Source organism: Castor canadensis, chromosome 6 (genome assembly GCF_047511655.1).
Source record: "Castor canadensis chromosome 6, mCasCan1.hap1v2, whole genome shotgun sequence".
Taxonomy (NCBI): Eukaryota; Metazoa; Chordata; class Mammalia; order Rodentia; family Castoridae; genus Castor; species Castor canadensis.
The window spans coordinates 9,903,643-10,024,401 of NC_133391.1; the positions used below are offsets into that span (position 1 = coordinate 9,903,643).

A 120,759-nucleotide genomic window follows, 5' to 3' on the forward strand; every position below is an offset into this window, starting at 1 on the left:
AGTGATGAAAACTTCCCAACAACGGGCTGGCTTCTGGTGCAAATTCTAATGCATAACCTCAGGAAATATGAAAAAAAAAAAAAGAAAAACAGACCATTTGACTCATCCTAAACTCAATATCTACAAAGTAACATATACTATCAATAAATAGTAAGAAGAGGAAATCTGAGACAGAGAATGTTTTTAATTTTATTTTTTATTTTTCTGTTGTTCTGGGTTTGGTGTACATTGTGGATTTACAATTGTTCTTACAACATGTCAGATTTATCATACCTGAATTCACATCCTCCATCATTGTGTTTTCCAACCCCTGTCCCCCACATTCTGGGAATAGAATGACAAGTCTCACTTGTCAATTTCCATACATGTGTACATACTGTTTGTACTATATTCACCCTCCCATGCCTTTCCCTTAACCCTCCCCCGCCGACTAGCACTGAACTACTGAGAAGGTGTTTTTCCACCCTCTTCTCCTTCAATTTTGTAAATGAGATAAAATGAAATTTATGTTTGCAAAGGGAATTTCCTTGTGACTCTCCACATATGTATGTATTATAAACTGAATTGGTTCATGTCCTTTGTTTTTCTGATTTTTTCTCTAGTCACCTTTGTATGGTGGCTTCAGCAAGCTTAAAAATTCTATAGCTCATTTTTCATGGACAGTACATCAACCATATTCACCTTCTGAACTTCCATCTTTTATCCTCCCTTCACATGCACAAAGAAGAGTGAAGAGGAAGAAATCACAGACAAGAAATTTGTCAAATGATTATAAGAATAATTAATGAAGTGAAAGAGGGCATGAACAAATGCAAAAATAAATAACTAGACAACACAAATAAAGACCCAACAATACTGAAAAAGCCAATGCAGAGCACAAAAGATAAATTTAAAGTAATTATATAAAAATACTGATGGAAGTCAAATTGAAATCTGAAACAAAGAGCTCCTGAAATGACTGGTACATTTAAAAATTCAGTACACATTGTCCAGGTCACCAAATGTCCCCCTCAGCCCTCCATCGTTCTCTGAGCATCACCTTTGGAAAGGGGGCATCCTGCACCTGGGTGGGAAGCCCTGGCTTCTTCTTCCTCTCACAGTCAGGTAGAGGGAAGAGAATGTGCAAAGGATCTGAGGCAGGGACACACCAGGTAGCGATCACAGGAGAGAGAGCTATGAGTGAGGTGATGTGAACATCACCTGGATCTCCAGTGCATGAGTTTGTCATATGGAGGGAGTTAGTTGTCATGACAATTCTATGATGCAATTTGCATCTTCACAATGCCCACAGGATGGTTTGCGGGTGGAAAGTGGGAGGTGGGAACCAGGGTTCTGCTTGAGGAGAGTTATTTGTATAATGCTATGTGCCTAAGGACCAAGGTTTATGTGGGGTGCAACCTGGTCTTCCAGATTAACCTGCTGTGTGACCCAGAAAGTCCGTTCCCTTCTCTGAACCTCCCAGAGCTCAGAGGCCTAGAAGCCTTCAACATCCTTCTCAGACACACAGGTTATGAGTCAGTTCTGGTGTCCAGGATGAGGAGGCCACAACCACTTCATGCTCAAGCTTGAATCCAGGGGAGGGACCAGAGACAGTGGAGCTCTGCTGATCACCTCCTATGTGCTGCACAATGCAGATGGCAGTCATCCATCATGCATTTACACTTCACAGCCTCTCCTGCCACTGTCTAGTGATGAATAACAAGAATCATTTTGACAGCACCTCTGGGATCCAGGATCTAGTCTAAGATCATGATAGGATTCATTTATTTAATCTTCCCAATAATGATGAGATAGATACCAGTATCACTCACATATTAGAGATGAGGAAACAGACCAGTAAAGAGGTAGAGTAAACTGCTCAAGGTCACACAGTAGGAGCTGCCCAGTGGATGTTATATTGTGAAGCTGGCATTAGTGGTCCCATTATAAAGACAGGAGAATAGAGTCCTGGGAGCCATTTGGGTTGAGCAATTTCCTAGAGGAATTCACTGAGTTCCCATAGGCCAGAATCAGAATTAAGTCCCTAACACCAACCTTAGACCCCTATGCAGGCCTTTGCTGCACTTTTTATCCACAGCAAAATTCAGCCAGTCTTGGCACCTGTGCCCAGTCCTGCCTGCCCTTAGCTTTGAGGAAGGAGTGTTGCCCAGTGTCCATCCATGGAGTTGACCATGTGGCTTTTATTGTAGAGTGAGCCCACCATGAATGTGGTTTAAGGGGACATAGCCACCACTGCATAGATTACTATACCTATTGGGCATGCATCACATCTCCCATGCATGAGATCAATGAGCTTGGATATGTCACCTCCTGCCAGAGCCATCTGGGGAGACACAGCTGTCCCTTGTCTTTTTCTCACCTGCCCTGCATCATGCACTTGGCTTTTCTTTGTAGGGAGAATCAATAACTGTTCAACTTCATTGCATGTAATAGGACTATTTAGGTGTTTAATGTCTTCTTGGTTCGATATTTGTTGGTTATCTGCATTTGGCAATTTATCCATTTTATCTAGATTTTACTGTTTATTGAATAGAAGTTTTCAAAGTACTTTGCAATGATTCTGCTGATTTCATTAGCATTATGGATATGTCCCCTTTTTCGCTTCTGATTTTATCAATTTGGGTGTCTTCCATCCTCCATTTCTTCATGTTGGCTACGGGTTTGTCGATCTTGTTTATCTTTCCAAAGAACTGATTTTGTTTCATTGGTTCTTTGTACAGTTTGTTTGGTTTCCATCTCATAGATTCTCACCCCTGATGTTCATTATTCCTCTCTGTCTGCTGGTTTTGGGTTTGTTCTTTTCTTACTTTTCTAGGAGGTCAAGGTGCATCATTAAGGTTTTTATTTGAGAGCTCTGTGTTTTATAAATGTAAGCATGTATAGCTATAAGCTTTCTCTGTAGCATGAACTTTTCTGTGTCCAACAGATTATGAGTGCATTTTCACTTTCATTGGAATCTAGGAAATTTTTATTTCTTCCCTTATTTCTTCAGTCAACAATTGGCATTGCAGTAGTGTGCTGTTCAGAAATTTTTCTGGGGTTTCTTTTGTTTGTCGTATCGAGTTGCATTCATTGTGATTTGATATAATACAGGGGATTGTTCTGATTTTCTTGAATGTGTTGAGTCTTGCTTTGTGTCCTAAAATATCATCTATTTTGGAGAAAGTCCTATGAGCTGCAGAAAACAATGTGTATTGCCTGGTTGTTGAGTGAAATACTCGTAGATATCAACCATGTCTATTTGGTCTAAAGTTATCTATGATGTTTCTTTGCTAAGCTTTTGTCTGGATGACCTATCCATGGGTAATAGTGGAGTATTCAAGTCTCCCTCTATCACGTTGTGAGTGTCTATCCATGCTATTAGGGCCATTATAGGTTTTTTAATGTAGACGTGTGCCCTTGTGTTTGGTACATATATGTTAAGGATTGATATCTCCTCTTGATAAATTGTTCCTTTATTTAAAATGAAGTGACCTACATTGTCTCTTCTGGTTGATTTTACGCAGTCTTTTTTCTCAGATATGAGTATGGCTACTCCTGCCAGTTTATGGGGTCCATTTGCTTGGAAAACTTTTTCCCCCCTTTGACTCTAAGCCAGTGTTTATTTTTTCAGTGAGATGAATTTCTTGTAAGCAACATGTAGTTGGGTCTTGCATTTTTTAACCCAGTTTGCTATTCTATGTATTTTGATGGAGGCATTCAGGCCATTTACATTCAGTGTTAATATTGAGAGGTGCCTGTTGTTTCCATCTATTTTTATTTCCCTGTTGTTTAGTTTTACCTATTCCTTGTTTGTTGCTTACCCAAAAGGGTTTATGCTTTCTTGAGTTTTCCTGTCACACTCTAGTTTCTTCTTCTCTACGTAAAAGTCCTTTAAGTATCTTCTGTTGTGCTGGCTTGGTGATCGCAAAGTCCTTTAGTGTTTCCTTGTTGTGAAGGTTTTAAATTCTACTTCATTTAGGATGGATAGTTTTAGTGGGTAGATTATTCTAGTTTGACGGTTGCTTTATTTGAGGGCCTGAATTATATCTTCCAATGACCTTCTTGTATTTGGAGTTTGAGTTGAGAAATCTGCTATTATTCAAATGGGTTTATCTACATATGACTTGTCTTTTTTCTTTGGCAGCTTTCAGAATTTTTTCTTTGTCTTGTGTGCTGAGTGCTTTGATTATGATGTGTCTGGGGTGTTTCTTTTAGTCTGATGGTTTGGTGTTTTGTACGCTTTTTGCCTCTTGGTGGTTCTCTCTTTCTCGAGGAAAGATGGCTGTTGATGCCTTTAGTTTGTAACTCCTCTCCTTCTTCTGCATAGAATGATTCATAGAATATGTCTTTTCATGATATCCCAGATATATTTTATGTTCCATTTATATTTTAAGCCTTCTAACACTCGTCTTCATCTTTCATCTTTTTCTGTGGGTCTAATTCCAGTACTTTGTCTTCTGTTCCTGAAACTGTCTTTTCAATTTGTACCATTCTGTTTGTCAAGCTTTTGGTTGAGATTGTCATTTGGAATTTTGATTTGTTTATTTTGAATTATTTTTCAGGTTTTCCTTATCTTTATTGATGTCCTCTTTCATATCCTGGAAAGTCTTCTCAATTTCATTCACCTGTTTGTTTCTGTTATCTTTGAGCTCATTTGTTTATTCACATCCTCTTTGATGTCAAATAATAAACTTTTGTGTTCCTTTTTTAGAGGCCATTAATCATTTTTATATTTTTTTGGAATTTATTATTTGATGTCTGTCCCCTATGCAGGAGTTTACATCCTTAGTGGTGGAGTTGGCCTTTGAGATAGAGTGGTTTTCTTGGGGTTCCATTCTGGGTTGAGAATTGTGCATCTCAAGTTGTTTTAGGTTATGGTCTTATTCCCTTGAGCCCCTGGAGTTGGGTTTTGAGGGTTTTTTCCAAGAGCTCCAGCAGTTTTCCTCAGAGAGCAGTATGCTGGAAATATTCCTCCTTGCACAGATCTTACTGTGGTGCCTATTAGCTTTTTTTCCCCTCAGTGAAATTGCTGTTGTTCCTACTCTTTGATGGAGGTGAGGAGACTCTCCTGCAGTCAGTGTGGAGTGCTGGTCCTCTGTGCACTGTGGGAAGCAAGCCTCCTAGCACCTGCAGTGTAGTGTATTGCCAATCAGTGGAGGAGCTGTGATTCCAGCTCATGGAAATAAGAGGTGGGACTTTGTTGAAGTGAGGCATTAGCTGTCAAGCTGTTGGGACAGTGGGAGCACTGGGCCTCTGTGCACCTCAGGATGCAGACTTTCTAGTACCACTCACTGAGTAGTAGGCTGCAGCTTTCCTTCCCTTCCGTGGGGAATCTAGCATTTTCGACTTTAATTGATAAGTGGTGGTTCTACAATGGTTGGGCACAGTGTGACGTATGGGCCTTTTGTGCCGTAGGGAGGCAGGTCACCTGGCACCTACAGAATGGCAGATTGCCACTCAGTGGAAGAGCTGGATTCTTGCTCCATAGCAGGGGAGCAGGGCCTCACCTATTGGAGAGCTTAGTGGTTAGATTGTGCCTCAGTGCTCTGTAGAGAGAGAAGCCACCCAGCACAAGCAGAATAGCAAATTGTGGAGTATGGGTTTGACTTGCCTGTGTGCTAGTAGACTCCTGGCACTGAGTAGCAATTTGAGGGTGGCTGTGGGATAGCAAACTGCAGGCTTCATTCCTCTGGTGTCCACAATGCAGCAGAAGCTCAGGGATCTACTTGTGTTGTGTTGAGAGCTTCCAGGATCCATGGGAGGAGCTACAGGCCCAAGGAACTAAGCCTTCAGCAGCAGGTGTCTTGCAAATTGCTTGACGGTATAGGCTACCAGGAGTCATGGCAGCAGCTTCAGGCACGAGGGATCCAATCCTATGGGCAGCATTAGTTCTAGTGTCCATTTGACAGATGCTGGCTTCTAGGAGCCACAGGAGCTGCTGCAGTCATGGGAGAACAAAGCCTGCGAATAGCGTGAGCTGTGGTGCCTTCTTGTTGGTGTGGACTACCATGAGCTATGGCCATTGCTGCAGGCATGGGGACTTAAGCCTGTGGGCAGCAGAGCCCTGGGGCCTGCTTGTAGGTGTGGGCTACCAGGAACCACAGCATCTGGTACATGCACAGCGGAAGCAAGCGTTTGGCAAGCGGGAACCCTGGACGCTGCTTGCTGTGTGTGTGGGCTTCTGGAGGGCAGTACAGTAGCATTGCAAGCAAGGGGGAACCAAGCATTTGGGTAGCGTAAGCCTAGGAAACTGCTTTCTGGCATGGGTTATCAGGAGCATCAGCAGCTGCTGCAGGTATGGACAATCAAAGCCTCTGGGCAGTCAGAATTCGAGGTCCGAATTGCCAGGTGCCATTGTCCAGGAACCACAGCAGGTGATGAAAGCACGAGAGAACAAAGCCTGTGGTCATCAGGACTCCTGGGGCCTGCTTGCTGGCACAGGCTTCTGGGAGTTTGGTACAGCAGTTACTGCCAGTGCAGGGAAGCAATCCTTCTGGTTTGCACCTTCTGTTAGCTCTTATTTATTTATTTATTTATTTATTTATTTATTTATTTATATAGCTCTTATTATTAGGCTCTTATTAATAGATAGACTCTTTATTATTGTTTCAATTTTATTACATGCAACAGGCCTGTTTAGGTGGTTAATATCTTCTGGGTTCAGTTTTCATTGGTTGCATGCATTTCAGACTTTATGAGTTTCGTTTTGATTTTCCTGTTTGCATGACTATACGTTTTAAAAGTACTCTGTAATTATTTTCTGGATTTTGTTCATTGATATTTGTGGTTTTGTCCCCATTTTAATCTCTGATTTTGTTTATTTGGGTGTTTTCCTTTCTCTGTTTTGTCTTGTTGGCTAAGGGGTTGTTGATCTTGTTAATCTTGTCAAAGAATCAACTTTCTATTTCATGGTTTCTTTGTATACTTTGTTTGGTTTCTATTTCATTAGTCTCAGCCTTGCTTTTTGTTAAATTTCTCTGTCTACTGGTTTGGAATTTGCTTTGTTCTTGTTTGAGAGGAGCTTAAGGCGCAGCATTATATTCTTTCTTTGAGAGGTCGCTGTTTTTTTAATGTAGGCACATAGAGCTATAAACTTTCCCTTTAGATGGTCTTTGCTCTGACCCACAGATTCTGGTAGGTTGTATTTCATTTTCTTTGGATTCTAGGAATGTTTTGAATTCTTCTGTTATGATTTCAATCACCCATTGGTTTTTTAGCAGCATGTTTTTCAGTTTCCATGTGTTTGAGTATTTCCTGGGGACTCTTTCATTGTTGAGTTTTAGTTTTATTCTGTTGTGATCTGATATGATGCAGAAGGTTGCTTTGATTTTCTTGAATTTGGTGAGACTTGCCTTGTGTCCTAAAATATGTTCTATTTTGGAGAAAGTTCCAAGCTGCAGAAAAGAATGTGTATTGCCTAGTTGTTGGGTGAAGTACTTGGTGGATATCAACCATGTTTATTTGGTCTAATGTGTGAAGTAGTTCTAAAGATTCTTTATCATTTGTCTGGATGATCAGTCTGTTGGTGACTGTGGGATAATCAGGTCCCCCACTATCACTGTGTTAGTGTCTGTCTGTGCTCAGAGGGCCGTTGGAGTTTTTTAATGTAGATGGGTGCCCCAGTGTTTGTTGTATACAATATTTCCTCTTGATGAATTGTTACTTTCATTAATATGAAGTGACCTTCATTGTATCTCCTGACTGATTTTAGTTTGAAGTTGACTTTGTCAGATATGAGTAGAGCTACTCATATCTGCTTGTTTCTGGGGTCCATTTGCTTGGAAAACTTTCTTCCACCCTTTGACTCTAAGCCAGTATTTTTTTTTTCAGATAGATGAGTCTCTTGTAAGCTTAGGTGTTGTTTCTTCATCCAATTTGCTGTTCTGTGTCTTTTGATTGGGGCATTGATGCCATTTACATTCAGTGTTAGTATTGAGAAGTGCCTGTTGTTTCCAGTCATTTTTGCTTACTTGTTGTTTCGTTTTACCTATTCCTTGTGTATTGGTCTGCTTACTCAAAAGTGTTTATTCTTTCTTGAGTCTACTTGCCTCACTCTATTTTCAACTTCTATATGGAAAAGTCCTTTAAGTATCTTCTGTAGGGCTGGCTTGGTAGTTGCAAATTCATTTAGTTTTTCCTTGTTGACAAAGGTTTCAGTTTCTCCTTCAATGAGGAAGGATAGTTATGCTGGGTAGAAAGTCTAGGATGACAGTTCCTTTCTTTCTACATCTGAGTTAAGTCTTTTCATGACCTTCTTGTATTTAGAGTTGGAGTTTAGAAATCTGCTGTTATTCTAATGGGTTTGCCTGCTTATGTGACTTGTCTTTTCTCTTTTGCAGTTTTCAGAATTCTTTCTTTGTTCTATGTGCTGACAGTTTTGATTATAATCAGTCTGCGTGTCTTTCTTTTTTGGTCACGATGGGTTGATACTCTATAAACATCCTGCACTTGGGGGACTCTCTCTTTCTTGAGATGAGGGAAGTTTTTAACTATTAATCTATTGAATACATTGTCAAGGCTTTCAGTTTTTATCCTCTTCTCCTTCTTCAATACCCATGATTTGTAGGTTTTGTCTTTTCATGGTGTCACAGATATCTTGCATCTGCCATTCATATTTTCATAGCATTCTTTCATGATCTTTCACTGTTTGATCTAAATTCTCTACTTTGTCTTCTGTTCTTGATACTCTATTTAAAACTTTCTCCACTCTGTTCTCCAAGTTTCCAGTTATGATTTTTGTTTGGGATATTGAATTTTTTATTTAGTATTGATTAACTTAAAGGGTATCATTATCTTTTTTGATTTTCTCTTCCATATCCTGGATAATTTTCTTAATTAAAGTCATCAGTTTTTTGGAGACTCTTACTGCTCATTTAATTGGTTTCTCATGTTCTCTTTGAGGTCAAATGCTTACTTTTGTATTCTTCCTTTGATGTCATTAACCAGTTTTGCTATTTTTTTTAAATTATTTTTTATAGCTCTTCTTCTATGCAGGTGGAACTGGCCTTTTTATGGAGAATGATTGTCTTGCTATTTCATTCTGGAGTTGGTTTGGGTTAAGATTTTAATCCCTTGTGACCCTGTAGTATGGTTTTGAGTTTTTGTCTCTTGGAGCTTCAGTAGTGTTCCTCAGAGCAGGGTATACTAGATTTGTTACCCATTGCAGGGTTTTTGTTGTGTTGCAAATTATGTCTTTTCTCACATCATTGAGGGGTTTGAGTTCCTGCACTTGGATGGGGACAGAGGGTTTCTTCTGCAGTGCAGTGGAGAATGTCGGGTCTCAGTGCACTGCGGGGGCCAGGCCCCCTAGCACCAGCAGAGTAGCAGATTGCACCTCAGTGGAGGAGTTGGGATTCTAGGTCTTGGTAGGATGAGATGGGAATCTTCTCCAGGGAAATGCAGTGTGAAGTGCTTGGTTTCTGTGTGCCTGGGGAAACAGGGATTATCATACCACATGCAGAGTAGAAGATTTTAGCTTACCTCTCCTCAGTAGGATATCTGGCATTTTCAATCTTTGTTGTGAGAGTAAGGGTTCTGTTGCTATCAGGGACTGTGGGGGATGTGGATCTCCATGCTCTGTGGGGAGAGAAGCCTCCTGGTGCCTGCAAATAACAAAGCCTGGAGCCTGTGGTGCACTTCTGTGTGTGGTGGCAGGCTCCTGGCAATGTATAGCAAGTTGAGGCCACCTGTTGTGCATCAAGGCCAGTGCACTTGAATCGACATAGGAGCCCAAACACATAATGAGGTAAAGACACCCTCTTCAACAAATGCTGCAAGTAAGCCTGGATTTCACATATAGAAGGCTGAAACTAGATCCCTGTCTCTCAACCTGTACCAAAAACAACTCCAGTGGATCAAAGACCATAATATGTCAGGAAACTTTGAAGCAACTCCACAAACTAGTAGGAAATACACTGGTACATCCCTGCCATCAGGTTTGAGTGGGAGATGGTCATGAGAGAGGAGCATGCAGAGTGGGAGGGTCTGGTGTGAACCCTTAGAGAAGGTGAAGTAGCAGAGACTTGTGTGAACAGAAAGTATGGTCCAGACATTCTACCACCTGTGGAAGAGAGAGAGTTCCATAACATGATGGTCATATGGAGACAAATCACTGACTCTGCTTTCTCTGTGTTAATGTTGTCCTTTAGGTTGGGCATCTTGGACCAGTGTGTTGATTCCGTGTGGTCCTGAAGGCATCAAGCCCAAGTCTCCCTAACCACATGACTTCCAGGGCTTCCAAAGTAAAGTGAATTTCTGAGCAGGGCATGAATTATATATTCTTTCTATGCAAATCTACACTATCCAGTTTGTTGGTCGGTGCTGCTGAAAGACCTGCACTTTTCCAAATCACATGATGTACATATCCTCACCCCAAGAAGAAGATGAATTCCTGGACATGGATGGAAGCACTAAAACCAGCAAGTAGATTTCTTGGTTCCAAAGGTAATCTCTGCATGAAGGTAATTCAGTGCACTATCCCTGTCTATAATGTATTTGGGGCCACTGATCAGCTTAAACCCTAGCTATTCCTAGAAACAAGTTGGAGACATTGTGAAGCAAGTAAAATCTTACTCAACTGACAGGTGGTTAAGCTCCTTCTGGCTAACAGTGGCTCCAAAGAGAGAGAGCTTCTATAGTGAAAGCAGTCTAGAAGAAGTCAGATAACCATTTTATCAGACATTCTAAGAGGTTTAGCTCAATGTGAGTACTGTCAAGCTCAATATTCTGATCAGATGGGCAAATTCACAGCTACCAATGTGGAGAAAATGAGTCACAACCTTGCCACTGCGTTCTCCTATGTAAACATTGAGAATACTTCAATGAAGACTACAGGTGTAAAAAATTTCCCAGAAATAGATTGGCTTATATGTACAAATCTTAATGCAGAAACCCAAGTAATATGAAACAAATAAGGCCACATGACTCATCCTAAACTCAGTATCTCCAAAGGAACACTAACAATAATGAAGAAGAAGATATGTTAGACAAATGGTTTTTTAAAAATGGTTATGAGTGATTGTTAAAGAAAAGAATAGTTAAAGAAGGAAAGAATGAATACATGAGTGGATGACAAGAGAACACAAATAAAGACCAAATGGAAATAAGGAAGTCAATGCAGGGCTTGAATTGTAAAGATTCAATAGTTATAGCCATCCTGTCAGAAATCAAATTGAAATTCTGGGAACACAAAGTCAACAAATCAACTAAGAAACTCAGTTTAATGTTTCTCCCCATCAATGAATAATGTTGATTACAGAATGTGAGGAATTGAAGAAATTTAGATGCATTAGAAGCATTACCTGAAGGTAAAGGAAAAACTAAAGTAGGAATGGAACACTTGAAATTTCAGTTCCACCAATATATGGGTCACCTAATGTACCCCTCAGCCTTGGACCTTTCTCTAAGAATCATCTGTGGAGAGGGGGCATCCTGAGCCTGACTGGGAAGTCCTGGATGTATTCTTTCTCTCATCAGTTCAGATAAGTAATTAATAGACAGTGCAAAGGACCTGATGCAGGGGCACGGCTGGAGTGAGCCCAGGTGAGTGAGGTGTAAATGGGGTGATGTGGACTGTGCCTTATCTTGGGGCTGCAGTTAATTTTTGTAACATTGGAATGTTGGGCAACTCCATAAAACCATTTGCATCTTTAGAATACCCCAGTGGCTGGCTGACCTGGGGAAGGTGGGTGTGTGTGGGGAGCTGTGTTCCACTTTGAGGAGAGGGATTTGTATTACTGCTATGTGCCTTGGGGCCCATGGTTAATGTAAAATGATACCTCCTGTCACAGATTAACCTGCAGTGTCAGCCAGAAAGCCCCTTCCCTTCACTGAAACACCCAGAGCTCAGCAGCCTAGACAGTTGTTTTCCATGGATTTTCTCAGAAGCAAGGGTTATGAGCCTTGGTTCTAGGGTCCAGGATGAGGTGGCCACTCTCCCTTTGTGCCAAAGTCTTACTTCACGATAGGGGTGCATGAGATTGGAGCTTTGTTAGCACCTACTATGTGCTGACATAATGCAGGTGGCCTTCATCCGTCATGCATTTAAGCTTCACAGCCTCTCCTGCTACTGGCCAGTGATGAATAACCATAGGAAACATTTTGACAGCACCATGGGAGCCAGTTTGTAGCCTAAGCTCATAGTAGAATTATTCTATTTGACCCACCTCATAATGATGAGATAGGTATTATTATCACTTACATATTAGAGGGGAGGAAACAGAGGCACAGTGACATCAAGCACCTTTCTCAAGGCCACAGAGTAGAAACAGACTTTCTGGATGTGTGTGCTGTGTAGACACCAGACCCACAGTTTTAAGCTCCTTCTACAAGATGAGAATGTGGACATGAGCAAATTTCCCTGGAGTCTGCATGGGATACCACAGAGCTGCCCTTGTGCTTTTCTCCCCTTTGTTTGAAGCTGCTCATGTCCACACAAACCCTCATGAAAGGGGTCCTGAGGGACACCCCAATCCACAAGGAGTCCCATAGTCCTCTGCAGGTGACTGTCTGGGCTAGCGAGAACTCTCACTACCTTAGACATCCTGAGCTCCCATTCCTGGGCTTGCTGGAGTTGTCCAGGAGATTAATGTGCATAATTAGCATGGCTTATCTGTGGGAATGAGCCTCACCTTCACCCCATCTTGACCTACTCATTGTGCACTCCCCAAACACATTCTCACTTCTTCCTTGGTTATCTTTGCCTGCATTATCCTGTCACCCTCAGCACACCTCCACCTCTTTGTGCAGTTTTGCTTTTGTGTATACGTCACTGCTGTGCCACAGAGAAACAACACATTCGACCTTCTTCTCACATCCCACTTGGCTCCTGTCTGATTACACAGGTGAGTACGTGCAAGAGAGTGTGTACATGTGCATATGAGTGCTGTGTGTGTATGCACAAGTGCGCACATGCACGAGTGTGTGTATTGAGTATATTTGTCCTAAGTGTGTGTGTATGAGTGTATTTGATTAAGTAAGCCCACTATGGTGAACATACATGCATCTGTGTGCATACATGTGTGTTCATGCATGTGAGCTTGAGTATATATGACAGGGTGAGAACACTTCCACAGTGACTTCCCTTCTGGTTCCCTTATCCAAGCCCTGGACTTGAAGCAGCCACAGTCTTTCCTGGCCCCAAGACACAGGACTGTGACCCAACTCTCTAACTCAGAGGACCCTTTCATCACCCACCTGCACAGATAAGCACCAGGGCTGATGTAAGCTCAGGCAGGAATTTGCTTCAGGATTCTCCACCCCTTGCCCACATACTGGGAATCCCATAGGGTCCACACTGAAGGTAGAGCATCTGGAGACTTGGATTCTGGACTTGAATACAACTTCTTGGCCCACATTCAGCAACTCATGCAGGTCCAGCATAGTCAGTGACCAGACACTGCAGTCTGTTTAGTCAGAAGGAAAAGTATTTGAATGGTTAGGCACAGTATAGTGGGAACAGCATGGAGGGAATAAGTTGTGACAGCATTGAGAGGTTCTCATCTATATCCATGCTTCCAAGCCTACCTTGGCATGTTCAAAGATCCACGAGAAGCTGGTATAACCTGATTAGCCCTGGTGCTATGAAGGGACTATCAGGGTCCCCAGCCCAGTCTTGGACCCAAAAGGCACTCTCCTAACTCTGTCTCCCCTGCTTAGCTGTGAATGTCCCTGTGTATACTCATGTCCACATCCTGTGCCCAGGTTGGCCAGATATAGAATAATAGACACTGCAATGAAGTGGTGACATGTGTGGGACAGGACCTTGGCAAGGAGATTAGCAAATTCCCACCCCTGACAGTCAATGACTGAGGTGGCATGTGGGGGAGGAGGGACAATGGCATTAGACTGATGTAGGTTGTAACAGTGACCCCTCCTCACTGGCCCAGCCTGCATCAGCAATCCAAGCATGCCTTAGGTTTCTGATTCACCTTTCTCTCAGAGCTTCTTTATGGATTATAAAAGAATTTCATGACATTTTCAATTAATGTTACTCCAGCGGGATTTATTTATCTAATGTTGTTGATAAAGTCTTATGACATCTACAACATTCATTTCGCAATTAATTAACTAAAACTGGTGCAGTTTAGAGAGCAAATTAAACACTTTTTCAGGCAGGGGTTAGTGAATCTAATGAATGGGCCAGTGTGTTCTAAAAGAGAAATAAGAGCACATGTCTCCCTCTAGTTGATGACTTCATGAAATGAGCCAGTGACACTGAACTTTGTCCTCATTGGTGAAAGGTGATCACAGCACCTGCCTCCAGTTCTTCAGCAATCTGAGGTTGGCAAGAGTTTTTATTCATAGACAAACACAACAAAGTGCTTCATAATGGATGGTTAATTTTATGTGACATGCGCATGGGCCACTGAGTACTCAGATAGTTGATCAAGCACTATTCAAAGTGTGGCTGTTTCTGAGTGATGTGAATATTTCAAAGTACTAAATGAGAAAAGCACTTGGCCCTTTTAATAGGAGTGGGCTTTGTTAAGCAGTTCAAGGCTAGAGTAGAACTAAACCACTAAGTAACATGTAGTTCTTGTCTGACTGTATAAGTTACAGCATTGTCTTTATCCTGCTATTGCCTTGAAGAGACTTGTCAACTCTTGCTTTTGGCTCTTGAGTGAATTTTTGGACTGGATTTTGTACCATGTGCTCACCTGGGTTTCTAATTTGTTGATGGTAGATACATTTGGAACTTCTTTACCTCCATAACTATTCATTCAGTGTGTGTGTGTGTGTGTGTGTGTGTGTGTGTGTGTGTGTTTGAATGCACACTCTTTTGGCTCCATGTCTGGAGAATGTGATAGACATATGCCCCAAGTGACAATTGTGGTCAAGAGTACTGGCTTTGACACCTGAAGCCACGTTTTTAGCTGGAGGAAACTAGTCTACTGTGGACTTTCAGATGAAGTATTCACAAATTTAGGGAGACTAGACATGAATGTATTGGGGTGTGTTTTGTCATCACTGTACTGGGGGTTGTAGCTCAGGAATCATATACAACTGCAGTGCTCAAGACACTGGGTCCAGCTCCCAACTCCACAGTGGGAAAGAAAGCTTAGCTGCAGAAGCATGACAAACACCCCCCATGGGAAAATAGAAAGCCTTAATAAAGAAAAATCATGGCCACTGCTCCAGTATCCCTAGAAGAATATAGGAACTCGGGGTTCTCAGTGAGCAATTTCCAGTTGAGCTAACCTTCTAAACCAGGGGGTCTTTACTGTATTTCCCCTGTAGAAGATCATATTTCTGTTTGCTCAGTATATGCCTCAATGCTTACTTCCAGAACTAATTCAGCATTGCTAAATTAGAGCTAATATGCTAAATCAAGCTAACATCAATTTATTGAATGAGGCACTATTTCATTAAAGAAGAATGCTGAGCTTTCCACTTTCATTGGAACCTGAAGCATTTTCCTTTAGAGGCAGAAGGTACTTGTTTCCTCACTATACAGAGACACACTAAATGGGAGGGGGGAGGACCAGGCTGGACCAAGCAAAAAGAAATACTCTATCTCAAAAATAAGAAATGCAAAAAGGGATGGTGGTTTTGCTCACATGGTAGAGGAATTTCCTGGAATTTTCCACTATTGCCAAAAAAATCAATGAAATATATCAAAGGAATCTAAAACAGTGCAACACTGAATTTCATATAATCTGAAAATGGAGGAAAGTAACTATAAGTACCAAAAGGAAGAAAACATCATTGTGGAGATTAGAAGTATAAGCCAGTAGTATTTGCAGGGTTGATTGCACAATCAATGACACAAAGTGAATAACAACATCACAATGCAATCAAATGTTGAAAATGAGAAATGCAACGTATAGAAATTCTAATCCTGATAGAAGAAGTAGCATGAGTTTTCAGTAGACTGAAGTAAATCACAAGTTTTACTCTCATATCTAACTGCTAGAATGGTTTAGTCTTATTTTTGACTTTTGTTTAATATACACATGAATTTAACTTTCAGAACCCTCATTGTACATAGAATGGGTTTTATTCCTGAAGCCATATAGAGTGTTTCTCTCTGGCCTTAACAAAATAATGTAGCACTTGGGACCAAAGATGAAGCCTAAGATCCCTGCACTGGAGGCCAAGATGGAGAAGACCTCCACGGCCACCATGATCCTTCCCTTGGTGCTGTGGTAGACAGGGAGGAAGGTGACCCAGACACTACAGAACACCAGCATGCTGAACGTCAGGAACTTGGCTTCATTGAATGTGTCAGGAAGGTTCCTTGCTAGGAAAGCCACAGTGAAGCTCCCAAAAGCCAGGAAAATTAGGTATCCCAGGATGCAGTAAAAGGCCACAACTGATCCCTTGTTACACACGATGATGATGTGGCCGTGTTCCGAGTTTGTGTCTGTGTCAATGAAGGGTGGAGAAGTTCCAAGCCAGATTCCACAGGCAGTCAGTTGGATCAGTGTGCAGATGGGAATAAGGTAGTTAGGTGTTCTTGATACCAACAGCCACCTCATCCTTTTCCCTGGAGACGTGACATTAAATGCCAGAATCACAGTGAGAGTTTTGGCCATGACAGTGGAAGTAACCACTGTGAACACAATTCCAAATGTGGTCTGCTGGAGGATGCAGGTGGCCATGCTAGGACGGCCAATGAAGAGTAAGGGACAGAGAAAGCAGAAGGTGAGGGAGATGAGCAGGATGTAGGTGAGAGCCCTGTTATTGGCCTTGACAATGGGAGTGTCTCGGTGTTTCATGAAGACCACAAGAACAGCAGCTGTGAGTACAGAGAAGATCACAGCGATGCAGGCCAGAGCCAAACCCAAGGGATCTTCATAATCCAGAAAGGTCACAGATTTTTGGAGGCAGTGGTTTTTGTCTCGGTTTGCATATTGATGATCTGGACACTTCACACACTGATCCATGTCTGGTGATGAGTGCAGGTTACCATTAGTCAAGGTTCAGTTGACACCCCTCCCCTACAGCACAATGGTAAACTTTTCCTCTTTTGTTGCTTTAGTTAAAAATGAATTCTACACTGCAAATAATTCCAATCAAACACTCCCTGTTTTTGTTATGGTAGCACAAACAATGTTACTTTAACTTCCTTGACTTATTAGACATATTCATGACACCATTTTGGAACTCTGAAAAAACACTAAAGTTATTCCTAGCTGACCAAATAAAAGCTCTATAAATTATTTCATGTTTTATTCACAACCACCCTAAGTTTATTTAGAATTATGTTCCCTTTTATTATGACATAGATAATTAATAATTTCCAGAAAATAGAGGCAATCAATAACACTTTTTAACTGGGTGAAGAAGTCTCAACATCCTGTAACTCAATGTAATTTTCACCATATGCATGTTCTAGGTTAGAGTACACTTGCACTGAATCAATACATTTATTTGTAGGGTACTAAGGTCTTTCTACTATGAAGTTTGTCCTTTCATAATCCTATTTAGACCTGCACTAATTTCAGTCTATTTGCCATTATTCTACACATGTTTTGTTAATGTCAAGAGTCTTTCAAAGCAAGTATGATTTTTAGGCCTAGGGAGCATATACATTAAGATATAGTAAATGTCATTGTTTAAAAAATTCACTTACGACTTACAACTACTATGTAGAATATAATACATTCATATATACTAGCCTCATATTACATCATAAGTAAATTCAATGATTAATTTCACAATTTACCTCAATTTCATGGAAAACACTACTGTACGAACATATTCATGTTATATGTTCTTTTTCTGAAAATATTTTATGCTTGTTGCACGGGACCAAGGCTGAAATCCAAGCTACTCAGGAGGTAAAGACAGGGGGGATTGCATTTCAAGACCAGCCTGGGGAAAAACTCAGATCCCATGTCAACAAATAAGCTTGGAGTGATGTTGGCACCTGTGTTCCCAATTTAGGCTGATCACACTGCAAGGCAAAAAGCATGTATCTGTCTACAAATTAACTGAAGCAAAAAAAGACTAGGACTATAGTTCAAGTGATAGAGCACTTGCCTAGCAAGACCAAGTTTTCGAGTTTAGAGCCTGGAGTCATTAATCAATCAATTAATCAATCAATAAGTCAATTCATAAACTATGTGTCCATTTCTGTTACTGAAAGTATTGTCTTGGGCTGCAGAATTTCACAAATGATGTCCTGTTACAAAGTTTTTCTTTTTTGGTGAACAGTCTTATTAAGATTTTTTATCATATTTATTTATATTAGAATACCCCTTAACTTTGATTTTCCTTTGTTGTGTTAATTTACTAAACACATTTTCTTGTTGTATTGATTCTCTTGTTTCTTTGTCTTTAGGTTGCTTTTCTGTATTATGATAGGTACTTGTTATAAACAATGTCTGACATTCCTGATTTTATGCCTGAGAATTTATTCCAACCTCTCAAGTCCATTCATAATATTTTCATGTTTTCATCATTTATAATCTTTATTTAAAGTGTTCTTTAAACTGTGATATGTGTAAACAAGTATTTGTTAATATGTAAACTTGAAGATAGTGACATTGTTTATAGAGAGTTCTTTGTCTGAACAGAGTGAACCTACATTAAACCCTGTGGTCATAAAGAATTAAAAATGAAAATTAATTGCGTCTGCACTGTGTTGTCAATCTCAATATATTTAAAAGTGAAATTGAAATCATGCAACTATGCTGCTTAAATAAGGTATATGAATCATAAAGGAAATGAAAAACTGTGATGTAGAAGTGTTTCCAGCATGTACTATTTAACATAAATCTGGACATTGTAAATGTAATATGCTAACTGTGGCATCCTGAAAGGTTCAATATCTATTTGTATCTCTATTCTACATCATTCCATCCAACTTTCTGTGGGTTTCTGCCAGATGGTAACATTTTCAGGTTTTGTGATTATTACAAGAATTCATAGTATAAAAATCTAGTTGACATTTCCCCCACTCATCTAACATAATATTAGTGTTCATGTATCTCTGTACAAATTTATGACACTTTTCCAGTAGGTCTCTGTGTATTCATTGTAGACCTATTACGTTGATTTGAGTTCATGTCATTATTAGTTGCATGTCTTTTTACATATGGAGTGTTGGTTTGTTTTCTTTGGAGGGGCTGGGGTTGAAACTGAGGGTTTTGTACTTATAAAGCAAGCACTCCACCACGTGGTCACAGCTCCAATCCATTTTCATCTGGTTGTTTTTGCTATAGGATCTCACACACTGTTTGCTTGGGCTGGTCTTGAGCTGTAATCCTCTGATCTCAGCTCTCAAGAAGCTAGGATTATAGGTGTAATCCACCAGCACCCAGGTCTGCTAACTGAAGTTTTAAAAAGTTTCTTACAATATACATAATCCTACCCCTTAAACCAAACAAAAATTTTCTGAACACTTGGTCTTTGTCAAGCATTTTGACAAGCACTCAGAAAATAGACATGTGCAAGAACCATGTATTCACTGTGAGGTACAAATAGGAAGGTATTTTTCCATAATATTTCTCCCAAATTCCATGACAGAGATGAAAATTGCATAGAGAGAAGTGGTGGAAGGTGTTTTCTTGAGAAGGTAATGCATACAATTGATATAGCAATGAATCAAATATGAAAATCATGGTATATGGGCTGTGCTGTTTCAAAGGTCAATGTGATCCTTTGTGTCATTTCACTTGCCAATGGATGTAGGTAGATCTTGCCTATGCATTCCACTTGTAGGGCTTTTCCCTCTTCAAGGAATATCGGAAACTATTTAGGATGGGTGGGAGTTTCTTCATAAGTCACAGACTTACCTGTCCCATTAGAAATCTCATTGTCAGGGCAAGGGATGCAATCAAAGCAACAGGGAGCCTTTCCCTGCTGAGGGGAATTCCTGAATCCAGGTCCACAACTCTTGCTGCAAACAGAGTGAGGATTCTGAGGAAAATCAGATATGTATTGGTGGTTGCTCAGACATTTCCATACTATTTCAAAAATTACAGTGTTTATTGAATTGGATCAATAAGAAATAGTAATTTTTTCTACAAAAATACTTCAAATTCATTGTACATTATTAGACTCTAGCCATGACATGACACAATGGCTTATGTGTAAAAGTCTTGGTCACAAGGACTGCTGTTTTTTTAGAAAATATCGATCCTTTAAGCATTGAAACTAGTGGGAGGAAATTTGGTAATTACAAGTATTCAGTTATAAGTGATATTGGTACCCCAGGGCCAATCCTCTCTCTCTCTTGGTACCTCTGTTGCCATGAGGTGTGTACTTGCTATGCTACCTGCTCCAACCATAATGGTCTGCCTTGCCATAGACCTTAAAGGACCAGGCCCAGTTCAAGACGGACACTTTCACAACTCTTAGCTGAATAAACCCTTTACCCCTAGAAGTTGATTTTCTCATTCATTTTGTCACAGTGAGGGACAGCCAAGAAAAACAGATATTGTGTGTGTTTTAGGATTGCAAAATATGAACACAGAAACATGTTGGTAAACAAATGTGTTCCTTTCTCACCCATGATTGAATTAATAAGAAAAATCTTTAAATTGGACATTATTAAATGAACATTGCTGGATCATGAATCAATATTAGGAATATTAACTCTGAACAAGTATAGCTTATTGATGTGTGAAATTCAAAGCTTTATGACTTGATCCAACCCACCTCTAAAGTTTGCGAGTTCCACTCTATCAGATCCTCATGTAGAGATAATTGTTGACCATGTAGACCATATGGGGAAAACTTTCCTACTTTCACCTTATGTCTAAGACCTTCTGGAAAATTCCAAAAGTTGAGAATGTCATACTCTGCCTCCAATTTCCTTTTCTCATCCAAAGTCACTTGGTCTCCTGCAGGGTTGTTAAACTGAATGCTCTTCATAAAAGGGTGCAGCTAAAAGAGATGCATCATCCTAAGGTGAAGTGGATTCCATGGTTAAGACAGAAAATCTGAACTGAGCAAAGTTCCTAATTGTGTTCATAATGCATTACAGAAATGATGTAGTACAAAGGAAAAGCTAGAGAACTAAAATATCATGATATCAAATGCTGGACACACATCAGAGGATCAAACACAAAACACCTATGTCACACTTAACTATAATGAGTGATTCTGGGGAATTCGATCATTTTTAACTTCCTGGAAAAACCTAGTTGCATGTATTTTATGAATGAATCTAGAGATTCAACTATCAAATGGGTTCATTAACACCTAAACTGGAATTAAATAAAATCATTAATATAAAATACCCACTACAGCCTCTAGCAGGTCTTAGGTACTCGAAGACCTCATTCTCTTTCTTGTTATTTAAGAAACTGTTTGTGAAATGTTGGCTTTATCCTATTGAAAACATTTTCCATGTAGGTTGTTGAAGTCATTTAAAACAGAAAACCTTGACGTGGAACTAAAACATATTTCTTTTTGACACATGGCTCCCTGGTATTCAAGTATACATCTGCCCAGGTCTAGTTATCTCCTAGGAAGTGAAAAATGTATACTTTCTATTGTGCTTTCTGAAATGTATCACAAACTACTTAGCTTGTCTATGAAATCAGTTCACAAAGAGATGTTCCTGATGTCATGTACCTTCCAATGAAAAAGTCTTTACCTGAGAAGGGGAAAACACCATCCACTTTCCATTTCCCACTGTTTGCATTTGGATTTGATGAAGTAGCATCTCATGAAGGGTGTGGGCCACAGCATACACAGCATTGTAAATATTGTAACTCTCTTCACTCATGGCTGTTTCAAAACGATTCCCAGGCAACCAGGTCAAGGAGGCATTGTGTGGACATTTCTTATAAGTTCCACACTGAGACTCAGAAAACGAGCAATTTAAAAACACTAAAAATAGACTAACCAGGTAAAAGTCATCTGGATATTTGGAAGGGTTAGCTGACTGGATGAAATTTCTGAAACCAGAAATGTCTCCATGGTGGTGTGAAAAAATGAGTTGTCCATGGAATGAGTCTAAAATGAGATGGATATGACTTCTAATTACATCCCATTGAGAATTCATGACCCAGACTTTGCCTGTCATTAAAATCTCCCTCAAAGTATTCATTAAAACTTCCAGGAAATCACTGTCACCATAAAGGATTATCACATTTGCTGATGATTTTATAATATGGTGATGTTTTGACCAGGTTTTTGGGAAAAAGGACACTGTAGAGACTGGGATCATTTCCACAAAGGCTACACAGATTCTGTGCTTGTCCATCTCTTCTCTCAGGTCTGAGAGCATCTGAAAACCTCTGTGGTCTTCTGAAATGAAGAGCCCCACCCAGGTCCATCTGAAATGAAGCATCAAGGAGACCATGCCAAGGACCAGAGATGTTTCTTTGGGAGCCATCTGATAGAGAGATGTGAACTTGTCATGGTCACTCAGGATAGGATCAAAAGACCCAAAGGTAAGCTAAAGGGAGAAGGAAATCGAAGCTACATGAAAAAGAGGACAGTCAAGAAGTACAAGCTGAGGTCTGGTACATACTAAGCCTGAGGAAAAGAGGTAGTAAGTAAGGCTTGCTCATTACACTTTATGAGAACTCTCTGGAAAACCATACGTCAGTCTCAGAAATCTAAGAAAGCCCAGTGTCTGCTTCAATTTCTCCCTCTTCTGTGTTCCAAACAAAGGGAACATGGGTCTTCCACAAACTCTTTGACATTAAGAATGGAGAACTTCACCAAAAGAGTCTCCTCCTTTTGTTCTTCCTGACACCTGTCAATTGCACCAAAGAAGCCATGGTTTCATCTATTCCCATCCCACCCACACCCTTACCTGTGGAATTTTGTAGAGCTGCAGCAGTGTCCCAGTATGGGCAGATGTTATACGTGAAGGTCCTGTAAGTGCTGCTACAGATTTGCTCTCTCTTCTACAGTTGTAATTAGGAACAACTTTGTCGGACAGAAAAAGCCAAAAGAAGGGTGGCTCTAATGTCCTCCATTCAGTGTGTAGGACATTATAAATATCAAATCCCAGAGACATGTTCTGTAGAAGAAGGGGGTTCTTGTTGATCTCCTCAATGGCAAAATCCATGGCAAGTACAAACTGGTAGTTCCTTAAGGAAAGCCTAAATAGAGACCATTGTTTTCTCCATTAGGAATAATAAATATGTGATATGTTTAAATTCAAATCAATGACTTCTGTGCATTGAACACATGTGTCTCTAAAATAATATGTCACATAATCTGTGTCTATGCATATTCATTAAGAATGTAGGTTCTTATTTAAGTTTAGTTGAGGTCATAAAAAATAATCTTCTGTAAATGAGATTCAAGTACTTGTATGAACAAGGAAAGGAAGGGAGGGGGGAGGGAGAGAGAAAGAAAGTGGGTTGAGACAGAGAAGTGTAGGGAGAGGAAGAAGGGGAAAGCAAGAGTGAAAGGGCTGTAGAGGGACAGGGAGAGGGAAGATGGAGAGGGAGAGGGAAGGGAGAGTGAGGGAGAAGGAAGGGGAGATGCTTTGTTATCTCAATGCAAATTTGTGGTACATTATGCTTTGTTTTTCCTGTGCCACATGTGTGAAAGTGTGTATGTGTTGTTAAATTGACCCAATCTGTTATGTGATTATAAGAAATCACAACTTCTTAACATTCACCTACTCCCTGGGAATACAAATTTTGTTTTTGCTTGCCTAACCACTATCAGAGATCCTTGTGACCTTGAGACTTGAACATATCCATTAACATCAGCCTAGGTGGCCAGTGGTCTTCTTTACAACCACTACTTCAAACTCAGTCTCCATAATGTGGTGTGAGACAATGTTTATTGTGGGTAAGTCCAGATAGTAAGATTATAATTTTGATTCTTGAACTCATTCTTAGTGTGTTGATTTCAAACACTGGGCTGATATAAATCACACAGCCCTGCAGTGTAGAGCTTCTAGAATACCTGTACTGCATCTGGAAGAAATGTAGTGCCCATATCTTGCACATTTACTACTCCCTTTCACATCACCTGTGGCTGGTGGCAGCAGTTTTGGGTCTAGGCCAACTTCAACAATAGGAAGTGAAGAGAAGAGTAGGCCTTGTTTTAATTCAGGATGTGTTAGTCTTGGTGAGTAAAGGATTTTTATGTGACACAGCCTGATCGCTTTGGTGGCCATAGGAATGACAGTGAAACTTGGAACTGGTCAAACCACAGTGATTAGTTTCAGAAACAGACAGCATCACACAGTTTACAACCTCAGACTAGAAACTGTGGATGAGGTATCTGGGCCTACCCTATCCCCAGGGAGAGGTTCATATGTTTAAAGTATTTCTCTATGCACTCCATTGTTGAGGTTTTCATTTTCAATACAGCAACAGATTATGTGTGACAAACTGGATTTTTCTTTGTGTTCATTAATGATACAATAATAATATATCACCAAATCATTCCCTACAAACCTTTCCAGAGAAATAGTGTAATTGACAACAGGCTCAGACAAAACATACCAAACTCTTAGAATTTCTGGAAACACAGGCCCAAATGAAGCCAGAAAAGGAAGGAAGACTGAAGTAAGTAAATACGTGATAGTTGAAAGCCCAAATGATATCCCATGTCAGAAAGCATCACGAACCTTTTAGGAAATTATGACCTCACCTCATTCTCCAGATGAGACAACAGTGTATAATCAGGAACTATTTGTTAGGGGAGAAAAGTCAGAGAATTAAACAAGCCATTTTAAGGAAACAAATACATGAACTGGAATAAAAAAAAGAGAAATATTTCATTAGTCTACTGAAAAACTTAATAAAAACAAAGAGAATAAAAAATATTAAACAGAATTTCTTGAGCTGATAAGTACATTCAACAAACTCAAAAAATGTGATAGAAGAGAAAAATAGCAAGGTAGATCAACAAAAGAAAGATGAATGTTCGTAGAGACAGGCTATTTAAAATACACAATTGAAGGAGAACAATAATGAAGAAGTTGACAAAGGCTTATTGCTTCTTTGAAAAAGTATAAAAGACCAAATATTTGCACTATTGCAATTCAAGAACCAGTTGAGAAGGCCAAAAATGTAGGAAGCTTATTCAAATAAATTATAATGTTAAAACTCCCCAACATAGAGAAAGACACAAATATCAAGGTACAGGATGATCAAAATTAACCATTCACAAGAAAGCAAAACCAAGTCTGCCTGAAGCCATAGTATAATGAAGTTCTCACAGGTGAAAGATAAAGAGAAGATTCTCAAGCCTTAAAAAGAAGAGTAAAAAATAAATGTAAGTTTAACACTGCTGCCCTGAGATGGGTTTTCAGCACAAACATAGAAGCAGTAGTGCTAGTTGAATTTCACAATAGTGAAGAAGAAGAACAACAACAACAACAACAACAATAAGAACGACAGCAAAAACAAAAACCTGTAAGACAAAGAGCTCTTCATTTGCAATGAAGGAAGAATAAGGATTTCCCTAGGGAAACAAATATGACAGAATGTATCAACACTGACATTATATAAGAAATACCATGGTGAAATTTTCACATGGAAATATATATATATATACAAATACACACTGCATTTATTGTATATTGTGTATCCACACATATAAATATACTTATGTATATTCATATATATATATATAAAGAATGGTTTTCATTATGACATTCTGATACATTTATATGTATATTTATTGTATTTTACCCCTATATTTCTTATGACTATCCAGTCTCTCATTTTTGTTTATTTCTATGTTTGTATAATTTTTATGTTAATTTGCTATTATGTAAAGGTATTTGACCAAGAAGAATCTAAATTCTGACACCCTGGACCCCCAGCCTGTACAAAGCTTGTTTACAATGCATTACAATGAGAAAACAGGATGGCTGCCGCACCTCAGATGCCAGCTCCAAACCTGCTTTGAAGACACAAAACAACTGGTGAGAAAATAAGTGGCTCGTGGTATTCCCACAGCTACCCTTGAGATAAACCAGCATAGCCCCCTGGACAGACTGAACTCTGCCCCACAATAAAAAAAAAAGAATAATAAACAAGGAACTGAAAAGGAACACACAGCAGAGGGGATAGGGTGCTCTGAGCACATCTGAGAATGGAGGAGGGGCAAGGAGATGATCTCCATGTGAAAGTTCAGTAAACAAAGACTGGAAATGCAGAAGGGCCAACAGTGGGCAGGTGATAAGCCGCTGCCTGAAATAGGGCAGATAGCTATCCACAAAGCTCATCTCTTGAGCCAGTGAGTAACATCCAAAGTCAAACAACATTTCAAAATTGGAAAACAGTCAGAAAACCAGCATAACATGCTGACAGCAGAGAGCCAGCTGATCAATCTCTGACCTTGCCCCAAAGAAAAGGTGTGAAGCAAAGAAACAAGCCCCCAGTAAACAAACACAGTGAAAACCCAACTCCAAAGCAGGATGGCTAGTGGGCCACAGAGCTGATCTCTGGAATCTGAGGACAAGCCACACTTCATTGAGGGTGGAGCTAACTAAGCAGCTGCCACCGAAAGACAGGGGAAAAAAACTGGTGAGTCTCCCTAACCACCTGGCGAAACTTAGACAGAGCTTCTGCTTACATACCAAAACCAGGACTGGATGCAGAAAGAGTAACACCAGAATTACTAAGACTGAAATTCTATTGTTCTTGAACCTGGAATTTAATTTATGTGTTTGTATGTTTGTTTTGTTCCCTGTTTGTGTGTCCACCACCTGTCCCAGTTGAGTTCTTGGGTACTCTCTTTTTTTTTCCTTTTCTTTTTTCTTTCTTTCTTTCTTTGTTTTGTTAGGTCTAATATTGTAAGTTAGCTAACACTAAATTACACACAGACCAGGGACAGAAACAGCACCAAATGCAGTGGTGGGAAGACAAAAAAGACATGGAAACTTTTCTCCCCCCAAAAATAAATTAATACAGGATTCAGAGGGAAATGAAGAAAAGAGATAACCAGTTCTAGACTCCAACAAAACAAAGATAAACGATCCCAAGGAATGCAACGAAGCCCACAGAACATTCTGAAAGAAGAAATCCTGAAAGTAATCACTGAGAATTTCATGGAAATGTTACTAGACAAGGTCAAACAAATGTACAGGAGGCACTCAAGAAATTCCAAGACAACAAAAATAAAGAATATCAGCAGACACAAAAATGAATAAATAAAGTCATAGGAGCCGTAAATAAATACCAAAGTGAAACAGACAACACCATAAACAGAGAGATAAATGAATTAAGAACAAAAATTAACAATATTAAAGGGAAGTGACACATGATAACAAAAAACTCAAAAAAAAATGAAACAGAAATACAAAACAAAATGGAAAGCAGCTCCAGCAGACCAGAACAAGAAGAACACAGAATCTCAGAACTTGAAGATGAAATAGAAATTAAAGTAAAAATGGAAGAACTGTTACTCAGAAAACTTAATGCCTCTGAAAGGATTATGCAAGATCTCACTGATTCCATCAAAAGACCAAACCTGAGAATCATGGGCATCGAAGAAGGAGAAGAGATGCAAGCAAACGACATGCATAATACATTCAACAAAGCAATAACTGAAAATTTCCCAAATCTAGAAAAATCTAGTCCCCTAGAGATGCAAGAGGCCTCCAGGACACCAAACAGACCAGATCAAAATAGAAATACCCCACAGCATATCATCATTAAAACAACAAGTACAGAAACTAGAGAAAGAATATTGAAGGCTGTAAGAGAGAAAAAAGAAATAACATGCAAAGGTAAACCCATCAAAAACACAGCAGACTTCTCAACAGAAACATTAAAAGCAAGAAGAGCTTAGGGTGAGGTCTTCTGGGCACTGAATGAAAATAACTTCAACCCCAGGATACTCTACCCAGCAAAACTATCATTCAATATTGATGAAGCAATAAAAGTCTTCCACAATAAGCAGAAACTAAAACAATATGTGACCACAAAGCCACCACTACAAAATATTCTTCAAGGGATTTGCACACAGAAGCTGAAAGCAAACAAAACCAGGACAGGGCAGGCAGTCCCAAATCACAGGAGAAGAAAGAGCAAGAAAGTAGAGAGTAATCTCAACTTAGGTACACACAATCAAACCTTCAAACAACTAAGACAACTAAATGACAGGAATCACCACATACCTCCTAGTACTAACACTTAATGTTAATGGACTTAATTCACCCATCAAAAGGCCCTATTTGATGAAATTGATTAAAAAGTAAGACCCAATAATTTGTTGTCAGGAGACCCATCCCACTAACCGAAATAAGCAAAACATTATGATGAAAGTCTGGTAGAAGATTTACCAAGACAATGGACCCTGAAAGCAGGCAGGAGTAGCAATACTTACCTCTGATAAAGTAGACTTCAAACTTACATTGATCAAATGAGATAAAGAAGGACATTCCATACTAATAAAAGGGGAAATAAACAAGAAGAAAATAACAATTATCAACCTATATGTAGCCAATATCATGCACCCAATTTCATCAAACAAACCCTGAAGGACCGACAAGCATGTATTAACTACAACACTGTGGTCATGGGAGACTTTAACACTCCATTATCAAAAGATAGGTCATCCAAAAAAAAACTCAATAAAGAAATCATAGATCTAAAATATACAAAGATCAAATGGACCTACTTGATGTCTACAGAACATTTCATCCAACTTCTACACAATATACATTCTTCTCAGCATCCCAAGGAACCTTCTGCAAAATAGGTCATATGCTAGGGCACAAAGAATGTCTCAGAAAATATAAGAAAATACAAATTATACCATACATACTATCTGATCACAATGCAATAAAAGTAGAACTCATTAACAAAAGTAAAGACAAAAAATATGCAAACAGCTGGAAACTGAATTACTCATTACTTAATGAACAATGGGTCATTGTTGAAATAAAAGAGGAAGTTGAAAAGTTCCAGGAAGTCAATAAAAATGAAAACACAACCTACCAGGACCTAGGAGACACAGCAAAGGCAGTCCTGAGAGGAAAGTTAATAGCCATGAGTGCATATATTAAAAAGACTGAAAGATCCCAAATCAGTGACCTAATGTTACATCTCAAACTCCTAGAAAAACAAGAACAAGCAAATCCCAAAACAAATAGAAGGACAGAAATAATAAAAAGAAGTGCTGAAATCAATGAAATAGAAACCAAAACAACCATACAAAGAATTAATAAAACAAAAAGGTTGTTCTTTGAAAAATTAAACAAGATTGACATCCCCTGGCAAACCTGACTCAAATGAGGAGAGAAAAAACCCAAATTAGTACAATCAGGAATGCAAAAGTGGAGATAACAACAAACACCATGGAAGTCCAGGAAATCATCAGAGATTACTTTGAGAACCTATATACAAACAAATTTGAAAATCTTAAAGAAATAGACAGATTTCTGGATACATATGATCATCCAAAACTGAACCAAGAGTATATTAATCACCGAAAGAGATCTATAACACAAAATGAAATTAAAGCAGCAATCAAGAGGCTCCCCAAAAAGAAAAGTCCAGTACCTGATGGATTCTCTGCTGAATTCTATCAGACCTTTAAAGAAGAACTGATAGCAACCCTCCTTAAACTGTTCCATGAAATAGAAAGGGAAGGAAAACTGCCTAACGCATTTTATGAAGCCAGTATTACAGTTATCACAAAATCGGGAAAAGACACCTCCAAAAAAGAGAATTATAGGCCAATCTCCTTAATGAACATTGAGGCAAAAATCCTCAATAAAATAATGGCAAACTGAATTGAACAACATATCAAAAAGATCTTTCACCATGACCAAGTAAGCTTCATCCCAGGAATGCAAGGGTGGTTCAACATACAAAAATCAATAAACATAATAAACCACATTAACAGAAGCAAAACAAATACCACTTGATCATCTCAAAAGATGCAGAAACAAGCTTTGATAAGATCCAACACCATTTCATGATAAAAGCTCTAAGAAAATGAGGAATAGAAGGAAATTACCTTAAAACTATAAAGCTATAGATGACAAACTTACAGTCAGCATTATACTTAATGCAGATAAACTGAAACCATTCCCTCCAAAATCAGGAAAGAGACAAGCATGCCCACTTTCTCCACTCCTATTCAACATAGTACTGGAATTCCTAGCCAGAGCAATTAGGCAAGAAGAAGGAATAAAAGGAATACAAATAGGTAAAGAAATGGTCAAAATATCCCTATTTGCAGATGACATGATTCTATACCTTAAAGACCCAAAAAACTCTACCCAAAAGCTCCTAGACACCATCAATAGCTATAGCAAGGTACCAGGATATAAAATCAACTTAGAAAAATTATTAGCATTTCTATACAATAATAATGAAAAAACTGAGAAAGAATATATGAAAACAATTCCATTTATAATAGCCTCATAAAAAATCAAATACCTATGTGTAAACCTAACAAAGGATGTGGATGACCTCTACAAGGAAAACTGTAAACTTCTGAAGAAAGAGATTGAGGAAAACTATACAAAGTGGAGAGATCACCCATGCTCACGGATTGTTACAGTCAACATAGTAAAAAAGTCTATACTCCCAAAAGTAATCTACATGTTTAATGCATTTCACATCAAAATCCCAATGACATTCATTAAAGAGATTGAAAAATCTACCGTGAAATTTTATATGGAAACACAAGAGGCCATGAATAGCCAAGGCAATATTCAGTCAAAAGAACAATGCAGGAGGTATCACAATACTCGACTTCAAACTATATTACAAAGCAATAGCAATAAAAACAGCATAGTACAGGCACAAAAACAGACATGAAGACCAGTGGAACAGAATAGAGGACCCAGATATGAAGCCACACAACTATAACCAATTTAACTTTGACAAAAGTGCTAAGAATATATGATGGAGAAAAGACAGCCTCTTCAACAAAAACTGCTAGGAAAACTGGTTAGCAGTCTGCAAAACACTGAAACTACATCCATATATATCACCATACACCAATATTAACTCAAAATAGATCAAGGATCTTAATATCAGACCCCAAATTCTAAAGATGATACAGGAAAGAATAGGAAATACTCTGGAATTAGTAGGTATAGGTAAGAACTTTCTCAATGGAACCCCACCAGCACAGCAATTAAGAGATAGAGAGATAATTGGGACTTCATAAAACCAAAAAGCTTCTGCTCAACAAAAGAAATGGTCTCTAAACTGAAGAGAACACCCACAGAGAGGGAGAAAATATTTGCCACCTACACATCAGACAAAGGACTGATAACCAGAATATATAGGGAACTTAAAAAACTAAATTCTCCCAAAATTAAAGAACCAATAAAGAAATGGGCAAGTGAAATAAACAGAACTTTCTCAAAAGAAGAAGTTCAAATGGCTAAAAAACACATGAAAAAATGCTCAGCATCTCTAGCAATAAAGGAAATGCAAATTAAAACCACACTTAGATTCCACCTCACCCCTGTTAGAATAGCCATCATTAGCAACACAATTAACACCAAGCATTGGAGAAAAGGAACCCTCTTACACTGCTGGTGGGAATGTAAACTAGTACAACCACTCTGGAAAAAAATTTGGAGGCTACTTAAAAAGCTAAACATTGATCTACCATATGATCCGGCAATACCACTTTTGGGGATATACCCAAAAGACTGTGACACAGGTTACTCCAGAGGCACCTGCATACCCATGTTTATTGCAGCACTATTCACAATAGCCAAGTTATGGAAACAGCTAAGCTGTCCCTGTACTGAAGAATGGATTAAGAAAATGTGGTATTTATACACAATGGATTGTTATGCAGCCATGAAGAACAAGGAAATGTTATCATTCGCTGGTAAATGGATGGCATTGGAGAACATCATTCTGAGTGAGGTTAGCCTGGCCCAAAAGACCAAAAATCATATGTTCTCCCTCATATGCAGGCATTAGATCAAGGGCAAACACAACAAGGGGATTGGACTTTGATCACATGATAAAGCAAGAGCACACAAGGGAGGAATGAGGATAGGTAAGACACCTAAAAAACTAGATAGCATTTGTTGCCCTGAACGCAGACAAACTGAAGCAGATACTTTAAAGCAACTGAGGCCAATAGAAGAAGGGGACCAGGAATTAGAGAAAAGGTTAGTTCAAGAAGAATTAACTTAGAAGGTAACACACATGCACAGGAATTCAATGCAAATCAACTCCCTGTATAGCTATCCTTATGTCAACTAGCAAAAACCCTTGGTCCTTCCTATTATTGCTTATACTCTCTCTTCAACAAAATTAGAGATAAGGGCAAAATAGTTTCTGCCAGGTACCAGGGGGTGGGTAGAGGGAGTGGGTCAGGGGGTTAATAGAGGGGGTGGGGGAAGGGGGGAGAAATGACCCAAACATTGTATGCACACATGAATAAAAAAAAAAGAATTTGCCTCACTCCTCTTAGAATGGCTATCATCAAGAACACAAAACAACAAATGTTGGTGAGGATGGGATGTGAAAAGGAACTGTAAACTGTTCCTTGGTTGTACTAAATTAGTACAATCATATGGAAAGCAGTGTGGAGGTAACTCAATAAACTAATAAGAGAACTATCATAACATACAGCAATACCACTCTTGTGCATATATTCAAATTACTGTATATCAGGATACAATAAACACACTTGCACACCCATGTTTAATGCAATGTTATTCACAATGGCCAAGCTATGGAAACAAGTCCAGTTCTCTACAACTGAGGAAATGATTAAGAAAATGTGGTATTATATAGCATGGATTTTTTCAGTCATACAGAAGAATAAAACATTTTTTGTGCAGGTAAATGTATGGAACTGCAGAGCATAATGTTATGCAAAGTAAGCCACATTCAGAAAGATACAGGTCACATGTTTTCTCTAACATGTGGAACATAGGTCCAAATACAAATACTAGCAAGCAGTATGTATATTCAATATAAATATAGCATCATTGAAATGTGGGAGTGTTAAAAGACACTAGGGAGGAGGGAAAGGAGAAGAGAATGACAGAGAGTGAATAATATTAAAATATTTTGCATCTGTGTAGGAAAAAGACACAATGGAACACACTCTGAAAACTGCTGAACAATAGAGGATTATGGATAAAGGACAAGGAAAAGTAATGAGACTAGACTGATTACATTGTGATATGCTTAGAGACAGAATACCAAGGGAAATGCCCCTCTACAATCAAAAGACCCTTAGACAGTGAAGGTCAGGAATGTAAACATGTTGTTAAGGGTAGGGTAACAGTGGGAGGTGGAGGGAAAGATGAAAAAGGCAATGGAGGTTGAAGATGGTGGATGTGTATTCTGCACATGTATGAATACGGAATAATGAAAGTGAGTGAGTCAATTTAAGAAGGGGGACAGGGCACAGAAAGAATAAGTGAGGGGATGAACAAAACTGGGGTATATTGTACACATATATGGAAATGTCACATTGAAACTCCATATACACATATTAAATAATGATAAAATGTAGAAAAGAAATGTCTTGAATTTCAAATAACATTATGATTAGCCATAAATAAAGAAATCTGTCATGTTCCTTAAGCCAATATTGCAGAAGACACTCACAGGAATCCCAATCACAGATGAAGAACAAATATGGTCAAAATCAATAGAGTCAGGGACAGACTAAATCCCATGAGAAGAATATACAATCAAATCAGAATGAAGGAAGAATCACAGATGGTGAATTTCATAAAGTACAAGACTCCAAGTTGAATAAGTGGGAATTAAAGAGATGTGAAAGTAATGAAGTGGAATATAGAATAACAATATAAATAATCAATGAAAAAAGTTGGAACTTTACAAGATAAACAAGATTGACAATCCCTTACTTATACTTAGCACCCCATAAAAGAGAGAAGAATCTAGTAAATAAAATGAAATGTGAAAAAGTGGATATTCGAATTTTGGATACCACTGAAATCCAGAGGATCAATAGGGGATATTTTGAAAGGTGTATTAAAATGAATTTGAAAATTTGACAAAATGGATAAATTTCTAGGCATGTAAGACCAAACTAATTGAAAATATAGAATCTAAAAAACCCAAACAGATTTATACTGTGCAATGATATGATGTGTTAACAGAACTTCCCAACAAAGTAACACCCTGGACCAGATTGATTCACTGCTAAATTCTCCCAGAACTTAAACAAAAGAAAGAACACCAATGGTTCGCAAACTATCTTGTAAATTGAAAAGGAAAGAATGACCTGAATACATCCTACCAATACAGTGTTAACCTGATAACAAAACCAGAAAAGGACAAAACAAAAAAGGAAATAATACAAAAATATCCTTGAAACATAGACACAAAAATTGTCCAAAAATTACAAATAGTAATCAACAAAACATTTGAGAAGCAAAACTAGCAATGCTACATTAAATCTGACTCAAAAATATAGTACACAGTCATAGTGCCAAAAGACAGCATGCAGTAGAATAAAGACTATCAATAACATAACACCAGAATTTAATATCCTTCTAGAATTTCTTAGTCTATTATACATACAATAAACTAGTAGTAAAGAAAGAATGAAAAGTAAAAAGTGGGTCACATTATTTTGCAGAAAATGAGTGTATTCACTTGGAAATTCAAATGAATATATGTAGAGGTTGCACAATCAATACAGAGGTACCATAGCCAAACAAAGAGAAAAAGTGCAATTGCCAATTACTCAAAGAAGAAGCAATCACATTAAGCCTGAGGGGGAAATAGGAATACTGTAGCAATAGACACAAGTACAATATAACTGGCTCCTAACCAACCAGAAAACCTTACCCAGGAACAACAAATTATTTTTTAAAAATTATACATTTCAATGTTTATGAACAAGTTTTATTAATGGAACTTGTTCAAAGGAAAAGTTGCTCAAAGATGTGAAAATGTCCATCTACATAAGTGATTTATAGATTCATGGTAATGTCTTCAAAACTAATGATATTCCAAAAACCTACCACAAATGCTTTTGTAAGTTTCATCTTAAAGAAGTGTTGGAATTTTTTGAAGATAAGTAATGTTTAATCTAACATAAATTGTATGAAATATTTATATGTACTGAAACATAACATGGTACCCATTAAATATGTATAATTTACCTTTTATACATCAGTTACACAATAACATCAAGAAAATATGTAAAAGATGAAAAATCTGACATTATTCAAATTAGTAGCAAAACAATCACAAAAAGTTCACAAAATTCACTGAATTCCTGGCAGCCCAAGCAATCTTGAGCAAAAGATGAACACTGAGAATTTACTACCAGATTCCAGGAATTAATGTAAAATTATTGGGATAAAACTGCATGACAGCCAGGCGGCAGTGGCTCAGACCTGTGATCCTAGCTACTCAGGAGGCAGAAATCATTAGTACTCAGTTTGACTCAGCTCTGGCAAAGAGTTAATGAGACCCTATCTAGAAAAAATTGTGGAGTCACTGAAACTGTAGGCCCTGTGTTCAAGCAATAGTATGGAAAGAAAAAAAGGTTATTTGCCTAATTGCAAACACACACATCAATGGAAGATTGAAATGCCTCAACTATCCCATGCATTTACAATCAACTGATTCACAAGTATGTGGCAAAATGACACATACTTGAAGAAATGACAGTATATTTAGTCAGTGCTGTGGGGAAAACTAAATACTTGAAACTGGACCCCATCCCTCACCTAATACAAAAATAAACACAAAATTGAATCCCTATATTTCAACACCATAAAGTAAGAAACCATTAGAAAAAAAATAAGGAAACCTTTCAAGACAAGGGATTAGAAAACAAATTTCAGGTAAAAGTTTAAAACACAAAAATCCAAAGAAAAGGAAAAAGGATCATATTAAGTGGAGAAGATACTTCAGAGCAAAGGAAAAAATCACAGAGAGAAGAGACAACCTACAGAATGAGGAATCGTTTTCCACAATCTTTCATTTAAAAGGAAACTCATATCAAGAGTATGTCACGAACTCGGTTAGAATCCCCCAAATAGTTCATTTTAAAGGCAATGATCAGTTCGAATTATCTGTAAAGAAGACATATATTTGTGCAAGGAATTTAGTGCAGACTAATTTAGCTTGCTCTCAGGGAATTTAAAATCATTACCACGATGAGATACAAATTCTCCTCAGTTAGAAGAGCTACAAGCTTCCATACAAAAAGTTATAAAGTTATAACATCCAATATAACTTGACTACAACCTCCCTCCCCCACAGCAAAAACACAATTGCAGTAGTCCATGTATCAATGCAACACCTTCATGGCATAAGATATTCCTTAATCTCCTCAACTAGTAACACACTTAACATTTCTCTTCTCTAAGTCTAGGAGAGTCAGACCAGATTCCTAGAATACAGATTTCAAATTTTTCTAATTTTAAAGTAGCAAAGGACTACTATAAGGAAAGCATCAAATGTATGACAAAAGCATAAGTAACTATATTCAAATATGATTTATAAAATTGTGGGAGAAAAAAGTATGCCTGGGGAAAATTTGAATACTAACAAAGATAAGCAGACAAACATCTACGCATGCAATAAGAGCGATGTTCTGATACCTTCCACAGCAGGGAAGAAACTCAAAGTCCTACTCCATCAACCCTGCTCCCAAATGTGTGCAGATACGACAGGTAACACTCACTACAACAGCACTTGAAAAGAGATGCAAGGAATCACTACTTCCAATCAAGTTTTCACTGCTAATACGGCTGTAAATACATTGCTACAATTCCATGGAATTGTGCCTTAACAATTTATTAATTAGACATTCTGCTGCAGACCTGGCATTTGTTCATAACCAAAACCTGAGCACAGATATGTGTCTATGTGAATAGACACATATAAATTAGAGGGGAAAAATCTCACAGGGTTTACCATTTATTTCTGGCTATGTGTGCATTTCCAGATTTGACACAGCATCCCAGCATGACATGCATCTTATTTGAAACAGTAACTGGATGTCTACAGTTATAAGAGTTTTCATGACCAGGGGCACAAGTACAGAACTTCTCTGTAGGGAGATTATTAGGTACATTTGTGAGTAAAGAAATCGTATCAGACCAGAGCACATGCAAATGACTTGGATTGCTTTTCTAAGGATGATCTCTTGGTGCTAGCTTTCAGCCCAGGCTGGAGGAGTCCCAGTGGTGGTGGAGCAAATGCATAGAATTCAGCCTTGTTAGGGAAAAGAGAAAGAGAAAAAAGAGTATACTTGCTCCACAAAATAAGTTAGGGATGTTTCTGGGAAGGTAGGGGAGGAAGGGCCATGGAGGGGTTATTATCAACATTGCTCTATGTATTACAGATCACTTGGGCAGTATTCATCCAGAAATCAAATACAAAAATGTAACATAAAGCGATAACTTACTTTGCAGAAATTCCTTGCAGGACAGGATCATTGTTTCTGTCATCTTTAACATAAGAATAAAGTGGGAAAAACCCTGCAATCACTACATCTCCATCTTTGTATATACTGGGTTTAAAGTCAGGAAAGCAGTCTAGATTAGTAAATGAACTGAGATGAAGGAGAAGCTGGACGAGAAGGAAAATAAAAATCAAGGGGAACATGTCTAGAAATGTACAATTCTGAGTAGAGGCTTAGCCTACAGTGTCAGGCAGGTATATATGTTTCCTATGTGCCTCTGTATATATGTGTTTATGTCAACTGGAAAGTCCATTCTAATTCCGCAATTTCTTTCAGCCCAGTGTCTTCCATTCCCATGGAGGAATCTGGAAATATTTGTGCCTTGGGCTCTGCATCTGAGGTCCTGCATCCATGAGATAAACATGAGTTGGAAAATAAGTGTGAGGATCCTACTTTCCAACCCAGGTGTAACAATTTCATCCAAGCCCACAGATGGTAAGGCCCCAGGGATGAATTAACCTTTCTTAGAGTTCTTCTGAAGTATGCATCTAAAAAAGATGTGCAGAAAAGCTATTTGGGATGTGGAAAATGAATTACCTCATTGGATGCCATGGAAGGTGCAAGGTGACTCAGTAATAAATGGCTCTGCCCAGTGAGGGCTTAAGCAAAGTCAATGGGGCATCACATCCTCCCATTCAAGTACACAGGAGAGACAGCTTCACACACCCACGGTTCATGCATTCCCCTAATATTCCTTGTATTACTTAGGCAGGTCTCCACATATCTATTGCATGTGCAGAGACATCCACAGACACATGTGTTTCACAATAATCAACCAATAATTAGGTTGACATAGGAAATTCCAAATCAATAGCACAAGGTAGAGGCAGAAATCAAGTTGTATATTTGCATTCTGAGCTATGACGTTTTTCACTATTGACATCTTCTTTTATCTATGCTGAGTTAATCACCTGTTCTGAAGAAAGTGACAATCCTACCCAGGATTCAGTGCAGAGGAAATGGAGCCACCCAATTGATGCTAGTATGCCAAAATTATAAACAATCTTTAGGATTATTGTGATCATCTCCCAGAAATAGCATCTTTTACAAGAACTTTTTGCTTGCTATTTTGACTTTTGCTTGCAATCAAAATGCACTTAGTCATGTATTTGCTCAACAAAAAACAAGGCAAAGAGTGACTTTTTGTCTCAATTACACTTTCAGTCCCTGAGTGTATGTTTGTGAATATAGTCTCATGTCATGACTCTCGATTGAAATGAGATGGACACTTTCAATAGGAAATTATACATGAACTATTATTTCAATTTGCAAAATATCATGGAAAGAGAAAGTAGTTTGGCCCTAAAATATAATAACATATTGAATCTATTCTGATCAAGATCTGTAGGATAAGTGGGAGTTTCCCTGGAATAGAAAATATTACAGTCAGCTAACATGTTGACAAGAGTAAAGCAATTGATTGATCTCTGTGTAATGAATATGGTGATAAAGATCTTGGTGTGCATCAAAAATGAAAATAAGATAAGTCAGTCTGAAGTACAGTGGAAGTGAAACGAGACTTGAAAGAAGGGTGAGACTTAGTTCTTTGAATTCCTATAGGAACAGTTACTTTTACTCACAGAGTAATAGGGAATGACAGAAAACTTTATCAAGAAATTGATCTATTCCAATTATATTTCAGAAACAGTAGTTTACCATAAATATTTAGAATGGATGGGAGAAATACAACAGTATTTTTACAGATCTCACAAAAGATGTTGATGGACACATGCTGGAGAGACATGATGGTGGTTTGAGCTAAGTACAATAAAGGATTTGTTCTTCTAAAAGGAAAATTCTAGAATCTTACATTTAACTTCTATCAATCAAAAAGTTGTTTCTCAGAGTGGGAAATTGTGGAAAATTCTAAACTTTTTTCTTTTTTCTCATTCATTTATTCATATGTGCATACATTGTTTGGGCCATTTCTCCCCACTACTCCCACCTCCTTACTCTCCCCCTGCACACGCTTCCAGGCAGAATCTGTTCTGCCCTGATCTCTAATTTTGTTGAAGAGAAAGTGTAAGCAATAATAAGAAAGGCAAAACGTTTTTGCCAGTTGAGAGAAGGATAGCTATACAGAGAGATTACGAGTGTTGATTCCATGTACAAATGTCTTAAATCCCAAGTTGATTAATCTCTAACAGATCTTTACATTGGTTCCTGATCCACTTCTCATATTGACCTTTGTCGCTTTAAGGTTTCTGTATTAGTACCTCATCAGTGGGGACATCAAATACTATCAGGTTTTGGGTTTCTTAGCTATCCCAATACTTCCCGTAGGTGCTCTCCCCTTACCATGTGACCCAAGTCCAACCACATTGCTGTATTTGCCCTAGATCTGAAGTCAGCATGTGAAGAAGAATATACAATTTTTGGTCTTCTGAGCCTGACTAGCCTTGCTCAGAATGATGTTTTCCAGTTCCATCCATTTATACTGCAAATGATAGGATTTCATTTTTCTTCATGACTGAGTAAAATTCCATTGTGTATAAATACCACATTTTCTTAATTCATTTGTCTATATTGGGGCATCTTGGCTGTTTCCATAACTTGGCTATTGTGAACAGCGCTGCAATAAACATGGGTGTGCAGGTGCCTCTGGAGTAACCTGTGTCACATTCCTTTGGGTATATCCCCGGAGTCAGATTGATGGATCATATGGCAGATCTATGTTTAGATTTTTAAGAAGACTCCAAATGTTTTTTGAGAGTGGTTACACTGGTTTGCATTCCCAGCAGCAGTGGACGAGGGTCCATTTTACCCCACATCCTCACTAACACCTGTTATTAGTGCTGTTTTTAATGATTACTATTCTAACAGGGGTAGGTGGAATGTTAGTGTGGTTTTGATTTGCGTTTCTTTTATACCTAGAGATGGTGAGCATTTTTTCATGTGTTTTTTGGCCATTTGACTTTCTTCTTTTGAGAAATTTCTGTTTAGTTCACTTGCTCATTTCTTTATTGGTTCATTAATTTTGAGAGAGTTTAGTTTCTTCAGCTCCCTGTATATTCTGGTTATCAGTCTTTTGTCTGATGTATAGCTGGAAAATATTTTCTCCCACTCTGTGGGTGGTCTCTTCAGTTTAGAGACCATGTCTTCTGTTGTGCAGAAGCTTTTTAATTTCATGAAGTCCCATTTGTCCATTCTTTCTCTTAGTTGCTGAGCTGCTGGGGTCCTATTGAGGAAGTCCTTGCCTATACCTATTAGTTCCAGAGTGTTTCCTCCTTTTCCTGTACCAACTTTAGAATTTTGAGTCTGATGTTAAGTCCTTGATCCATTTTGAGTTGATACAAGTACAGAGTGATAAACACAGATCGAACTTCAGTATTTTGCAGACAGATAACCTCTTTCCCAACTACATTTGTTGAAGAGGCAGTCATTTCTCCATTGAGTCATTTTAGCGCCTTTGTCAAAATAAAGATGGGCATAGGTGTGTGGACTCATATCCAGGTCAACTATTCTGTTCCACTGGTCTTCATGTCTGTTTTTGTGCCAATACCAAGCTGTTTTTATTGCTATTGCTTTGTAATATACTATGAAGTCTGGTATTGTGATACCTCCAGCATTGCTCTTTTTACTGAGTATTGCCTCGGCTATTTGTGGTCTCTTGTGTTTCCAAATGAATTTTAGGGTAGATTTCTCAATCTCAGTGAGGAATGTCATTGGGATTTTGATGGGAATTGAATTAAACATGTAGATTACTTTGGGGAGTATAGCCATTTTTACTATGTTGATTCTAACAATCCACGAGCATGGGAGATCTCTCCACTTTCTGTAGTCTTCCTTGATCTCTTTCTTCAGGGAGTTGTAGTTCTCCTTGTAGGGGTTATTCACATCCTTTGTTAAGTTTACTCCTAAGTGTTTGATTTTTTTTGAGGCTGTTGTAAGTGGAATTGTTTCCATGTATTCTCTCTCAGTTTGTTCACTACTGGTGTATAGGACAGCTAATGATTTCTGTAAGTTGATTTTGTATCCTGCCACCTTGCTGTAGCTGTTTATGGTGTCTAGAAATTTTGGGGTAGAGTTTTTTAAGTCTTTAAGGAATAAGATTATATCGTCTGCAAAGAGGGATATTTTGACAGTTCCTTTACCTATTTATATTCCATTTATTTCTTCTTCTTGCCTCATTGATCTGGCTAGAGATTACAGAACTATGTTGAATAGGAGTGGGGATAGTGGGCACCCTTGTCTCATTCCTGATTTTATGGGAAATGGTTTCAGTTTTTCACCATCAAGTATAATGTTGACTATAGGTTTGTCATATATAGCCTTTACAATGTTGAGGTATTTTCCTTCTGTTCCAAGTTTTCTTAGAGCATTTATCATGAAGTGGTGTTGGATCTTGTCGAAGGATTTTTCTGCATGTATTGAGATGAGCAAGTGGTTTCTGTCTTTGCTTTTATTAATGTGCTCTATTACAGTTACAGATTTGAATATGTTGAACCCCCCCTGCATTCCTGGCATAAAGCCGACTTGGTCGCGGTGAATGATCTTTCTGATGTGTTGTTGAATTTGGTTTGCCATTATTTTATTGATGATTTTTGTGTCGATGTTCATTAAGGAGATTGGCTTATACTTCTCCTTTTTGGACGTGTCTTTGTCTGGTTTTGGGATGAGTGTCATACTGGTTTCATAGAATGAGTTAGGCAGTTTTCTTTCCCATTCTATTTTGGGGAACAGTTTAAAGAGGGTTGATATTAGTTCCTCTTTAAAGGACTGATAGAATTCAGCAGACACTCCATCAAATCCTGAACTTTTCTTTTTTGGGAGACTATTGCTGCTTCAATTTCATTTTGTGTTATAGCTCTATTCAGGTAATTAATGTCCTCTTGGTTCAATTTTGGATGATCATAAGTATCTGGAAATCTGTCCATTTCTTTAAGATTTTTCTAATTTATTAGAATATAGGTTCTCAAAGTGTTTTCTGATGATTTCCTGGATTTCCATGGTGTTTGCTGTTATCTCCCCTTTTGCATTCCTGCTTTTACCGATTTGGGTTTTTTCTCTCCTCATTTTAGTCAGGTTTGCCAGGGGTCTGTCAATCTTGTTTATTTAATCAGAGAATGAACTTTTTGTTTCATTGATTCTTTGTACTTGTTTCTTTGTTTGTTTCTATTTCATTTATTTCAGCTCCTGTTTTCTTTATTTCTCTCCTGTTTTTTGGGGGGTTTTGCATGTTCTTGTTTTTCTAGGAGTTTGACATGTAGCATTAGGTCATTGATATGAGATCTTTCTGTCCTTTTAATATATGCACTTGTGACTATAAACTTTCCTCTTAGGACTGCCTTTGCTGTGTCCCATAGGTTCTGGAAGGCCATGGTTTCATTTTCATTAACTTCCAGGAACCTTTTAATTTCTTCTTTTATTTCATCAATGACCCATTGATCATACAGCAATGTGTTGTTTGGATTCCCACTGTTTGCATGTTTTTACTATTGTTTTTGTTGTTGAGTTCTAGTATTAATGCATTGTGATGAGATAGAATGCATGGGATTATTTCGTTTTCCTTTTATTTGCTGAGGTTTGCTTTGTGCCCTAGATAGGATCAATTTCGGAGAAAGTTCCATGGACTGCTGAGAAGAATGTATATTGTGCAGAAGTTGGATGAAATATTCTGTAGACATCGGCCAGGTCCATTTGATCTATGGTGTGATTTAGTTCTAGAATTTCTTTATTGATTTTTTGTTTGGATGACCTATCTATTGGTGACCAGGGGTATTAAAGTCTCCACTACCACTGTATTGGAGTTTATATATTTTGTTGGGTCCTTCACAGTTTGTATGATGAATTGAGTGCACTGACATTGGGTGCATGTAGGTTGATAGTTATTATTTCCTTTTGGTATGTCCCCTTTTATTAGTATAAGATGTCCTTTATCTCTTTTGACCAATGTAGGTTTGAAGTCTACTTTGCCTGAGATAAGCATTGCTACTCCTGCCTGTTTTTGGGGGGGATGGGCATTGGCTTGGTAAAGCTTCTTCTAGCCTTTCACCCTAAGCCAGTGCTTGTTTCTGTTGATGACATGGGTCTCCAGTAAGCAACAGATTGTTGGATCTTCCTTTTTGATCCAGTTTGTCAAACGGTGTCATGATGGGGGAGTTAAGTCCATTAACATTCAGTGTTAGTATAGATAGGTATGTGGTGATTCCTGTCATTTAGTTGTTTTTGTTGTTTAAGGGTTGGATTGTGTGCAGCTGAATTGATGTTACTCTCTACTTTCTTGTCTTTCCTTCTTCTGTCATTTGGTACTGCCTGTTCTTTTACGGTTTTGTATTCCTTCATATTTTGTGTGCAGTATTCTTTAAGAATCTTTTGTAGTGGTGGCTTTGTGGTCATATATCGTTTTAGCTTCTGCTTGTCATGGAAGTTTTTTATTGCTCCAACTATTTTGAATGATAGTTTTGCTGGGTAGATTATCCTAAGGTTAAAGGTATATTCGTTCAGTGCCCAGAATGCCTCACTGTATGATCTTCTTGCTTTTAATATTTCTGATAAGAAATTTGCTGTGATTTTGATGAGTTTCCTTTATATGATATTTTTTTTCTCTTTCAGCCTTCAATATTCTTTCTCTATTCTCTGTGCTTGTTGTTTTAATGATAATATTTCATGGGGTAGTTATTGTTTTGTCAACTCTCTTTGGTGTCCTGGAGGCTTCTTGTACCTGAATGGGCATTCTTTTCTCTAGATTTGGGAATTTTTCTGTTATTATTTTATTGAATATTTTACAAATTCCTTTTGCTTGCACCTCTTCTCCTTCTTCAATGCCCATGATTCTCAGGTTTGATCTTTTGATGGAGTGAGTGAGTCTTGCATATTTCTTTCACAGGTTTTGTGCTGTTTTTGTAATAGATCTTCAGTTTTTCCTTTAATTTCCATTTCATCTTCAACTTCTGAGATTCTGTCTTCTCCTTGTTCTAGTCTGCTGGAGTGGACTTCCATTGTGTTTTGTATTTCTGTTTCATTTTTTTTCTGAGGTTTTCCATATCATGGGTCATTTCCTCTTTAATATTGTCTATTTTCATCCTTAATTCACTTATCTCTCTACTTATGGTGTTCTCTGTTTCACTTTGGTATTCATTTAGGGCTCCTATGAGTTCACTTATTTGTTTTTCTGCCTTCTCATAGTCTTTATTTGTATTGTCTTGGAATTTCTTGAGTGCCTCCTGTACATTTTGGTTGACATTTTCTAGTAACATCTCCATGAAATTCTCAGTGATTTCTTCTTTCATGGTGTTCTTGTGGGCTTCATTGCATTCCTTGAGGTAGTCTGTCTTTGTTTTTTTGCAGTCTGGAACTGGGTATCCATCCCTTTTTCATCTTCCCGTCATTCCCCTTGGTTTTCTTTCTGTCCCTGTCTGTGTGTAATTTAGTGTTATCTAGCTTACAATATTAAAAGTAATGAGATCAAGACAGAAAGAGAAAGAAGAAAAAGAAAGAAAAGGGAAAAAATAGAGAACCAAAGACATCAACAGGGAGAGATGGTGTACTCAGCAACAGTGAACTAAGCAAGCACTTACAGAGAAAGAGAAAAAAGAAAAAGAAAAAGAAAATCCCAGGTTCAGGAACAATGAAATTTCAGTCTTGGTATTTCTGGTGTTACTCCTTCAGCATTCAGTCCTGGTGTTGGTATTTAAGCAGTAACTCTGTTGTCTCACCAGGTGTTTGGGTGAGGAGACAGCTTTGTGAACCGCTATCTGCCCTATTTCAGGCAGTGGCTCACCTACTGCCTACTGTCAGCCATCTACTTTTGCAGGCTTTATTAACTGACAGTTCTCATGGAAAGCATCTCCTTGCCTTCTCCTCCTTTCTCTGGTGGAGGGGCAGACTTTGTTTACTAAAAGTTCACGAAGAGAGCAGCTCCTTGATCCTTCCCCCTTCTCCAGTGCCTCAGAACACCTCTCCCCATCCGCTGTGTGTCCCTTTCAGTTCCTTGTTTATGATTCCATTGTTTTTTGGTTTTATTTTTGCCTGGTGGGGGTCAGTCCTCAAGGGGGCTATGCTGGTTTATCCCAGGGATAGCTGTAGGAGCACTGTGTGCTGCTCATTTGCATAAAACTTTTTTCTAAGCTGGATTTACCACAGCAGTTACATAGTTCCTTTTATAATTATGTGAGGTACATTCTACACCATTCTACTATACTGCTTTCAGAAGAGCACTACACACTACCTTCAATTCCACCATACAGGCCTATAGCTGAACAACAATGAAGGTGTCCTTCTAAAAGGGACATGCTGGAAGGTGCAGTCATGAACTTAGGAGAGAGCTCCTCTAATAATGGAAGATTGTGACACCTTTAAACTCTGTTACTAAGCTTCTTTTAGAGTGGCAGTTACATATTCCTTTCAATGAGAGTGCATATGTGTAAAAGAGACTATAACAAATATGTGAAAATTCAAGGAAAATGTATGAAAGTACAATCAATGTCTATCTACCATAGCATATTTCTTAGAATTGAACGTTAAATCTTATTTACCAACTGCTTTCACAGTAGCAGTTACATAGTCCTCTCTATTACATACTAAATGTAATGAGCTCTAAGTTATATGTGTTTCTAAAAGGAAAACACTTGTAGTTACAATCAAGATATAGCATAAGAGTTCATTCACAGAGTGGAACATTGACCAATATTATAAACCTTGTTACTGAGCTGCTTTTAGAATAGCCTTCCATCATTAGAATTATAGGCCTAAAATGAGGACACATGATTCATTCCTCCAAGATAGCAAAACCTCCATGTCCCTTGGAAGATGCATCAGTGGCAGAGTTCTTTATTAGAATGGAAAATTTTGCCACATTCTAAGCCTATTGCCAAAGTGCATTTATAAAATCATTTACATTGTTCTTTGAATGACAGCATATATGCCTGCAGCAAACAATAAAATATAACCTCTTTTAAGAGTAAAATGCTAGAAGTTACATTTGAGATCTGTCAAGAACAGAATGCCACTTTATAATGGGACATTGTGCCACATTTTATACCTTGTTAACAAGGCTGCTTTCGAGACAAGAGTTCTGTAGGCCTTTCAGTCACGGTATGTTTGTGCACAGTGTGCTCAAGAAATATATGCTTCTAAAAAGAAAATACTTGAAGGTACAATGAAGAGCAACTAAAAACAGAGTTTGTTCTTAGAATGGAACAATGTGCCACATTCTATACCTCGATACAAAGTTGCACTTAGAAAAGTGTTACTCACATCTTAAATATCTACATATAGGCCTAGAATGAGCACTGTGCATTCTTCTCAGTACTAAACACTGAATGGCAATTCTCACCTTTGACTCCCTGAAGAACCGCAATAAACCATAAGATCAAAGGTAATCATGGCAGCAAAAACCCACAGACAGTGACTCCAGAGCCCCAGGCCATTGTCTGGAGTTCACAGGATGAACCCAGAATATCCTATGGGGTGCACAAAATCCCATGCCTGGTGGACTCTGCCCATAGTCCCATTGAGCTCTGGTACCCCAGCACACACTCCCCTACTGTTGCTACCCAGCACATATGACAGCCTTGCATACAGGGCTTTAATACCTATGGTACACTTTTCCTGTTCTGATGACTGCTGTGGAACTTTCAGCTCCATGTGACCAGAGATTCTTGCCATATTTGTTTTTAAGTTTTCCCACGAATCTATTGAGCTCAATGAAAGTGCTCATAAATAAATGAAGGAAGAAGGGAGGGTGCATGGGTGGGAGGAGAGAGGAGAAATAGAGGGAAGGAAGGGGAGAGGGAGACAATGGAAGGGAAAGGGAGAGGGAGGGAAAATTCTTTCTTAACTACTGCTCTGGGAAAAGAAATAAGGGGCAGACTATGCTTTTGTCTGAATGAATGAGAATTGCCTGCCAGGGACAGGTGCCTTGCTATCCCTGACATGATTTGACTCAGGCACATGCCCCACACAAGGTCTCCCCACTGCTGACTGAATCATGCCGACCAGTCTCAGAAGCATATGCCCAGAGGAGAGCTTCATGCCAGACAGGTTCTGGGGACAGGAACTTGTTTAGGGATGGAGTCACATATACATCAGCACATACAAGCAGGAGAAAGCTCACTTCCTCCCTCCTTCCTCCTCTGTCTCTGTCTCCTTCTCATTTTCTCCTCTTCTTCCCTAACCTTTTCCTTTTCCTTCTTCTCCTCCTCCACCTCCCCCTTCCTCCCCTACCTTCTCTTCTTCCTCCTCCTCCTCCTCCTCAACTTCCTCTCCTTCCTTTTCCTAGTTGGTCTATGGACAAAAGGTGCTACATACACTCTCCTTCCCACCATGGTAAACGTTACATCCACATTCTCTACTGGACTTGAGCTGCAGGTAGAGGCATGGAACTCAGCGAAAACAGGGACACAAAGCACGAACTTTCTTCCAACCAAGTCAAGACTGATTCAGGATAGAGATTCCAAGATCGTGACTACAGGGAGGAAGCAGAAATTGTGCTTCGTAAAGTAAAATCTTGGAGAGACACTGGAGAAACACTTTGCAGGATAAACAACCAAGAAGAGGCAAAACTCCAGTTCCCCCACCTTCCCATAGCATCCCCACTCCACATTAAATGGAGAAACAAGGAGGAATCCTGCACTGCCAGATGCCAGCTCCTACTGGCTTGAGAGAAACTGACCACCAGGTGAGCTAAGTGGCACACAGTACTCCCACAAACAACCCTGGGCCAGATCAGCATAGCCCCCTGGACAGACTGACCCAGACAGAGGGAAAAGCGAGACAAAAACCAAACTGAATAAACAATAACAACAACAAAAAAGACACATAGCAAAGAGGGCAGGGCACCCTGAGCACTGAAGAGGGGGCAGGGGCAATCCCTCACAGAACTGTAAATAAACAATTGGGCCAGAGAATGCAGGTGTAGCACCACCTACCCAGTGTGCTTGGAGAGGGGAAACCTTGTAGCAGTGGCTGTTGTGCCTAAGAGAACTCTAAATAAACAAAGCCTGTGGGACTAGGTGAGTGATAAGCTCATTCCTGAGACTGGAAATCAATAAAGCCTCAAGCAACATCTGGCTGACAGTAGCAAGCAAGTGAGCCGAAGCCTCAGATAGACATTCACAGAACTGTCTCCAGACCCTTTTTCTTTTTTTTTTTTTTCTCTCTTCCTTTGATGAGGCAATGACTGAACTAGAACTGAATGCTGAAGGTCTAACTGAAACTGTATTGCATTTGAACTTGGGATATTTTGTTTTGGTTTGGTTTGGGGTTTTTGTTTGTTTTGTTTTTTGTTTTTTGTTTTCACCCTTTGATGAGATAACAACAGAACTACTTCTGAGACACCATCTCTAGGATTGTAGGCTGAGGGATTAACAACAAAATTATTAAGACTGAAACTCTATTGCATTTGAACTTGGGGATTTTTTTTAACCCTCTCTCTGTCTCTCTAATGCTTGTTTAGCTTCATGTTGATTAGTATACTATCTCTACCTGTTTATTTCATTGGCACTGGTTTGTTGTTGTTTGTTTGTTTAGTGGTTTGTTTGTTTGTTTGTTTTTCCCTTTCCTTTACTTCCTTTGCTTTCCCTCTCCTCTTACCCTCCCATTTGAGATATCACCATTGTTATTATTACAAGCTAGAAAATACTTAATTGCACACAATACAGGGACATTAACAATAGCAAGAGCAATGATGGGAAAATGGAAAAAAGGGGGAAACTAGTTTTGCCCCCAGTAATAAATTAGTACAGGAACCAGAGGGAACAGAAAAAAGCAGATACCCAGATCCAGACTCCAACAAAATGGAGATAAACTATGCCAAAGAATCCAATGAAGCCAAAAAGAACAACCTGAAAGAAGAAATCCTGCAAGTAATCAATGAGAATTTTATAGAGATGATACTGGATATGGTCAACCAAAATGTACAAGAGACATTCAAGAAATTCCAGACAACAAAAATAGAGAATTTGAGAAAGCCCAAAAACAAATAAAAGAAACTATAGAATCACACACAGTGATTCTATAAACACCAAGGTGAAACACAGAACATGATAAATAAAGAGATAAATGTACTCAGGACGAAAATAGACAATATTAAAGAGGAAAGCACTCAGGATATGGAAAACCTCAGAAAAAAGAATGAAATAGAAATGAAAAACAAAATGGAAGGCAATCCAGCAGAAGAGAACAAGCAAAAGACAGAATCTCATAGCCCAAAGATGAAATGGTAATTAAAGGAAAACCAAAGAACTATTAGTTAAACAACTCAAGACCTGTGAAAAGAAAATGCAAGAACTTACTCTCTCCATCAAAAGATGATACCTGAGAATCATGGACATTAAAGAAGAAGAAGAGTTGCAAAAAAAGGGAATGAGTAATATATTCAACAAAATAATAACCGAAAATTTCCCAAATCTAGAGAAATCTATGCCCATACTGATACAAGAGGTCTCCAGAACATCAAACAGACCTGACCAAAATAGAACCACCACACACCATATTATCATTAAAACAACAAGTGCAGAGACTCGAGAAAGAATATTGAAGGCTGTAAGAGAGAAAAAAACAAATCACATTCAAAGGTAAACCTATCAAAATCAGAAGAGACATCTCAACAGAAATATTAAAAGCAAGAAGACCTTGGGGTGAGGTTTTCTGGGCACCGATGTAAATAACTTCAACCTTAAGATACTCTACCCAGCAAAACAATCATTCAAAATAGATGGAGCAATAAAAGTCTTCCATGATAAGCAGAAACTAAAACAATATGTGACCACAAGGCCACCACTATAAAAGATTCTTCAAGGAATTCTGCACACAGAAAGTGAAACCCAACATAACCATGAAAGGGCAGGCAGCACTAAAAATAGGAAAAGAAAAAGCAAGAAAGTAGAGAGTAAACTCAACTTAGGTACACACAATCAAACCTTCAAACAACTAATACAACTAAATGACAGGAATCACCACATACCTGTCAGTACTAACACTTAATGTTAATGGTCTTAATTCCCCCATCAAAAGGCACTGTTTGATGAAGTGGATTAAAAAGGAGGAGAACCATCTCACCTACAGAAATAGGCTTAGGATGAAATACTGGAAGAAGATTTACCAAGCCAGCAGCCCCCGAAAACAGGCAGGCGTAACAATACTCATCTCTGACAAAGTAGACTTCAAACCTACCTTGATCAAACAAGATAAAGAAGGACATTCCATACTAATAAAAGGGGAAATAGACCAAAAGGAAATAACAATCCTCAACCTATATGCACCCAAGGTCAATGCATCCAATTTCATCAAACATACGCTGAAGGACCTAAAAGCATATATTAATTCGTTGAAGACTTTAACACCCCATTATCATCAATAGATAGGTCATCTAAACAAAAAATCAATAAAGAAATCCTAGATCTAAAATACACCATAGACCAAACGGACCTAGTTGATGTCTACAGAACATTTCATCCAACTTCTACACAATACACATTCTTCTCAGCAGCCCATGGAACCTTCTCCAAAATAGGTCATATCCTATGGAGCAAAGCAGGCCTCAGAAAATATAAGAAAATACAAATTATACCATGCATTCTATCTGATCACAATGCAATAAAACTAGAACCCAACAACAAAAATAAAGACAAAAAACATGCAAACAGCTGGAAACTGAATAACTCATTGCTTAATGAACAATGGGTCATTGATGAAATAAAAGAGGAAATAAAAAAGTTCCTGGAAGTCAATGAAAATGAAAACACAACCTACCGGGACCTATGAGACACAGCAAAGGCAGTCTTGAGAGAAATGCTTTTAGCCATGAGTGCATATATTAAAAAGACTGAAAGATCCCAAATCAATGACCTTATGATACATCTCAAACTCCTAGAAAAAGAAGAACAAGCAAATTCCAAAACAAATAGAAGGACAAAGTAATAAAAAGAAGAGCTGAAATCAATGAAATAGAAACCAAAAAGTTGGTTATTTGAAAAAATAAACAAGATTGATAGAGCACTGGCAAACCTAACTAAAAGGAGAGGAGAAAAAACCCAAATTAGTAAAATCAGGAATGCAAAAGAGGAGTTAACATCAAACACCATGGAAGTCCAGGAATTCATCAGAGACTACTTTAAGAAGCTATATTCAAATAAATTTGAAAATCTTAAAGAAATGGACAGATTTCTAGATACTTATGGTCTCCAAAACTGAACCAAGAGAACATTAATCACCTGAATACATCTATAACACAGGACCTGATGGATTCTCTGCTGAATTCTATCAGACTTTTCAAGAAGAACCTAATACCAACCCTCCTTAAACTGTTCCATGAAATAGAAAGGGAAGGGCACATTTTATGAATACTTATTTATGAATAAGTATTACACTTATTCCAAAATCAGGAAAAGACACCTCCAAAAAGGAGAACTATGGGCCAATCTCCTTAACGAACATTGATGCAAAAATCCTCAATAAAATAATGGCAAACCGAATTCAACAACACATCAAAAAGATCATTCACGAAGACCAAGTAGGCTTCATCCCAGGAATGCAGGGGTAGTTCAACATATGAAAATCAAAAATGTAATAAACCACATTAACTGAGCAAAGACAAAAACCATTTGATTATCTCAATAGATGCAGAAAAAGCCTTTGATAAGATCCAACACCATTTCATGATAAAAGCTCTAAGAAAACTAGGAATAGAGGGAAAGTATCCCAACATTATAAAAGCTATATATGACAAACCTACAGCCAACATTATACTTAATGGTGAAAAAATGAAACCATTCCCTCTAAAATCAGGAATGAGACAAGGATGGCCACTATCTCTATTCCTATTCAACTTAATACTGGCATTCCTAGCCAGAGCAATTAGGCAAGAAGAAGGAATAAAAGGAATACAAATAGGTAAAGAAACAGTCAAAATATCCCTATTTGCAGACAATATGATCCTATACCTTGAAGACCCAAAAAACTCTACTCAAAAGCTCCTAGACCCCATCTACAGCTATAGCAACCTAGCAGGATATAAAATCAACATAGAAAAGTCATTAGCATTTCTATACACTAATAACGAGCAAACTGAGAAAGAATATATGAAAACAACTCCATTTACAATAGCCTCAAAAAATGTCAAATACCTAGGTGTAAACCTAACAAAGAGGTGAACGACCTCAAGAAGAAAAACTATAAACTTCTGAAAAAGAAATTGAGGAAGACTATAGAAAGTGGAGAAATCTCCCATGCTCATGGATTGGTAGAATCAACATAGTAAAAATGTCTATACTTCCAAAAGTAATCTACGTGTCTAATGCAATTCCCATCAAAATCCCAATGACATTTATCAAAGAGATTGAAAAATCTACTGTTAAATTTATATGGAAATACATAAATTTTTTATTGAGTATAGCCAAGGCAATACACAATAAAAAGAACAATCCTGGAAGTATTACAATACCCAGCTTCAAACTATATTACAAAGCAATAACAATAAAAGCAGCATGGTACTGGTACAAAAACAGATATGAAGACCAGTGGAACATAATAGAGGACATGGATATGAAATCACACGACTATAACCAACTTGTCTTTGACAAAGGTGCTAAAAATATATGATGGAGAAAAGACAGCGTCTTCAACAAAAACTGCTGGTAAAACTGGTTAACAATCTGCAAACAACTGAAACTAGATCCATGTTTATCACCCCATACCAATATTAACTCAAAATAGATCAAGGATCTTAATATCAGACCACAAACTCTAAAGTTGGTACAGGAAAGAGTAGGAAATATTTTGGAACTAATAACTATAAACAAGGACTTTCTCAATGGAACTTCAGCAGCTCAGCAACTACGAGAGAGCATAGATAAATGGGACTTCATAAAACCAAAAAGCTTCAGCTCAACAAAAGAAATGGTTTCTAAACTGAAGAGAATACCCACAGAGTGGGAGAAAATATTTGCCAGCTACACATCAGACAAAGGACTGATAGCCAGAATATATAAGGAAACTAAAAACTAAATTCTCCCAAAATTCATGAACCAATAAAGTAATGGGCAAGTGGACTAAAAGAACTTTCCCAAAAACAGAAACTCAAATGGCCAAAAAACACATGAAAACATGCTCACCATCTCGAGCCATAAAGGAATTGCAAATTAAAACCACACTAAGATTCCACCTCACCCCTGTTAGAATAGTCATCATTAGCAATACCACTAATAACAGGTGTTTGCAAGGATGCAGGGAAAAAGGAACCCTCTTACACTGCTGGTGGGATTGTAAACTCGTACAACCACTCTGGAAAATAATTTGACAGATTCTTAAAAATCTAAACGTAGATCTACCATATGATCCAGCAATATCACTCTTGGGGATATACACAAAAGAATGTGACACAGGTTACTCCAGAGGCACCTGCACACCCATGTTTATTGCAGCTCTATTCACAATAACCAAGTTATGGAAACAGCCAAGATGCCGTACTACTGACGAATATATCAAGAAAATGTGGGGTTTATACACAATGGAATTGTATGCAACAATGAAAAAGAAAAAAATGTTTTCATTTCCAGGTAAATGGATGGAATTGGAGAACATCATTCTGAGTGAGGTTAGCCTGGCCCAAAAGACCAAAAATTGTATGTTCTCCCTCATATGCAGACATTAGATCAAGGGCAGGCAAAATAAGGGGATTAGACTTTGATCACATGATAAAGCGAGAGCACACAAGGGAGGTATGAGGATAGGTAAGACTCCCAAAAAACTAGATAGCATTTGTTGCCCTCAATGCAGAGAAACTAATGCAGATACTTTAAAGCGACTGAGGCCAATAGGAGAAGGGGACCAGGAACTAGAGAATTGTTAGTTTGAGAACAATTAACTTAGAAGGTAACACACATGTACAGGAAAGCAATGCAAGTCAACTCTCTGTATAGCTATCCTTAACTCAACTAGCAAAAACCCTTGGTAATTCCTATTACTGCCTAAACTCTCTCTTCAACAAAATTAGAGATAAGGGCAAAATAGTTACTGCATTGCAGCAAGGGGCTAGGGGGGTAATGGAAGGGGTGGGGGACAAATGAGGGGGTGGGGTATGTGTGGAGAAATGACCCAAACATTGTATGCACATATGAATAAAATTTTCTTCTTCTCAGTACTAAACACTGAATGGCAATTCTCACATTTGACTCCCTGAAGAACCACAATGAACCATAGATCAAAGGTAATCATGGCAGCAAAGACCCACAGACAGTGACTCCAGAGCCCCAGGCCATTGTCTGGAGTTCACAGGATGAACCCAGAATTTCCTATGGGGTACACAAAATCCCATGACTGGTGGACTCTGCCCATGGTCCCATTGAGCTCTGGTACCCCAGCACACACTCCCCTGCTGTTCCTGGCAGCACATATGACAGCCTTGCATACATGGCTTTAATACCTCTTGTACACTTTTCCTGTTCTGATGTCTGCTGTGGAACTTTCAGCTCCATGTGACCAGAGATTCTTGCCATATTTGTTTTTAAGTTTTCCCACGAATCTATTGAGCTCAATGAAAGTGCTCATAAATAAATGAAGGAAGAAGGGAGGGTGCATGGGTGGGAGGAGAGAGAAGAAATAGAGGGAAGGAAGGGGAGAGGGAGACAATGGAAGGGAAAGGGAGAGGGAGGGAAAATTCTTTCTTAACTACTGCTCTGGGAAAAGAAATAAGGGACAGACTATGCTTTTGTCTGAATGAATGAGAATTGCATGCCAGGGACAGGTGCCTTGCTGTCCCTGGCATGATTTGACTCAGGCACATGCCCTACCCAAGGTCTCCCCACTGCTGACTAAATCATGCCAACCAGTCTCAGAAGCATATGCCTAGAGGAGAGCTTCATGCCAGACAGGTTCTGGGGACAGGAACTTGTTTAAGGATGGAGTCACATATACATCAGCACATACAAGCAGGAGAAAGCTCACTTCCTCCCTCCTTCCTCCTCTGTCTCTGCCTCCTTCTCATTTTCTCCTCTTCTTCCCTAAACTTTTCCTTCTCCTTCTTCTCCTCTGCCACGTCCCCCTACCTCCCCTAACTTCTCTTCTTCTTCCTCCTCCTCCTCAACTTCCTCTCCTTCCTTTTCCTAGATAGGGTCTATGGACAAAAGCTGCTACATACAATCTCCTTCCCACCATGATAAACCTGACATCCACATTCTCTACTGGACTTGAGCTGCAGGCATAGGCCTGGAACTCAGCAAAAACAGGGGCACAAAGCATTTTTGTGCAGGTAAATGGATGGAACTGGAGAGCATAATGTTATGCAAAGTAAGCCACATTCAGAAAGATACAGGTCACATGTTTTCTCTAACACATGGAACATAGGTCCAAATACAAACACTAGCAAGCACTATGTATATTCAATATACATATAGCATCATTCAAATGTGGGAGTGTTAGAAGGCACTAGGGAGGAGGGAAAGGAGAAGAGAATGATAGAGCATGAATAATATTAAAATATTTTGCATTTGTGTAGGAAAAAGACACAATGCAACACACCCTGAAAACTGCTGAACAATAAAGGGTAAAGGATAAAGGACAAGGAAAAGTAATAAGGAGGCTAGTCTGATTAAATTATGATATGCTTCAAGACAGAATACCAAGGCAAGCCCCCCTCTACAATCAAAAGACCCTTAGACAGTGAAGGTCAGGAATGTAAACATGTTGTTAAGGGAAGGGTAACAGTGGGAGGTGGAAGGAAAGATGAAAAAGGTAATGGAGGTTGAAAATGGCTGATATGTATTCTGCACATGTATGAATACAGAATAATGAAACTGATGAAGTCAATTTAAGAAGGGGGACAGAGCACAGAAAGAATAAGTGATGGGATGAACCAAACTGCTGTACATTGTAAACTTATATGGAAATGTCACATTGAAACTCCATATAAACCTATTAAAAATAATGATAAAATGTAGAAAAGAAATATCTTGAATTTCAAATAGCATTATGATTTTATCATATTCACATAGCCATAAATAAAGAAATCTGTCATGTTCACTAAGCCAATATTGCAGAAGACACTCACAGGAATCCCACTCACAGATGAAGAAGAAATATGGTCAAAATCAATAGAGTCAGGGAAAGACTAAATCCCATGAGAAGAATATACAATCAAATGAGAATGAAGGAAGAATCACAGATGGTGAATTTCATAAAGTACAAGACTCCAAGTTGAATAAGTGGGAATTAAAGAGATGTGAAAGTAATGAAGTGGAATATAGAATAACAATATAAATAATCAATGAAAAAAGTTGGAACTTTACAAGATAAACAAGACTGACAATCCCTTACTCATTCTTATCACCCCCATAAATCCAGAGGACCAATAAGGGATATTTTGAAAGGTGTATTAAAATGAATTTGAAAATTTGACAAAATGGATAAATTTCTAGTCATGTAAGACCAAACTAATTGATAGAATAGAATCTAAAAAACCCAAACAGATTTATACTGTGCAATGATATGACGTGTTAGCAGAACTTCCCAACAAAGTAACACCCTGGACCAGATTGATTCACTGCTAAATTCTCCCAGAACTTAAACAAAAGAAAGAACACCAATGGTTCTCAAACTATCTTGTAAATTGAAAAGGAAAAAATGAACTGAATACATCCTACCAATACAGTGTTAACCTGATAACAAAACCAGAAAAGGACAAAAAAAAAAGAAATAATACAAAAAATATCCTTGAAACATAGACACAAAAATTGTCTAAAAATTACAAATAGTAATCAACAAAACATTTGAGAAGCAAAACTAGCAATGCTACGTTCAAACTGACTCAAAAATATAGTACACAGTCATAGTGCCAAAAGACAGCATGCAGTAGAATAAAGACTGTCATTAACATAACACCAGAATTTAATATCCTTCTAGAATTTCTTAGTCTATTACATATACAATAAACTAGTAGTAAAGAAAGAATGAAAAGTAAGAAGTAGGTCACATTATTTTGCAGAAAATGAGTGTGTTCACCTGGAAATTCAAATGAATATATATAGAATATATAGAGAGAGAGAGGTTGCACAATCAATACAGAGGTACCATAGCCAAACAAAGAGAAAATATTCAATTGCCAATTACTCAAAGAAGAAACAATCACATAAAGCCTGAGGGGGAAATAGGAATACGGTAGCAATAGACATAAGCACAATATAACTGGCTCCTTACCAACCAGAAAACCTTACCCAGGAACAACAAATTATTTTTTAAAAATTATACATTTCAATGTTTATGAACAAGTTTTATTAATAGAACTTGTCAAAGGAAAAGTTGTTCAAAGATGTGAAAATGTCCATCTACATAAGTGATTTATAGATTCATGGTAATGTCTTCAAAATTAATGATATTCCACAAACCTACGACAAATGCTTTTGTAAGTTTCATCTTAAAGAAGTGTTGGAAGTCTTTGAAGATAAATAATGTTTAATCTAACATAAATTGTATGAAATATTTATATGTACTGAAACATAAAATGGTACCCGTTAAATAAGTATAATTTACTTTTTATGCATCAGTTACACAATAATATCAAGAAAATATGTAAAAGATGAAAAATCTGACATTATTCAAATTAGTAGCAAAAAAATCACAAAATGTTCACAAACTTCACTGAATTCCTGGCAGCCCAAGAATTCAGTGAATTCAGCCCATCTTTTTGAACAAAAGATGAACACTGAGAATGCACTACCAGATTCCATGAATTAATGTAAAATTTTGGGGATGAAACTGCATGACAGCCAGACAGCAGAGGCTCAGGCCTGTGATCCGAGCTACTCAGGAGGCAGAAATCACTAGTACTCAGTTTGACTCAGCTCTGGAAAGCAGTTCAGGAGACCCTTTCTTGAAAAAACACATAAACAAAAGAAAGAGCTGTGGAGTCACTGAAACTGTAGGCCCTGTGTTCAAGTAATAGTATGGAAAAAAACAGGTTATTTGCATAATTGCAAACACATACACCAATGGAAGATTGAAATGCCTCAACTATCCCATGCATTTACAATCAACTGATTCACAAGTATGTGGCAAAATGACACATACTTGAAGAAATGACAGTATATTTAATCAGTGCTGTGGGGAAAACTAAATACTTGAAACTGGACCCCATTCCTCACCTAATATAAAAATAAACACAAAATTGAATCCCTATAGTTCAACACCATAAAGTAAGAAACCATTAGAAAAAAAATAAGGAAACCTTTCAAGACAAGGGATTAGACAACAAATTTCAGGAAAAAATTTAAAACACAGAAATCCAAAGTAGATTAAAAAGGATCATATTAAGTGGAGAAGTTACTTCAGAGCAAAGGAAAAAATCACAGAGAGAAGAGACAACCTACAGAATGAGGAATCATTTTCCACAATCTTTCATTTAAAAGGAAACTCATATCAAGAGTATGTCACAAACTCAGTTAGAATCCCCCAAATAGATCATTTTAAAGGCAATGATCAGTTCGAATTATCTGTAAAGAAGACATATATTTGTGCAGGAATTTAGTGCAGACTAATTTAGCTTGCTCTCAGGGAATTTAAAATCATTACCACGATGAAATACAAATTCTCCTCAGTTAGAAGAGCTACAAGCTACCATACAAAAAGTTATAAAGTTATAACATCCAATATAACTTGACTACAACCTCCCTCCCCCACAGCAAAAACACAATTGCAGTAGTCCATGTATCAATGCAACACCTTCATGGCATAAGAAATTCCTTACTCTCCTCAACTAGTAACACACTTAACATTTCTCTTTTCTAAGTCTAGGAGAGTCAGACCAGATTCCTAGAATACAGATTTCAAATTTTTCTAATTTTAAAGTAGCAAAGGACTACTATAAGCAAAACATTAAATGTGTGACAAAAGCATAAGTAACTATATTCAAATATGATTTATAAAATAGTGGGAGAAAAAGTATGCCTGGGAAAAATTTGAATACAAACAAAGGTAAGCAGACAAACATCTAGGCACGCAATAAGAGTGATGTTCTGATACCTTCCACAGCGGGGAAGAAACTCAAATTCCTACCCCATCATCCCTGCTCCCAAATGTGTGCTGATACCACAGGTAACACTCACTACAACAGCACTTGAAAACTGATGCAAGGGATCACTGCTTGCAATCAAGTTTTCACTGCTAATACGGCTGTAAATGCATTGCTAGAATTCCATGGAATTCTGCCTTAACTATTTATTAATTGGACCCTCTGCTGCAGACCTGGCATCTGTTCATAGCCAAAACCTGAGCACAGATATGTGTCTACATGAAGCAGTAATAAATTGGAGGGGAAAAATCTCACAGGGTTTATCATTTATTTCTGGCTATGCTTGCATTTCCAGATTTGACAAAGAATACCAGCATGACATACATCATATTTGAAACAGTAACTGGATGTCTACAGTCATAAGAGTTTTCATGACCATGGGCACAAGTACAGAACTTCTCTGTAGGGACATTACTAGATACATTTGTGAGTAAAGAAATCTTATCACACCATGAGCTACAAGAAAGGGAACTTGTTCTAGTCTCTCAGTTCAGAACACATGCAATTGACTTGGATTCCTTTTCTAACGATGATCTCTTGAGGTAGCTTTCAGCCCAGGTTGAAGGAGTCCCAGAGATGGTGGAGCAAATGCATAGATTTCAGCCTTATTAGGGAAAAAAGAAAAAGAAAAAAATGGAATATATTTGTTCCTGTTGAAAGAAAAGTACACCATAAACCACAAAATAAAATAGGGATGTTTCTGGAAGGTAGAGGAGGAAGGGCCATCTGGGGTTATTATCAACATTGCTCTATGCATTCACAGATCACTTTGGCAGTATTTATCCAGAAATCAAATACAAACATGTAATATAAAGTCATTACTTACTTTGCAGAAACTCCTTTCATGGAAGGATCATTGTGTCTGTCATCTTTGACATAAGAATAAAGCGGGAAAAACCCTGCAATCACTACATCTCCATCTTTGTATATACTGTGCTTAAAGTCAGGAAAACAGTCTTGATTAGAAAATGAACTGAGATGGAGGGGAAGCTGGAGGAGAAGGAAAAGAACAATCAAGGGGAACATGTCTAGAAATGTACAATTCTGAGTAGAGGCTTAGCCTACAGTGTCAGGCAGGTATATTTGTTTCCTATGTGCCTCTGTATATATGTGTTTATGTCAACTGGAAAGTCCATTCTAATTCCCCAATTTCTTTCAGCCCAGTGTCTTCCATTCCCATGGAGGAATCTGGAAATATTTGTGCCTTGGGCTCTGCATCTGAGGTCCTGCACCCATGAGATAAACATGAGTTGGAAAATAAGTCTGAGGATCCTCCTTTCCAACCCAGGTGCTACAATTTCATCCAAGCCCACAGATGGTAAGGCCCCAGGGATGAATTAACCTTTCTTAGAGTTCTTCTGAAGTATGCATCTAAAAAAGATGTGCAGAAAAGCTATTTGGGATGTGGAAAATGAATTACATCATTAGATGCCATGGAAGGTACAAGGTGAATCAGTAATAAATGGCTCTGCACAGTCAGGGCTTAACCAAAGTCAATGGGGCATCACATCCAAAATTCAAGTACACAGGAGAGACAAATTCATACACCCAAGGTTCATGCATTCCCCTAATATTCCTTGTATTGCCTAGGCAGGTCTCCACATACCTATTGCATGTGCAGAGACATCCACAGACACAGGTGTTTCCCAATAATCCACCAATAATCAGGTTGACATAGGAAATTCCAAATCAATACTGCAAGGTAGATGCAGATATCAAGTTGCATATTTGATTCTGAGCTATGACTTTCTTCACTCTTGACATCTTCTTTTATCTACGCTGAGTTAAGCATCTTCTGTTGTTCTGAAGAAAGTGACAATCCTACCCAGGATCAAGCGTAGAGGAAATGGAGCCAACCAATTGATGCTAGTATGATAAAATTATAAACAATCTTTTGGATTATTGTGATCATCTCCCAGACATAGCATCTTATACAATAATTTTATGCTTGCTATATTGACTTTTGCTTGCAATCAAAATGCACTTAGTCATGTATTTGCTCAACAAACAACAAGCCAAAGAGTGACTTTTTTCTCAATTACACTTACAGTACCTGAGTGTATGTTTGTGAATATAGTCTCATGTCATGACTCTCAGTTGAAATGAGACCGACACTTTCAGTAAGAAATTATACATAAACTATTATTTCAATTTGCAAAATATCATGGAAAGAGAAAGAAGTTTGGCCCTAAAATATAACATATTGAACCTATTCTGATCAAGATCTGTAGGACAGTGGGAGTTTCCCTGGAATAGAATATCTGACAGTGAGCTAACATGTTGAGAAGAGTAAAGCAATTGATTGAACTTTGTGTAATGAACGTGGTGATAAAGATCTTGGTGTGCATCAAAAATGAAAATAAGATAAGTCAGTCTGAAGTACAGTGGAAGTGAAATGAGACTTGAAAGAAGGATGAGACTTAGTTCTTTGAATTCCTATAGGAACAGTTACTTTTATGCACAGAGTAATAGGGAATAACAGAAAGCTTTATCAAGAAATTGATCTATTCCAATTATATTTCAGAAACAGTAGTTTACCATAAATATTTAGAATGGATGGGAGAAATACAACAGTATTTTTACAGATCTCACAAAAGATGTTGATGGACACATGCTGGAGAGACATGATGGTAGTTTGAGCTAAGTACAGAGATGCAGTCATGATGAATTCATAAGAATCTGGTGTAAACAATTAAAGTCTGCAATGACCTTTTCAGAGACATGTCAAGAATGATTGTCCAATGACTGTAGTTTAACATCAAAGTATTTGGTGTGCTGACAATTCAATTTTGAACTATAAAGAGATGACAAGAAATGATCACTGAGCTTATATAATTTTGCTGCATGTATTTTTCAGTTCACAGTTATTGTTGATCTTTTAAATTTATTCTTTGTTTTTCTCTGTATGGTACTGAAAAATTACTGTGCTTTCTTTCAGTTCATTGTTTTTGCTTAAAACAATTGTTTTAACTCTGAGTTTTCTACCCTTCCAAATACTTCCTGGTCAGTTATAGGCACCTTGTTTGGAGTTCTAGGTGAGGCCCTAGTTTCCTGAAAGTTCATAATACTTTCATGTTTTAGGTATTTACTCCAGTCTTCCATCGCTGGCTTTCTTTGTGACTGTGCTTCCAGAAACTCTAAGCATTTTGTATATATTGTCTGAGCCTATACTTACTTCCACTATTTAATCACTAGAGGGAGCCCTGGAAAGATTTGCAAGGAGTTCATTGCTGTATGCTTTTGCTGTTTCAGTAATACAGTAACGTGAAATCAAGTTTGTCACAAATACTCTGTTGCTGTAATGTTTGTGAAAAAGGGAGTACATACTGTTTGTATTTACTATGCCTAATTTCTTAAATGTATGATGCTCCATATGTAGATCACTCTGCTTTGCATTCCCTGAGTGGATTTCATTGGTTTATTGATTTTTTTTTTGCAGCATTGGCAGTTGAACACCAGGCCTGGTGTTTGCCCCTCTGGTGACATATCCTTTGAATTTTACATTGGCTTTATCCCTCAGCTGCCTGAACCTCAGTCTACCCATCTGGGCTTCTTTGAATATCTGGAAAGACAGGCACAATCTGCCTCTAAAAAAAAAATGATTCAAGTTGCAATCAAGAAATATCAACCACAGAGTTCTTACATAACATGGAAAGTTCTGCCACATTCAAATATTGTTTTTGGGTGGCTCAAGAACAATAGTTGCATAGTTCTTTGAATAACAGCCTAGAAACCTATACTGAACAATAAAGGATTTGTTCTTCTAAAAGGAAAATTCTAGAATCTTACATTTAACTTCTATCAATCAAAAAGTTGTTTCTTAGAGTGGGAAATTGTGGAAAATTCTAAACTTTTTTCTTTTTTCTCATTCATTTATTCATATGTGCATACATTGCTTGGGCCATTTCTCCCCACTACTCCCACCTCCTTACTCTCCCCCTGCACATGCTTCCAGGCAGAATCTGTTCTGCCCTGATCTCTAATTTTGTTGAAGAGAAAGTGTAAGCAATAATAAGAAAGGCAAAACGTTTTTGCCAGTTGAGAGAAGGATAGCTATAGAGAGAGATTACGAGTGTTGATTCCATGTACAAATGTGTTAAATCCCAAGTTGATTAATCTCTAACAGATCTTTACATTGGTTCCTGATCCCCTTCTCATATTGACCTTTGTCACTTTAAGGTTTCTGTATTAGTACCTCATCAGTGGGGACATCAAATACTATCAGGTTTTGGGTTTCTTAGCTATCCCAATACTTCCTGTAGGTGCTCTCCCCTTACCATGTGACCCAAGTCCAACCACATTGCTGTATTTGCCCTAGATCTGAAGTCAGCATGTGAAGAAGAATATACAATTTTAGGTCTTCTGAGCCTGACTAGCCTCACTCAGAATGATGTTTTCCAGTTCCATCCATTTATACTGCAAATGATAGGATTTCATTTTTCTTCATGACTGAGTAAAATTCCATTGTGTATAAATACCACATTTTCTTAATTCATTTGTCTATATTGGGGCATCTTGGCTGTTTCCATAACTTGGCTATTGTGAATAGCGCTGCAATAAACATGGGTGTGCAGGTGCCTCTGGAGTAACCTGTGTCACATTCCTTTGGGTATATCCCCGGAGTCAGATTGCAGGACCATAAGGCAGATCTATGTTTAGATTTTAAGAAGACTCCAAATGTTTTTTTGAGAGTGGTTACACTGGTTTGCATTCCCAGCAGCAGTGGACGAGGGTCCATTTTACCCCACATCCTCACTAACACCTGTTATTAGTGCTGTTTTTAATGATGACTATTCTAACAGGGGTAGGTGGAATGTTAGTGTGGTTTTGATTTGCATTTCTTTTATACCTAGAGATGGTGAGCGTTTTTTCATGTGTTTTTTAGCCATTTGACTTTCTTCTTTTGAGAAATTTCTGTTTAGTTCACTTGCTCATTTCTTTATTGGTTCATTAATTTTGAGAGAGTTTAGTTTCTTGAGCTCCCTGTATATTCTGGTTATCAGTCCTTTGTCTGATGTATAGCTGGAAAATATTTTCTCCCACTCTGTGGGTGGTCTCTTCAGTTTAGAGACCATGTCTTCTGTTGTGCAGAAGCTTTTTAATTTCATGAAGTCCCATTTGTCCATTCTTTCTCTTAGTTGCTGAGCTGCTGGGGTCCTATTGAGGAAGTCCTTGCCTATACCTATTAGTTCCAGAGTGTTTCCTGCTTTTCTGTACCAACTTTAGAATTTTGAGTCTGATGTTAAGTCCTTGATCCATTTTGAGTTGATACAAGTACAGAGTGATAAACACAGATCGAGCTTCAGTATTTTGCAGACAGATAACCTCTTTCCCAACTACATTTGTTGAAGAGGCAGTCATTTCTCCATTGAGTCATTTTAGCACCTTTGTCAAAATAAAGATGGGCATAGGTGTGTGTGGACTCATATCCAGGTCAACTATTCTGTTCCACTGGTCTTCATGTCTGTTTTTGTGCCAATACCAAGCTGTTTTTATTGCTATTGCTTTGTAATATACTATGAAGTCTGGTATTGTGATACCTCCAGCATTGCTCTTTTTACTGAGTATTGCCTTGGCTATTTGTGGTCTCTTGTGTTTCCAAATGAATTTTAGGGTAGATTTCTCAATCTCAGTGAGGAATGTCATTGGGATTTTGATGGGAATTGAATTAAACATGTAGATTACTTTGGGGAGTATAGCCATTTTTACTATGTTGAGTCTAACAATCCACGAGCATGGGAGATCTCTCCACTTTCTGTAGTCTTCCTTGATCTCTTTCTTCAGGGAGTTGTAGTTCTCCTTGTAGGGGTTATTCACATCCTTTGTTAAGTTTACTCCTAAGTGTTTGATTTTTTTTGAGGCTGTTGTAAGTGGAATTATTTCCATGTATTCTCTCTCAGTTTGTTCATTATTGGTGTATAGGACAGCTAATGATTTCTGTAAGTTGATTTTGTATCCTGCCACCTTGCTGTAGCTGTTTATGGTGTCTAGAAATTTTGGGGTAGAGTTTTTTAAGTCTTTAAGGAATAAGATCATATCATCTGCAAAGAGGGATATTTTGACAGTTCCTTTACCTATTTATATTCCATTTATTTCTTCTTCTTGCCTCATTGATCTGGCTAGAGATTACAGAACTATGTTGAATAGGAGTGGGGATAGTGGGCACCCTTGTCTCATTCCTGATTTTATGGGAAATGGTTTCAGTTTTTCACCATCAAGTATAATGTTGACTATAGGTTTGTCATATATAGCCTTTACAATGTTGAGGTATTTTCCTTCTGTTCCAAGTTTTCTTAGAGCATTTATCATGAAGTGGTGTTGGATCTTGTCGAAGGATTTTTCTGCATGTATTGAGATGAGCAAGTGGTTTCTGTCTTTGCTTTTATTAATGTGCTCTATTACAGTTACAGATTTGAATATGTTGAACCACCCCTGCATTCCTGGCATAAAGCCGACTTGGTCGCGGTGAATGATCTTTCTGATGTGTTGTTGAATTTGGTTTGCCATTATTTTATTGATGATTTTTGTGTCGATGTTCATTAAGGAGATTGGCTTATACTTCTCCTTTTTGGACGTGTCTTTGTCTGGTTTTGGGATGAGTGTCATACTGGTTTCATAGAATGAGTTAGGCAGTTTTCTTTCCCATTCTATTTTGGGGAACAGTTTAAAGAGGGTTGATATTAGTTCCTCTTTAAAGGACTGATAGAATTCAGCAGACACTCCATCAAATCCTGAACTTTTCTTTTTTGGGAGACTATTGCTGCTTCAATTTCATTTTGTGTTATAGCTCTATTCAGGTAATTAATGTCCTCTTGGTTCAATTTTGGATGATCATAAGTATCTGGAAATCTGTCCATTTCTTTAAGATTTTTCTAATTTATTAGAATATAGGTTCTCAAAGTGTTTTCTGATGATTTCCTGGATTTCCATGGTGTTTGCTGTTATCTCCCCTTTTGCATTCCTGCTTTTACCGATTTGGGTTTTTTCTCTCCTCATTTTAGTCAGGTTTGCCAGGGGTCTGTCAATCTTGTTTATTTAATCAGAGAATGAACTTTTTGTTTCATTGATTCTTTGTACTTGTTTCTTTGTTTGTTTCTATTTCATTTATTTCAGCTCCTGTTTTCTTTATTTCTCTCCTGTTTTTTTGGGGGTTTTGCATGTTCTTGTTTTTCTAGGAGTTTGACATGTAGCATTAGGTCATTGATATGAGATCTTTCTGTCCTTATAATATATGCACTTGTGACTATAAACTTTCCTCTTAGGACTGCCTTTGCTGTGTCCCATAGGTTCTGGAAGGCCATGTTTTCATTTTCATTAACTTCCAGGAACCTTTTAATTTCTTCTTTTATTTCATCAATGATCCATTGATCATACAGCAATGTGTTGTTCGGCTTCCCACTGTTTGCATGTTTTTACTATTGTTTTTGTTGTTGAGTTCTAGTATTAATGCATTGTGATGAGATAGAATGCATGGGATTATTTCGTTTTCCTTTTATTTGCTGAGGTTTGCTTTGTGCCCTAGATAGGATCAATTTCGGAGAAAGTTCCATGGACTGCTGAGAAGAATGTATATTGTGCAGAAGTTGGATGAAATATTCTGTAGACATCAGGTAGGTCCATTTTATCTAAGGTGTAATTTTGTTCTAGAATTTCTTTATTGATTTTTTGTTTGGATGACCTATCTATTGGTGACCAGGGGTATTAAAGTCTCCACTACCACTGTATTGGAGTTTATATATTTTGTTGGGTCCTTCACAGTGTGTATGATGAATTGAGTGCACTGACATTGGGTGCATATAGGTTGATAGTTATTATTTCCTTTTGGTATGTCCCCTTTTATTAGTATAAGATGTCCTTCTTTATCTCTTTTTACCAATGTAGCTTTGAAGTCTACTTTGCCTGAGATAAGCACTGCTACTCCTGCCTGTTTTGTGGGGTATGGGCATTGGCTTGGTAAAGCTTCTTCTAGCCTTTCACACTAAGCCAGTGCTTGTTTCTGTGGATGACATGGGTCTCCAGTAAGCAACAGATTATTGGATCTTCCTTTTTAATCCAGTTTGTCAAACGGTGTCATGATGGGGGAGTTAAGTCCATTAACATTCAGTGTTAGTATAGATAGGTATGTGGTGATTCCTGTCATTTAGTTGTTTTTGTTGTTTAAGGGTTGGATTGTGTGCAGCTGAATTGATGTTACTCTCTACTTTCTTGTCTTTCCTTCTTCTGTCATTTGGTACTGCCTGTTCTTTTACGGTTTTGTATTCCTTCATATTTTGTGTGCAGAATTCTTTAAGAATCTTTTGTAGTGGTGGCTTTGTGGTCATATATTGTTTTAGCTTCTGCTTGTCATGGAAGTTTTTTGTTGCTCCAACTATTTTGAATGATAGTTTTGCTGGGTAGATTATCCTAAGGTTAAAGGTATATTCGTTCAGTGCCCAGAATGCCTCACTGTATGATCTTCTTGCTTTTAATATTTCTGATAAGAAATTTGCTGTGATTTTGATGAGTTTACCTTTATATGATATTTTTTTTCTCTTACAGCCTTCAATATTCTTTCTCTATTCTCTGTGCTTGTTGTTTTAATGATAATATTTCATGGGGTAGTTATTGTTTTGTCAACTCTCTTTGGTGTCCTGGAGGCTTCTTGTACCTGAATGGGCATTCTTTTCTCTAGATTTGGGAATTTTTCTGTTATTATTTTATTGAATATTTTACAAATTCCTTTTGCTTGCACCTCTTCTCCTTCTTCAATGCCCATGATTCTCAGGTTTGATCTTTTGATGGAGTGAGTGAGTCTTGCGTATTTCTTTCACAGGTTTTGTGCTGTTTTTGTAATAGATCTTCAGTTTTTCCTTTAATTTCCATTTCATCTTCAACTTCTGAGATTCTGTCTTCTCCTTGTTCTAGTCTGCTGGAGTGGACTTCCATTGTGTTTTGTATTTCTGTTTCATTTTTTTTCTGAGGTTTTCCATATCATGGGTCATTTCCTCTTTAATATTGTCTATTTTCATCCTTAATTCACTTATCTCTCTACTTATGGTGTTCTCTGTTTCACTTTGGTATTCATTTAGGGCTCCTATGAGTTCACTTATTTGTTTTTCTGCCTTCTCATAGTCTTTATTTGTATTGTCTTGGAATTTCTTGAGTGCCTCCTGTACATTTTGGTTGACATTTTCTAGTAACATCTCCATGAAATTCTCAGTGATTTCTTCTTTCATGGTGTTCTTGTGGGCTTCATTGCATTCCTTGAGGTAGTCTGTCTTTGTTTTTTTGCAGTCTGCAACTGGGTATCCATCCCTTTTTCATCTTCCCATCATTCCCCTTGGTTTTCTTTCTGTCCCTGTCTGTGTGTAATTTAGTGTTATCTAGCTTACAATATTAAAAGTAATGAGATCAAGACAGAAAGAGAAAGAAGAAAAAGAAAGAAAAGGGAAAAAATAGAGAACCAAAGACATCAACAGGGAGAGATGGTGTACTCAGCAACAGTGAACTAAGCAAGCACTTACAGAGAAAGAGAAAAAAGAAAATCCCAGGTTCAGGAACAATGAAATTTCAGTCTTGGTATTTCTGGTGTTACTCCTTCAGCATTCAGTCCTGGTGTTGGTATTTAAGCAGTAACTCTGTTGTATCACCAGGTGTTTGGGTGAGGAGACAGCTTTGTGAACCGCTATCTGCCCTATTTCAGGCAGTGGCTCGCCTACTGCCTACTGTCAGCCATCTACTTTTGCAGGCTTTATTAACTGACAGTTCTCATGGAAAGCATCTCCTTGCCTTCTCCTCCTTTCTCTGGTGGAGGGGCAGACTTTGTTTACTAAAAGTTCACGAAGAGAGCAGCTCCTTGATCCTTCCCCCTTCTCCAGTGCCTCAGAACACCTCTCCCCATCCACTGTGTGTCCCTTTCAGTTCCTTGTTTATGATTCCATTGTTTTTTGGTTTTATTTTTGCCTGGTGGGGGTCAGTCCTCAAGGGGGCTATGCTGGTTTATCCCAGGGATAGCTGTAGGAGCACTGTGTGCTGCTCATTTGCATAAAACTTTTTTCTAAGCTGGATTTACCACAGCAGTTACATAGTTCCTTTTATAATTATGTGAGGTACATTCTACACCATTCTACTATACTGCTTTCAGAAGAGCACTACACACTACCTTCAATTCCACCATACAGGCCTATAGCTGAACAACAATGAAGGTGTCCTTCTAAAAGGGACATGCTGGAAGGTGCAGTCATGAACTTAGGAGAGAGCTCCTCTAATAATGGAAGATTGTGACACCTTTAAACTCTGTTACTAAGCTTCTTTTAGAGTGGCAGTTACATATTCCTTTCAATGAGAGTGCATATGTGTAAAAGGGACTATAAGAAATATGTGAAAATTAAAGGAAAATGTGTCAAACTACAATCAATGTCTATCTACCATAGCATGTTTCTTAGACTTGAATGTTAAATCTTATTTACCAACTGCTTTCACAGTAGCAGTTACATAGTCCTTTCTATTACATACTATATGTAATGAGCTCTAAGTTATATGTGTTTCTACAAGGAGAACACTTGTAGTTACAATCAAGACCTAGCATACAGAGTTCATTCACAGAGTGGAACATTGTCCAATATTATAAACCTTGTTACTGAGCTGCTTTTAGAATAGCCTTCCATTATTATGATTATAGGCCAAACATGAGGACACATGATTCATTCCTCCAAGATAGCAAAACCTCCATGCCCCTTGGAAGATGCATCAGTGGCAGAGTTCTTTATTAGAATGGAAAATTTAGCCACATTCTAAACCTATTACCTAAGGTGCATTTAGAAAATCATTTCCATAGTTCTTTGAATGACAGCATATATGCCTACAGTGAACAATAAAATATAACCTCTTTTAAGAGTAAAATGCCAGAAGTTACATTTGAGATCTGTCACGAACAGAGTGCCACCTTATAATGGGACATTGTGCCACATTTTATACCTTGTTAACAAGGCTGCTTTCGAGACAAGAGTTCTGTAGGCCTTTCAGTTATGGCATGTTTGTGCACAGTGTGCTCAGGAAATATGTGCTTCTAAAAAGAAAATGCTTGAAGGTACAATCAAGATCTACTAAACACAGAGTTTGTTCTTAGAATGGAACAATGTGACACATTCTATACCTAGATACAAAGTTGCACTTAGAAAAGTGTTACTTACATCTTAAATATCTACAAATAGGCCTAGAACGAGCACTGTGCATTCTCTTCTCAGTACTAAACACTGAATGGCAATTCTCACATTTGACTCCCTGAAGAACCACAATGAACCATAAGATCAAAGGTAATCATGGCAGCAAAGACGCACAGACAGTGACTCCAGATCCCCAGGCCAGTGTCTGGAGTTCACAGGATGAGCCCAGAATTTCCTATGGAGTGCAGAAAATCCCATGCCTGGTGGACTCTGCCCATGGTCCCATTGAGCTCTGATACCCCAGCACACACTCCCCTGCTGTTCGTACCCAGCACATCTGACAGACCTGCATACATAGCTTTAATACCTATGGTACACTTTTCCTGTTCTCATGTCTGCTGTGGAACTTTCAGCTCCATGTGACCAGAGATTCTTGACAGATTTGTTTTTAAGTTTTCCCGTGAATCTATTGAGCTCAATGAAGGTGCTCATAAATAAATGAAGGAAGAAGGGAGGGTGCATGGGTGGGAGGAGAGAGGAGAAATAGAGGGAAGGAAGGGGAGAGGGAGACAATGGAAGGGAAAGGGAGAGGGAGGGAAAATTCTTTCTTAACTCCTGCTCTGGGAAAAGAAATAAGGGACAAGCTATGCTTTTGTCTGAATGAATTAGAATTGCATGCCAGGGACAGGTTCCTTGCTATCCCTGACATGACTTGACTCAGGCACATGCCCCACACAAGGTCTCCCCACTGCTGACTGAATCATGCCGACCAGTCTCAGAAGCATATGCCCAGAGGAGAGCTTCATGCCAGACAGGTTCTGGGGACAGGAACTTGTTTAGGGATGGAGTCACATATACATCAGCACATACAAGCAGGAGAAAGCTCACTTCCTCCCTCCTTCCTCCTCTGTCTCTGTCTCCTTCTCATTTTCTCCTCTTCTTCCCTAACCTTTTCCTTTTCCTTCTTCTCCTCCTCCACCTCCCCCTTCCTCCCCTACCTTCTCTTCTTCCTCCTCCTCCTCCTCCTCAACTTCCTCTCCTTCCTTTTCCTAGTTAGGGTCTATGGACAAAAGGTGCTACATACAATCTCCTTCCCACCACAGTAAACCTAACATCCACATTCTTTACTGGACTTGAGCTGCAGGCAGAGGCCTGGAACTCAGTGAAAACAGGGGCATAAAGCAAGAACTTTCTTCCTACCAAGTCAAGACTGATTCAGGATAGAGATTCCAAGATGGTGACTAGAGGGAGGAAGCAGACATTGTGCTTCTTAAAGTAAAATCTTGGAGAGACGCTAGAGAAACACTTTGCAGGATAAACAACCAAGAAGAGGCAAAACTCCAATTCCCCCACCTGCCCATAGCATCCCCACTCCGCATTAAATGGAGAAACCAGGAGGGCTCCAGCGCCGCCAGATGCCAGCTCCTACTGGCTCGAGAGAAGCTGACCAGCAGGTGAGCTAAGTGGCACACAGTACTCCCACAAACAACCCCGGGCCAGGTCAGCATAGCCCCCTGGACAGACTGACTGAAACCCAGGGATAAATGAGACAAAAACCAAACTGAATAAACAATAACAACAACAAAAAGACACATAGCAAGGAGGGCGGGGCACCCTGAGCATTGTAGAGGCAGGCAGGGGCAATCCCTCACAGAACTGTAAATAAACAATTGGGCCAGAGAACACAAGTGTAGCACCACCTACCCAATGTGCTTTGAGAGGGGAAACCTTGTAACAGTGGCTGTCACGCCTAAGAGAACTCTAAAAAAACAAAGCCTGTGGGACTATGTGAGTGATCAACTCATTCCTGAGACTGGAAATCAATAAAGCCTCAAGCAACATCCGGCTGACAGTAGCGAGCAAGTGAGCCAAAGCCTCAGATAGACATTCACAGAACTGTCTCCAGACCCTTTTTCTTTTTTTCTCTCTCTCTTCCTTTGATGAGGCAACGACTGAACTAGAACTGAATGCTGAAGGTCTAACTGAAACTGTATTGCATTTGAACTTGGGATATTTTGTTTTGGTTTGGTTTGGGGATTTTGTTTGTTTTGGTTTTTGGTTTTCGTTTTTCACCCTTTGATGAGATAACAACAGAACTACTTCTGAGACACCATCTCTAGGATTGTAGGCTGAGGGATTAACAACAAAATTATTAAGACTGAAACTCTATTGCATTTGAACTTGGGGATTTTTTTTTAATCCTCTCTCTGTCTCTCTACTGCCTGTTTAGCTTCATGTTGATTAGTACACTATCTCTCCCTGTTTATTTCATTGGCACTGGTTTGTTGTTGTTTGCTTGTTTGTTCAGTTATTTGTTTGTTTGTTTGTTTTTACCTTTATCTTTACCTTATTTGCTTTCCCTCTCCTCTTACCCTTCCATTTGAGATATCATCATTGTTATTATTACAAGCTAGAAAATACTTAATTGCACACAATACTGGGACATTAACAATAGCAAGGGCAATGATGGGAAGATGGAAAAAAGGGGAAAACTAGTTCCCCCAAGTAATAAATTAGTACAGGAACAAGAGGGAAAAGAAGAAAGCAGATACCCAGATCCAGACTCCAACAAAATGCAGATAAACTATGCCAAAGAACCCAATGAAGCCAAAAAGAACAACCTGAAAGAAGAAATCCTGCAAGTAATCAATGAGAATTTTATAGAGATGATACTGGATATGGTCAACCAAAATGTGCAAGACACACTCAAGAAATTCCAGACAACAAAAGTAGAGAATTTGAGAAAGCCCAAAAACAAATAAAAGAAACTATAGAACCACGGTGTTTGTACTGTAATTCTATAAACACCAAGGTGAAACACAGAACACAATAAATAAATAGATAAATGAACTCAGGACGAAAATAGACAATATTAAAGAGGATGGGACTCAGGATATGGGAAACCTCAGAAAAAAGAATGAAACACAAATGAAAAACAAAATGGAAGGCCAATCCAGCAGAAGAGAACAAGCAAAAGACAGAATCTCAGAACCCAAAGATGAAATGGTAATTAAAGGAAAACCAAAAAACTATTAGTTAAACAACTCAAGACCTGTGAAAAGAAAATGCAAGAACTTACTGTCTCCATGAAAAGACTAAACCTGAGAATCATGGACATTAAAGAAGAAGAAGAGGTGCAAGCAAAGGAAATGAGTAATATATTCAACATAATAATAACAGAAAATTTCCAAAATCTAGATAAATCTATGCCCATACAAGTGCAAGAGGCCTCCAAAACATGAAACAGACCTGACCAAAATAGAACCACCCCACGTCATATTATCATTAAAACAACAAGTGCAGAGACTCAAGAAAGAATATTGAGAAAAATACATATAACATTCAAAGGTAAACCTATCAAAATCGGAGGAGACTTCTCAACAGAAATATTAAAAGCAAGAAGTGCTTGGGGTGAGATTTTCTGGGCACTGAATGAAAATAACATCAACCCTAACATACTCTACCCAGCAAAACTATCATTCAAAATAGATGGAGCAATAAAAGTCTTCCATGATAAGCAGAAACTAAAACAATTTGTGACCACAAGGCCACCACTATAAAAGATTCTTCAAGGGATTCTGCACACAGAATGTGAAACCCAACATACCCATGAAAGGGCAAGCAGCACCAAAAATAGGAAAAGAAAAGCAAGAAAGTAGAGAGTAAACTCAACTTCGGTACACACAATCAAACAAAATCAAAATAAAATCAAATTTATTTATTTATTTATTTATTTTTATTTCAAAAAAAATCAAATACCTAAGTTTAAACCTAACAAAAGATGTGAAAGACCTCTACAAGGAAAACTATACACTTCTGAAGAAAGAGATTGAGGAAGACTATAGAAAGTGAAGAGATCTCCCCTGCTCATGGATTGGTAGAATCAACATAGTAAAAATGTCGATACTCCCAAAGGTAATCTACGTGTTTAATGCAATTCCCATCAAAATTCCAAAGACATTCATTAAAGAGATTGATAATCTACTGCTAAATTTATATGGAAACACAAGAGGCCACGAATAGCCAAGGCAATACTCAGTCAAAACAACAATGCAGGAGGTATCACAATACCTGACTTCAAACTATATTACAAAGCAATAACAATAAAAACAGCATGGTACTGGCACAACAGACATGAAGACCAGTGGAACAGAATAGAGGACCCAGATATGAAGCCACACAACTATAACCAACTTGTCTTTGACAAAGGAGCTAAAAATATACGATGGAGAAATAGCAGCCTCTTCAACAAAAACTGCTGGGAAAACTGGTTAGCAGTCTGCAAAAAACTGAAACTAGATCCATGTATATCACTCTATACCAAGATTAACTCAAAATGGATCAAGGATCTTAATATCAGACCCCAAACTCTAAAGTTGATACAGGAAAGAGTAGGAAATACTCTGGAGTTAGTAGGTATAGGTAAGAACTTTCTCAATGAAACCCCAGCAGCACAGCAACTAAGAGATAGCATAGATAAATGGGACCTCATAAAGCTAAAAAGCTTCTGTTCATCAAAAGAAATGGTCTCTAAACTGAAGAGATCACCCACAGAGTGGGAGAAAATAGTTGCCAACTATACATCAGACAAAGGACTGATAACCAGAATATACAGGCAACTTAAAAAACTAAATTCTCCCAAAACTAATGAACCAATAAAGAAATGGGCAAGTGAACTAAACAGAACTTTCTCAAAAGAAGAAATTCAAATGGCCAAAAAACACATGAAAAAATGCTCACCATCTCTAGCAATAAAGGAAATGCAAATTAAAACCACGCTAAGATTCCACCTCACCCCTGTTAGAATAGCCATCATCAGCAACACCATCAACAACAGGTGTTGGCGTGGATGCGGGGGAAAAAGGAACTTTCTTACACTGTTGATGGGGATGTAGACTAGTACAACCACTCTGGGAAAAAATTTGGAGGACACTTAAAAAGCTAGACATCGATCTACCATTTGATCCAGCAATACCATTCCTGGGGATATACCCAAAAGACTGTGACACAGGTTACTCCAGAGGCACCTGCACACCCATGTTTATTGCAGCACTATTCACAATAGCCAAGTTATGGAAACAGCCAAGATGCCCCAGCACTGAGGAATGGATTAAGAGAATGTGGTATCTACACACAATGGAATTTTATGCAGCCATGAAGAAGAACGAAATGTTATCATTCGCTGGTAAATGGATGGAATTGGAGAACATCATTCTGAGTGAGGTTAGCCTGGCCCAAAAGACCAAAAATTGTATGTTCTCAATCACATGTGGACATTAGATCAAGGGCAAACACAACAAGGGGATTAGACTATGAGCACATGATAAAAGCGAAAGCACACAAGGGACGGGTGAGGATAGGTAAGACACCCAAAAAATTACCTAGCATTTGTTGCCCTTAACGCAGAGAAACTAAAGCAGATACCTTAAATGCAACTGAGGCCAATAGGAAAGGGGGAACAAGTACTAGAGAAAAGGTTAGATCAAAAAGAATTAACCTAGAAGGTAACACACATGCACAGGAAATCAATGTGAGTCAATGCCCTGTATAGCTATCTTTATCTCAACCAGCAAAAACCCTTGTCCCTTCCTGTTATTGCTTATACTCTCTCTACAACAAAATTAGAAATAAGGGCAAAATAGTTTCTGCTGGGTATTGAGGGGGTAGGTGGGAGAGGGAGGGGGTGGAGTGGGTGGTAAGGGAGGGGGTGGGGGCAGGGGGGAGAAATGACCCAAGCCTTGTATGCACATATGAATAATAAAAGAAAAAAAATAGAAAACATTGATGTGGAATTAAAACACATTTTTTGACACATGGCACCGTGCTATTCAAGAACATATCTACCCAGGTCTACGTATCTCCTATAAAGTGAAAGATGTATACTTTTTTAATGTGCTGTCTGAGAAAGGATCATAAACTACTTAGTTTGTCTATGAAATCAGTTCACAAAGTGATGCTCATGATTTCAATTACCTTCCAATGAAAAAGCCATTACCTGAGAAAGGGACAATACCATCCACTTTCTTTTTCCCATTGTTTGCATTTGGATTTGATGAAGTAGCATCTCATGAAGGGTGTGGGTCACAGCATACACAGCATTGTAAATATTGTCACTCATGGCTGTTTCAAAAAGATTCCCAGGCAACCAGGTCAAGGAGGCATTGTGTGGACATTTCTTTTAAGTTCCACACTGAGACCAAAAAATGAGCAACTTAAAAACACCAAAAATAGACTAGCTAGGTAAAAGTCTTCTGGATATTTGGAAGGGTTTGCTGACTGGAAGAAATTTCTGAAACCAGAAATGTCTCCATGGTGGTGTGAAAAAATAAGATGTCCACGGAATGAGTCTAAAATGAGATATCTATTACTTCTTGTTACATCCCATTTAGAATTCATGACCCTGACTTTGCCTATCATTAAATCTCCCCGAAATTATACATTAAACATTCCAGGAAATCACTGTCACCACAAATGATGATCACATTTGCTGATGATTTTATGATCTCGTGATGTTTTCACCAGGCATTTGGAAAAAAGGACACTATGGTGACTGGGATCATTTCCACAATGGCTACACAGATTCTGTGCTTGTCCATCTCTTCTCTCATGTCTGAGAGAATCTGAAATCCTCTGTGGTCTTCTGAAATGAAGAGCCCCACCCAGGTCCATCTGAAATGAAGCATCAAGGAGACCATGCCAAAGACCAGAGATATTTCTTTGGGAGCCGTCTGATACAGAGATGTGAACTTGTCATGGTCACTCAGGATAGGATCAAAAGGCCCAAAGGTAAGCTAAAGGGAAAAGGAAATTGGAAGCCACTTGAAGAAGTGGACAGTCTAGAAGTACAATCTGAGGCCTGGTACGTACTAAGCATGAAGAAAAGAGGTAGAAAATAAGGCTTGCTCATTTCACTTTATGAGAACTCTCTAGAAGACCATAAGTCAGTCTCAGAAATCTAAGAAAGCCTAGTATCTGCTCCAATTTCTCCCATTGCTGCATTCCAAACGAAAGGGAACATGGTGCCCAATAAAGTCTTTGACATTAAAAATGGAGAACTTCATAAAAACAAGTCTCATCCTTTTGTTCCTCCTGACACCTGTCAATTGCAGCAAGGAAGCCTTGGTTTCATCTATCCCCATCCCACTCACACCCTTACTTGCGGAAATTTGAGGAGCTCCAGCAGTGTCCCAATCTGGGCAGATATTACCCATGATGATCCTGTAAGTGCTGCTACAGACTTGCTCTGTCTTCTACAGGTGTAATTAGGAATAACTTTGTCACTCCCAGAAAGCCAAATGAAGGAATTTGTCAATGTCTACCATTCAGTGTGTAGGACATTATAGATATCAAATCCCAGAGATATGTTCTGTAGAAGAAGGGGGTTCTTGATCTCCTCAATGGCAAAATCCATGGCTAGTACAAACTGGTAGTTCTTCAAGGAAAGCCTGCATAGAAACCATCGTATTCTCCATTAGGAATAATAAGTACGTGATCTGTTCAAGTCCAAAGCAATGACGTCTTTGCATTCATGTGTGTGTCTCTAAAGTTAATATGTCACCTAATCAGTGCCTATTTGTATCCATTAAGAATATGGGTTCTTATTTAGTTTAGGTGAGGTCATAAAAAATAATCTCCCACAAATTAGATTCAAGTCTTTATATGGACAGGGAAAGAAAGGGAGAGGGAGAGGGGGAGAGAAAAGGAGGGGTGGAGACAGAGAGGTTTAGTTTAGGAGGAAAGGGAAGGGAAGAAAGAGAAGGCTGTAGAAGGACAAGAGAGGGGAGGAGGAGGAGAGGGAAGAAAGGGTGAGGGGGAAGGGAGAAGGTAGGGGAGATTGCTTTGTCATCTCACTGAAAAATTTGTGGTGCAAATTATGCTTGGTTTTTCCTGTGCCACATGTGTGAAAATATATATTTGTTGTTAAATGAACACAGGATGTTATGTGACTATATGAAATTACAATTTCTTAACATCTACCTCCTCCCTAGGAATACAAATTTTGTTTTTGCTTGCCTAACCACTATCTGAGGTCCTGGGACCATGAGACTTGAACATGGTCCATAATAACCTCAGCCCAGTGGACTGGTATCTTCTTTACCACCACTTTTCCAAACTCTATCCCATAACATGGTGCAAGACAATGCTTATAGTGGGTAAGTCTGGATAGTAAGATTATAATTTTTATTCTTGAACTTGTTGCTAGTGTATTGATTTCAAATACTAAGTGATATAAATCACACTGCCCTCCAGTTCAGAGCTTCTAGAATACCTGTACTGCATTTGGAAGATATGTAGTGCTAGTATCTTGCACATTTGCTCGTCCATTTCACATCATCTGTGACTGCTGGCAGCAGTTTTGGGTATAAATCCTCTCCAGGAATAGGAATTGAATAGAAGAGTGAGCCTTGGTCTTAACTCAGGGTTGTGTTTTTCTTGGTGAGTAAAGGAGGGCCCCAGGGCCGCCAGTGGCCGGCGCCCATATGGCTTGGGAAGACGCGGACCAAGTGAGCTTCGGGGTAACGCAGTAGCCCCACAGACAAGCCTGGGCCAAAGCAGCATAGCCCCCTGGACAGACTGACCTCCACCCAGGAAAAAAAAAGAGAAACTGAGTAATAAGCAATAAGAACAGTTAAGACACGCTGGAAAGAGGGTGGGGCGCCCTGAGCGCTGAAGATTGGGGGAAGGGAATCCTTCCTGGGACTGTAAATAAACAAGCCGGTCGGGCCGGAGAGGCTCTGGTGGGAGCAGGGCACACGCCCTGCAGCCAGGAGCGGGGAAGCTTGTGAGAGGAGGGAAGACCCACTTCCCACGTGAACTGTAAACAAACATGGTGGCCGGCAGGAGCAGCAGCACTGCCCAGTAAGCAGGAGCAGGAAAGCTTCTGAAAGTGGCAGTGGGAGAAAAACTTCAGAGGAGAGGGGGGAAGACCCACCTCCCACATGAACTGTAAATAAACACGCAGGCCTGACAATGCGGGGGCAGTGTCACCTTTCCCAGTGCTTGGAAAGGGGAAAGCTTGTAGCAGAGGCTCCCCCACAGGAGAACTCTGAGCAAACAAAGCCTGTGGGACCAGGTGAGTGCTAAGCTCACCCCAGAGATCTGCATAAACAATGCCTCCAGCAACAGCAGGCTGACAGCAGTGGGCAGGCAAGCCACAGTTGCAGATACCACTCTCAGAACTGTCTCCAGACACTTTTTTTTCTTTTTCTCCCTACCTTTGATGAGAGAACAACCGAATTACACCTGCAAGCCGAAAAACTTACTGAAACTGTATTGCATTTGAACTGGGGACACTTGGTGGGGCTTTTTGTGTGTGTGTGTGTGTGTGTGTGTGTGTGTGTGTGTGTGTGTCTTTTATTGCATCGATGATCCATTCTTCATTAAGTAATGAGTTATTTAGTTTCCAGCTGTTTGCATGTTTTTTGTCTTTACTTTTGTTGTTGTGTTCTACTTTTACTGCATTGTGATCAGATAGTATGCACGGTATTATTTCTATTTTCTTATATTTGCTGAGGCTTGCTTTGTGCCCTAGGATATGATCTATTTTGGAGAAGGTTCCATGGGCTGCTGAGAAGAATGTATATTGTGTAGAGGTTGGATGAAATGTTCTGTAGACATCTACTAGGTCCATTTGATCTATTGCATATTTTAGATCTTGGATTTCTTTATTGATTTTTTTGTTTGGATGACCTATCTTTTGATGATAATGGGGTGTTAAAGTCTCCCACCACCACTGTATTGGCGTTTATATATGCTTTTAGGTCTTTCAGGGTACGTTTGATGAAATTGGGTGCGTTGACATTGGGTGCATACAGATTGATGATTATTATTTCCTTTTGGTCTATTTCCCCTTTTATTAGTATGGAATGTTCTTCTTTATCTCATTTGATCAACGTAGGTTTGAAGTCTACTTTGTCAGAGATAAGTATTGCTGCTCCTGCCTGTTTTCGGGGGCCATTGGCTTGGTAAATCTTCTTCCAGCCTTTCATCTTAACCATATGCTTATTTCTGTAGGTGAGATGAGTCTCCTGTAAGCAACAAATTGTTGGATCTTCTTTTTTAATCCATTTTGTCAAACGGTGTCTTTTGATGGGTGAATTAAGTCCATTAACAATAAGCATTAGTACTGATAGGTATGTGGTGATTCCTGCCATTTACTTGTCTTAGTTGTTTGAAGGTTCAATTGTGTGTACCTAACTTGATGTTACTCTCTACTGTCTTGCTTTTTCTTTTCCTGTGGTTTGGTGCTGCCTGTCTTTTCATGGTTAAGTTGGGTTTCACTTTCTGTGTGCAGAATCCCTAGCAGAATCTTTTGTAATGGTGGCTTTGTGGTCACATATTGTTTTAGTTTCTGCTTATCATGGAAGACTTTTATTGCTCCATCTATTTTGAATGATAGCTTTGCTGGGTAGAGTATCCTGTGGTTGAAGTTATTTTCATTCAATGCCCAGAAGATCTCACCCCACGCTCTTCTTGCTTTTAATGTTTCTGTTGAGAAGTCTGCTGTGATTTTGATGGGTTTACCTTTGTATGTTACTTGTTTTTTCTCTCTTACAGCCTTCAATATTCTTTCCTTAGTTTCTGAACTTGTTGTTTTAATGATGGCTTCAATAATCTACATGGAAAATGTTTTCAATATGATAAAGCTATGATAAAGCCAGCATCTCACAAACAGTTTTTAAATAAGAAGAAAAAGACAATGAAGTCTTCGAGTACCAAAGATCTGCTAGAGACAATGGTGGGTATTTTATATCAGTGATTTGATTTAACTTCAGTTTAGGTGTTAATGAACCCATTTGCAATTTGAGTCTCTATATTCATTGAGAAAATACCTGTTAGGTTTTTCCAGGAAGTTAAAAATTATCTAATTCCCAGATTCACTCATTATAGTTGAGTGTGACATTGGTGTTTTCTGTTGAAACTGCCATTTTGATCCTCTGATCTGTGTCCAGAATTTGATATCACGATATTTTGGTTCTCTAGCTTTTCCTTTGTACTACATCGTTGTTGTACTTGTGTCAAGAAGCAGGATTAAGCCAATAAGGAGGTTTTCTCAGTTCAGATTTTCTGTCTTAGCCATGGAATCCACTTCATCTTAGGATGATGCATCTCTTTTAGCTGCACCCCTTTCTGAAGAACGTTCTGTTTAACAACCCTGCTGAAGACCAAGTGATTTTGGATGAGAAAAGGAAATTGGAGGCAGAGTATGACATTCTACCCCAACCCCTCCAAGGAAAACAAACCAACATTCCACATGTAGAAAGACATACAACTATAATGACATGAACTCAAACCAGCGTAATTGGTCTACAATGAATACACAAAGACCTACTGGAAAAGCGTCATAAATATGTACAGAGATGCATTCACACTAATATTGTGTTAAATGAGTGGGAGAAATGTCAACTAGATTTTTATGCTATGAATTTTTGTAATAATCACAAAACCTGAAAATGGTTCCTTCTGGCAGAAACCCAGAGGAAGTTGGATGGAATGATGTAGAATAGAGATCCAAATGAATAGGGAACATTTCAGGATGCCACAGTTATCATATTACATCCACAATGTCCAGATTTATGTTAAATACTATGTGCTGGAAACACTTCTCCAACATGGTTTTCATTTCCTTTATGATTCATATGTAGCTTAGTTATGCAGCATACTTGCATGATTTCAATTTCACTTTTAAATATATTGAGATTGACAACAGAGTGCAGATGCGATTAATTTGCATTTTTCATTCTTTATGACCATGGGGTTTAATGTAGATTCACTCTACTGAGAAAAAGTACACTATAAAACAATGCCACTATCTTCAAGCTTATACATTAGCAAATACTTGTTTACACATACCACAGTTTAAAGAATAATTTAAACAAAGATTATAAAAATATGAAAATATTATTAATGGAATAATTATTAATTGGAATAAATACTCAGGCATCCAATTAGCAATGCCAGACATTGTATATAACAAGCACCTATCACAATCTAGAAAAGGAAAAGCAACCTAAAGACAAAGAAACAAGGGAACGAATACAAGAAGATATATTTAATGAGTTAACACAATAAAGGAAACTCAAAGTTAAGGTGTATTCTAATATAAATAAATATGATTTATAAAAAAATCCTTAATAAGAATGTTCACCAAGAAATTGTAAATTTGTAACAGGACATCACTTGTGAAATTCTGCAGAATTATGTCATCATCATGGGTGAATGTGTTGTTGCATACCTGTAATCACAGTTACTCAGATGGCAGATGTAAGATGATGACGGTCTGAGGCCAGCCCATGCAAAGTTTGCATGGTACCCAATCTGAAAAACAAACTAAAAAAGAAATGGGCACAGAGGGAATGGCTCAAGTTCACATGGATATTAAGCAGAAAGCCCTTAGTTCAACCCCTGTGACTGGAAAAACAATCATAAAAAAAGAATAAGAACTTCACTGACACATTTTTAAATATAAATAAAAATCACAAATCTCAGTCATTGAACTTAAAGACTGTCACAAGGGGGAACTGAACATCTCAAGGGTTAGAGTGTATCACAGGGATAGAGCCAACGCATGGGGGACTTGGTGTCCTGTGTTCAATCCCCAGCACCACATACAAACCTGCACGGTTGAATATATGTAGTAAGTATAAACCATAATTGAATCATCTATGGCTATTTTTATGATTGTCATGAACATCACTGGTGAAATTTATTAAAATTTCAAGAATTTAAAAATGCTCATTTTCTTAAGCTCCTTCAGAGGATAAGAAGAATGGGGCAATAAAATTTATCTTATGAGAAGAGCTAAACTTGGTTCCCCATGTGTGAGAATATAGAAGAGAAGAAGTATATTGGACATTTTCCTTTTTGAACTACATTCATATTTCCTGTTCAAGTTATTTTAAGGGAACTTCAAATGACCAGACTTGGTATATGCAATAGAATTCAATTATATCTCAACTAGTTTTGATTTAAACTAGTTTCTTCAAACAGATATAATAATATCACCAATGCAAGAAAAATGTATAATTAAATTCCACACCCATTTGTATCTTAAAATAAATAGTAATAGAACTGGTCTTACTAAATAAGCAGGTGTCAATTCTCTTAATCCCATAAAAGGTATTTATAAAATCCCAAATACAGCTTCACATTTTGGGGTCCAATGTTGAAAAACAATGAGACAAAAATGCTCAATATAACAATTTCCATTACACATTGTGCTGACATCAGTAAAAGAATGAACACATTGTTTATTCATTGATTTATTTGTGGATTAATTGATTGATTAATGGTTCCAGGGTCAAAACTGGAAACCTTGGTCTTGCTAGGCAAGTGTTCTACCATTTGAACCATACTCACAGTCCTTTTTTGCTTCAGTTAATTTGTAGATAGATACATCCTTTTTGCCTTGCACTGTCATGGGCATGAACAGCAGCCCACAAAGCTGGGAACACAGGTGCCAACACCACTCCAAGCTTATTTGTTGACATGGAATCTGAGTTTTTCCCCAGGCTGGCCCTGAAATGCAGTCCACCCTATCTTTATCTCCTGAGTAGCTTGGATTGAAGTTTTGGTACCATGCACCAAGCATAAAGATATTTTTCAGGAATAGAACACATAACATGAATATGATCATATGGTGTTGCTTTCTATAAAATTGAGGTAAATTGTGAAATTAATCATTGAATTTACTTATGATGGAATATGAGGTTCATGTATATGAATGTATTATATTCTGCAAAGCAGTTATAAGTTATAAGTGAATTTTTTAAAATAATGACATTTAGTATGTCTTAATGGATATACAACTGAGGGATAAATACCATTATTGTTTTGAAAGACCCTTGACATTAACAAAACAAATGTAGAAAAATAACAAATAGACTGGAGTTAGTGCAGGATTAAATATGATTATGAAAAGACAAACTCATACTCGAATCCTACAAACAGATGTATTGATTCAGTGGAAGTGTACTCTAAACTACAATAAGCATGTGGTGAAAATTACAATGAGTTGCAGGATGTTGAGACTTCTTCACCCAGTTAAAAAGTGTCATTGATCACCTCTATTTCCTGGAATTTATCAATTATCTATGTCATAATAAAAGGGAACATAATTCTAAATAATTTTGAGGCTTTGGTGAATAAAACTGGGTCTAGTTTATAGAGGTTTAATTTGTTGAAGTAGCATAACTTGAGTGTTTTTTGAGAATTAGAAAATGGTGTCATGAATATGTCAGATAAGTCAAGAAAGTTAAAGTAACTTTGTGCTACAATAACAAAAATGGGAAGTGGTTGATTGGAAATATTTGCTGTGTAGAATTCATTTTTATCTAAGGCAACAAAAGAGGAAAATTTTACCATTGTGCTGTCGGGGAGGTGTGAAAACTGAACCTTGACTAGGGGTAACCTGCACTCCTCACCAGACATGGATCAGTGTGTGAAGTGTGCAGATCATCAGAATGCCAACTAAGACCAAAACCACTGCCTCCAAAAATCTGTGACCTTTCTGGGTTATGAAGATCCCTTGGGTTTGGCTCTGGCCTGCATGGCTCTGATCTTCTCTGTACTCACAGCTGCTGTTTTCGGGGTCTTCATGAAACACCATGACACTCCCATTGTGAAGGCCAATAACAGGGCTGTCACCTACATCCTGCTCATCTCCCTCACTTTCTGTTGTCTCTGTTCCTTGCTCTTCATTGGCCGTCCTGGCATGGCCACCTGCATCCTCCAGCAGACCACATTTGGAATTGTGTTCACAGTGGTTACTTCCACTGTCGTAGCCAAAACTCTCACTGTGATCCTAGCTTTTAATATCATGTCCCCAGGGAAAAGGATGAGGTGGCTGTTGGTATCAAGAACACCTAACTACCTTATTCCCATCTGCACACTGATCCAACTGACTGCCTGTGGAATCTCGCTTGGAACCTCTCCACCCTTCATTGACACAGACACAAACTCAGAACATGGCCACATCATCATCACGTGTAACATGGGATCAGCTGTGGCATTTTACTGCATCCTGGGATACCTAATTTTCCTGGCCTTGGGGAGCTTCAGAGTGGCTTTTCTGGCAAGGAATCTTCCTGACACATTCAATGAAGCCAAGTTCCTGACGTTCAGCATGCTGGTGCTCTGTAGTGTCTGGGTCACCTTCTTCCCTGTCTACCACAGCACCAAGGGAAGGGTCATGGTGGCTGTGGAGGTCTTCTCCATCTTGGCCTCCAGTGCAGGGATCTTAGGCTTCATCTTTGGTATCAAGTGCTACATTATTTTGTTAAGGACAGAGAGGAACACTCTGTATGGCTTCAGGGATAAAACCCGTTCTATGTACAATGAGCCTTCTGAAGATTAAACTCATGTGTATCCTAAACAAAAAAATCAAAAACTGAAGTTACACCATTCTAGCAGTTAGATATGAGGTTAAAACATGTGCTTTACTTCAGTGTACTGAAAACCCATGCTACATCTTCTAACAGGGTTAGAATTTCCTACTTTGCATTTCTCTCATTTTCAACATTTGATTGCATTGTGATTTTGTTATTTATTTTGTCTCATTGATTCTGCCGTCAACTCTGCAAATATTAATGGCTTCTACTTCTAATCTCCACAATGATGTTTTCTGCCTTTTGGTATTTATATTTATTTTTCTCAAATTTTAGAATATATGAAATTCAATGACCTGTGTTTGGCATTCCCTTGATATAGTTCCTTGATTTTTTGGCAATAGTGGAAAATTCCATGCCTGGTGTTTCCAGGCGATCACTCTATGAAGTGAGCCACACCACTATCCCTTTTTGCATTTGTTATTTTTGAGATACAGTATTGCTTTGTGCCTGGGCTGGCCTGGTCTTCCATTCTCCTATTATTAGTGCCTCTCTGCATAGTGAGGAAAAGAGGCACATTCTGCCTCTAAAAGGAAAATGCTTCAAGTAGCAATCAATGTGGCAACCACAGAGTTTTTGCTTAATGAAACACTGCCACATTCAATAAATTAGTTCTGTGAACACAGCATAGAGGCCTGTACTGAGCAATGAGAAATATGGTTGTCTAAAAGGGAAATGCAGTAAGGACCCCCTTGTTTGGAAGGTTAGCTCACCTGGAAATTGGCCACTGAGAAGACTGAATTCCTACCTTCCTCTAGGGATACTGGAGCAGTGGCCATGATTCTTCTTGATTAGGGTTTGCTGTTTTCCCATGGTTAGTATCTGTCATGTGTGACTGCCTCTGCAGAAAAGCTTTCTTTCCCGGTGTGGAGCTGGGAGCTGATCCCAGTGTCTTGAGCACTGTAGTTCAATGTATGATTCCTGAGCCAAATCCCCCAGTACAGTGATGACAAAATACACCACAATCAAGTCATATCCAGTCTCCCAAAATTTTGTGAATACTTCTACTGAATGTACACAGAACACTAGTTTTCTAGCTAAAAACTTGGCTTCTGGTGTCAAAACCAGGACTCTTAACCCAATTTGCACTTGGGACATGGAGTCAACAGAGAATGCATTCACACACACACACACACACACACACACACACACACACACGCACACACACAAAATTAATAGTTACGGAGGTTAAGAAGTCCCAAATGTACCTATCACCAGAAAGTTTGAAACCCAGGTGAGCACATGGTATAAAATCCAGTCCAAAAACTCGCTCAAGATCCAATAACAAGGTAGAATCGAAGATGGCAACTAGAGGAAGGAAGCAGGCAGTGTGGAATGATGGGAAGATGAAAAAAGGATGGAAACCATTCTCCCCCATAAAATAAATTAGTACAGGATTCAGATGGAAATGAAGGAAACAGATACCCAGTTCAAGACTCCAACAACGCAAAGATAGACTATCCCAAATAACCTAATGAAGCCCACAAGAACACCCTGAAAGAAATCACTGAGAATTTCATGGAGATGTTACTAGATATGGTCAACCAAAACAACAGGAGGCAATCAAGAAATTCCAAGATAAAAAAAATAAAGAAGACACAAAAACAAATAAATGAACACACAAGAGCCCTAAAGAAATACCAAAGTGAAACAGATGATACCATAAATAGAGAGATAAATGAGTTAAGGAAGAAAATAGACAATATTAGAGTAAGTGATCCATGATAAGGAAAAGCTCAGAAAAGAATTAAACAGAAATACAAAACAAAACGGAAGGCCATTCCAGGAGAATAGAACAAGCAGAAGACAATCTCAGAACTTGAAGATGAAATGGAAATTAAGGAAAAACTGAAGAGCTATTACTCAAACAACTCAAGACCTGTGAAAGGAATATGCAAGAACTCATGACTCCATCAAAGGGCCAAATCTGAGAATCATGGGCATTGAAGAAGGAGAAGAGGTGCAAGCAAAAGGAATTGGTAATATAGTCAACAAAATAATAACAGAAAATTTCCCAAATCTAGAGAAAACTATGCCCATTCAGGTACAGGAAGCCTCCAGGACACCGAATAGACTTGACCAAAAAAGAACTACCCCATGACATATTATCATTAAAACAACAAGCACAGAGAATAGAGAAAGAATATTGAAGGCTGTAAGAGGAAAAACAAATAACATACAAAGGTGAACCTATCAAAATCACAGGAGATTTCTCAATGGAAACCTTAAAAGCAATGAGCATGGAGTGAGGTATTCCAGGAATTTAATGAAGATACTTCAAGCCTAGGATATGATACCCCCACAAAGCTATCATTCAAAATAGGTGGAACAATAAAAGTCTTCCATGATAAGCAGAAACTAAAGCAATATATGACCACCAAGCCACCACTACAAAAGATTCAAAGATCTGCACACAAAAAATGAAGGCAAACAAAACCATGGGAGGACAGGCAGTACCAAACCAGCAATGTGTTGCTTACAGGAGACCCATCTCATCAACAGAAAGAAGCACTGGCTTAGGGTGAAAGGCTGGAAGAAGATTTACCAAGCCAATAGCCACCAAAGACAGGCAGGAACAGCAACACTTATCTCAGACAAAGTAGACTTCAAACTAACATTAATCAAATGAGATAAAGAAGGACACTCCATACGAATAATAGGGGAAATACACCAAAAGAAATAACAATTATCAACCTATATGCACCCAACATCAATGCACCCAATTTCATCAAACATACTCTGACGGACCTAAAACATATATAAACTCCAACACAGTGGTAGTAGGAGACTTTAGTACCACACTATCACCAATAGATAGGTCATCAAAACAAAAAAATCAACAAGGAAATCCTAGACCTAATCACACCATAGATCAAATGGACCTAGCTATTGTCTACAGAATATTTCACCCAACTTCTGCACAATATACATTCTTCTCAGGAGCCCATGGAACGTTCTCTAAAATTGATCATATCTTAAGATACAAAGCAAACCTCAGCAGATATAAGAAAACAGAAATAATATCATGCATTCTATCTGATCACAATGCATTAAAATTAGAAATCAACAACAAAAGCAAAAGTAAAAGCATGCAAACATCTGGAAACTGAACAACACATTGCTCAACAATCAGTGGGTCATTGATGAAATAAAAGAGGAAATTGAGAGGTTCCTGGAAGTTAATGAAAATGAAAACATTATCTACCAGAGCCTATGGGACATAACAAAGGCAGTCCTCAGTGGAAAGTTTATAGCCATGAGTGCATATATTAAAAGGAAAGAAATATATTAAATCAATAACCTAATGCTACATCTCAAACTCCTAGAAAAACAAGAACAAGCAAATCCCAAAACAAGCAGAAGGAGAGAAAAAATTAAAATAAGGGCCGAAATCAATGAAATAGAAATGAAAAAAAATGCAAAGAATCAATGACACAAAAAGTTGGTTCTTTGAAAAAATTAAATAAGATTGACAGACCCCTGGCAAACCTGTGAAAAATGAGGAGAGAAAAAACCCAAATCAGTAAAATCAGAAATGCAAAAGATGAGATAACAACAAACACCAAGGAAATCACCAGAAACTACTTTAAGAACCTATATCTTAATAAATTTGAAAATCTTCAAGAAATGGATAGATTTCTAGATACTTATGATCATCCAAAATTGAACCAAATGGACATTAACTACCTGAATAGATTATAACACAAAATAAAATTGAAGCAGCAATAAATAGTCTCCCAAAAAAGAAAAGTCCAGGACCTGATGGATTCTTTGCTGAATTCTATCAGATCTTTGAGGAGGAATGAATACCAACACTCCTTAAACTATTCCATGAAATAGAAAGGGAAGTAACACTGCCTAACTCATTTTATGAAGCCAGTATTACTCTCAACCCAAAACCACACAAAGACACCTCCAAAGAGGAGAACTATAGGCCAATCTCCTTAATGAACATCAATGCAAAAATCCTCAATAAAATAATGGCAAACTGAATCCAACAAGACATAAGAAAGATCATTCGTCACGACCAAGTTGGCTTCATCCCATGGATGCAGAGGTGGTTCAACATAGGCAAATCTATAAATGTAATACAGCAAAGACAAAAACCACTTGATCATCTCAATACATGCACAAAAAGCCTTCAACAAGATCCAACACCACATCATGATAAAAGCTCTAAGAAAACTAGGAATAGAAGGAAAGTACCTCAACATTGTAAGGGCTATATATGACAAACCTATAGCCAACATCACACTTAATGGTGAAAAACTGAAACAATTTCCCCTAAAATCAAGAACGAAACAAGGGTGCCCACTATCCCCACTCCTTTCCAACATAGTACTGGAATTCCAAGCCAGAGCAATTAGGCAAGAAGAAGAAATAAAAGGAATACAAATAGATAAAGGAACTGTCAAAATATCCCTATTTGCAGATGATATGATCCTATATCTTAAAGACCCAAAAAACTTTACCCAAAAACTCCTAAACACCATAAACAGCTACAGCAAGGTGGCAGGATACAAAATCAACTTACAAAAATCATTAGCTGTCCTATACACCAATAATGAAAAAACTGAGAGGGAATATATGAAAACAATTCCATTTACAATAGCCTCAAAAAAAATCAAATACCTAGGCATAAACATAACAAAGGAGTGAATGACCTCTACAAGGAGAACTACAAATCCCTGAAGAAAGAGATTGAGGAAGACTACGGAAGGTCAAAGATCTCCCAAGGTCATGGATTGTTAGAATCAACATAGTAAAAATGGCTGTACTACCAAAAGTAATCTGCATGTTCAATGCAATTCCCATCAAAATCTCAATGACTTTCATCACAGAGATTAAAAAATCTACCCTAAAATTCATTTGGAAACACAAGAGACCACAAATAGCCAAGGCAATACTCAGGTAAAAGAGCAATGCTGGAGGTATCACAATACCAGACTTCATACTATATCACAAAGCAATAGCAATAAAAACAGCATGGTACTGGCACAAAAACAGACATGAAGACCAGTGGAACAGAATAGAGGACCCGGATATGAATCCACACATCTATGCTCACCTTATTTTAGACACAGGCACCAAAAATATACGATGTAGAAAACACAGCTTCTTCAACAAATGTTGTTGGGAAAAGTGGTTATCCATCTGTAAAAAACTGAAACTAGATCCATGTTTGTCACCATATGCTAGTGTCAACTCAAAATGGATCAAGGACCTTAATATTAGACCTGAAACTCTGGTGTTAGTACAAGAAAAACAGGAAACACCCTGGAATTAATAGGTATAGACAAGGACTTCCTCAATAGAACCCCAGCAGCTCAGCAACTAAGAAAAAGGATAGACAAATGGGAGTACATAAAATTAAAAAGCTTCTGCACAACAGAAGACATGGTCTCTGAACTGAAGAGACCACTCACAGAGTGGGAGAAAATATTTGCCAGCTATTCATCAGACAAAGGACTGATTACCAGAATATACAGGGAATTTAAGAAACGAAACAATCCTAAAATCAATGAACCCATAAAGAAATGGGCAAGTGAAATAAACAGAACCTTCTCAAAAGAAGAAATTCAAATGGCAAAAAAAAAACCCATGAAAAAATGCTCACCATCTCTAGCCATAAAGGAATGCAAATCAAAACCACACTAAGATTCCACCTCACCCCTGTTAGAATAACCAGCATCAAAAACACTACCAACAACAGGTGTTGGTGAAGATGTGGGGAAACAGGAACCCTCTTACACTGCTGGTGGGAATGCAACCTGGTGCAACCACTCTGGAAAACAATATGGAGGCTTCTTAGCAATCTAAACATAGACCTGCATATGATCCAGCAATCCCACTCCTGGGAATATACCCAAAGGAATGGGACTCAGGTTACTCCAGAGGCACCTGCACACCTAGATTTATTGCAGCGCTATTCACAATAGCCCAATTATGGAAACAGCCAAGATGCCCCACTACTGACGAATGAATTAAGGAAATGTGGTATTTACACACAACGGAATTTTACTAAGCCACAAACAATAATGAAATTTTATCATTTGAGGGTCAATGGATGGAACTGGAGAACAGCACCTTAAGTGAAGTTAGCCAGATTCAGAAGGCCAAAAGTAACATGTTCTCTCACATATGTGGAATATAGATATAATATAATATAGATATAATATTATTTCAGCAATATGCTGAAACACTGGACACACTAAGGGGAAGTCACACATAGGAAGGGTAGGGTAAAAGAAGGAAACTAAGCACTTGAATATGGGTGATATAGTTTCAATAGAAGAATGAATATAGAATTCTTAAATCAGATGAAACCACCATAAGACAGGGACTAAGGTAGAATGAAGAAAAATAGAGGAGATGAACCAATTGGGGTTGTAATACATATATACATTGAAATATCACAAGGAAACTCTCTGTCTCAAACTACCAAAGGTCATGTTGTTTTTTCTTTTTTCTCTTTACTCTTCTGCAAAATCAGAGACCAGTAGGGCAGAACAGGTCCTGCCCAGGGAGGAGGGCTGGCACCAGTGAGAGGGGGAAGGTGGTGGGGAAAGGGGGTAGGAGAGTGAATATGGTGCAAAAATGTGTACACAGGCATGTAAATGGAAAAATGATACCTGTTGAAACTCTTCCATGAATCGGGGAGAAGGGGATAAAGAGTAGCGGTGGAAGGAGTGAATTCAAATGTGATATAGTTGATACACTGTAACAACGTTTGCAGATGCCACAATGTACCCCCAGCCAGCACAACAATAAAGGGGAAAAAAAGCAATGCTATCTACGAATGGAAGGAAGTGCCACCTTCTCAACTTATCACTAAGGCATTTGGAACTCCTTTTACATGTTTTCTTGCAACACTGCTTTTTGTCCAATAATAAGCAATTTGGAATAAGTGGCAAAAACGCAGAATCTGTTCATAGGGAAAGATGCCCCATCCTCAAAGAGCTTTCAACGAATGTGAACGCATTCCTCCTAACTCTGTGTCTGTTAGAATTACTGTCTGTGTCTTCCCCATACTGTTTGTATTCTTCTAATGAACAATCTATAATAAGCATTGGAAAATTCATACTGGGGGAGACATTCTAAAATGCTTTCAACTAATGGAAGGCAAGATATAAAAAAGACACTTGTGCACTCATGTTTATTGCAGCATCATTCACGTGTGTGGAACCTTGGAGTCACACGTGTGGGAACTTGGAGTCACGTGTGGGGAAGCTTGTTGTTGGGGTCTGTGTGTGAGTGTGTGTGTGTGTGTGTGTGTGTGTGTGTGTGTGTGTGTGTGTCTGTGTGTCTGTGTGTCTGTGTGTAACCTTGCAGTCACATGCAGGGAGGTTGGAGCAATCCAGGCCTTTCCTGCTGGGCCAAGGCTGTTGGTGCCACTTTCCTTTGGGGAGCCCTATATGAAAGGACACAGGGCCAGCCCACCAGGAACCCAGTGTGATTCCACAGGGATCTGCTCCCCAGGTCCCTCCAAGCTTTCTCCCTTCCTCCCCTGCTGATCTCCATTCCTTGTGTCTCTCCCCCAAACTACATATTTCCCCAAACACTTTTGTCCTTCTATGTGACTTCACCTCAGTGCCTGGGACTACCCCTGTTAGAACACCAGGAGGTCCGCTGACATGCCACAATTCATTCCATCCCAAGTGGCCTTGTTACCTGTGACCCCAAACTAGTCCCACTCCCATGCGTTCATTTAATAAATGGTAATCCTACTGCATACAGCAGACAGGTAGAAATGGGGAACAGCCGTCTACCCCTGGTGGTGGTGGGGTGGCTGCAGGTCCTCATGTTCACCTTACACCATCAGCACCCCACTGCCCTGAGTCACCCATCACAAGTCGCCATAGCCATGGCTGCCAGCTGTCACCTCCATAACCACTCCACCACTCTAGTGCCCCAATCTTCGTGGTGCTCATTCTGCTTCCCAGTGGACACTCCGCAATGGGTGCAAAAATCGGAACCCTCCCCTCTTCACTGGACACTGGGGTGTCAGGAGAATGGGGTCTCCCCCAAGGCACCAGTGAGCTGAGCAAGCTGCTCCCCTTTTCAGCAACTTGGTGGAACTCTGCCAGGCCTGGGTCTAAGCTGTGGATGGACAATACAAGGTCCAGTGGAGAAGGCACTGTCCGAGCTTTGCTCCACCACCTGCTCACTTGGTGACATTGGACTATCTCTGAGCCTCTGCTTCCACTTCCTGAGTGATGTGGCCACAGGGGCCCTGCCTGTCTTGGGGGCTCAGAGAAGGATGGAAAAGAAGAGGACCTCAGAGAAGCTAGGTGAGGAGTGGGAGCACCACATGCTGAGCTGGTGAGAGAGCTACTCTGAGGGACCCTGTGTTGCACACCCAGGTGGGCTCAGGCCTGAACACCAGGGCAGCTGTTTGCCCCTGTTATCGCCCCTGCCAGTGGGAGTAACCAGCCTCAGGTACCTTCTGCCCAAATCCCGCACAAACTCCCCTCAAAGTCTTCCAGGAGCCACAATTCTGCGCCCAAGCAGGTATGTAGCGCCACCTGCAGGCTTTCTTCAGAACAGCAGGGACTCACTACTTAATCAAGGCCCGGCTCCTAGGACCCAGAATCAGTCCTTGCTTTCAAGGGGAGAAGCAGGGCTGTGCTCCAGGCTGAGGAGCCACGGCCACCTTTTGTTTCTCTGGACAGTGTCTTAAAGACCCTACCCTGACATGCGCCATTAACATCCACACTCCTTCCTGCACCCTTACACCTCTCCTTCCCGCCACCCATAATTATGCCCTAACCAAGGGCTTTGGGCCTCAAGCCAGACAGTGAGGGGAACAGGTCGTACACCCCATCATCCCTCCCTTAGGGAGCTGCCAGTGATGGGTGAGCTTGTCTTTCCCTTGGTCACTGTGACGAGCCACAGAAGGAGGCACAGAGCCAGGAAAAAGTGTGGGATGGGTCCTGCTTGTTCCTGAAGGCCTGGGGCTGCTGACAGGGAAAGAGGGGGCAGGGAGCGAGCACATCCCACAAAGTGGGGCAGTGGTCATTCTCAGCTAGATCCTACTGCTGGAGACTGCTCAGCTCCCCTCAGGTGTGAACAATGACGTGCCAGCACCTCAGAGCACACTGCAGCCCAGGAACAAGGACTTGCACCATAATGCCTGGGTCCCCAGAGAAGGCCACCTGTCCCCCTCACTGTCTGGCTTGACAGTGGGAACTGTCAAGGGAAGGGCTGGGACTGGCCAAAGAGGCCGGGTGTGGCCTCCAGATCCTCCACACATAGCCCAGGGACTGACAAGGAAGACAGACCCCTGGCAGAGTGGAAGGTGGCCAGGGGAAGAGCAGCAGGTGTCCTTCATCCTCCTAAAGGGGCTGACGGTTGTGAGGAGAAAGGCACACTTAGGTCAGCTATGGGAAGGGTGGAGGCCTGCCACCTGGCCCACTGCTCCAGGCACTGTCCTCAAGATCTCACCCAAGAACAGCGACCACTTTCTCCTCATCGTTCTTCTGGGACTGAGAGGAGGAGGTTTTTCCCATCCTGCCAAGGACTCAGGCCCCAAGCCCCGGGTGTAAAAGGCAGAGTGCAGGGGGAGGAAGGCTCTGGGACTCCTGACCAGACTTATTGTAACCAAGAAGGAGTAATTCCAGAGGTGACCAGCAGATGGCGCAGATATTCCACAAATTATGAAGCTTGGGCGCCCTCCCTCTGGCCCTGGAATTCAGAGCAGGTGTGGCTCCCCTGCTGGCAGCTCCAAGCCAAGCCCTTCCTCCTTGATCAGTCACCTGTAGCATGGGCAGGAAGGGTCTTAAGAGCCAGCTCAAGTTCTTCCTCTCAACTAGCAAGCCCAGAGCAAAAAGAGCATCCCCAACTTAGAGAGCAGACCCACACCTCCTCTGTTCTTGTCCTCCATTCAGGCCTGGAGCCCTGAGCTGGACACATGTACCTCATAGGGGTTCCTGGGATTGCTGACAGGCGACAATGGGGAACACTTGCCACAAGCCCAGAGCTTGAGCAGGGAGACCCTAGGACATGAGGGAGGGACTAGAGTGAAGAAACATCAGCTATTGGCTGGCTATGCGACCTTGACCAAGGGACCAAGCATTTCTCAGCCTGTTTCCACACATGCAAAATGGGAGCAAAAGAAGTTCTTGGGGTCTTAGACGTGAACAAGTGTGAAGATGGCTTGTCAACACTGATGACCAACAAACCTGGGTGAGGGTGGAGCCCTTGTCCCTTTGGGGAGGCTCCCACTAACCAGGGTGTATGGGGGACAGTCTAACCAGACAGAGCAGATAGTGTGGCATAGCACCCTGGAGGCAGCTCAACCCACAGTGTTCTTAAGCCTCACCCCATTCTCTCCCGAGGACCTTTAGGGCCTCTGGGTCCCAAGGGTGACCTGGGCCAGTCAGGAGAGAAGGGCCCAGTGGGGCCTCCTGGCAAGGAAGCCCCTTAAACCTGATGTCCCCTGAAGGAGACAGCTGTGTTTTGTCCTCTACTTGCTGGTCCTGGCAGGCTGCACTGCAGAGGCCAAGCCCTCACAGCCCCAAGCAGCTCACACAGTGACCTGGGAGGCCTCTCAGGCCCCAGTTCCCTTGTGACTCTCCTGGCCCTGGTGCTCCTCTTGTTGGGCCAGGCTTCAGATCCCAGAGACAGCAGGAACTCAAGAAAAGAAGGTGCTGGTGCCACCCTGGGGCATGTCTGCACACATGAAAGGAGTAGCTATCCCCAGTGATCTTGGTGTTCCTATGAGGCTGTGACTCGATCTTACTGGGCCCCTGAAGTGGATCTGGCCCCCTGCTGGACTGTCCTGGGCCTCTCTCCCCACTGGGATACATTTGAGGGATGGAAACTGTGAGGTTGGGGGGAGGACTGTGTCCCACTAGCCAAGTTCTAGGACACCTGTGAACAGTTTCAGTCATCCTAAGGTGACTGAAGGCCTCTGAGGCAGGGAAACCCAGGAGCCCAGCAAAGGAGTAGGAGAGGAAGAGAACTCTCACAGGATGCCCCTCCCTCACAGTGCTGCTACATCTGAGTGGGGCCAGACACCTGGTATTGTTAGAAAGGGGGCGAGGTTGGAGAGGCCCCTGGGCTGTAGGCAGAGGGACCCCAGGCTTGTCCACTGCCCTATCCAGGCTGGGGTCGACAGTCAGTTCCCTTCCCTGGGACCTCACTGAAGTTCTTGTAATGTGGTGAGAAACTGGGAGGGGTAGTACACAGGCTGAGTTCAGCCTAGCTGCTGAATCAGCCTTGACTTGGGACAAATGAAGTGCTGCTGAGTGCCCGAGGCCTCTACAAATTAGAGCATGGCTCCTGCCAGAAGTTAAGTCCAGTAGAGAAGATGGATGTTAGGCTAGCCATGGTGGAGGAAGGAGACCCTGGGGTGCTCCCCAAGTCCAGACACCAACTAGGAGAAGGAGGGAGAGAGAGAGAAGCCTCTGCCTGAGGCTGCCCATGTCCCTACCAGCCTGAGGGAAGGGGTCCTGAGGGATGCCCAGTCCAGAGGGAGTTCCAGGGTCCTCTTCAGACTTCTGGCTGGGCAGGTGGGAACACTCATTGCCTCAGGCATCCTGTGCTCCCAGGAAAATTTTCCCAAGAATATTAGTCTCGTGCACCCCCACCCCTCTCCTCACCCACCTCACTCTGCCCACCGTGACCTGCAAGGACACATCTGCCTCTCGTCCCTGTTGTCTCTGCCCTGCATCCTCCAGCCCCCCTCAGCACACCTCCACCTCTCTGTCCAGTGGTGGCTTCTTGTGTACACTTCTCTCCTGTGTCCCACACGTGCATCACACCCAACCTTCCTTCTCATGTGCCACCTAGCTCCTGTCTCTGCTGCACATGTGTGCGTGTGCACATCAGTGTGTGTTCATGTGTGTGTGTGTGTGCAAGTGTGCATTCGTACCTGTGTATGCACATTTCCATGTGTGCACGCATGTGAGCTCAAAACAGGGCTGTCACATTTGCACAATGACTTCCCTTCTGGGTTCCCTACAATGGGATCCTGGGCTTGAGCCAGCCATAGCCTTTGCTGCCCTCAAGGCCCTGGTCTGGGGCTAAACTTTGTAGCTGTAGTTCTCACTCATACTCACTCGTCTGCACAGGTGAGCTTCGTGATGGACATAGGCTCAGGCAGGGCCTTGGCTTCAACACTCTCCTCCCTGTGCACACGGTGGGGTCGCTCCAGGCTCTTCTCTCAAGGCAGAGCTCCTGGGGGCCCAGAATTTTGGCATGAATAAAACTTTTGAGCCCAGAGCCAGCAAGGCCTGCCTGGCCACAATAGTCAGTCACCAGCCACTGCAGACAGGCAGCACCTCCTTGGTTGGACAGAGGTTAATGACAAGTGCCCAAGTGGTGTCACAGTGTGGAGGGGACAACGTGTGCAGGCCTTGAGAAGTTCTCATGTGTGTCCATTCTTTCTAGCCTGCCCTTGGCATGTGCCAAAGATCCACAAGGACAGGGCCAGCTTGACTGGTCCTGCACTCTAGCCAGAGGTGATTGAGGGGTCATCAGAGTCCCCAGCCCAGCCTTGGCCTCCCTGGATCCAAAGGGCACACTCACAGCACTGTCCCTCCTGCTGTTGGCGTCCCTGTGTGGGGTCATGTCCACGTCCTCAGCACCCAGGGTAGCCAGGTGCAGAGTGATGGGCACTGCAATGAATGATTGATGTGTGTGGTCAGATTCCTAGCAAGGAGAGAGGCTACTTTCCAGACCCTGAAACAAAGTGAGAGAGAGGACGGGTGAAGGAGAGGAGGGTGGCACCCAAGGCTGGCCTAGGAACTGGGGACGGTGGCTCACAGCTGTAATCCTATCTACTTGGGAGACTGAGATCAAGGGGATCATGGTTGGAAGCCAGACCAGGCAAATAGTTCTCAAAAACCCATCTTACCCTCTACCTGGGCACCTTGGCATGCCTATCATTCCAGGCTATGTGGGAAGCTCAGACTGAGAGGATCATGATTCCAGGCCAGTGAGACCTCATCTCAACAGAAAAGAGCTGAGTGTAATTGCTCATGCCTGTCATTCCAGCTAGAGTGAGAAAAAAAAAAAAAAGGAGGATGAACTTTCAGACTGGCCTGGGAAAAAATCAGAACCCTGTCTCCAAAATACCCAGAGCAAAAAGGACTGGAGATGTGGCTCAAGTGGGAGAGCACCTGCTTTCCAAGGCCAAAGCTGTAAGTTCAAGTCCCAGTACTTCAAAAAAAAAAAAGGACTGGCCTAGGTTGGAGGTTGGAACAGTGACCCCTCCTCACCTGGCCCAGCCTATACCTGCAACCCAAGCACCCCTGAGGTGTCTGGAATACCTCCCTCCCAGATCTGCTTTATGGATTATAAAAGAATTTCACGAGATTTTCAATTCATTCAATTCCAGGGATATTTATTTCTCTAATGTCAGTAGTAAATTCTAATGTCACCTGTAACTTTCAATTTCCAGTTAATTAACTTGCAACCAGTGCATATCAAAAGGCAAATTAAATAGCTTTCCGGGTAGGGGCTGGTGACTCTAATGAATGTATGTGTGTGTGTCCCCTCTAGTTACTAAGTGTGTGACATGGGGAAGTGACACTGAACCTTAGTGTCCTCGACAGTGAAACACAATCACAGCCCCTGCCTCCAGAGGCCTCAGCAACCAGGTTGGTGCAGTTTTTTTGGTTTATGTTTGAACTCAGGGCTTTGTACTTGCAAGGCAGATGCTCTACCACGTGAGCCACCCCTCCAGCCCTCTGGTTATTTTGGAGATGGGGGTCTACCTTTGTGCCCAGGCTGATCTGGACTGTGATCCTGCTATTTTCAGCTTCTTGCTGTTGCTAGGAAGGCAGGGGCTAACCACTCTGCCCAGCTTTTTTCCACTGAGATGGGTTCTCACAAACATTTTTTTGGCCAAGGTTGGCTTCGAACTCGTGATCCTCCTGATGTCAGCCTCCCAAGAGGGATGCTGCCTTTTATTCATAGACAAACACAGTGAAGGGCCTTGTGATGGCTAATTTTAAGTGACATGCGTATGGCCATTGTGTACCCAGATATTGATCAAACACTACTCTAGGTGAGACTGAGGATTTTTCTAAGTGTCATGAATATTTGAATCTACTGAATGAACAAAGTAGGTGGGCCTTTTTATGTGGGTGGGCCTCATCCAATCAGTTCAAGGCCTGAGTAGAACAAAAGGGTGAAGTTACAGGTAGATCTTGCCCAACTATTTCAGCTGTGACATTGTCTTTTTCCTGCCCATGCACTCAGACACACATTGGCCCTTGTTGAATTTATTTTCTATTTTTCCTTTTTATATTGGCATATATTAATTATACAAAGTGGAATCAGTGTGACATTTCCATTCATGCATGTGCAGTATGTTGATCAAATCCACCCCCATCACCCTCACCTCTTTGTCCTCTGCCTTCCAATGGCTCCTCACCACAACAGTCACCTTTTTACGTTTATGTCATTTTGGGCGGGCTGTACGGGTGATTGAACTCAGGGCCTCCAGCTTGCTAGTCAAGTGCTCTACCATTTGAGCCACATCTCCAGCCCTTTCTTCTTTAGGTTATTTTTCAGACAGGGTCTTTTGTTTTTACCCAAGGCTGGCCTCATTCTTTGATCCTCCTATCTATGGCCTGAATAGCTGGGATCACAGGCTCGTTCCACCACACCCAGCTTACTGGTTGAGATGAGGTCTCACAGACTTTTTTTCCAGGCAGACCTGGCACTTCAATCCTCCCAATCTCTGCCTCCCAGTTACCTGAGATTACAGCCATGAGCGATTGATGTGATGTTGTTTTAGGACTAGATTCCACATATGAGAGAAAATATACAATACTTATCTTGCTGAGTCTGGTTTCTTTCACTTAACATGATGATCCACCCGTTTTGCTGCAAATGGCATTCTTCTTAATGACTGAATAATACTCCATTGTGTATTTACACTACATTTTCTTTACCCATTCATTGGTTGATGGACACCTAGGCTTGACTACTGTGAATAGAGCTGCCGTGAACATGGGTGTCCAGGTGTCTCTACTGTGTGCTGACCTCATTCCTTCAGGCATGTGCCCAGGAGACGAGTAGCAGGATCCTATGGCAGTTCTCTTGCTGGCTCTCGAGACAGCTTTGCATTAGAATCTACATCATACTCTTCACTAATGGATGGCAGGTCAATCTTGGAACGTCTCAACCTCCATAATTGTGCAAGCCTCTTCCTTGTAACACACACATCTTATTCCCTGTGTGTGTGTGTGTATGAGTGCATGTGTGCACACACACACGTTCTGGTGGCTCCATGTCTCTGGGGAACCCTGGCTGTCCCAGGCCCCAAGTGAGGCCAAATCCTGGCTTTGACAGTATTATCATTAGCTAAGTGGCCATACTAGAAATGGTGAAAAAGTGACTTAGCTTCAGAAATTGACTCTTTCACAATTCAGGAGACCACAGGCCAAAATGAAGGAGCTATATTTCCTCTGGCAGCAAGAATTTGAACTCAGGGCCTCACACTTCCTAGACAGGTGTTCTGCCACTTGAGTCATGCCCTCAACTCTTTTTTTGCTTTAGTTATTTTACAGGTAGGGGTTCACGTTTTTGCCCCAGGGGTCAGCTCGGAACATGATCCTTCTACCTAGGCCTCCCACATAGGTGGGATTACAGGCATGCACCACCATGCCCAAAGAACCGCATTTTCAGATGGGACCATCCACATCCACCTATATCTACTCAAGGAGTTTGATGGTGTCCTTCCAGTTTCTCAGGATGTCACAGGAGCAGTTCAGTGTCCACTTCTCTCACCTTCCTGTCCATGCCACTCTGGTAAGCACAGATTGAGTGTGGAAAGTCTCTGGCCTTAATTTTTCTTCTGTATCATAACTACCAAAGGAGACTTTTTATGAGACAACACCAAAGGTGAGTCTGAATTAGGGAAGGGAAGAAAAACAACAAGAATGCACTGAACCTGGCCAGGCTCCAGCCTCCACCTGTGTGCACAAAGGTATCATGCTGCCCCATCACCATGGTAACCACTGGTCTCAGCTTCCTGAAGGTGGCATCTGTGGGAAGGGGCAGATTATTCAATAAATGGTGCTGAGACATTTGGTTAGCTGTTTGGAAAGAAAGAAATTTAGCTCTTTCCTCCACACCACATATCAGTATAAATTCTAAAGGATTTTTTTAAATTACCTCATGAAAAATAGGCCTATAGTTGAACTTGGGGTAAATAGAGATGCTTGTAACATAAAAGCAGAAGAAAAATAAAGATTACAAAAGAATTTAACACATAAATATTCAAATCTCTATTCCTAATATATTAGGAAACTGAAAACAAGAACAAAATTGTGGCAAGAACACTTGACAAAGGGTTAATACCTTAATATATAAAAAGTAACTGAAAATCAATGAAAATAAGCAATCTGATAGAAAAATAGTCAACAGTAAGCGTTCCAAAGAAGATTTAAGAAGATGGGATCACTATATTGTATAATATTCAGCATTGTAGGTAATCAAAAAATGCCCATTAAAACATGGATGTGATTTTCCCCTGTCAGATTTTCAAAGAATAATTAAAATTAAAGTGACCAGTCTTCTTGACTGGAGTGAAACTGAGAATTCTTACTCATTCACACATGAAGGTACAAATTGTTATAAGCTTCCTGTGAAAATTTTAATTTTATGCTCCTAAAGTTTAAAAATATCCATAAATTAACCCAAACAATACTCTTGCTTCTATGACATCCTAAGAAAATGGTCTAGATAGGAGCTAAAAATATTAGTATAATAGTACTGAGTATATGCATTGAACAATTTACTCAAATACAAGGAGATATTTTACAACCACAGAAACAATATTTTGGATAACTAATGACATGGAAATAGGTGTACGATATAATGTTAACTCGAAATAGCATAACAGTATAATATTTCTAGATCAATAGTATATCTTGCTGGGCACAGTGGCTCATGCTTGTAATCCTAGCTACCTGGGAGGCTGAGATTAAAAGGATTACATTTGGAGGCCAGCCTAGGCAAATAGTTCACAAGACCCCCATCTCCAAAATAATCAGAGCAAAATGGACTGCAGGTGTGGCTCAAGCAGTAGAGCACCTGCTATGCAAGTGCAAAGCCCTGAGTTCAAACCCCAGGCCCACAGCATGAAAACAAAAGTATGTCTTAGCTGTTAGTCACAGGAACCCACTGTAGCGGGCTGAGTAAAAAAACAAAAGGGACCCCAATTTGATCATTACACAATGCAAACATGTATTTTTGCAATAAGCTTGAAATATTTTATTCACAACACAGAAGTAGAAACACAAGATGAAATGATTGTCTCTAGACTCTTCTCATTCCCAATCCTTCAGATTCCCTGAGAGTTTTTCTCCACTCCAAACCCTTATTTTCTTTGTTTCTATATCTAAGGGAAGAAAACCTCTTCTACAAAACCGTCTCCCCTCCCCTGTGTTCTCCATGAAGCCCCTGCTTGGGGTTTGGCTTGAAACGTTTGTTTCTATTTCCACCATCTTCTCCCTTCCCTTTGGGCTCCCTGTTTTGGTGCATAATACTCATGTCTTACTTTTTTAACTCTTTTTTTCCTATTTATCACATCTTATTTGTCTCCGTAAGCTTCCAAAAAGAACTGTCCATATTCCGACTTTATTTCCTTACCTGCTTGTTCTTCAATTTATTACAATCTGTTTTTAACATGCCCCTGAAACTGTCTTATTAGACATCTAATACTGAGGCTGATAAACTGTATTCAGCCCTTGTGTTACCTGATCTCAATGTAACATTTTTCACTGCTACACATCGCAAAGTTGCTCACCTCATGTCAACTAGGAAAAAAAGAGAGGGCAATGGAGACCTGGGGACAAGATATGGTCCCCAAGGGAACACTCCCAAGGACTTTACCCCTTCAATTACATCACACCTACTACAGTTCCATCACCTCCCAACCGCCTATCAAATTATGAAGCCATCAATGAATTAATCCATTGATGAGATCAGAGTGCTCATGATCTCCTCTCTTTCCAAAAGTCCCATCTCTGAACATTGTGACATTGGGAATCAAGCTTCAGCACATGAGCCTTTATGGACATTGCATATCTAACCATCCCAGTTCTCTTTGGGAACTGGCTGTCTTTCTGTCAATCTGTACCCCAACATAAAATCCAAAAGGGATTTTATGCACCCTGATACATGTGAGTTGCCTTGACCAGGACAGCCACTCAGTGTAGAATCTCCTGGGATGATCCAATCAGTCTCAGTGGCGAATTTCTTTTCTGGTGATAAAACATGAATGATATGAAGTCTAAAGGGATAAGTAGCCATAATTTCTGCCTTTTAGAGTCTACCAGTTCTAAGAGCAGACTCTGGAGTGGAAAGATAAACAATAAAGCAACACCCTATTATGTTCCTATCCCTGTTCCTTTCATGCACATAGTTTTCATGTCTGATAGTTTGGTTGTCATAAAAATAAATTCCTCATTTGTGCTGCAGCTATAATAATTCTGAGTTGATTGCTTGAAATTTTAAAAAAATTTGATCTATGAAATTATGCCTGTCATTGGTCCTAAGGAATAAAGAAGGATGTTAGGAAATGAGGCAAAGTCACAAACAACTTTTTCACACCATGATAAGGATTTTGAAATTAGTAATGAGAAGCAAATTTGGATAATTTGACTGGAGCTGATATGATACAGTTTGCATTTGTAAAGATGACTGCCATTGCTGTGTGAAATCAGATTATAGAGGAAGGTGAAGCGCGTATGGAATCCTTGAGATTTCCTGGGAAGCTATTACAATAGTACTGTTGAAAGCTCAGCAGCTGACTCTAGTAGAGAAAGAGGAGTAGAAATAGTGAGAAGCAGCTGGAATCTGGAGTTGTTTTGTCAGTAGAGCTACGAGCACATGCTGAAAGCACAAATTATTTCCTTTGGATACCTTGGATATTATGGATTCAGAAGAGAGGAATATCTTTTTAACATCCTTTTTTAAATGACTACAACAATTTCTGTGTACCCTGCATAAGAAAGGGGCCCCATCACCCCACATCCTTAACCAATGCTGGATATTCTTGGGTTTTTTTTAATATCTTTGCTACTTAGATATATAGGCAAAACATTATGTCTTGTCTTAGTTACATTTTCAATATGAAAATAGGGTTTTGTGCATAGATTATATCTTTTGCAATGATGTTCTTATATTTTGTCACTCATTTATTGTAATTCTAAACATTTCTTATTGATTTATATAGTTACCTTTAAAAAGTTATCAACCATTTGTTATATTTCTATGTCTGCTCCAACTTCTCCCTCTTCTTCATTGCAACAAAAGGAACATGGGTGCTCCACAAAGTCTATAACATTAATAATGGAGAGCTTCATAAACCAGGACTCCTCCTTTTGTTCTTCCTGACACCTGAAAATTTCACCAAAGAAGCCATGGTTTCATCTATCCACATCCCACCCACGCCCTTACCTGTGGAAATTTTTAGAGCTCCAGAAGTGTCCCAATCTGGGCAGATATTGCCCATGAAGATCCTGTAAGTGCTGCTATAGACTTGCCCATTTCTCTACATGTGTAATTAGGAAAAACTTTGTCAGGCCCAGAAAGCCAAATGAAGGAATTCTCCAATGTCTTCCATTCAGTGTGTGGGACATTATAAATATCAAATCCCAGAGAAAGGTTCTGTAGAAGAAGGCTGTTCTTTTTGATCTCCTCAATGGTAATAACCATTTCCTTAAGAAAAGCTACTGCTGCTAGATAATGAGGGGGGGGGAGAGGGAGGTGGCAGATTGGGTGGTAAGGGAAGAGGTGGGGGCAGGGGGGAGAAATGACCCAAGCCTTGTATGCACATAGGAATAATAAAAGAAAAAAAAAAAGAAAACCTTGCATAGAGACCATTGTGTTCTCCATTATGAAGAATTAGTACATGATATGTTCAAAACCAAAGCAATGACTTTGATGGATTGAATGTGTGTATATGTAAAATTAATATGCTACATAAGCAGTGCCTTCTTCTATTCATTAAGAATATGTGTTCTTATTTAGGTTTAGGTGAGGTCATAAAAATATTCTCCCTAAAAAGAGATTCAAGTCCTTATGTGGACAGGGAAAGAAAGGGAGAGGGAGAGGGAGAGGAGGAAAGAAAGTAAAGTGGTGGACACAGTTAGATGTAGGTAGAGGGGGAGGGGAAGGGAAGAAATAGAGTTACAGAGAGAGAGAGAGAATGAGGGGAAAGGGAGAAGGATGGGGAGATTGCTTTGTCATCTCACTGCAAATTTTGTGGTGCATTATGCTTGCTTTTTCTTGTGCCACATATGTGAAAATGTATGCTTGTTATTAACTCAACCCAGTATGTTATGGAACTATATGAAATCACAACTTCTTAACATCTACCTGCTCCCTAGGAATACAAAGTTAGTTTTTAGCTGACTACCCATTATCTGAGATCCTTGTGACCACGAGACTTGATCATGGCCCATAATAGCATCAGCCCAAAGACCAGTGGTCTTCTTTACAGTCACTACTCCAAACTCAGCCTCCTTAACATGGTATAAGCAATGCTTATAATGGGTAAGGCCGGATTGGAACATTATAATTTTTATTCTTGAACTTGTTCCTAGTGTGTTGATTTCAAACACTGGGCTGATATAAGTCACACTGCCCTCCAGTGCAGAGCTTCTAGAATACCTGTACTGCATCTGGAAGATATGTAGTGCGAGTGTCTTGCACATTACTACCTCATTTCACATCATCAGTAGCTGGTGGCAGCAATTTCGGGTCTAAGTCAACTTCAGCAATAGGAAGTGAATAGAAGCCTGAGCCTTAGTTTTAAATCAGAGTTGTGTTTGTTTTGTTGAGCAAGTTTATTGATGTGATACATCCTGATCACTTTGGTGGCCACAGGACTTACAAAGAAGCTGGAACTGGTCCAACCATAGTGACTATTGTCAGGAACAAAAAGCATCACACAGTTATAACCTTAGACCCATAAGTATGGATGAGGTGTCTGAGCCTACCCTGTCCCAAGGGAGAGATTCATATGTTTATAGTACTCTCTATGAACTCCATTGTTGGGGTTTTCATTTTGAATACAGCAACAGATTATGTGTGACAAACTGGGTTTGCTTTGTGTCCATTAATGATACAGTAATAATATACCAGCAAATCATTCCCTGCAAACCTTTGCAGAGAAATAGTGTAAATGATAACAGGCTAAGACAAAAAAATACCAAATTCTTAGAATTTCTGGAAACACAGGCACAAATGAAGCCAGAAAAGGCAGAAAGACTGATGTAAATAAATATGTGATACTTGAAAGCTGAAATGATATACCATGTCAGAAAGCAGCATGAACCTTTCAGGAAACTATGACCTCATCTCATTCTCCAAATGAGATAACAGTGTAAGATCCGAAACTATTTGGTAGGGGAGAAAACTCAGAGAATTAAAAGAGCTGCTTTAGGGAAACAAATTTCATGAACTGTAAGAAAACAAAGAAATGTTTCCTTACTCTACAGAAAACATTCATTAAAACAGAGAAAGAATTTTAAAATGTTAAACAGAATTTCTTGAGCTGATAGATACTATGAGCAAAATTTAAAAATATGGTAGAAGTGAACAATAGCAGGACATATCAACAAAAGAAAGATGAATGTTCTTAGAGACAGGCTGTTTAAAATATACAATTGAAGGAGAACAATACTGAAGAAGTTGACAATTGCTATGGCTTCTTTGAAAAAGTATAAAAGACCAAATACTTGTGCTATTGTGATTCTAGAAGCAGTTGAGAAAGCCAAAAATGTAAGAAGCTTATTCAATAAATAATGACATTGAAACTCCCTGACATAGAGAAAGATACAAATATCTAGGTTCAGGAGGATCAAATTAAAACATTCAGAGGTGAGCAAAACTGCCTGAAACCATAGTATAATGAAGCTCTCACTGGTGAAAGATAAAGAGAATATTCTCAAGCCTTAAAGAGAATAGTAACAAATAAATGTAAGTTTAATCCTGCTGGCCTGTGATGGGAGTTCTCAGCACAAACAGACAGGCAAGGAGAGCTATTTGAGTTTCACAGTACTGAGGAAGAACAACAACAACAACAAAAGCCTGTAACACAAAGAGCTGTCCTTTAGCAATGAAGGAAGAATAAAGACTTTCCTAGAGAAACAAATGTGACAGAATGTATCCACACCAGACATGTTCTATAAGAAATACATGGAAAATTTTCACATGGAAATATATATGTATTTATATTATCACATTCTGATACATTATATGCATATTTATTGTATTTAACCCCTGCATTTCATATGAGTATCCAGTCTGTCATTTTCTGTTTATTTCTATGTTTGTATCATGATTATATTAGTTTGCTATTGTTAAAAGATCAAGGGCAAACACAACAAGGGGATTGGACTATGAGCACATGATAAAAGTGAGAGCACACAAGGGAGGGGTGAGGATAGGTAAGACACCTAAAAAACTAGCTCTCATTTGTTGCCCTTAACGCAGAGAAACTAAAGCAGATACCTTAAAAGCAACTGAGACCAATAGGAAAAGGGGAACAGGAACTAGAGAAAAGGTTAGATCAAAAAGAATTAACCTAGAAGGTAACACCCACGCACAGGAAATCAATGTGAGTCAATGCCCTCTATTGCTATCCTTATATCAACCAGCAAAAACCCTTGTTCCTTCCTATTATTGCTTATACTGTCTCTACAACAAAATTAGAAATAAGGGCAAAATAGTTTCAGCTGGGTATTGAGGGGGTGGAGGGGAGAGGGAGGGGACGGAGTGGGTGGTAAGGGAGGGAGTGGGGGCAGGGAGGAGAAATGAACCAAGCCTTGTATGCACATATGAATAATAAAAGAAAAAAAAAGTACTCCAAAGAACTTGTTTTTATTAACTGATATTTTCATAATATCCATCTTGGTCACTAACTGAAAACTTCTGTACACTAACCAAAAATGATGAGTACAGAATCAAAACACACACCCGTCACAATTCTCTTACCACAGAAAGGACTATAAAAGAGGGTGTAAATGGGGCAGGAGCTGCAAAACACTGGGAACAAGTTATAACCTGCCTATAGGGAGATCTTATCTAATAGAATTAGTGGAGATGCGAATGAAATGTATTTTCCTCTTTAGAGACACAGAACACATGAATGGATGTGAAACAAGACCCAACTCTATTTTAGTCCAAAGAATCTTACTTCAACTCTAATGATAAACATGGCCTGAAATTGAAGGAATGGGATACTGTATCGCATGCAAATTGAAGCTGTGATAAAGCAGGAATGGCTATACAACCATCAGATAAAATATACTTAATTCCATGCAATATAAAAGCACACAGAGAGTCATAATATGAGAAAGGAGTTACTTCAGCAAGACAACATTATTAAAAATATTTATTCATCAAATATCAGAGCACTCAAATATACAAAGAATATCTTAATGACTCCAAATTCAGAGAAATTCTCAGATTCGGAACTGGTAAATTCTTTCATATCCCACACATAGCAACAGACAGAGATCCAGACTGAAAATCAATACCAAAATATTCGGAGTTAAATTGCACCCTAACCAAACACATCTAACAGATATCTACTTTACCATCCAGGCATCATCTTCTAAATACACACTTTTCTTATCAGCATTTGTAAATGTTCAAGAATGGATCATATCACAAAACAGGAAAATGTCAACATTTTAAAATATATCTATATGTAAGGCTTACTTTCAAGCAAAACCATGAAAAGGGTCAAAATGACAAACTTCAGATTGAAGATATATGTGATAATTTTAAAAACTGCTTTTGAGAATTGAATGGATCAAAAGAAAAATTGAAAAGGAAATTGAAATGCTTCTCTCAACAAAAGAAAATATGCAACACTACACTGTTTCTTTGTATTATATAATACAGTGTAGGCAGCACCAATAGAAAAATTTACAGTACTCAATGCAAAACTTGAAGAAAAATAAGAACACCTGCAATTAATAACCTTTAACTGCCTCCTCAATGAGCTAGAAAAATGAACTAACCTAACCTGAAATTAGGACAAGAAAAGGAATAATTATGATCAGAGAAGAAAGGACTGAAATGGAGACAAAAAATATAATGACAAAGACATCCTTATAGCTTGAGAAGATCCTAGATTAAGAAATGGACACAACAATGAAATAAATAACACAGGTGATGAAAATCACAAAAGAGAACAGATCAATAACAATCATAAGGAAGTATATGTCAATAAATTGCAACTCTAGAAGAAATGGAAAAACATTAGGGACATGAATCTTACTAGATGTGAGTCAGAAAGACAAAGAAATGTTGGACAGATGAATAACAAAGATGGAATGAAAATAGAGAGCCTCCTTCAAAGAAAAATCAAAGACTTAATGGATTCACTGATGAATTGCACCAGTCATTTAATAACAGCAAGGTCACAGTTACATCAGTCCAAAGAACTCTGAGGTGTTATTTCACAGTCTGATGACTATAAATTATAATTATGCACTTTCAAAAAGAAGAAAATACTTTGAAAGTTTTGAGTACAAAGAATGGATATTGTACTCACAATACTTCAATAGCACAACATAGTATAATGAGGCAAATGGCAACAAAGAAACCAAATGTCCAGTTTTGTCAATGATAAATGCTCTTAGAGACTCAAAGGGACAAATAAAGTAAAAATATCAATTTCACATAGGTGTGAAAACGTCAGTAACATGGATGAGAATTTCATCAAAGACAGATTCTTACAAAAGAAAGAAACTGAAATGTTGGAAATGAAAAGCTCAATTGAAAACAGCTGGAAAGTATCACCAATCTACAACCAACTCCCAGACAATAATGATTCAGTGAAAAAATGGACAAGTGACCTGAGCTGACATTGTTCAAAAAAGAAACAGAAATGGCCAAAAACAGTTGAAGAAGATCCCACTGTCCCTGGCTATAAAGGAAATGCAAATCAAACCACATTAAGAATTCACCTCACTCTCTTAGAATGGCTATCATCAAGAACAGAAAACAAATGTTGGTGAGGATGGGAATGTGAAAAGTAACTGTAAAGTGTTCCTTCCTTGTACTAAATTAGTACAACCCTGTGGAAAGCAGTCTGGAGTTAACTCAATAAACTAATAAAAGAAATATCATAAGATCCAGCAATACCACTCTTGGGCATACATTCAAAAGACTGTATATCAGGAAAGAAAAAACACACTTGCACACCCATGTCTAATGCAGTATTATTCACAATGGCCAAGCTATGGAATTATCTCCAATTCTGTACAACTGATGAAAGGATTACGAAAATGTGGTATTTATACAGCATGGATATTTCTCAGTCATACAGAAGAAAAAAGCATTTTCATTTGCAGGTAAAAGGATGGAACTGGAGACCATGATTTTATGCAAAGTAAACCATGTTCAGAAAGACACATGTCACATGTATTCTCTCACATGTGGAAGACAGGTCCAAATACAAATACTAGCAATCAGTATGTATATTCAATCTACATATAGCATCATTCAAATGTGGGAGTGTTAGAAGACACTAAGGAAAAGGGAACGAGAAGAGAATGATAGAGAGTGAACAATATTGAAATATTTAGCATCTGTGTAGGAAAAAGACAATGAAACACACACTGAAAACTGCTGAACAATAAAGAGTAAGGGATAAAGGACAAGGAAAAGTATTAAAGGGGGTTAGACTGATTAAATTATGATATATTTAGAGGCAGAATATCAAGGCAAGCCCCCCTCTATAATCAAAAGACCCTTAGACAGTGGAAGTCAGGAATTAAACATGTTGTTAAGGGAAGGGTAACAGTGGGAGGTGGAGGGAAAGATGAAAAAGGTAATGGAGGTTGAACATGGCTGATGTGTATTCTACACATGTATGAATATGGAACATTGAAACCTGATGAAGTCAATTTAAGAAAGGTGACAGGGAAGAGAAAGAATGGAGGGGATGAACTAATCTGGGGTATCTTGTACACATTATGGAAATGTCACATTGAAACCCCATGTACAGCTATTAAACAATAGTAAAATGAAAAAAGAAATGGGTTGAATTTCAAACAAAATTATGATTTTATTATATTCACACAGCCATAAATTTTAAAAATCTTTCATGCTCACAAACCAGTATTGCAGAAGGTACTTGCAGGAATCCTACTCACACATGAAGAAAAAATATGGCCAAAATCAATAGAGTCAGAGAAAGACTAAATCCCAGGAGAAGAATACACAATCAAATGAGAATTAAGGAAGAATCACACATGGTGAATTTCATAAAGTACAGACCTCCAAGTTGAACAATGGGAAAGTAAATAGACATGAAATTAATGAAGTGGAATGTAAATGAACAATATGAATAATCATTGAAAAAGGCTGGACCTTTACAAGATAAACAAGATTGACAATCCCTTATTCATACTTAGAAAATAGAAATAATCCCATGCATCCTGTTTGATCACAATGCATTAAAACTAGAACTCAACAAACAACAGAATCAACAGCAGAAAATATACAAACAAATGGAAGCTGAATAACACATTGTGCAATGATCAGTACGTCATCCATGAAATAAAAGAGGAAATTTAAAGATTCCAAGAAGTTAATGAAGATGAAAACATGAACTACCAGAGAATAAGGGCCAGAGCAAAGGCAGTCCTAAAAGGAAAGTTTATATCCATGAGTGCACATAGTAAAAGGACAGAAAGATCTCAAATCAATGACCTAATGCTACATCTCAAACTCCTAGAAAAACAAGAACAAGCAAAACCCAAAACAAGTAGAAGGAGAGAAATAAAAAAGTAATGGCCAAAATTAATGGAATAGAGGCAAAGAAAAACACAAAGAACATGAACCAAAAAAAAGTTGGTTCTTTGAAAAAATAAACAAGATTGACAGACCACTGGAAAATTTGACTAAAATGAGGAAATAAAATAGCCCAAATAAGTAAAATAAGAAAGTCAAAAGAGGGAATAACAACAAACCCATGGAAATCCAGGCAATCTTCAGAGAGTACTTTGAGAACCTACATTCCAATAAAGTTGAAAATACTGAAGAAATGGAAAAAATTTCTAAGTACTTATAACCATCCAAAATTGAACCAAGAGGATATTAACCACCTAAATTTATCTATAACACAAAATGAAATTGAAGCAGCAATCAAGAGTCTCCCAAAAAGAGAAAAGTCCAGGACCTGATGGATTCTCTGCTGAATTCTTTCAGACTGTAAAGAACTAATGCCAACCCTCCTTAAACTGTTCCATGAAATAGAAAGGGAACGAGTACTGGCTAACACATTCTATGAAGCCAGTATTATACTCATCCTAAAACAAGACAAAGACACATCCAAAAAGGAGAACAAAAGACCAATCTCCTTAATGAACTTCGATGCAAAAATCCTCAATAAAATAATGGCAAAGGGAATCCAACAACATATCAGAAAGATCATTCACCACAACCAAGTCAGCTTCATCCCAGGGATGCAGGGGTGGTTCAACATACAAAAATCTATAAATGTAATACAGCACATTAACAGAAGCAAAGACAAAAACCACTTGATCATGTCCATAGATGCAGAAAAAGCCTTCAACAAGATCCAACACCAATTCATGACAAAAGCTCTAAGAAAACTAGGAATCGAAGGAATGTACCTCAACATTGCAAAGGCTATATATAACAAACCTATAGCCAACATCATACTTAATGAACAAAAACCAAAACCATTTCCCCTAAAATCAGGAATGAGACAAGGGGTCCCACTGACCACATTCCTATTCAACGTTGTCTTGGAATTCCAGGCAGAGCAATTAGACAAGCAGAAGGAATAAAAAGAATACAAATAGGTAAAGAAACTGCCAAATACCTCTATTTTCAGACTCCATGATCCTATCTCTAAGACCCAAAAAACTCTGCCCAAAAGCTCCTAGACAGCATAAACAGCTTCAACAAGGTGGTAGGATACAAAATCACTTACAAAAATCATTGGTTTTTCTATACACCAACAATGAACAAATTGAAAATAAATACGTGGAAACAATTCCATTTATAAAAGCCTCAAAAAAAAATCATATACCTAGGAGTAAACTTAACAAAGGATGTGAATGACCTCTACAAGGAGAACTACAAACCTCTGAAGAAAGAGATTAAGGAAGACTACAGAAGGAAGAAAGAGCTCAAGTGCTCATGGATTGGTAGAATCAACACAGTAAAAATGGTTACATTACCAAAAGCAATCTACATGTTCAATGCAATTCCTGTCAAAATCCCAATGACATTCATCACAGAGATTGAAAAATCTACCCCAGAGTTCATTTGGAAACACAAGAAAGTGAGAAAAGCCAAGGCAATACACACCAAAAAGAGCAATGCTTGAGGTTTCAGAATACCCAACTTCAAACTTTATTACAAAGTAACAGCAATAAAAATAGCAGAGTACTGGCAAAAAATGGACATGAAGAGCAGTGGAACAGAATAGAGGACCCGGATATGAAACCACACAGCTATGCCCACCTCATTTTTGACAACGTCACCCAAACATATGATGGAGAAAAGACAGCCTCTTCAACAAATATTTCTGGGAAAACAAGTTGTCAGTTTGCAAAACTGAAACAAGTTACAGCCTTATCATCCTGTACTAGTATCAACTCAAAATGGATATAGGGACCTTAATATCAGACACAAAACTCTGAAGCTAGTACAGAAAAGAGCAGGGAATTCCCTGGAAGCAATAGGTATGGGCAATGACAGCTCAGCAGTTAAGAGAAAGGATACACAAATGGGACTACATAAAATTAAAAGGCTTCTGCATAACAAAAGAAATGGTCTCTAAACTGAAGAGACCACCCACAGAGTGGGAGAAAATATTTGCCAGCTACACATCAAAGGACTGATAACCAGAATATACAGGGAGCTCAAAAAACTAAACTCCCCTCCAAATAAATGAACTAATAGAGAAATGGACAACTGAACTAAACAGACATTTTCAAAAGAAGAAATTCAAATGGCCCAAAAACATGAAAATATGCTCACTATTTTTGGCTATAAAGGAAATGCAAATCAAAACCACACTAAGATTCCACTTCACTCCTGTTAGAATAGCTATCATCAAAAACACCACCAACATCAAATGTTGGCCAGGATGTGGGGTAAAAGGAGCCTTCATACACTGCTGGTGGCAATGCAAGCTAGTACAACCATTCTGGAAAACAATATGGAGGCTTCTTTAAAAACGAAATGTAGACGTGCCATATGATCCGTCAATCCCACTGCTGGTGATAAACCCAAAGCAATGTGACACAGGTTACTCCAGAGGCAGCTGAACACCCATATTTATTGCAACACTATTCACAATAGCCAAGTTACGGAAACAGCCAAGATGCCCCACTACTGACGAATGGATTAAGAAAATGGTCTATATATACACAGTGGAATTTTATTCATCTATGGAAAGCAATGAAATCCAATCATTTGCAAGTAAATGGATGGAACTGGACAACATCATTCTGAGCGAGGTTAGCCAGGCTCAGAAGACCAAAAATTGTACGTTCTCCCTCCTATGCAGACTTTAGATCTAAAACAAATGCAGTAATATTATTAGACATGGGACACACACTAAGGGGAGTACACATACAAGAGGAATAGGGAAAGGTAGGAAACTCACAACTTGAAAGTGTGTGATGTGCCCACTGCAGAAGAGCTAATATACTAACCTTAAAATAAGAGATTCACTATGGGAAGGTGACTGTGAAATAGTGAAGAGGTCTGGTAGAGATGAATCAATTTGGGTTGTAATACACTTGTGCATGGAAGCAATGCTAGGACTCTCTCTGTACACCTATCCTTACCACAAACTAGCAAAAGCGCTATGTCTTTCTTATTACTTCTTGTGTCTTCTCTTCCACAAAATTGAAGAAGACAGCAGAACAGATTCTACCTGGAAGCAACGGGGGGTGGGGGAGATATAGAAGGGGTAGGATGCAGAGGGCAAAAATGGCCCAGACAATGTATGCACATATGAATAAATGAATAAAGAACAAAACAACAAAAAAAGAAAAAAAGTTGGAACATTACAAGATAAACAAAATTGGCAATACCTTATTCATACTTATCCTCCCCATAAAAGAGAGAGAAGAATCTAGTAAATAAAATGAAAAGTGAAAATGTTGATACTAGAATTTCGGATACCATTAAAATCCAGAGGATCAATAGGAGATATTCTAAAAAGTGTATTAAAATAAATGTGAAAAATTGACAAAACTGATAAATTTCTAGGCTGCAAGATCAAACAAAATAATACCAATGGTTCTCCAACAATCATGTAAATTGAACGGGAAAGAATGATCCTGAATACATCCTACCAATCCTGTATTAGCCTGATAACAAAACCAGAAAAGGACAAAACAAAAAAAACAATAATACAAAAATATCCTTGAATACAGACACAAAAATCGTCAAAAAGTTACAAATAGTAATCAACAAAACATTTAAGAAGCAAAGCTAGCAACCTACAAAAAACTGACTCAAAACTATACCACACAGCCACAGTGAAAAAAATACCATGTATCAGAATAAAAACCATAATTTACATAACACCAGAATTTAACATCCTTCTGGAATTTCTTAGTCTATTATATATACAATAAACTAGTAGTAAAGAAAGAATGAAAAGTACAAAGCAGGTAGCATTATTTTGGAGAAGATGAGTGTGTTCACCTGGAAATTCAAAGGAATACATGAAGAGGTCACACAGTCAATAGAGATTCCATAGCCAAACAAAGAGAAAATATGTTATTGCCAATTACTCAAATAAGAAGCAATCACATAAAGCATGAAGGGGAAATAGATATATTGTGGCAACAGACATAAGTACAATATAACTGGCTTCTCAGACCAACTGAAAAACCTTCCCCAGGAATAACAAATTATTTTTTTAATTATAGATTTCAATGGATATGAACAAGTGCGATTAATGTTAGCAAAAGTCAAAGGAAAGGTTTCTCCAAGATGTGAAAAAGTCCATCTACATAAGTGATTCATCGATTCATGGTAATGTCTTCAAAATAAATATTTCAAAAACCTACCAGAAATGATTTTGTAAGTTTCATCTTAAATAACTGTTGGAATTTTTTGAAGATAAGTAATGTTTAACATCAAACTATTAGGTGTGGGATTAATAGAAGGCTGACCAAAGAACTCAATTTTGAAGTGTAAAGAAATGATGAGAAGATGCAAACACTAATTATGAAATGCATGCTTATATTAACCTAGCTCACTCATTCTAGGAAGCCAGTATTATACTCATCCTGATTCCCAATACAGATATGACAAAAAATATAAATTCAGACCAATACCTTTAATAAATACAGATGCAAAGATTCTTAGCAAAATACTGGTGGAGAAAATTCAGCAACACATTTCAAAGATCACAGACCATGACCAAATTGCTTTCATTCCAGGGATACAAGAATTGTTCAACATATGTAAATCTATAGATGTAATATAGCATATAAACAGAAGCAAGACAAATTCCACATGACGCTATCAAAAGATATAGAAAAAGCTTCCATGATAAAACTTCTGCAGTAACTAGGAATAGAAGTAATATTCCTCAATATAATAAGGGCTACATATGACAAACCTATAGCTGACATTATACAAAATGGAGAAAAACTGAAACCATTGCTTCTAAAGTAAAGAATGAGACAGAAATTCTTACTTGCTCCACTCCTGTTCAACACAGATTTGGAATTCTTAGCCAGAACAATAAGACAAAAGCAAAAAATAAAATGGATTCAAATAGGGAAGGTTGAATTCACATTATCTATCTCCCTAAAGAACCTCAAAATTCTACTAAAAACTATTAGAAATCCTAAACTCTTTCGACAAAGTTGCAGGATGCAAAATTAACATGCAGAAATTAGTAGCCTTTCTATAAACCAATAATGAACACATTAAAAAAAAATCAGGTCAAACGTCCCATTTGCAATAGCCTCAAAATCAATAAAGTACCCTGAAATAAATAAAACAAAGGAAACAAGGAAACTTTTCAATGAAAACTATAAACCACTGGAGAGAGAAAATGAAGAAGACATTAGAAGATGGAAAGACCTTCCATGCTCATGGATTAGTAGATTCAAATTTGTAAGACTGGCCATACTACTGAAAGCAATCTATATATTCAATGCAATCGCTATCAAATTTCTGTGACATTCTCCAAAGAAATAGAAAAATGAAACCTGAAACACACATGGAAACACAAAACACATCATGACATAAAATTAACATTACAAACAGCATGTTATTGTCACAAAACAGACAGAAGACCAATGGGTTAGAACAGAAAACCCAGAGATAAACCCATGCATCTAGAGCTTATTGATCTTCGACAATGGATCCCAAAACACTGTAGGTAGTAGACAGCCTCTTCACCAAATGTTGCTGTAAAAACTCGATATCCACTTGTAGAAGACTGATCTACATCCCTATCATTCAAACTGTTCCAAAATCAACTTAAAGTGGATCCAAAACCTTCATATAAGGACTAAAACTTTGAAGAGCTTGAGAAAGTGGTAGAAAATACACTGGAATATGCAGATATAAGGAATGGCATGCTAAGTAGAACTCAAAAGGCTCAGTATCTAAGAGAAAGAACCAACAAAGGGACTACATCAAACTAAAGAGCTTCTGTGCAGCAAAAGAAACAGTCATTAGGCTAAAAAGACAGGACACAGAATGGAAGAAAATCTGTGCCAGCTTCATCTGATAGAGGCATAATACCCAGAATCTACATGGAACCCACAAAACACAACCTCCAAAGAATCAACAACTCAATGAAGAAAGGAACACATTAATTTAACAGGACATTCTTAAAGAGTGATTCTCCAATGACTATAGTTCAATGTAAAACTATGAGGTTGTTAGGTTACTAATAGAAGGGTGAACAAAGTACCCAATTATGAAGAACAAAGAAATGATGAAAAGATGCAAATACTGATGACTCTAATTGGGTCATTAAGCATTGTATGCAAGTATCACTTTTCTGTACCTTGTAAATATATACAGTCTTTGAGAGTCAATAGAGAGACAAATATAAATTCAAAAAAGGAAAACTGCATATGTGATCACAAACTTCTCTACTGAAATCAGTCCATAAGCCTAGAAGTGACCCTTTTGCTAGAGACTCTTATTGGCTTAGCTCAATCCAACTCCTGTCAGGCCCAGTGCTCTCAGTGCATGGGAAAACGCTTAGCTACTGAGCCAGGCCATAGCACTATGTTGAGAAATAAGGCCTCAACCTTGCCACCACACTCTCCTGGCTGAACACTGAGAATTGTTCAACTGAAGACTACAGGTGAAGAAACCCTCCCAACAACAGGCTGGCTTCTTGTGCAAATTCTAATGCAGAAACTCAGGAAATATGAAGAAAAAAATCACACCATTTGACTCATCCTAAACTCCTTATCTACAGAGTAACAGACACAATCAATAGGAAGAAGAGGAAATTGTGACAAAGAATGTTTTTAATTTAATTTTTATTTTTCTGTTGTTCTGGATTGGTGTACATTGTGGATTTACAATTGTTCTTACAATATATCAAATTTATCATACCTGAATTCACATCCTCCATCATTGTGTTTTTCAACCCCTCCCCCACACGTTCTGGAAATAGGTTGAACAAGTCTCATTTGTCAATTTCCATACATATGTACATACTGGTTGCACTATATTCACCCTTCCATGCCTTTCCCTAAGCCCTCCCCCACCCACTAGTACCAAATCCCCAGGAAAGTCATTTTCCATCCTCCTTGTCTTCAATTTTGTAAATGAGATAAAATGAAATTTAATGTTTGCAAAGGGACTTTGCTTGTGACTCCCCAAATTTTTATGTATTATAAACTGCATTGGTTCATGTCCTTTCTTTTTCTGATTTTTTCTCTAATCACCTTTGTATGGTGGCTTCAGCAAGCTTAAAAATTCTATATTCATTTTGTATGGAGAGTACATCAACCATATTCACCTTCTGAACTTCCATCTTTTAGCCTTCCTTCACATGCACAAAGAGTGAAGAGGAAGAAATCTCAGACAAGGAATTTACAAATGATTATAAGAATGACAATGAAGTGAAAGAGGCATGAACAAATGCAAAAATAAATAACAAGACAATACAAATAAAGACCCAACAATACTAAAAAAGTCATTGCAGGACATAAAAAATAAATTTAAATTAATTATATAGAAATACTTACAGAAATCAAGTTGAAATTCTGGGCACAAAGAGCTCCTGAAATGACTGTAACATTTAAAAATTGAGTTCACCAGTGTCCAGGTCACTAAATGTCCCCCTCAGCCTTCCACCCTTCCCTGAGAATCACCTGAGGAGAGGGGGCATCCTGCACCTGGCTGGGAAACCTGGCTAATTCTTCCTCTCACCAGTCAGGTAGAGGGAAGAGAAAGTGCCAAGGACCTGAGGCAGAGACACACCAGGTAGCAATCACAGGAGAGTGAGCTGTGAGTGAGGTAATGTGGACAGGGTCTTACCTGGGGCTCCAGTGCATGTTTTTGTCATATGAAGGGAATTTGATGTGGCAGAAGAGGGAGATTGGCATTCAAGACTGATGTAGGTTGGGACAGTGGCCCCTCCTCTCCTGATCCAGTCTACACCAACAACCCAAGCATGCCTTAGGTGTCTTAATCACCTCTCTCTCAGAGCTGCTTTATGAATTATAAAAGAATTTCATGGAATTTCTTCCTGAAGGATTTATTTACCTAATGTTATTGATAAATTCTTATGACACCTACAACATTTAGTTTGCAATTAATTAACTAAAATTGGTGCAGTTTAGAGAGCAAACTAAACACTTTTTCAGGGAAGGGTTAGCTAATCTAATGAAAAGGCCAGCGTGTTCTAAAAGAGATATAAGAGGCACATGTGCCCCTCTAGTTGAGGACTTCATGAAATGAGCTGTGACATTTCACCTTC

General features: G+C 39.0%; 1 protein-coding gene across 4 annotated transcripts; it reads right to left on the bottom strand.

Moving 5' to 3' along the window:
- Positions 1 to 15,941: 15,941 nt before the first annotated feature.
- On the bottom strand, positions 15,942 to 77,848 carry LOC141424004 (vomeronasal type-2 receptor 116-like). Of its 4 annotated transcripts, none has more exons than XM_074075662.1 (6): positions 26,058 to 26,080; positions 22,703 to 22,982; positions 21,533 to 22,339; positions 20,590 to 20,817; positions 19,725 to 19,848; positions 15,942 to 16,870 (listed from the first exon to the last, which is right to left on the bottom strand). In XM_074075662.1, the coding sequence occupies exons 2-6, from the start codon at positions 22,958 to 22,960 to the stop codon at positions 15,942 to 15,944; spliced, it is 2,346 nt and encodes a 781-aa protein (XP_073931763.1). In that variant the 5' UTR covers positions 22,961 to 22,982; positions 26,058 to 26,080. The 4 variants fall into 4 exon arrangements, with proteins under 4 accessions (XP_073931763.1, XP_073931761.1, XP_073931762.1 ...); XM_074075660.1 differs by lacking the exon at positions 26,058 to 26,080 and adding an exon at positions 24,581 to 24,636; XM_074075661.1 differs by lacking the exon at positions 26,058 to 26,080 and adding an exon at positions 24,503 to 24,528 and having other exon boundaries at positions 22,703 to 22,994.
- Positions 77,849 to 120,759: the final 42,911 nt, after the last annotated feature.

Coding starts and splice junctions, on each gene's coding strand:
- LOC141424004 (XM_074075662.1), bottom strand. CDS start 22,960: ATGGATTTTGCCATTGAGGAGATCAACAAGAACCCCCTTCTTCTACAG. Junction 20,818..21,532: donor TGGTGTTTTCCCCTTCTCAG/GTAAAGACTTTT, acceptor CATCTCTTTTAG/CTGCACCCTTTTATGAAGAG. Junction 16,871..19,724: donor TGAGATTTCTAATGGGACAG/GTAAGTCTGTGA, acceptor ACTCATCACCAG/ACATGGATCAGTGTGTGAAG.